The sequence below is a fragment of the Danio aesculapii genome, chromosome 7 (assembly GCF_903798145.1).
Source record: "Danio aesculapii chromosome 7, fDanAes4.1, whole genome shotgun sequence".
NCBI lineage: Eukaryota > Metazoa > Chordata > Actinopteri > Cypriniformes > Danionidae > Danio > Danio aesculapii.
This window is the reverse complement of record NC_079441.1, coordinates 19003603-19147781: the sequence shown is the minus strand read 5'-3', so window position 1 is coordinate 19147781 and position 144179 is coordinate 19003603. Positions and strand designations below refer to the sequence as shown.

Below are 144179 nucleotides of genomic sequence, written 5' to 3'. Positions count from 1 at the left end.
TTGTGTATTTTTGAATCATGTTTTGAAATTACAAATTGTATTTGTGAATTTTTTAAGCGTGTTTTGAACTTACGAATTGGATTTGTGTATGTATGAATTTCTGTATTTTTTTATCGTGTTTTGAATTTACGAATTGCGTTTTAAACTTACGAATTGGATTTTGTAAATGTGACTTGTGTTGTGGATGTATGAATACTATATTGAAAATGTATTATTTTTGAGACTAGGCTCTATGTGTACCTGCTCAACTATATTTCTCAATATTGGAGATCTTGCAACGTGACTATTGCGGACGCCCTAGGTTGGTATCAAATTACCCAACCAAAATCTTACCACAGTCAATTGTAAGAATGACACGGTCCTAGCTGACCCCACAGCACATCAGTCATCATGTGTTTGCTCATTCAGAAAGAACTGGGTACCAAGGACACACAAGCACACTTTGTCGTTACTGTGTGTAAACAATGTATCAGGGGTGTGAATGTCAGATGGTGAAGGACGCTTCCTAGACAAACTGGATGACTTTGAAACTCCATTACTGTTTACCAAAATACCTAAACTTTATAGCTTTTTCACTGTTTCCACGCCCACATCATTACTTTCCGGAATTACATTAAACACCAGCATCCATGTATGAATACAATTTTGCCTTATAGATTTTTTACCTCCAAGCAAACAATTTCAAGGTGATCTTTGTGCTGGGCTTGCATTTTCTTAAGCCTAACTCAAACTGACATTCATGGCTTAGAAGATATTGATTTCTGTACATTTAAGGATGCGCCCCGCTGTTCCTCCCTCTTCCCTCGATCCCTCTTTCCTCCCATCACTTCTTGACTCTTTCTCCCTTGCTCTGAAGGCTACACGTGTTTCTAATTTCGCACTGGGAGGAGAGTGGCAGCGCCATCGTGAGAGGGTGAGATGGAGTAGTAGTAGAGTGATGGGATATAGATGGCTGAATAAAACATTCTACAGGTGCAGGCCCTCATCTTCAAAGCAATGAGCAGCAGAGGTTCACTGATCCCTATTAAATATACAGCGCTGCCAACAATGTAACCTTCGTACAGCTACTTCTAGTGCGAACAGTGCAGACTCCTGTAGCCTGGAGCAAAAACACACGGTGCAGATGTCTTGTAAGAGTGTGTGCGCCTGCCTGAGAAGCCAACTTTACACTGACTGCACAGCGCATTTTCAAATCACATTCAAATATGTGTGGTGTGAGTAAGGCCACACTTTACATTCTAGTGTCTGTGCTATACTGTGCTACACAATAAGTAAGAACGTGCATAAACAAGATACATTTATAATGCTTGATATGCAAGGCAGATTATCCAGGGAGATTAAACTGCCAATGTTTAGCCATTATGAAATTAAAAACATAATCTGCTAACCATGTTTGCTTAGTTCGGCAATTTAATGAATTGTCAGTAAAAAAGACATTTATGTTTTCATTAGAGAGAGCAATTTAGTCAATAAACTGAGTATTTGTAACACATAAGCAATTTCATGTACATTAGCCAGCACTTGGTTTTACAAAAGCCACATGACAGAAATCAGCATTATAGCGGTCATGCACAATAGACTATGGGCCTGAAAGACTCTTTCCATCTACCAGTAATTGCTACATGCTGTACACATACTTACATCCAAATGTGTAAAACAAAACTAATGCTTTAGCTGAAAGCCTTTTTCTCATAACAAGTTGCTGTTAATAGGATAGTTCACCCAAAATGAGGATTCTGTCATTATTTACCCACCCATCACTTGTTTAAAACCTGTTTTAGATGCTTTCTTCTGTTTAACACAAAAGAAAAGCAAACTAGTAGTAGGAACCTATTGCCTTTACATCTTTTTGGATTTGTGTATTTTTGAATTGTGTTTTGAATTTACGAACTGGATGTGTATTTATGAATCATGTTTGAACTTACGAATTTGATTTGTGTATTTTTGAATCGTGTTTGAATTTACGAATTGGTTTTGTGTATTTTTTCAATTGTGTTTTGAACATACGAATTGGATTTGTGTATTTTCGAATCATGTTTTGAACTTACGAATTGGATTTGTGTATTTTTAAACCATGTTTGAATTTACGAATTGGATTTGTGTATTTTTGAATCATGTTTGAATTTATGAATTGGATTTGTGTATTTTTGAATCGTGTTTTGAACTTACGAATTGGATTTGTGTATTTTTGAATAGTGTTTTGAATTTACGAACTGGATTTGTGTATTTTTTAATCATGTTTGAATTTACGAACTGCATTTGTGTATTTTTGAATCATGTTTTGAACTTACGAATTGGATTTGTGTATTTTTGAATCGTGTTTTGAACTTACGAACTGGATTTGTGTATTTTTAAATCATGTTTGAATTTACGAACTGGATTTGTGTATTTTTGAATAATGTTTTGAACTTACGAACTGGATTTGTGTATTTTTGAATCGTGTTTTGAACTTACGAACTGGATTTGTGTATTTTTGAATCATGTTTGAATTTACGAACTGGATTTGTGTATTTTTGTATCGTGTTTTGAATTTACTAATTGAATTTGTATATTTTTTAATCATGTTTTGAACTTACGAATTGGATTTGTGTATTAATGAATCGTGTTTTGAACTTACGAACTAGATTTGTATTTTTGAATACACAAATTCATATACTTTGGAAAGCAATGGGTATCAGCAAGCAACATTCTTCACAATGTCCTGTTTTGTGTTCAACAGAGAAAGAAACTTATAAAGGTTTACAACCACATGAGGGAAAATATGTTAGGTAATTTTCATTTTTGGTACTCAATCTTGTGTTATCCAAGATGTTTTTCTTCAGCCGGCCTATAACATGAACAAGACTTGTATCCCAAACTGACAGAAATGTTATGCGACACAAAATTTGCACTGCAGACTGTTTAGAAAACGTTCATGACCATATGCTGAGGCTGTGGATAACGTTAATGTCCAACTTACTGCACAAAAAGATCATTTTGCTTTTTAAGACACCAATCTTACAGTCAGCAGACTCTGGAAATAATTTTGTTTAGCCTATATGTGTTTTTTTGACTCTCAACATGCTAGTAACTGCAGACTTGCATATTGTGAATGAAAGATCATTGATTTCAGCTAAAATCCTTTGTGTTCGATTGAACAAAACATATTGGGAGGGTGAGGAAATGTTACATATTTTATATATAAATATTTGGCCAAGTTATCCTTTTAATTGTCAATTTCCACAGTGAAATGAAGCCCAGTCGGATCATTTGAAGTGAGAAAAACCCGTGTGAAAACCAGCGCCCACTGCTGATCGCTTTAAATCGACTTACATCGATTACAAGTGATTGAATCATTCAGAGACGCCTGTCAGCGGGCGGCGCTGCTTTTCTCATTCCCAGGTAAAGGTCAAGCAGAAAACGCGCGGTCACGGTCAAGCCCCCCAACCGCGCGCGCGCTCCCGCTCCAAATTAGGTCCACACAAACCCCTGCTAGATTAACACAAGCAACGCCGACAAGAACCCTCATTAAGAGCGTCTGCCAGCGGCCACTGGGACAGAATAAACCCCCTCCATCCCCCCAGCAGCATCTGTTGAAGCGCAGAGCCCGGTATATGCGCCACATGGACACATTAAAAACCTATTCGTCTTTCAAGAGCTCGTGGCACCACTAATAGCCCCTCATAACCCACATACCGATTTAGACCGGGCACACAAGTGCTCCCACGACGCCGGGTGTCCATTTAAACAAGCCCAGTAATGACAGAAGGGCGAAAGAAAGAAAGAGGTCTGCTCGGCCATAAATCGTCGTTTATGTGCCGGACACGCCGTTTGCATGGGTTTCTTTGGCTCCCCACTAAATGAATTCACAGTTGCTGGGTTGCAGAAACCTCCCCCTTATTTACAGATATATACTACGAGAATTCTAGCCGTAAATTACTCGCTATTCCTTCCTGCGGCAGGGAAGATCGTGTCACCTCCGTGACCGGAGTAATAAATTTTGCAGTGTGAAATGGGAAGGACTGACCATCCAAAGTTAACACCATGGTGTAAAACTTTTCGCTTCAGGTGTTTCCACGTTAACTAGCACAGTAGAAGGTGTCGACCGAGAGTGAAAGTTTACACCTCTCTTTTGTTTTAACTGTCAGAGAAGTAGCTAATAATAATAATAATCCTAAATAACAAGTGCAGTGCTCGCTCCTCTGCGCGCTTCAGCCAGATTCATTCATTTTCCTTCTGCTTAATCCCTTTATTCATCAGGGGAATCTACAGTGGAATGAACCGCCAACTTATCCAGCCTATGTTTCACACAGGGTATGCCCTTCCAGCTGCAACCTAGTCTTGGGAAACACCCACTCACACATATACACGTCGGCCAGTTTAGTTTATTCAATTCAGCGAATGTCTTTGGACTGTGAAGGAAACCCACATGAACACTGGGAGAACATGCAAACTCCACACTGAAATGCCAGGACTCGAACCAGCGACCTTCTTGCTGTCTGCCAGATAACATTGTGTTAATTTGAGCTACAGAATTGTCATAAAACTTCAGACGGTCTTGGTTTACGCAAGCATTTTATATGGCTGGAGTAAATAGGTGTCGGCGAAGTGAAAGTTTACATCTTGGCAGAGCAGCTACTATTATCTTTTGTTTTTACTGCTGTCACCACAGAAGAGAAGTTGGTGACTGAAACAGTCGTTTACACGTTCTCACAAGTTCAGCGAGCACATTACACAAAGGTTACATTGTTTAGGCGGCATTAAGACGGAAAAACACTTGGTGTTGAGCAACTAAAATTCATGCCAATCTAACTGGAGCGTATCCGAAGGAGAGGCAGTGAAATAGCGCGGCGTCAATAAACAGCAGTAATGTGGCGGCTACTGTCGTTAAATTGCTCAACACACACCGTCAATGAAATGTGGCATTTATTAGTCTGGCGACATTGATGCTCGTAACTTCTGCAGACTCGTGATTATCCACTAAGGGGCTTGTCGGCGTAATAGCGCTTAGCAGCTTTCTCCCCCATGTGAGAGACATTTCAAAGCAGTCCTTCAACGATTTGAACACATGCGAGGCGTTTGACTATCTCCAACGCAGAGCTCCTCTTAAATAAACGGGAATAAACGCCGTGCCCAATGCCTTTAGTTGCGGCTCTTACCTTTTGTTCAAGGAATTCCAGTAGATGGGCTCCATGTTGGTCGCCGTGATCCCGAGTAAATCCACTAAGAATATCAGGAGAACTCCCAATCCATTTACACAGCCCCGACTCGCCATTTGAAATCCCGAATTCCGTCTATTTACTCCCATCAAAGCCGTGTGCGGGATACTCTCTCTCTCTTTCTCCCAGAGGCTGGAGATCTCTGGACTCGGAACAAAGCGTGTGCGCTTCAGGTGAATCCGTCAGTGTGATCAGGAACAACGTGTTTTGGGAGCCTGCATGGATATCTACTAAAACACACAGCGGTGGACAGATTAAACAAAGGTGCAGTCAGTGGATTTAACAGCAGAATTCCAGGTCTTTAGGGTAATGCAGCTCGTGGACAAAACTCCGCAGCAAAAGCAATTCCCACAGCCGTTTTGTTGCGGTTGAGTTTACTTTTCCAAATAAACAGTTTTTTTCCTCCACGTTTTTTTTTAGGATGGACCTATGTTTTCCATTCCCTTTTCACTCCTACTTCATTCCCGACTAATTAGGACGGGAATGTGATGGCAGATGGATGATGGTTTGGAAAGATCTCTTCAGAAGAACATGTTGATGCTGGGTCTTTCGTTCTCCTGCTGGATGTTCCTGCTTGCTCCCAAGATAAATCCGCATACACCAATGAATCGTTACAATCCAGATTACACACTTAAAAAATGTAAATGAAAAGGAATCAATGCAAATTAATTAAAAGCAAGCTTAACTTAAATTTACACCACTGACAAAAATGATTGCCAGATTTTCCAGGGTGTAAAAATGTATATATTGCAATCCTTATTCATGGGTTTCGCTTGCAGGGCATTTGAGAATGTGCTCGGATGTGGCAAGTCATTAGATAGTTCATTTCTCGTCTGTCCTGCTTGGATTCTCTCGATGTGTCTCTCTCACTGGCTCCAAATCCGACTAGTGAGACTTGTTCCTAACGCTCAGCGCACACTGACAGACCGAGTTGTTTGAGAGAGAGCGAGAGAGAAAGGGGGGGAGGGGGGGAAAGGGGAGGTGTGCGCGCTCGAATAAGAAAAATCCCATCTTCCGGCTGGAGTGCGCACTAACGGAGCGGATTTTTCTTTGGGGGATTTGTTTTTTTCCGCATGTCGAGGTGCTACTAAATCACGTCAGTCACCAACACATCCATACACCATTGCAAACATATTTCCCAGCGCTCAACTAAAAGGATTCGCCATATTCATGAATAAATCACAGTGCACTAAATTTGGTGACTGCTTCTTTTCCTGTTTGATGTGATGATGATGATGATCGCGATGCCTGCCCTGGCACCCGATCACACCGATCAGCGGCTGTGCGTTCAGAAGCGACGGCTTACGGAGCTGCAGCGCCCCCAGCGCATCCGCCGGTAACGGTGCATGTAATAACATTTCATGCTGCTGGTAACGACACTAATGACAGGCTTAGTGAGAGATGCGACCGATAAAGAGCGCGTTTAATAAATACCTCTTCCGTCCATTTGAAATCGGAATGATATTCGCCGTTCTGCGTATGCGAAGGATCGGTAATTAATTGTGTTTGTATGCCTGTCTATTACATATGAAAACTACAATTAAGAAGTGTATTATGGACTAAGCGCTGATGATGAGACTCGAGGCGCAAGGCGGAGGAGTAAAACCCTTGCCTGCACTGACATCCAGCGGTCAGGTCATGATACTGCAAGCCGTAATATCAGTAGTTTAATGTCATTCTAATACATGCCCATGGCCAGCCTGGTAAAGAGTGGTTCTTTTTTTTTCTCTACAAAGTGGACTTTTTTGCAATTATAGGCATCATTTTCTATTTAATTATGAGATTTATATACATTTTAAGCATTATTTTTAGCTAAATTAGCTTGTCGAATGGTCATCATAACCATACTTTTTTAATGTACCTAAAATATTTACAAAAGATTTAGGAATTTCAAGATATATGAACAAATACTTATTTTTAAAATACAAATTTAATAATATATATATTATTATCATTATTATTATTATTATTATTTTATATGAATCCATTTTAAATTAAAAACAAGCCTATTGTCATTTATTAGGCAAATTTTAAATAAACTGGCCAGCACATTCAACTTTCCTCAGTCAAAATCTGACCATTTACATAAAAAAATAAAAATAGTGTAGAGCTTTACAATTTTTTTAGCCTTTCTTGTAAAAAATTAGATTTGAAAATTCATGGATAACAATAATAGACATATTAGTATTCAAATTTATTTTAATATGGGCTGCTATTGGTTCAAACGTTTTTATTGCTCTTTTTTGTTTCAAGAATAAGGTCCAAGATTTAGAACTGTTAGAAACTGTTTTCTCTATTTAAAAACAATACAGTAGCAAAAGACAACTTTACTTATGTCAGATTGTTTTCTTTTCTGTGGGTTATTTTCACTTATTACGATGGCAGTCAAAACAGGACAAATGAGCTCATAATTGGGACAAATTCTGGACCTTTGTCAGTCAGGGGTGGGTGTTTCAATCAACCCGAACCACCACCCCTGGCTATAGGCCTGTAATAGAACAATTATAACCAATGAATCTATTTCACATTCATGTCCGATTTTATTACTGTAAAATTTACCTAAAGGCCAAAAAAATCAATGGCACTTAATGAGGTATTTAAAAATGTGTGTAGCAAATGTTGTTTCATTGTAATTTGTAGCTGTAGTATTTGTAATTGTAAAATATTGCAGTAGGGGGAAATGGTAACTACTGGCCTATTACCTGCCTTTTATTAAGATATCAACTGTTTATTAATACTTTTAAGTTATGATCTTATTCTACATCCCAACTACTATTTTCCTAACTATTATTAAAAGTGTAGTAGGTGATTGTTTTCAGAAACATTTTTTGTTGTGCTGGTTGAAAGTTTCTTCACAATCCAGTAGTAATGATTAAAGTAAATGATCTAAATGTGTTTATATGTATTTTTATATTCTGGGCATAAGATTAAAAAATGTTCATCCAATTAAATATTGTCGGGCTGACATCTCCCATAATTCCGATAAGTAGCCCAAACTGTCTGTCAACAAATGTAGATTTGGGCTTCTGCGCATCTGTTCACGCATATCCACTCTTAGCACGTCGCATGCATGCCGCACATTCACAAGCTGACGAGACAGTCCCAGTCTCGGTAAAATCAAATGCTGAATTGAAACTTTTTAAAATCCCGAATCAGTATTGGAGTTACTTTTGCACGCTGGAGGAAGGATGACACCATGGCTGAAGTATTTCTTTTAGACAGGTAATGTTCTGTTTTAAAACTATTTTAGTCCCTCAAAGCTGATGTAGATTGTGTTGTTATGAATGGGTTATATGCTCAGAAGTGTTGTTCAGCCACTGAAATCTTCCGGCGAAAGATTGATGTGGCTATTTTCAGTTTCATAAGGGAACTTTTACAGCATCGATAATGTAGATTTTTATTTAGTTTAACAACAAAACATCAGTAAACATTGCTATTCTGCCTAGCCTGCTTTATTGAGGTGAAGTTGCTTTTATATTCACATTGGTTCATTTTTGAACAATGACAGCCTCCCTATATTATTTACCATGCTACTCTCAATATTCGCTCTGAAATAGCATGTAAGTATGGCTTAGTAATAAGTGTAATTCCTGCACGCCGCCAGTCAACCACTAACTACATTTCTAACTGGCGAATGAGCTAGTGGGTTGTCTGCTGTCATGTCATGTCATGGTTCGCGATTTCCGGAAACAGTTCCTCCTCTGCTGTCCAAAGATAATATAATATGCTAACCGCTTAGCATTTTGGCAGATCACCTGCTGCACCTTTAAGCAGCAAATTAGTAATTTATTGAGCTAAAAATCTTAGTTAACAGCAAGAATTGTACCTTAAAATAAAGTGAGACCAAAAGTCTATTATATTTTTGATGTCTATTGTACTGGACATTTGAATTCAGTAACATTACACACATTGCATATTAATTTAATTATTAATTAAAAACAGGCTGGGACTAACAATAACAGTATGCAAGCTGCTTCAGGAAATTATTACATATTTAATATGTTGTTCATCAGATGTGCCAATCACTACACTATAACATAAAAAACACTAATTAGGATATTAAATATGCATAATTATTTATTAATAATTGATCTCATAAACCCATTACTTCAACATATTGCTCACAATTACAGAAAATGACCTGTACACAGTTTTTAACAAGCAACACTGTCAAACGTAAACAACTTCATATATGTTATTAATTTGTGTGTCTGTGTGTGTTTGGGTGTGCGTTTAGATGCTTAAAGGGATAGTTCACCCAAAAAAGATAATTTAATTTAAAAATAGTGTCAACAACTATTGACTATTTCAACATTCTTTAAAATATCTTCTTTCACATTGAACAGTTGACAGAAAGAGGGAAAATATCAGATTGAAATAAGTGAAGGGTTTTAAAATACAATACACATACAGTAATTCTTTTTAATTTAATATGCAATTGTGAATATTTTATATCTAAACATTGTTCATATAAAGAAATTTCTGTATACATTTTATATTATATTAATAATATTGATTGACCAGCCCACCCAGTTCCCTAAACCCTACCAACAATTTTCAAAAGCAATCCAGAAAAAGAAAAGCCCTTGTCTGATTTTTACCACGTTTTCAGATTTTACTACATTCTCTTTATTTACTTGTTTTTTTTATTTTTTGGATTCTGCTTTTGTCTTACCTGCTTTCTGGAAATGTTCTTTACCAGACTCGAACCCCGTTGTCGTGGTCAACTCCTCTCTGCGTCTCAAGTCTGCCAACGTACATGGCGAGCTAACTGAACAAACTGGTTACAGCGGGAAAGCTGTCCATATGGAGGTAAGTGGTTAGCTGGTAAACATGAAAAGGAATGGCATCCTGTAGCGTTCGTTTAAAAAATGAAATGCTGCCATACATACCTCTGGCTACATAATTTGCGGTCTCCAGAAACGTATACAGGACTACGTTTTCAGAATGAGCCTATGCTGTATATTTATTATCCATATATTTTGATTGTTGTGTTTTAGGGTTCATAAAAATGTCAATATTTAGGAAATAATGTCCAAAAACTGTACATTGGAACTTAATGGAAGAGGATACATTTTATTTATGTGTGTATATACAATGAATAAAAAAAGTCTTAAACACATCATGATTTTTCCTGGATGTTTCCCGGTGACATAAAATTGTACTAGATTTTGTTAAAACCCAACTGATCTAAATATAGGAATAAAAACAAAACAGAGAATTAGTTATGTAATAAGAATGGAATGACAAGGAGAAAGTACTGAACTACTGAAATGTATAATACTTTGTGTGAAAGGCTTTGTTTTTGATAATGACAACTTCAAGATGGCTCTTCTATAGAGAATGAAGTTGCATGCATTGCTCTGCATGCATTACTTTTCCCAGCCTTCAATAGTGTAAAATTCTTGACAGCTCTGTAGGTCTCATCTATGAATTCTGATCTTTAGTTATTATTTTCTACTGAATTCAGGTCAGGTGATTGTCTTGGCCAATCTAGCAGCTTTATTTTCTTTTTCTGAGATCCGTTGAGAGTTTTTTTGGCTGTGTTTGGGATCATTGTCTTGCTAAAATGTCCACCCTGGTTTCATCTTCATCATCTGGTAGTGTAGATGTTGGGAACATTCAGCTAATATTCATTTACACCGGTTAAGGAAAGGTAATCACTACTGAGAGCTTTCAGCTGCTGTCTGGGCTTTCCATGACTTTTCACACCTTGCTTTCTTCATGTGTTCAATACTTTTTCCCAGTGTCATTTCATTTTATTACACATTTCTTCATTTCTAAAGTAATTTGTTTTGTTTTCTTTGTATGTATGGATTACTTTGGTTGTTACTGACATTTAATAAAATTTCTAGTAAACAGCACCTTCAGAAATACATTTTCTGAGAAAACGGTGACAATATAATTGTATATATTTAGATGCAAATTGCCATAATTTACGTTTTTACATAATTTCTAATCACCTTTAAGCTTTTGTTGTCTTAATCCTGCAGTGTATCATAACATTTTGAAAGTAGTAGTATTACTGATTTTACGAAAAGCTTTAGAGAAAACCTTAACACGGGTTTAGACAAAGTGCAACATCAAACTGCAGGACACTGCTGTGACAACTATGCCATGTCATGTCAAATACCCATGCGCTGTGGTGTGAGAACTCTGGCATCACAAGATCACAGTTCGGGGCTGATCTCATCAGTCTGTGTGGCTGCGTCCGTGAGCCCCGGCTCTCGGCCCAGCCTGCGCAGCTTCAGGAGGTAATCAGAGTGAAGGGAGGAATCAGTCAGATCCACAAACAGCCTGTAACTGGCCTGCACCTTCTAGAAAAAAGAGAAAAGCTGATTAAATGTTTGTTAGACATGGTCAAATATGAAAATGGCGTCGAGCAGAAGGTCAGATGTCAACAGTCTGCACGTCTACATGCACAATAATAAGCAGATAAGTGAGATAAACCATTGTCCAGATTTACATGCAAACTAATAATCCAGCAATGCAAATAAACAGCATCTATAAGACTTTATTAACAAGTCAGTTTATTTGGTAGTAGTGACATAAAAACCTAATAATTTGCATATATCAGTTAAAACGGTTAATATAAAAATATGTGCTGGGCAAAGATTAATCGTGATTAATTGGATCCAAAATAAAAGTTTGTTTTGACAAAATTTAAGTGTGTGTACTGTGTAAATTTATTATGTTTATATAAATACACACTGGTGTGCATATATCTGAGAAAATGTACTTTCGTTTCTATCCATGTGTGTGTATCACATATACAAAATGAATTTTTTATTTAACATTTTTTATTTATTTATTTTTAATCAGGTTAATGCGTTTACAAGTGTAACCCACCGGTCCTACTGCACCCAACCCGGTCTGAGCTGGGATCGAAACAGTGATTCATTATATAGGAGTCGGTTGCTCTAACAAAGAGGCTAAAGACCATGACCTTTCGAGGTCAGAGGAGTGAGGTTTACCTGCATAGCACTTTGCTAGCTGGCCTCCACTGCACTTACCCCCCTAAACCTCACTCCTATCCCGGACGAGCCCCCAAATGTAACCCACTGGTCCTACTGCATCCAACCCTGTCTAGGCAGGGATCAAAGCAGCGATTCTTTGCATGGGGAGTCGGTTGCTTTAACAAGGATGCTAAAGACCATGGCCTCTAGCGTCTGTCGCTAGAGCACCTTTAGAGATCAGAAGAGTGAGGTTTACCTGCACAGCACTTCGCTAACTGGCCTCCATTACAAGCTTAGCCAAATCAATGTAAAAGTCAAAAATCTAGTGATGATCGGTAGTAAGATAAGTATAAAAGTAATAAGAGCAATAAATAAGTGTTCACCAACATTTAGTAAGATAAATAGTAGCCAGATGAATCAGTTGTTATCAGGGAATAACATGCTGTGGAATGTCATGATTGGCCAATAAGATACTAGTATTCCAGAGAGCGTGTAATAGAGGATAATGCGTATGCATGACCATATGTGCATTGTCGGCTTATTAAGCATTATTGGGTTAAGAACACACATATAAATGCACTCACATGGTATGTTTACATTCATTCATTCATTTTCTTTTCGGCTTAGTCCCTTTATTAATCAGGGGTCGCCACAGCGGATTGAATTGTCAACTTATCCAGGATATGTTTTACGCAGCGGATGCCCTTCCAGCTGCAACCCATCACTGGGAAACATCCATACACACTCATTCACACACACATACACTACGGCCAATTTAGCTGACCTAATTCATCTATAGCGCATGTCTTTGGACTTGTAGGGGAAACCAGAGCACCCGGAGATAACCCACACGAACGCGGGGAGAACAAACTCAGAAATGCCAACAGACCCAGCCAAGGCTCGAACCAGCGAACTGGTTGCTGTGAGGCGATCGTGCCACCCACTGCGCCATCGTGATTCTTTACCTTATTCTGAATAAGTCAATATTATGATTAGGCGTTTATATGATCTGCTTTCAAAATATTCCTTTCCATGTTCTTGTTTTACATGTTATAGTACACAGATTGATTAAATGGCACATGTCATTACATCCCCATGCAATGCCCAGAATTTCACATACTAATATATTACTATAGTACCATATACAATTTTGGGTGTTTCTCTTTTAATTTTACAAAAGCTCCAAGTGCAGTTAATTATTTGACATGCTTTACATGCAAACAGATGATGATGGAAACAAGTGTTGTTCAAAGCTTTGCTGTTTTGTTTGTCATCAAACTGTTGACCTGTGTTTATATCACCACAAAATGTTGTGAAAAGTCCTACATAATGGTTATATATAAGTCAAGGTTTTAAAACCGCCAACATTTTCTGTAATACCATTCCTAAGGTATGTGTAAGATTTTTTTTATTTACATTTTTTAAAAATTTGCTAGAACAACAGTATCTCCAGCAGAAAAAATATCCAAAGATGCCGTTTTAAATTGTAAAGAAATCTGTGTTTTTGAAACAAATGAAAACAACAGAAGTCAATGATTCATTTGAATTTTTTTGCCTATCCATATTTTTATCCAAGGTTATCATACTGTCAGAATCTTATACCGGCCCATGCCTAATACTGCACTTCTGGGACTACAATAGGAATACACGTCTTCAATCGATGTGTTTACTTTGAGTATGACTTTGTTTACATGGTAGATGCCTAATCAAAATATTGTCACATGAAATCAAAACTAACTATATTGATTTTGTTAGCTCTCATTGCTACTTTTGTGGTGAACAATTCATGCATGTGCATGTCATTAAGAAAAGAAAAAAAAAACGTTTACCTTGTAATCTAAAATTAAAATCTGAAAAGGCACTTCCTGTTAAATCATATAAATTCCCAGATTACGTTTGTCTGAGGTATTGGGCCATGTCCCCTAACTGTCAGTTTTAACAGTGATATGACAACAAACAAAAATGACAAAGAGAAGGTGTCTGCTAGGTTGTAATAACTCTCCCGAAACCCTTTTCCTGATCTTTCTGAATGAAATGCCTACTTTACTACATCCAATCAGCTTGCAGTAGGGAAAAAAACAAGCCACGCCCACTGTTTTCTCATTTAATATTCTGTTTCTCTAGAAACTTCGTCAATATGAAATAAAACACAGTCGCATCTTGCGGTTATGTGGACTTTAATTATGCAATGTCAGAATATTGTTTGCCCATGTAAATGTACTGACAGTTGTCTACTAAGATAATTAAATAACCGACGATTTGCGATTGTTTAATCTAACAATCATGATTGCTACAATCCTTTAAATAACCACAAGGACGAGACATAAATTGAAAAAACAGATCACCAGCAGTATTGCTCTTGCAGGCTGCTGGACAACACTCACATTCAACTGCACTACAACTACCATCATGCACTTCACTCACACACCTGGCCTAGATCCCCCATGATTGCAAACGGACACAGCTGAAGCCGTTCAGGACTAATTACACAGACTATTTCTGCACTTCTCAAACACACACACGTTGCTGAGTGTTGTAAACTGTCAAGTGAGCATTACGACGCGATTTGCCTTACCTTGTCTTGCTGTGTACCGATCTTTGCTTTGTTTGTTCCTTATGTTGTTTCGACCACTCGCCTGTTATTGACCACTCTTCTGGATTTGCCTGTATGTTACCGTGTGCCCTTGATTGTGACTATTGTCTGCCTGACCATTCTGTGTGTAATAAATCCTGCATTTGGATCCGCAACTCCATTGTCAGCATCTCCTTCAGTGACAGAAGACACAGCCAACATGTGTGCGTGTGTGTGTGCTGTATTTTAAGTCCATGTAATTAGTCCGTAACGATCCTCCGTTTGTGTGCGTAATCAAAAGAATGAGGAACCGGTGTGTGTGCGATGCATGCTGGAAGCTGTAGTTGAAATATATGGTGGATTTGTAGTTCTCCTGGTGACTGTAACACCAGTACTGGGAAACACCCATACACTCTCACATACACTACGGCAAATTTACACCCATACACTCTCACATACACTACGGCAAATTTATTTTATTTAGTTCACCTATAGCGCATGTCTTTGGACTGGGAGAAACCGGAGCACCCGGAGGAAACCCAAACGAACACAGGGAGAACATGTTCCACATAAAAATGCCAACTGACCCAGCCGGGACTTGAACCAGCGACCTTGCTGTGAGGCAACAGTGCTAACCACTGTACCACCGTGTCGCCCCCAAAACAACTAATCGCAATTATTTTAAGTTATTATTTTATTAATCATCAGCCAAATAATTTTTTTCATAGCCCTATAGGAGGGACCACTAATGCATAGACTCAAACAACTAACTGAGCTTAATAAGTACCCAACGTCAGAGGGAGAATTGACTAGAGGAGCGAGAGAGTTTTGTTATTCCCTCTTTTTTTGCAGGGTGTTGCAGATGCTAGGTTTGAGCAGGTCCCATTTTTAGAGCTGTTCATTTATTCATGCTGACCTCATTACAGGGGCTGACCTTAAACTCTGCTTCATACTGAACGCGCTCCCTGCAGGCCTGCTCCAGACTGTCCTGCAGCTGCCGCAGCCTGGAACACACACACACGCTTCGTCATGCACCACTTCAAAACATTATTAAAATTAATAAAACAAAACAAGAAAAAAGGAGAGGGGAAAGGCAATGCTGACAAAAACACAGACTAAATCTATATATTCAAGGATTCCTGGAGGAAAGGGAGAAGGCAAAAAGGTACAAAGAGGGCAGTTGATGAAATTTACAAAAGGTGTGAAGGAGAAAGAGAATGTCTGAGATGCATCACAACAGGAAGCAGGGTTTGAACACGGGTGTTTTTGCCTGTTTTGCAGCTCAGATTTCTCCTCTTCGTGTCTATCCTGAAGGACCCGTTTCTCTCTTTCTGCCTTCACATCACACTCCTCACCAACTCTTCTCTCGGTGTCCTGCACACACCTCCTCAGACACTCCTGATGCACACACACAGACAACGAGCAAACTGACAGACTCGCCATGCTCTGGAGTACTTCATTCTGATTGGTCAGATTTTAAGCTATGCAAATTTAGTTTCTTTAACCATTTAAGTGTATTAGAAATCAGTTGGTTTAAGAAAGCAACTGCTCAAATAAAAGCAGCACTTTTTGTTTATCATTTGTTTGTGATTTGTATCTTGCTGGCAAGGGAGCCTTATGCAAATTTGAACTAAGCACATATTCAACTGTGCATAATAAGGCTGTGAATAGAGAGGGAATGGATTTAAAGAAATAAAGAAGGACTGTAATAACAATAATTTGATTAAATCTCAGCTATTTTGAAGTAATGATTTCATTTTAAAATACAGTGAAATAAAAGTATCTATGATTACTTGAAACTGTGAAACAGCAAATAGTTTTTTTCAGAATCTATAGTGAACTACGATGAATACTTAATTTTTTTATTAAAAACTGCTAAATTTAGTTCTGGGATGATATCTATAAGGTACTTGGGACATATTTTGTATTGATATTCCCTTTGATCCAACTGTGGCAGTCCTAGGTACTGCATGGTGTCTGAGGGCATGGAGGAAAGAAGAATTACTTATTTATTTCAAAACGTTCTGCAGCACTTAAATGTATTACGTCTAACTGGAGCCCAGACCCAGCTATGTATGATCAATAGATAAAAAGATTTTGAGAAATTTACTAAACTGAAAGAATTACTTATTGTCTTAGACTCCAGGTGAATATATTTAAAGCAAGATAGAATCCAATTCTAAGAATTATACATAACTAACTTTAAACATACAACATAGATTTAGTAAACAGCCACATTATATACAAGACAAACAAATGAGACATCTCCCAACCCCTTCCCACTCTCTTTTTTTTTCCAACATGATATACACTCACCAGCTACTTTATTAGGTACACTTTACTAGTATCGGGTTGGACACCCGTTTGCTATCAGAGCTGCCTAAATCCTTCATGGCATAGATTCAACAAAGTGCTGGAAATATTCCTCAGAGATTTTGGTCCATATTGACATGTACTGCATTGTACACTTATTGTCTATTTCTGATGTATCTCTGATTTTGTGTTGCGTTCTAATAAAAAACAGATGATTCTGTATCTCTCTGACCAATAAGAATCAATAAAAACTAAACTAAAAAGTAGTAAATTATAATAACAATATTCCTCATTTTATATTTATGTCATTAAATAGTTCATTAATTAGCTACTTACACCGAATCTTTTAACACTAAAAACTGAAGCGGCAAGCTGGAATTAATACGTGTTTTCTGTGTTCATCTCTGTCATTTTCTACAAATAATTTTTAAAACTTTAATTTATAAAGTTATAATAAAGTATACAAAGATATATGATTTCTAATTATAGCACAAGTTGTGGAAAAAGCTAATACTAAAAAATGTATTACTATACTCAATTACTATATATTAACTGTATAATATATTAACTTATATACATTTTCCATATTTATGTTTTGAATAGTAATGCACATATGTCTATCTGAATAAAGAGAGATATAATAATTCAGATTGCCTTTACTCTTTCTGTCTGCACAGTTTTTACTTTTTGCCTGTAAGCTGATTAGATCCTGTGACTAGATTTTGGACTGTTTCCTTGAATGTGAGGCAACAACACATAACCTGTGCAGAGCCCGTTTGAAGTAAGTGGTTTACCATTGGGTTTAAATTTCCTTTTATGAATGTTAATAGCAGAACTTTTGCTCCATGTTATCAGATAAGAGAGACAAGATCATTCCACATGTAGCCTCACATCACACACATCTGTGCTATAACACGCATAGGCCCTCTTTAGCGGAAGCTTGAGATGAAACACATTACCGGTCAAAAGTTTAGAAACATTATCATGTATTACTGTTTTTGAAAGAAGTCTCTTACGCTAACCAAGGCTGCATTTATTTCACTAAATGAAATCAGTAACAGTGTGAAATGTATTTCAGTTTTCTTGAAGTTTTTTCAGACATAGAAAAACAAATAATAATAATAATAATAATAATAATAATCTGTGCAAAATATAAAATAAAACATGAGACAATGGTAGCATACAAGACATATATGACCTACAACAGGTTTCAACTAAACTGTTTAAATTTTACTTTAGATTTTTTGTCAGTTTGTTAGATGTTTATAAACAGTTGAAGTCATAATTATTAGCCCCCCTTAGAATTTTTTTTTTCTTTTTTAAATATTTCCCAAATTAGGTTTAAGAGCAAGGAAATTTTCACAGTATGTCTGATAATATTTTTTCTTCAGGAGAAAGTCTTATTTGTTTTATTTCGGCTAGAATAAAAGCAGTTTATAATTTTTTTAAAATCCAGTTTAAGGTTAAGTTAGTTAACCTAATTAACCTAGTTAAGCTTTTAAATGTCACTTTAAGCTGTATAGGAGTGTCTTGAAAAATATCTGGTCAAATATTATTTACTGTCATCATGGCAAAGATAAAATAAATCAGTTATTAGAAATGAGTTATTAAAAGTATTATGTTTAGAAATGTGTTGAAAAAAATCTTCTCTCTGTTAAACAGAAAATGGGGAAAATAATAAACAGGGGGGTCTAATAATTCAGGGGGGGTTAATAATTCTATAAAAGTATAATAAATTAAACTGCTAAAAGCTTTTAGTTACTAGATAATTAGTTATTAGTAAGTAATAAAATTATGGTAACTAATAACCTTAATCTTTCCAAGTTTGATTATAATGCAATAACATGCACCTTTTGTAAAGTGGCTTTAAAACAATAATTATTGTGAAAAGCGCTATACAAATAAACTTGAATTGAATTTAACTGAATGCAGGTTGAGAAAAGTTAATTTGATTCTACCAAAAAATGTAAGGCAGCATGAATTTAATTTTATATTGTAAACGGTGTGAACTGTCATTTAAAGTGTTACCACTAATGGTAACAAAGATAAATAAATACCGTAACAAATGTATGTTTATTGTTTGCTCATGGTAGAAAATATATTAACTAACAGGACATTTTGTGGGATGTAAACAATAACAATGGTCCTAACGTGATTCCTGTATGACATGTCTAATTTCCAAAGCTTCTAAGAATCCGAAAAGGTCCACATGTTAATAAATAATGTTATGACAGTTGTTTTAACGTTAAAATATGATTGAATTGCCTCTTGTTGCAGTTACAAAATAGTTTAACAACAAGCAGGAAATCTTCATGGGTCAGTGACACCACCTAATTGAAATGGTCTATACTACCTTATGGACCTTTTTCACAATTTTGGGTTTCTCAGTAGTGGAAGTTGTCATAGTTAGGTAAACTTAAGAGTGAATAGGAGAGTACAACAACTATTTTTTACAAACCTATTTTGAATATAAATACAGTGCCACTGAAAAATATTCATGGCACTTCACTTTTTCATGTTACAGCCTTATTCCAAAATGGATTAAATGAATTTATTTTCTCAACTCTACACACAATACCCCATAATGACAATGTGAAAAAGAAATTGTTACAAATTTTTTAAAAATAAAAATCACATTCAAAGCCTTTGCTTAATACTTTGTTGATGCACCTTTGGCAGCAATTACAGCCTCAATTCTTTTTGAATATGATGCCACAATCTTGGCACACCTGTCTCTGGGAATTTTTGCCCATTCCTCTTTGCAGTACCTCTCAAGCTCTATCAGGTTGGATGGGAAACAATGGTGTACAGCCATTTTCAGATCTCTCCAGAGACGTTCAATAGGATTTAGGTGTAGACTCTGGCTGTGAAGGCACTCCATTGATATTTTGGTGGTGTGCTTTGGATCATTGTCCTGCCGGAAGATGAACCGTCGCCCCAGTCTGAGGTCAAGAGCACTCTGAAGCAGGTTCTCATTCAGGATGTCTCTGTACATTGCTGCATTCATCTTTCCCTCTATCCTGTCTAGTCTTCCAGTTCCTGCTGCTGAAAAACATCCCCACAGCATGATGCTGCCACCACTATGCTTCACTATAGGGATGGTATTAGCCTGGTGATGAGCGGTGCCTGGTTTTCTCCAAACGTAACGCCTGGCATTCACTCCAAAGAGTTCAATTTTAGTCTCATCAGACCAGAGAATTGCAGCTGCAGAAACATCTCAGGAATGATCAGTGGAAACAGAATGTACCTGAGCTCAATTTAGAGCTTCATGGTAAAGGCTGTGAATACTGATGTACATGTGAGTTTTCAGGTTTTTGTAATAAATTTGCAACAATTTCAAAAAATCTTTTCTCACATTGTCATTATGGGGTATTGTGTGTAGAATTTTGAGGAAATAAATCAATTTAATTCATTTTGGAATAAGGCTGTAACATAAAAATGTGGAAAAAGTGAAGCGCTATGAATACTTTCCAGGTGCACTGTACATGTAATAAGAGAAAAAAAACACAATGGTGTTTTCAAGACTTTCAGAAAAAGGAAAAATTGTGCGAGACAGCAGCCAGAAGAGAGAACAATGTCAACTTTACTGTCCTGCCCATCCACAGCATTTCAAACAGCTAGTTCAAGTTGTAATTAGTTTTTTTGTGATTGAATGCAAAGATGATTTAATACATAAATAAATAACTATATATAAATGTTCATATGTTTTTTTAATCTAAATACTAAAAACTTTTAATGGATTTAATGACTGACAATTAAACACGTCATTGTGAAAAGGGTCGATTGTAAAGCATGACCAAAACGATGAACACACACCTGATTCTCTTGATGTAGATTCTGTATGATCCTCTCACGGGTCTCTTCTTCCTCTTTCTGCAGCTTGTTTTGTAGACTTATGCAGGCCTCGCCCACGGCTTGGACCTTCTCGTCCTCCATCTGAGCCCTCAGGCCTTCACAGCGCGCTCTGAAGCGGGCCTGCAGCTCGACCTGGAGCTCTAGCCTCCTCTCGGCCTCCAGCCTGTCTCGTGCTCGCAGGGCCTCCTCAAAGCCAGTCCGCAGCCTCTGAGAAAGAAGACCAAGAGGAAAAGCAGATGAGGAGGACAGAGAATGATGGCTCGCTGATGAAGATGGAGAGAACACAAGGAGACAGCGGGCGTTTGGGAAGCGAGGGAAAGGGAAGGATGGATGATTGGTGTTGGCAGGGCGACTGCACTGGGCTTTTGAAGAGGAGAGTCATCTCTGGGTTTGGCTGCCGCTTGCTTTCCCTGGAGAGCAATTACACAAGCAATTACACCCTATTACAAAAGCTCTTCTCATTCCTCCGACACAATGGCAAAAGCTCTGACTGCTACCGGCGTTGGAGTCGCAACTAGATCATTCATTAAATCTGACACTCGGATGCAGCGAGAAGAGAGGCTGAGGATTACACGCTGCCGGACAGGGGAGAAAAAAAGAAGCTGACTCTTTTTATCAAAAAGTTTTAATCAAGTCCTAATAAAATCTGCACCCCGGGACACTGAAATATGGCTTTCTGGATTCCTGGAGACACAGTGTTAGAGTCTAATATGTCTGTATTAATTACTTTTTTCGACACGGTTCACTTGAGGATTATAAATATTCACCTCCTCTTGGAGTCTAAGGGCAGCACGTTTCTCCTCGTCTGCCAACTGCCGAAATTCCTCCACGGCAGAGGCGTCAGGCTGTTCTCGTCCAATTGCAGGCCAAGGATTGACTGAGTTTAGAGGAGAGTTGAGGTGGTCATCTGCTTTTGCGTTGTGAGAATACCATGGACTCAGACGTTCTCCTAGTTCTGGGAGCAGAAGAGGTTTTAGCATTAGAGTCAGGATCATAAACACACTGAAAAAAAATTTATTCATTGGATTAACTCAATTTTTTTAAGGGAAGTAGTTGCAAACTGATAAATTGGCTATTAATATTAGCCAATGTATCAATATTATGATATACTGGATGAATTTAAACAAATAAATTAAGTTGAACAGTACTTGTTTAAATTCAGCCCATATGAATTGTTTGAAACCACTCACCTTAAATCTTTATTTTTATTTATAGATTTTTTTTGTTTGAATATTTTTTATTAATTTTCAAATATATCCATTTACAAACCCTAGAACCCTCATCTTGAATAGAACAAAACGTAGCTGTCGATCACTTCTTAAATCGATCACGTCTAAAATTACAAGTATTTGGAAAAACAAATACTATCATTTGTTTAATCATTTGTTTCTATTATCATTATAAACAATGTTAATAATTATAATAATAGCAACAACAACAAAAAAAAATACAAAAATAAATTAATAAAAATAAATAAATACATAAATAAATTATATATACATATATATTTGTAGGGTTTTACATAAAATGGTCAACAATCAATAAAAGGGTGCCATATCTTATAGAATTGTTTACTCTATCCTCTTAAAGGGTCATGAAACACCAAAAGACATTTTTTGAGATGTTGACAGTCATATATGTGTCCCACGCTACTAAAAACACTATTAGGACACATATATTTTACTAAAAAGTGAAAACTGGTTGTTTTTGCATTATTTCGAGCAAATTCGTTCTTCCGGATGAAAATAAATTTTGAAGCTACGCCACGGCGATTAGATCCTTGCGTGAATTCAAGCGTGTAGACTGGATGTCTGAACTGGCGAGTACAATGTGACGTCTTTGAGCTCTCAGCATTAATTCATGAGAAAGACTTCCAAGTCTTTCCAGACCGCCAATCAGCACAGCATGTGTATGAGGTGCAACTTCATTAATATGCATGATTGCTTCGAAGACATTTTTACCTGTTACAGTGTTGAGGCGACAGAGAGAAGCCACGTTATGCTGCGAACACTAAAGGTGTGGTCACACCGGGCTTTGTGTGTGCGAAATTCTGTCGTGCGGTGCTGCGAATCGGGCGGGATTAAACAAGATGATTAGACATTTAAAAAAGCGAGCGATTGGTCCATGCTTTAAATTTCTGTCCAGAGAGGTCATGTTTTGATCCTCGATTGGTCTCACGCAGTCAAGTGATGCGATTTCGCAGGTCAGAGTTCACCAAGCTTTAACTTTGCACCGCAGCAACCTGCGAAACTGGACGCATGACCCTGCGTTTCCGGTCTGACGCATTCGCGTGCGTATGAATGGAAGTCTATGGGAGGAAAAGCCCAGTGTGACCGCAGCTTAATTAAAACAAATGGAAGAAGAAGAATTGTTTGTAGACATAGGTCGTCAGTATTGCGTTTATAAATGTGCTGCAACAAAGATTTTGCCTTCAATTCCTCGCTAAGAAGGCGCAGCTGGACTCACGTGTGGATTGCAGTGGTCTGCTAACACGCGACAAAAATACATTTGCAAGGAACATTTTTTACCCGAGAGCTTTTCGCATCTGGAAATGGTGAAATCCAGATTTGCCGCTCATCTTCTTAAAAAAAAGATGTGGTTCCAGTTCGTGTTGATTGTCCTGTCTTTACAGATTTGGTAAGTGTGTGATCAGTGTACTTTGTTTATGTTTATTTAGATGGCAAAGTTAGTTAGTATCGTCAGCAGTACTCTTTGAGTTTTTAAAGACATACCTTAATTAAAATGATTTAGTTACTAAGATTACATTACATTATTATCACTGCAATATTATGGACTGAAAGATCTGCTGTAAATGCTGCTCTCCGAATGTAAACATGTAAACGCCTTAATCACACAATTATTGTGTAGAATTTTCGCCGCATTTTGTGACAGGGTAGTCCATACACACACAGCTTTCTGATGCTACAGAGTTTGCCAAAAAATGAATTAAGTCTAAGTTACCAAAAAATGAGAGTTTACAGAGTTTTTTTTTCTCCCATTCACCATGCGGTATCAAACATTGCATTAAAACTACACTCTTCCAGCAGTTCCTCATATCCAATATCTCGTTTGTCACGAGGGGCATGCATGAAATGTTCCTGAATGAAAGTGAAAGTGCCAAACTGCAGTTAAAGTTGACAAATTAAGAATTTGGCAAATAACTTGATTACCTACATTCATGTAAACATAGTCACTACTGTCTTTCTCCCCTGTGCCTGTGTGTTGTTTTGCTTCTGTGAAAATCAGCGCGTGCTCGAACCAAAAACTCCCCTTTTTATGCAAATCCTTCCCTCTTCCCGTCCCTCGACTCTCCTGCCTAAACAGAGCTGGACTCACCCATTTCCTGACTTTTTTCACCTAGAAGTGTGAAAACGCCCTGCTGAGAAAGGGGGTTTCATGGCCCTTTAAAGAGCATCTAAGGGCGCACTCACTATGCTATCCGAACCATGCCCAGGCGCGTTTCCCGGTTCGTTCGAGAAATGTGAGTGCTCTGAATTGGTCTCAGGCACGGTTCAGTTGGCCGGCCCTGGCCCAGTTGGAAGAGGTGTGCCAGAGCACGGTTCACTTGGGCTTGGGCAATGTGAGTGCGGGCCATCGGGGGAGACGGGAGGGGATGAATGAGTGAATGAGTGAAACCTTTTCCCTTTCTTTCATTTCTTTTAATTATAGATATGAAAAATGTATCATGTTCATATTATAAATGTACGCTTAATACTATATGTCTAATCACTATGGCTCATGTGAGTGAGTCATGCCAAAGCTGTGCGTGCAAACGTGGGACTGTCACACAGATCCACGGACAATGCCTTATTGATCCAGCTCTATTAGGGACCGGAAACATTGATGGTTAAAAACCCATCACCCCAAAACTCTAAGCAGATTCTAGGCAGAGTCGAGCAGCAGCTGTTGAGGGGTTGAGATGCTCCGCTTCCAGGAGAACTCTCCTCCAGGTCCAGTCCAGCCGGACTTGGAAATAAAGATGGGATGAGACCAGCCTCAAACTCAATATCTTCTGTTTATTCTTCTTTCTTTTCTTTCTGTCAAGAGTCTAGTTAAGTTGCGTCGCGAAAACAGTCAGCATGACTACAGTTTTGCCTGCTCCAACTTGAACTACTGGACTTCACTTCATCAGCAGCCTCAGAGACGTCACTTCAACGACCAACCAACTACCAGCGAACTCACGTGGGAATCCAGCTCCACACAGGGATTTCACCACATCACTAAGGAACGCAAGTACATCTCCAGATCCGTTGCTGAACAGGTGTATGATCTGCTAGTCATGTTAAATTATAGATAACCCTGTCTGAAAAAACTAAAGGTTCAATTGATTATTTGGTTCGCTTTGATAAGGTTTTACATCTTGAGGTTTTACATCACATCTCTCCTAAACTCTTCTTTTCCTTCTATTCCTTGTCTGCAACCGGTATAATTGTGTGTGTATGTTTGTTTGTGTTAGTTTTGTTTGTAGTCAATAAAGTCTCTATTGTATTTAAAGAATGTGGCCTGTGTATACTCTTGAATCTCTTGCCTTATACCAAGATCTTGTTACCCTGCTTGAATATTAAAGTGTTTTTACTTTATTTCGAACAGCAATATTTGTTTTTGAGTCAACAGCTCTGTCTGTTCGAACGAGCGCTGGAGGAGTCGTTTGTTCGGTTCAAGAGAGTTGATTCTTTTGAAGCCACTTTAAATTGTTATTTCCTTTGAGCTATTTTAAAGTTAATGCATTACATAATTATGTATTACGTGTGCGAGGCCCAACAGGTTGCATATGGATTTTTAATAATATGTATTATTGACAGCAGATTGTACGCACGCTTCATGAGGCAATGTCTTGCAGGATGCACATAGGAAAAGAAAACCATAAATGTTATCTCTAATATCGCACTCGTTTATCCTGGACACTGACATGATTTAATGGAAAGTAAATGAAAACTTTGGTTTAAGTCTTTCCACATGTTCACCCTGTGGAAAAAGAACCATATGTCTTCTAGACTTTCAGAAGAGAAATGTCTCGCCAAGATACCAAAGCCTGTAATATAAGGAGATTTCCAATGAAATCTTTCTTTCGAGATCTTGCAAATGCTGTCCATATTCATTTTAAGTTCTATATTTTAACTAATAATAACCAGCTGTCTTTATATTTCATTATGGTTTTATGAGAAGTAATCTCAAGTTTAGACGCAATAAATGAAACATAACTAAAAGCTTAATTAAAGGGATAGGTAAATCAAAAATGGAAGATCTGCCCAGTCGTTGTTCAGTCTAAATATATAACTCCATGGAATGCTAAAGAAGACAAAACTTATATTATTATCAATTATGGGTTCGTCCAAGTTGCACTCAATCATCATTCCATGTTTGGCCTAAAACAGAAGTGCCCTCAAGAGTTGCCGCAGGACAGCAACTACAGGTAAATGTTGTCTAGAACGCAATATGAAGATTCAAAATAACATGTAACCTGTTGTTAGCAACAGAGTTCACACTTAGCTGATGTTTGATTATAAAGCTTGTTTGGCATGCTGTCCGGGGAGAGAACCCTGAGCTCATAAGTTCCTTGAGCCCAGGCTCCCTCCCGTTTGCAGGGTGAGAGGGGAGATTGAGCTCAGGTAGATCTCGAGAATTCCCCCTGCTTATTTATGGCTGGCTAATGGCAATTAGGGATTGCTATGGAGAGATGTACTGCTGATTAAGAGCACACACCTTTGTTGCCAATTTGGTTTGGTCAATTCACCTATGTCATATGTCTTTGGACTTTGGGAGGACACCGGAGAACATGTAAACCCAGCACAGAGACGACGACTGGCCTGGTAAGGATTTGAACCAGTGACATTATTGCTGTGAGGCATCAGTGCTAACCACTGGGCCGCCATGCTGCCCTATCAAGGAAAAGGGAGGAGAAGTGGGGGTGAAAGGGGGATTCTTCAAGACGAACATAACTGAGGTAAGAAACTCTGGTTATTTTAGTGAGTTAGAAATCATCAGATTGGTGAATTATGCGTTAGCTAATGTGAGACCAGCCATTGTCAATCATAAATATGTGAAATTAAATAATTTTCACATAGCATAGAAGTAAGAACTTTACATAACTAAACATACAAAATCGTTTTCAAATATATGATTTCTGTATTATTTCAGAAATAATATATTTGAAATGTATTTTGTACGTTTAGTTAAGTAAAGTTTTTACTTCTATGCCATGTGAAAATTATTTATTTAATTTCGAGAGGATCACATACTTATGATTGTCTTCAAATAGGCCCAGATTAGGTTCTTGCAGAACAAAAATGCAGTCTCAGCATGGACGAAAAAAGCTAATGCAAATAAATGTAAGATGCATTAATACAGGGGTAGCCTTTAGAACGACATGTAAACAGTAAACAACAGAATTCTTTTTTTTAATTTTTTTTGAGAGAGAGAGAGAGAGAGAGATATCCCTTTCAGTTCTAGAAAAAAGTCTTTCCTTTGGGTAATATACAGTATTGTCGTTAATTGTAATTATACATTGAGAAATATGTCTGCACAAGGAGTCTGACAACAGCCAGTGCTCCACACAGAAATCTGATCCGATCATCATCCAGTCTGTCTGGAATGACATGAAGAAACAGAACAAAGTCAGACAAACTAAATCCAGAAGAAAAATCAAAAAACCTACCTGCAAAGCTACAGCACTGCTCAAAGTCATAGACACTTGTGTAAAAATGCTATAAAATGAAGATGCTTTCAAAAAAATGCAGAAATATATTTAGCAATTAACTTATATTAACTAAATCAAATCAACATTTAGTATGACTACACTTTGCATTTAAAACACTTGCCCATAGTTTTTCCATGTAGATTTCTATGTAGGTAAATGTTCTTTTGGATTTAGTTTGTCTGAGTTTGTTCTGTTTCTTCATGTCATTCCAGACAGACTGGATGATGATCAGATCAGATCTCTGTGTGGAGCACTGGCTGTTGTCAGAAAATATCCTCACTGTATAATTAAAATTAAAGACAAAAATAATGTTTGGAAATGTAAAATTGATATTTCAAACTGACATACTACAGAAAAATATAGAAATCACCAACTTGAAACCTTTTTTGGTGAAAATAGTAGTGGCCTAAGACTTTTGCACAGTACTATTATATACACTCACTGGCCACTTTATTGGGAACACCTTACTAGTACCGGATTGGACCCGCTTTTGCCTTCAGAACTGCCTTAATCTTTCGTGTCATAGACTCAACAAGGTACTGGAAATATTCCTCAGAGATTTTAGTCCATATTGACATGATAGCATCACACAGTTGCTGCAGATTTGTCAGCTGCACATCTATGATGCAAATCTCCCGCTCCAGCATATCACAAAGGTGCTCTTTTGAATTGAGTTCTGGTGATTGTGGAGGCCATTTGAGTACAGTGAACTCATTGTCATGTCCAAGACACCAACCTGAGATGATTTACGCTTTATGACATGGTGTGTTGTCCTGCTGGAAGTAGCCATCAGAAGATGGTACACTGTGGTCATAGGGATGTACATGGTCAGCAACAATACTCAGGTAGGCTGTAGCGTTGACACAATGCTCAATTGGTACTAATGGGCCCAAAGTGTACCAAGAAAATATCCCCCACCCCATTACACCACCACCAGCAGCCTGAACCCTTGGTACAAGGCAGGATGGATCCATGCTTTCATGTTGTTGATGCCAAATTCTGATCCTACTATCTGAATGTCGCAGCAGAAATCGAGAATCATCAGACCATGCAACGTTTCTCCAATCTGCAAATTGTAGCCTCTGTTTCCCGTTCTTCTGACAGGAGTGGAACCTGGTGTGGTCTTCTGCTGCTGTAGCCCATCCACCTCAAGGTTCGACGTGTTGTGCGTTCAGAGATGCTCTTTTGCATACCTCGGTTATGACTCCATTTGAGTTACTGTTGCCTTTCCATCAACTCGAACCAGTCTGGCCATCCTCCTCTGACATCAACAAGGCCACTAGATCAGCAGTTTCTGAAATACTCAGACCAGCCAGTCTGGCACCAACAACCATGCTATGTTCAAAGTCACTTAAATCCCCTGTCTTCCCCATTCTGATGCTCGGTTTAAACTGCAGCACGTCGTCTTGACCATGTCTACATGCCTAAATCCATTCAGTTGCTGCCATGTGATTGGCTGATTAGAAATTGGACAGGTGTACCTAATAAAGTGGCCTTGTAAATATTTATTTCTCTCTCTTAAACACGTTCTTTCCTTCTTCTGCGTAATTTTTGACTTTTCTCTGCTTCCGAGGCAAAAGTCCAGCAGCCGACAGTGTGTCAGAGTAAATGCCAGAGTCATTATGCTGGACGTGGGTAAGTTGATGGCACTGATTGCTGTGTTTTGCTCTGGTTGCCTGAATGTTCTGTGCTGCCCTTCAGCAAGAATTCAGTATTCTGAACCTACATGTGACCTGGTGCGGACTAATGAATGCTTGAAGAGACGGTATGTTTGTGTGGTATTAAGGTTACACTCACCCAGAATGTGTGTGTGGAGAACTCTCTGCGTGCTCAGAGTCGTCCTGTTCACCATCTTCTCCAGAGACCTTGTGTCCCACATTTCGTCTTCACAAACACACAGCTCCTTGGTCCACACAGAAGCACCAGAAATTGGCTCTTAAAAACTCACAATTTCCTGCCCTCCACCACGTCTCATTCTCTTTTGGGATTTGTCTTTTCTCTCAGCCTTTGACTTGCTGATGGTCGCTTAGCAACATGGACAACAAAACAACAGACAGCGCTGCTTAGCATTCAAGAATGATTTGATCCAAGAGATTTGAGACAAGATGCCTGCCAGCGTGTGTGTGTGTGTGTGTTTGATTGTGTGGAAGTGTTTTATGAGCAGCCTCCCACTGCGCTAGTCATTTGAGATGTTTTGCTTCAGGGTTCATGCTCATTTGTGGGTCACATTCTGTGCAATATAAAGACCCTAAAATGGAATATAATGCCCAAAACGAAAGCTCACAGATATTCTGAAGCCAAAACATACGGAAAGATGTAACAGAAATATTATGAAACCATAAATCAAATAAAAAAAATGTTCAAAAAGTGTACACCGAAAATGATACACATTTATGTGAATTAAATTAGGATATCTATCTATCTCTCTATATGTCCATCCATCCATCTAACCGTCTATCCGTCCGTCCGTCCATCCTTCAATCCATCCATCTGTCTATATGTCCGTCCTTTCTTTTTTCTATCCATCTATCCATCAATCTATCTATCCGTCCAACTATCCATCTGTCTATCTATCTATCTAGTTTCATCCATCCATCCAACAGTCTATCCGTCCATCTGTAAAGAGAGAGATGTTTTTTATTTTCTACAAATTTCCGAAAACAATTTGATAGTGCTTTCCTGTGTGAATGTTACTGGCATAATAAGATTCCCTGCAGCAAATCCCCACTGGGGTGCCACAGGGCTCAGTACTTGGACCGCTTTTATTCTCTCCGTTTCATGACCTTTTATGGCTTCTTCTCTCATTCTTATGCAGAATCTACCCAACTAATTCTCTCATTTCAACTCTCTAACAATCAGGTATCCTCATAAATCATGGCATATTTGGCAGTCAGTGCCTGGATGACTGCCCATCATCTGAATCTCAGTTTATCAAAAACCACTGTTCTTCCCAGTGTGAAACCAACTTTGCCAAAATCTCATCACTCTCGACTCTTTTCACCCACACAAAAAGCAAAGAATCTTAGTCACAATTGACAATTGCTTGTCATTTACGCCCACATATGAACTAGTCATCCTCCAGCTGTACATCCAAGGCAGACTAAACAGTCACCTAGGACCACTGGGTCACAGCTTCACCTCACAGCCCCTACAGCAAGGGCTGACAACTTTACCGTCCTCACACCCACATGGTGGAATCAATTTCTTCTACATGAGAGAACATCAATGTCTTTACTAATCTTTAAATGCACGCACTTGAGGCTAAAACACATTTTGTAATCTGCATAGCTCTGTAGATTTTTTAGCATGTTGTTATACGCTTTACAAAGGGTTTGACTAGTGAAAAAGCAAATCTCAAGCCTAAATTTAAATTCAGTTTTCTCAAGAAAGGGTATTTAATTAAGCATATGCAGCACTACCAATTATTTGAATTTGTGTTCCTTAATTTTTGTAAATCTGAATTGTTATCCAAATCTATAAATCTTTCACACACAAAAAATAAAAATGACTTTCATTTCACTCACTTTTTAATTCTATGTCAATGCTAATCTGCAGTGGCACTGATTTATCTGCTACACAAAAGAAGTACAATATAGTTAGACATCATTGCAGATGACATCTATATTCTAAATAAATGTAAACCTTTAATTATTAAGCCTTACAAAACTGTAAACAGGCTTCAGTATAATTCGAAAATACTGACAATTCCTTGTACAACAAATCTACATCAATTTGTTAAAATATCCATCCATCCATCTTTCAGTTTATCTATCTATCTATCTATCTATCTATCTATCTATCTATCTATCTATCTATCTATGCCTCCTTCCTTCCTTTCCTCCATTCATCCATCTATCGATCTATCTATCGTTTATCTATGTCAATTCAATTCACCTTTATTTGTATAGCGCTTATACAATGTAGATTGTGTCAAAGCAGCTTCACATAAAAGGTCATAGTAAATAGGAACAGTGTAGTTCAGTTTGTAGTGTTTAAGTTCAGTTCAGTTTAGCTCAGTTCAGTGTGGTTTAATAATCACTACTAAGAGTCCAAATACTGAAGAGCAAATCCAACGATGCGCAGCTCTATAGATCCCGAACCATGCAAGCTAGTGGCGACAGCAGAGAGGGAAAAAAAAACTTCACTAAATGGCGGAAGTGAAGAAAAAAAAACCTTGAGAGAAACCAGGCTCAGTTGGGCACGACCATTTTAATTTCTCCGCTGGCCAAACGTCTTGTGCAAAGCTGCAGTCTCAGTGGCGGAGGCTGGAAGCTGGCCTCAGCGAAGACTCGTCTGTCTCTGGAGCGTCACAGGAATCAGTCTCATGTTCTCCACTCCTCCATGACCACCACAGTAGCTGCTCAGGATACGGCCTGGTCGAGGATATGGAAACTTTGGGATCATCTCGTCGTTGGTCTTGGATCGAATCAGTGACTCTGCATAGTCTGAGGGCCTCGGGAAGAGTATCCCCAGGTGGAAATGGAGAATAAAGAAAATAATTAGCGTAGCTGATGTTCATAGTGTATATCAGCAAGATGCAGAACCTGTGTGGAAGCCCACTAAGTGGTGCACTGAGTGTACGCTTTACTGAACAGATAGGTCTTTAATCTAGTTTTGAATTGGGAGAGTGTGTCTGAGCCTCGGACGTTATCAGGAAGGCTATTCCAGAGTCCATCTATCTATCCATCCATCCATCTATCTATATATTCATCCATCCATTCATCTGTCCATCTATCAATTTGTCCAAATATGTTCAAATTATATTTTTCCAAGTGAAATTTTGTAAATAATTAGGATTTTTTTAAAAACAATTTTAGGTTATTTTATAAATTATTTATGTTATATTAGGGCAGCATGATATTGGAAAAATCTGACATTGCGATATTTTGTTTTGCCGCGATATGAATACAATTTCAACAGACGATTTGAACAGCTCTATTTGGAAAAATTCCATTTATTTAGATCAACTAGGATGATCAAGTCTTTTTCTGTCTGCATAAAGTACAATAAATTACAAGCTAAAATAAATAAAGATATAAACAGTGCTTTATGGTTTTTTGGGGAGTCAGACAATATTCAAGTATAGAAATTGAACAAAATTAAGTGTAAAATAACATGGTCATCATTGTATAAATGCTAAAAATATATATTTAATAATTTCTTTATCATTTTATCTTTAATAAATAATCTAATATTGCAGATACACACACTGCTTAAACGATATATTGTTCAGCCCTAATCCCAACTCAACATTGCAAATCCTACGATGTGACTATTGCAGACACACACATTGTGATATTGATGCTGAAATTATATATTGTGCAGCTATAGTTAAAACTCACCAAAACTATTTGGTTACCAGCAGACTTAACAAATGTGTTCCACACAAGTCAGTCATAAAGCACAGATCTGGACCTACTGGTGTGCAAGTAAACGATATGCATTTGCACAGCCAGCGAATTCTAGAAAGACACTGACATTTTTATACAAACATGTTTATTAAACCAAGGTGATCTACCTGCTACAAATGGTTGTAAGTGTAGACCTGAAAGAGGAGGATTCCAGAAAACTGTACAAAAGTTGTATTTCTACTAACAACTGAAGCTCTCAAAAGTGGATGTAATATGACTAGAGCATGTCTGATAAGCCTGAAACATTCAAACCCACTGATTTACAGAGAAAATTACAACCATGCACAGATACACACACACTTACATATATGGATTATGAGGACTATAGGCATAATGGATTGCATAAGGTAAAAAAAGTGCTTATTAAATGGCATTACTCTACCCGTAAACCCAACTTTTGAAATTTTGAATGTCCGAAAAACCCATAAAGTATAAGTTTAAGCAATTTGAATTACGAGGACACATGGCATGTCCTCATAAACCACCCTAATAGAATACAACTAGGTGGTATCCATGTCATTACACAGTTTTGTGTCCTCTTAAACCATATATATATATATATATATATATATATATATATATATATATATATATATATATATATATATATATACATACATATACATACACACACATATACACATACATACACATACATATACACACACTTACACACAATTGAGTCAATACAACAGCGAACATTAAAATATGCAGAGACACTTTCTCGCACACACACAAACAAACATAAACACAAGTTATTATAAAAGAGAATGTACAGCCTCGGCTAAAGCATCAAGGCTCATTGAGAGACAGGAAACCAACACGCACACGCACAAACATACAATAAAGCAAATTACTGGCTTAGAAAAATATATATTCACAGCTGCCCTCTGCAGCTCTATGGCACATTTAAAACAAGATAAACCGTCTCAGTCCATCACACACAGCCTTCTCATAGTCACAATCATTTCTTACAGGGATTAAACCTGCTGCTGAAATAACTACTGTGTTTTTAAAGTTAGTCCGAGACAAGTCTCAACACGTTTCCTGAAAAACCAGCTTTAGCGGCGAAAGGAAAACAAACCCGAAACAAATCAGAAAAGGCTGCTCTCCGAAATCATGAACCTGAGAGTCATCACAGTCCAGCAGAGACGGCAGATCTATGAAGAATTGCTAGTAAACAGACTGTAAACATCATTTTAGGGACGTGTCCAAATAAAATGAAATCTACGAATGAATTATTCATATTTCAGATCAGTGTTCCAGGTGATGTGAATCATAATTTGCTGTCAAGAACGATTTGACTTTTACACCGTTATAGATTAAGCTTTACAAACCCAGCAACAACAAAAAAATAAATGTTTGTACAAAAGGTTGGAAGATTATTATTTTTTTTAAATGACTATAGTACAATTAAAAATGGTGCAAAAGTACAATCTTACCATTCTTAACCTTAAACAATCAGCATTATAGGTTTGGCAGTAGATTACGGGTCAGTCAGGAGTGCAGTTTAACAATCAAAAGTTTTAGCTGTCAATAACTGCTGGCTCCTCCTCCTGCCTCGTCTCATTGGTTGAGGCCACTGGGCCGGCCCACCATAGCACCAGAGCATTGTCCGGCCGAACGCCGTTAGTTGGCATCACGTTCCCTTCCTCTGAATCAGATGTCGAGTCCTCACTGTCAGACGGCCAGAAGAACTTACGTTGACCACTGGACGAAGCCATCAATGGCATGAAAGGATGGACACTGCAGCAATAAGACAAAAAAAAAAAAAAAAGTGTACTGAAATACTTGGAAAATATGATGACAAAATAGAACAGTGCATCTGCCTTCAACTGAACTAAGCATTAACAGTGACATACTAAACCGAACTGAAGGAGTATCAATTGACCAGAACAACACCAGCATTCTAGACTCCTCTCCTGCCTGCCTGAATTGCAGGAATGTTCCCGAATTTGAAATATTATGTCTTTACTATGTTTTCTTCATCTATGTTAGGCTGCTTTAACACAATCTACTCTGCAAAAAGCGCTATAGAATTAAAGATGAATGACGTCATGAATTGCTCACTTTAATCATTTTCGCCTTTATTCCTGTGGACTAGAAGGCCAAACTGAACAGCCAATCAGAGTTCTCTCTGTTACTGACGGCAAAAGGTCTGGGGCCTCATGTACGAAGACTTGCGTTGAATTCACACTAAAACATTGCGTACGCACAAAGCTGTAAACGTGCGTACGCAATAAAAAATTCAGATGTATGAAACAGTGCGTACGCGGAATCCCACGCACATTCTCTTTGTACATCCGAATTAACTTGAAACTGAGCACACGTGCACAAAACCCCTCCCTGCCTCCTCCCCCAATAAATATGGTAATGAAAAAGCAATGGCAAAAGCAAAAAGCAAAAAGAGAAACTTTGAACAGAATGTGAATTGGAGGTGCTCCTTTCGGTGGTAGACCAGAGAAAAACTGTGTTTTTTTTGTCCTGCGGAATTAATAACAAAAGAAAAAAAAATAGAGTGGGAGAGTTTAGCTGACTCAGTTAACGCAGTGGGGTCTGAACGTCGCACTGTAAGTAAACAAAAAAAAGAAATGGTCCGATGTAAAAGTGTAAAATTTTGTAGTGTCTATTTAGGCTAAGTGCGAATAGCACACCTCGTTGGAATGAGCTAGTTGAGTGATTCCCACCCATCACTGTTGTGAGTGGCGTAACTCGTAAAACGCAAGGCAACATGTTTTGACATGATTGATCATGAACCCGGTTCGAATCCAGCGTCTGATGAAGTAATTCTTCTTTTTCCCCCCACTAAATATCACACTTTGCCTACCCTTCATCACGAGGAAAACAAGTAGGAATCAATAATAAGTGTGTGTACTATGTTAAGCACATTTGAGCATCACATATTATTTGCACATTTATTGAATGGAAATGTTTCCGATTCACGCATGCAAATTCGTCTTCAGATGGCGCCTTTATAGCAATGTGCGTGCAGTAGATTGATCCGATTACATTGGGAAAACTGGCGTCGCTGCAAATTGTGCTTTAATGTTTAGCTGGTCAACTGCATGGTATGGAAACCTTATATAACTGCTGGACATGCGGATGATCCCGTCCCATACAGCTGTTATTGCACGGCCCAAAGATGCTTTGTAGTGTGCAATTTAACACAATTGCCTCTAGGAGTCGCCAATGAAAATAAAACAAACACACACAATAACTGCTCGTACGCCAGACATGAAGTTGGCGTGGACCAACGCACATTCTCACGTTCATTTCATCGTTAGTAAATCCATAAGTGAGCGTGAAATCTGGCATACACAATGTTTTTTGTGCGTACGCAGCGTTGATACATGAGACCCCTGGTGTGTGGACGGGTCTAAATTTAAATGCCACAAAACTAAGCTGACCAATGGGTCTTTAAGATCCAGAAATTAAAATAAAATATATTAGATGTTAGTTTCAAGGATATCTATAAGCTAATGTGCTCCAAAACGGAGACAAAATTCACGATTAGAAAAAATAAAGCTGATATAAACATTCAAAGCTTTCAGTTTGTCACTTAAGTCAATCAATGTTTTTTTTTTACGTCACCTCATACTTCAGTTTCTCATCAAATCTTGACCAATCAAATGCTCTCTAGTATCTAACATGCCCGCCCCTTTCAAGACGCTTCTCATTTGCTTCTCATTAGATGTGCCTGATCTGATATAGAAGACATTAGTGAATGTTAGTGTTATTACAATTTGTTTTGCCCCACAAAAGTGCTCTTGAAGTTTCTTGTGATTACAGTTGAACCACTGAAGTCATATGGAGTCTCTGGATCGTTGTTGTGTATAGAGGGTAAGAGAGCTCTAGGATTTCATCTAAACTATCTTAATTTATGTTGCGAAGATAAACGAAGGTCTCAGGGGATTGGAATGACATGAGGGTGAGTAATTAATGACAGAAGTTTAATTTTTGAGTGAACTAACCCTTTAAATGATGTTGATTTGAAAATAGGTACCACAGTATTAACTAAGCCAGTGTTTATCAACCACGTCCCTGTACAACCACCTGTAATCCACATTTTTCATGTCTCCTTAACCAAACACACCTGATTCCGACCATCAGCTCATGAGCAGAGACTGAAAGACCTGTAATGGGTGTGACAGACAAAGGAGACATCCAAAACATGGAGTGTTGGTGGTCTTGCAGGAACGTGGTTGTGAAACACTGGACCTACAATAAGCAAACAACTGGATTAGCAATTGAAAAGCAACAAATCAGCATTATCAGATATTGCTTTGATTACATAAATATATATGAACATTTGAGGTCAGATTTTTTTTTTAATTAAACCCCCTGAATTATTAGCCTGCCTGTTTATTTTTTACCCAATTTCTGTTTAACAGAGAGAAGATTTCTAAACATAAAAGTTTTAATAACTCATTTCTAATAACTGATTTATTTTATCTTTGCCATGATGATTTTAAATAATATTTTACTAGATATTTTTCAAGACACTTCTGTACAGCTTAAAGTGACATTTAAAGGCTTAACTAGGTTAATTAGGTTAACTATGAGCAGGTTAGGGTAATTAGGCAAGTTATTGTATAACAATGGTTTGTTCTGTAGACTATAGAAAAAAATATATAGCTTAAAGGAGCTTATAATTTTGACCTTAAAAAGGATTTAAAAAAAATTAAAAACTGCTTTTAGTCTAGCTGAAATAAAACAAATAAGAATTTTTTCTTGCTCTGTTAAACATCATTTGGGAAATAATTAAAAAAGAAAAAAATTTCAAAGGGGGGGCTATACTTTTCTAATTTTTACTGTATTTTATTGTTATAGTGGTTTAATGCCACATTCACATAACATATTTAAGTCCTTAATGTTATTTACCTGTTTAGTCACTTTAAACCGTACACTTGCTGGATTCTCATGTTTAATTGCTCTTGTACTTTATATCCAACGAAAAATTTGTCGAAAAAAACGATATCATTAAAAATAATTTTCATTTTTCACATTTTTTAAATTAAAAAAAATTACGTTCATTTAAAATTTTATATGAAAAATCTGTTTTACAAAAATACTGAAAAAACACAACTGATTTTCATTTTCTTGAGCAGCAAATCAGCATATTTTTGAAAGACCATGTAAAACTGAAAACTGGAGAGCCATAATAAAAGGTGAAAGGATTCAAATCTATCCATAAATGCTGTAATATTTTTAAAGCAGTTTTTCTCTGAACTAACCCTTCTACACCAGCTTAGATTTTTCATTTCATACATCTTCTAAACATTATTCAAATTATAATAACTGTACCTGACACCATTAGTACAGTCAGTGTGTGCCTGAAACTGCAGCAGTGGCTTTAGTATCTCCTCATTCCCATCAGGCAGCGCTGTAAAAGTGTCCCACACTGACACCACCCCGTCAGTGTCCCCGCTCAGTAGATACTGTCCGGATCTAAATCAGACACACATATATAAATATGTTGGGTCAACAGTAAAGTGGTTCAATTTAGTCAAGTTAAAAATCTGAATATTACTGGTCCAGGTCAAAGTAGATGCGCTGGTTTGTATTGACATTCCTCTGCATGGAGAACAAAACCTGTCCTGGATCTCGGAGGTCCCAACACAAGATCTCTGAATCCTAAAAGCAATGACATCAAAGTAGTTTACCCAAAAAAGTTGTTACTTGTTTCAAATCTTCATCAGTTTCTTTTTTCAGTTAAAAACAAAAGAAGATATTTGGAAAAATGTAACCATTAACGTCCATAGTTTGTTTTTCTTACATTGGAAGTCTGATTGGTTAATGAGTCCACTGACCTTTCGCCCGCCTGTGTACAGGTGATAGCCGTTGGGTGAGAACAGCAGGTGTGTAAGGCCTCCGTGGTGTCGAGTGGGCAACAGAGCCAGCAGAGAGCCATCATCACAAGAGTAAAGGCCGACCGAGCGGGAGTACGAGCCGCAGGCATACATGGACTGGCACTGACTGAAGGCAATGCATGAGATAATGCCAGTCTGACCCCGTTTCTTGACTTCAGGAGGTACCAAATGAAGAGAAAAAAAAACAAGTTATTCATCATCAGTTTGGTTTCCTATTAAAGGATAATGAAGAAACACAAGAAATGAGAAAAGTCCAGATGAAACAACCTGTTATTAAAGCAAGTTCAAGAACTCCGAAACCATGACTGCTGTTTTAATGCATCCCTTTCATAGCATGAGACATCAGCATTGCAGTACAGAACAGCTCTTTTAGCATTATTCTAAACATTGTCTATGCAACAGTATTATGTGCCGCTCAATGGAAAAATAGCTTTCGGAGTCATGAATAAATTAGTTTTTTGGTTTTTTTGGCAGGAAATTGATGCATTTTCCTTAGGCGCAGTTTCAATGCCGTTCCTTTTTGTGCAATTTGAATGGTAGTGGAAGCGAGCGCAGCTATAAACAACCTAGGAAGTTGGGAAAGGTCTTAAAGGTGCAGTATATGTGAGTTTGACATCCGGTGGTTGAACTAGGTATTGCATTCCTGGATCAAAGAAAACGCAAGCGCAGGTTGCCAGATAGAGGACCAACAGGAGCGAGTCTGACAATTGAGCTTAAAGGCTGATTTAAATCATGTCATATATGAAAGCAACGGCACCCGATAGAAGAAATATTTTCCATATTAAAATGAGTTTTTGTTCTAACCTACTCCTCGAATTGATATATTAGAAACTGCTTCTATTTCTTGCAGCTGAACAACAAAAACTATGACAATGATCACCTCAGGTACACCTCACGTGCTTTATTCACTGTTAAATGCTCACAATGCGAGTATGAATGCCATTTCACATGACATTTACTGCCAAACTACCGAAAGCAGCAGCGGATAGTTTACCTCAGATCTTGAAAACAAAATAAAATAAACTTAAAAACTGTGACTCAGTGCAAGCCAACACATATCAGTGATTCAGCATCTACATTTAATGACATTAAAGAGGATTAATATGTATTAATTAGATTATAAACATTATGATTTCGTGAATGAGTGCACTATTCTGTGCTTTTGAATGGCGGTATTTAAATTTCTGTCATGTTTCGTCCGGTGCAAACAGCCCAATTGCTCATCACTGCAAATCTCGTCACTTAACGTGTTGTTAGAACACGGAGTTACAATGTAACCTGCTCACCTAATGTTTACATTTGTAATATTTATATTACTTGCTAATTAATAACCGCATGTGGAACACTGAATCTGCATCTCATTTCGGAGTCTGCTACTGTCCACCGTAGTTTGCACCAGGGTGCTGAAATATAATAGGCTAAACTGGTAGTGAGCGGATTAAAGGAACCAAAGCAAAAACAGCGTTCCAGCAGCTACCAGACATTTTCAAAGCAGAATATCTGATTTCAGCATTGTTTTTCAGATAAATGTTCACTGAGCATGTTTCTTAAATATCTGCTAACATATTATGGTATTTTTACGCTTTAGAACAGGGCTGACCAACCCTGTTCCTGGAGATCGACCTTGCTGCAGATTTCAGTTGCAACCCATTTCAAACACACCTGTCTGTAATTATCAAGTGCTGTTCAGGTCCTAATTAATTGGTTTAGGTGTGTTTGATCAGGGTTGGAGCTGAACTTCGCAGGAAGGTCAATTTCCAGGAACACGGTTGAGCACCACTGCCTTAGAAGATTAAAAAAACTTACATACACAACCTTTAAAGAGTCGTATAACGATTAAGTAGATCACATGATCAAACCAAAGCAAACATATATCTTTTTTTTTTAAGTCAAATAATCTGCTTGTTAAGTCTGACATCACGCGAAGCAGCTTACAGATCCAGGAGCTCTATCAAACTGTATGGGGAGGCTTGAGGACATCCAGAAGAAACACTGTCTGCACAGAGCACGCAGTATTCTTAAGGACACCTCTCACCCTGCTCACAGACTGTTTTCTCTCCTGCCTTCCGGCAGGCGCTTCAGGCTCCCCCGGTCAAAAACCAGCAGACTGAGGAACAGCTTTTTCCCCAGAGCTGTCTCCCTTTTGAACTCTGTCCCTCACTGACTCTTTTGCCCCCCCAATACACCCCCCACACTCCTCTAACTTATACTCCTCACAATCACTGCACTATTTAACATTTGCACATTTAAAGTTTGCACATATTCATTGCACTGATTCATTTATCTGAACTGTACATACCCACAGCACATGAACATTTGTAATTGTTTATCTATCTGCCACTCCTGATTATTAGCATCCTGTACATATATTTATTTATTGTAAATCTGTTCATAGCTAATACAACCTGTATATAATGTTCATAGTACATCCATCTGTAAATATTACCATAGCTTTTCTATAACTGTACTTTATAACTTATACCTGTATCCTGCACTTGCTGCTATTGCACTGCTGGTTAGACCGAAACTGCATTTCATTGCCTTGTACTTGTACATGTGTAATGACAATAAAGTTGAATCTAATCTAATCTAAATCTAAACAAATGGTAATAATAAACGTTTACAAAGCACTGTAATACTTTTGAAAACCATGGCTAATCATTTATAATTTTTTACAAATTGTTAAAATATTGATGTCTGTGATGAAGCAAATCTAGAGACTGTTGTGTACACCATGATTTTATAAATAAAATCACTTCAATGTGTTATATGACATAAACATCAAAAATATTTTCTCAATTCAATGGTTAGACCCGGAAACAGTATTCCATACGTCATATATAATATAATATAATATAATATAATATAATATAATATAATATAATATAATATAATATAATATAATATAATATAATATAATATAATATAATTACGTTCAACCCTTCCTCAACCTGAACAAAAGAACTTTTGTGTCACACAAGCAGAGCAATAATTACAATAGCAAGGATGAAGCAACGTCAATGAGTCAGTCACTACAAACATGCTAAGATAATTATATCCACAGCCACTGTCTAGATCAGAGCCAAGCATGCCATGTTAGCTTAATCAAGCCAAATATGTGTTTCCCGCCATGAATGTGTTTGGAATGAATCCACCCAAACAAACAAAAAGAAATTAAATGGGATTACAGGCATTCCACACCCATGCAAGCCAGCCAGTCGTCTTAATGACCCTGATTAAGACCCGTTTGAAGAGTGAGTGTGATTGATGTAGTGGTTATTCCACGATGAGAGGGTCCCTCACCCATGGTGGGCCGCTGCTCGCAGTCTCTGCCAGGACGGTCGGTGTGGAATACCCTGACAATTTTATCAAAGCCACAGTAGAGCTGAGAGCCGTCAGGAGAGAAACACAGAGAATGAGCCGCTGTCAGCTCATCCAGGTGGTTGTAGGGTCGAAAAGATGCACGAAGGTCCCCATAGAAGGCGTCCCATATGTGGACAGGGTTGTCTCGGCTACTGCTGGCAATGCTAAAGGGGAAACGAGAAGGAGGAAAAATTAAATGCATTGAATGTTGCTGCAAAGACTAAAACCAGTTTTCTCCAAACAAAATCTATTGTTTTAGGAAAAACAAGAGATTGTGACATCAGACTTGACAGTCAGTCTGGCTACCCTTCAAACGGCAGCACAAAAGACCCATTTTAAATTGAGAATCTAACAAATGAAGAGCTACAGCGATTTGAAGCGAAAGATGACAAATATTGCTAGACAAAAAAACAAGGCATATGTGAACATGTCTTTCCAAAGGTTTAGAAAATTCCTGGGAAAATGCATCTGGACAAATTAGCATACATATTTTATGATGACTTTACATTGATGGAAAACTATTTTTTTAATAAAACTTTATAATATTATAATGTTCCCTACACAAATTTTGCCCATGTTCAACTTAAAAGGTCATGATCGGCTCTCATTGAGTAATTGCATTTTATTTATATTTCACACTGTTCTGGAAATATAACCACAAATGTTTCAGCTCAAAGCCTTCCTCAGTGTGTGAAATACAGGTAACACTTTATTTCGATGGTCCATTTGAGTATCCGTAGACTGTCTGCTTGATACTGCTCCTTCAACTGACATTTAACTGACTATAAGAAACTTTGCAAGTACATGTCAACTTACCCTAACCCCAACCTAATAATCTAGGTTACTTATAATCTAATGAGAATTAGCTGGCATGTAGATGCAATGTAACTTAAATTCAACAAACAGACCATCAAAATAAAATGGGACCAAAATATGTTATTAAAATTGGCGAAAAGTTGGTTTACATTCATTTATTTATCAGGTGTTTCTCATTTAAATAGAATTGATTTATTCTTCATTTAAAATAATTTATTGAGCAAATCATCAAAGAGAGAAATAATAAAAAAATACATTTTAATATCATATACAAACTACAACAGATAGAGAATAAGGGAAAGTAAAAAAGTAGGATAAAGTGGTCGGAAGAAATGAGTCATTTAATTTTTTGTTAATTCTACCATGAGGTAGGTAAAGCCCCAGTCAGATCATAAGATTTTGTTATGATTTCGGCATGATTATTTTGACAAAGTGTTGTAGGGATTCGTAAACCACAAATGGGCGTCGTGAAATAAGATTAAATTGTTTCTTCCTGTGTAATATGGCATAGTTCACAACAACTGATGCATGTCTGCGACGCCTCACGACACCATCACAGAAAGTTTAGCATGTGTAATTTTTTTCTCGTTCTACTCGACGAGTTCCATCACGTGGGTTATACTGGGCAATAGGAGCACATCATTTCTCAGTAATCTACAGGTGCGGCCGTTAATCTGTGGGTCAGGTAATCAAAAAAATAGGCTGCATATTTACATAAGGGTGGGTTCTCGGGTAGATAAGATCAATCATTGGTTATGCAAACTTTTACTAGTTTCTCTAAAATAGTAAGGTCTTTTGAACAATTTTATTTGACAGACTGCTACAAATATGCAGACAGCTCCATTCTCACAAGGAGTTTCTGAGTTCTCTCATACTTTCGACCGAGTTCATTCTTCCGAGGTAATCTGGGAGCATGTTCAGTGCTGCGAATACATTGTAAACGCCTGTCTTGCTCATTCAAATTACTTGATTAAACTAATTCAAATGAAATTCACCAGCAATGGATGATTTTGTCATTAACAATGAAAACAGTTTAATATAGGTTTCTCTTATTTAGGCTAGATTTTATTTTATATATTAATCCAGTTTGTGTTCTGGCGCCATTCCACTACTCAGCTGTGCGGGTGGATGATTTGTTCCGCTCCGTGGAAAATAAGGATTTATTTAATGCTTCATGGTAATTGTTGTCTCACAAACAGCTGTCATAAATTTGCTAATTTCTTTAATAAGTGATTATTTTGTCTTAAGTTAAAGTTAAGTCTTAAGTTTAAAAAGCAAACCATGGCTGGAATATATAGCCTACATTTAGATTTAAAATAAAATATTTTAATATTAAAAAGGAAATATACGTTTGATCCTATCTATGTCGTAATAAATGGCATTAAATAATGTAGCCTAGTTGTCAGCAAGCATCAGTGTTTATTGAGATTGAAATAAGATTAAAAAAACATTGAAATTAAGATAAGAAATATTGTTATAGCAACACTTTGTGAAATTACGCTGGTCGCAAACGTCATAGAATGACTGATTGTGAAGGAACGTGTAGCGATTTTACCAAGACAAAAATTACATAATCTGACACAGTGACTTTCGTAACCGACAATAAAAACCATGTAATTTGACCGGGGCTTAAAATTATTTCACAAGCGAGAAAAGGTGAATGAAAATGTTCTGGAAAATGTTAATTTTTGATTAACTAAATAAATAATTCAAATGAAATAAATTAGTAAAGTAAACAGTATAAATAAATAGTACAACAGCAATAAATAAATCAAGTACATATGCTTATACATAAAGTGCACATTAAAGGTTTAGGTATGAGTTATCTTGGACTTTATATATCTTTACAAGCTTTTTTCCACATAATATTTCTCTTTTCACAATGTTTTCTCAATCAGTGTAAGAAAGGCCCAAAATTTCATATACAAAAATAAAAGCACCCTTAGACTCTAAATATCACACGCTCTAGCCATTCATCAAATCAAGATGGTGTAGTAGATTTCCAATATCTTAGAATAATTCTCCATCCAAATACCATAGCGAGACAGCACCATTGTCTTTGTTGTTGAGAGGGACAAGCATCTTCTGGTAAAAAACTCAAATCACAAAGCAGGGTTCATGTGGTGTGTTAAGCTGAAAATATTATTAACAAAATGTAGAATCTCCCACAAAATGATTCTTAATATTCACTTGTGTTTCACAGAATATAATATTATGGATTTGGAGCACCATAATAATAAGTAAATTATGTCATAAATTGTATTTTTATATATATAACGTTTAGTCTCAACAGGAGGGCAAGATCTTTTACAAATGTCTTGAGTTAAAATGAAGGAAGTAAATGACCTGAATACTGAGCACCTCCCCTGGAGGCAACAGCCAATCATAAGTGAGAGTTAATGATCAGCCCCTGTGGACAGCTCTGCAGCCAATGACAGCAGTCCGAACATTACGCTTACACACGCCTGGAAGGCAAAGCTCAAAAACTGCTGTGTTCCAGAGAGCTTCAAAAGTACTTGTAAACAATTTCCAAACCAGATAGATGCTGTCAACTTGTTACCGACCATGTCTTGTGTGACTTCTTTAACCTCATCCTCTTCATCTTTATCATTCTTTATTAAGTTCACAGTTTCGTCCTTGACCCACAACCCTCCCTCTTCTTTGTCATTTTCAGTTGCTGCAGGGTGGATTCTGTAATCCCAAACAGTGTTTGATCAGAGCAGATGCTGCGTGTGTGAAAACAGCACACGCCACAGTTAACGAGCCCTCGTTAGCAACCTGCCGCAGTTTTCTGTGACTGACATTGATTTAGACTGATTTCTGTTCCATTGCCTTTTGTCCCAAAAAAAGCACCAACCATCAAAGAGAGCATCATTAAACGAGAGATGGAGAGACAGAGAACTGGAAAGGAAGAATAAGAGGCCACTTTTACTCTAAACAATTGCAGTGCTACTTTTAGAAAACTAACACACAAACATCCAGTTATAGGGCTGGAAAAATTACATTACTATCTCTTCTTCTGTTTTTTTCCAATGCATTAAAAATGATTAACGCAGAACTTGTATGGCAGTGCCAGACATAAAGACTTGATAAAACAAAAGACATACAGACAGACAGTCAGACTTTCTCAAAAGAATAACAGACCGAACAACAGATTGACAGATAGAACACAGATTCACAAAGACCAAACCAAAAGACAGACAGATGAACTGACAGAGAGAGACAGAGCTAGACAGACAAACAGAAAGACAGAGAGACAGACAGATAGTTCAACAGACAGTAAAATAGATAAACAGAACAACAGGCAGACAGAAAGAGACAGACAGAGAGAACTTTAGAATAATAGACAGATTATTAGACAGACAGACAATCAGAGAGACAGATTATTAGCCGGCCGGCCGGCCGGCCGGATGGCCGGACGGACGGACGGACGGACGGACAGACGGACGGACGGACAGACGGACAGACGGACAGACGGACAGACGGACAGACGGACAGACGGACAGACGGACAGACGGACAGACGGACAGACAGACAGACAGACAGATAGATAGATAGATAGATAGATAGATAGATAGATAGATAGATAGATAGATAGATAGATAGATAGATAGATAGATAGATAGATAGATAGATAAAACAGACAGAGAGCAAGTTAGACAGACAGACAGTTCAACAGAAAGACAGAATAACAGACAGGCAGATAGACAGGAGACAGCTCAAGACAGTTATACAGCCAGACAGAGAGAAAGACAGAAAGTTAGATAGACAGACATATCAACAGACAGACAGAATAACAAACAGACAACTAGACAGACAGAAATTAGAATGATAGACAGACTGACAGTCAGACATACAGATAGATAGATAGACAAACAGAAGGACAGACAGACAGCTATACAGCTAGACAAAGAGAAAGACAGAGAGTTAGATAGACAGACATATCAATAGACAGACAGATAACTAGACAGACAAAAAGTTAGAAAGACAGACAGACAGACAGACAGTCAGTAAGATGGACGGACGGACGGACGGACGGACAGATGGATAAAAGGATAGATGGACAGACAAACCGACCGACCGACAGACAGACAGACAGACAGACAGACAGAAAGATAGATAGAAAGAAGGATAGCTCAACAGCTCAACACACAGATAGCCAGACAGCCAGATTGAGAGAAAGACAGAAAGTTAGATAGACAGACACACAACAGACAGACAGATAACTAGTCAGGCAGAAAGATAGAATGATAGACAGACAGTCAGACAGATAGTTAGACAGACAGCAGGATAGACAGACAGATCAACAGACAGACAGTTCAACAGACAGACATATTATCAGACAGACAGAACGATAAACAGACAGACAGACATACAAATCAACAGACAGAAACCTAGACAGTCAGACAGAAAGTTAGATAGACAGATCAACACACAGTCAGAGAGAAAAATAGACAGAACAACAGACAGATAGCTAGACAGTCAGACAGAACAATAAACAGACGGACGGATGGACGGACGGACAGATAGATAGATAAAACAGACAGAGCAAGATAGACAGAAAGACAGTCAGACAAAGTTAGACAGACAGACAGACAGTTCAACAGAAAGACAGAATAACAGACAGACAGACAGATAGAAGAATAGACAGACAGAAAACTAGACAGACAAAAAGTTAGAATGATAGACAGACAGACAGACAAAAAGACAGATAGAAAGTTAGATAAACAGACCAACAGACAGACAGACAAGCAGACAAAGAGAAAGACAGAAAGTTAGATAGACAGACCAACAGACAGACAAGCAGACAAAGAGAAAGACAGAAAGTTAGATAGACAGACCAACAGACAGACAGACAAGCAGACAAAGAGAAACACAGAAAGTTAGATAGACAGACAGATAGACAGAGAAAAATAGACAAACAGACAGATAGATACACAGACAGACAGACCGATTACTCTCTCCTAAGGGTTTCTCAGAAACAGGAAATGTGAGCAGCCTCAATCATTCTAAGCCTTGAAATTGACATTCTGAGGTAAATCCAACAATCTCTGCCACAGAAGGAGACAAGGCTCATCAGCACTGATCATAACAGAAAATAAACACAGCAATACTGGAGCTGGAACAATAGCAGCTTAATTAAACAAAACACAATCTCTTTAAAGACGTGCCACATCTCTGGAAAGAATTAACTGGGCCACTTTGTAAAACAGAAAATGGAGATGGTAAAATAAATGTGACTGTGGACATAAGTGGTGTTAATCAGAGGATGAAACTGGACAATTGAAACCATTTGTAGTTAATGATGAACGTGCACGCATGTGAATGGGATTTCAGAACAACTGCGGTAAGTCAATCTTCGGGTGAACTACCCTTTAAAACCCATGTCTAACATTTTAACAACAGCCATGGGCATCCAATTACATTAGTCTTTATCAGTGTAGACATTGACTGAAAAAAAGACTTCTGATCTTCCTCTGGATCATGAGTGTGAAACATTGGCACGCAGAAGCTGTTTTATTCTGTTATGAGCTGAATGGGAAGCCAAACACAATTATTCTCCAAAGCACAAACAGGACAAAGCATTCGCACGCTGCATATCAATTTGGCCACCGCTACACAAGTCTAACTGTCAGCTGCTTTGCTGAACGGATAATAGGCCACAGTTTGTTTTGCTTTATTTGCTGCCCGCTAGCAGTCAAAATAGCTGTTGAGATAAATACAAAATGACCACTATTAATGAGGGTTTCAAACCACCCTGCAAACAGTCCATTTACATTCCGCACACCATCCACAATAACAGGGATTCTCAAAATGACATCATTACGGGTAAAGGCGGACTCTTAGCACTCTTTAACTTAAAAGGAGCACACAACACAAAAGATAATATGCTGTAAATATTTATACTACTGTTTAGAAGCTGGGGTCACTGAGATTTTCCATTCAAAAATAATTTCAATTAAAATAGTTTATTCAAAATATTACAAAACCTTTTATTAAACATAAAATCTGATCTTTCATATATTGATTTGGTTTTTAGGATTTTTTTTAACCTGATCAATGTTGGAAAAAGTTGTGCTTCAGCCTCTATGTGTTCGTTTCCATGATTCACAAAGTTTGTTGGATGTTTTCCCTGCGATGCTGTCAGGGCCGATACAGCAAAGCTGTTGGTTTGCAGCAAGCATTTTTGTCAAGAGAGCTGAACGAGAATTGGAGAATGGCGGACTTGGTCTTTTAACAGATGAGTTCGTTACCATTCAGACACATCGCCTATATCCGTGCTGCTGCATTCGCCTATGTTTAAAATCCTCCAGATTACAGGCAGGGCTAATGGTTGAAACAGACAGTGCAAGAGACCTGCTGCACTGCTATCCACTGTGTCTGCATTCAGACCTGGGGATTCAGAGGAGAGAAGTCCTCCTCATTTATAGTGATTACATGATTATCTTTATAATGATATAACAAACTGTCTTTATGTTTGAAATTGATATTAATGAAATTACAAATATCAAATGTAGCAGGACATTAAATATCTTTTTATTTCTTTGAATTTAAACTTCCTAAACTATAAAATCTCGTGTCTCAACGTGCCAACTGACAATAATTGTTCGCTACCCTTTCTTTCCCCTGCTTTGCTGGCCACGTCCACTCCGGCCTCTGCTCGCAGCGTTCTACGCCCATTAAAAAGCATTTGTTGAAAAAATTCTGAGGTAGACTTGAACCGAAAGAGGGGTGTTTCATAGCCCTTTAACATTTACATATCAATCAAATATATCCTAACCCTTGATGAGCATATTATAATTTTTTTATCTATCTGTAAAAAATATATATAGTACATTCATACTGCTCATGCATACATATACAGACAAAATTATTAGCCCTCTTGTGAAATTTCAATTCTTTTTCAAAAATTTCCCAAGTGCTGTTTAACAAAGATAAACCTTTTTCAATATATTCTTAAACATAGCAGTTTTGAGAACCATTTTCTTTTGTCTTTGCCATGATGACAGTGCATATTATTTTCCTATTTTTTTGCAAAATACGAGTATTCAGTCCAAAGTGCAATTTAGAAGGCTTAACTAGGTTAATTAAGCAAGTTAGGTTAACAAACCCATGTTAAGACTCTGTTTATTATCAGTAATTTCTGACTATATTGACTAAAACACATTTTAAATGAACACAACTTTTTTATATGTATAAATAGGCTCAGGTCCCTCATAGTTAAACAGTTGAGTTTTACCATTCTTGAATTCATTCAGCTGATCTCCAGGTCTGGCGGGAGCACTTTTAGTTTAGCTTAGCACAGATCATTAAATCAAATTAGACCATTAGACTTTCACTTAAAAATGACAAAAAATTGTTTTGATAATTTCCTATTTAAAGCAGAAGGTACAATAATGCAATGAAAATGATTCAGGCGTTATGCAGCACCAGAAAATAGTCCCCTTACACCACCAGTTAGAATCTGTGTAATATCATTGCGCCTGCTGCAGCCATGGTACGGCAGCAAAGTTTCTTGATATTACGCAGAGTACAGTTATTAGCCATCAGCCTAAAAAATAGCAACTTTTCATTTTCAGTCAGGTAGTGTAAAGTTTTAAATAGGAAAACTAAAACTTTTTTTTAGTTTAGATTTTTTAATTTCAATATAAGTGGAGCGTCCTTTTAATACCAGGGACTAGTTCCATAAACACAGCCACCATGTGAACACTCTTAAAACCTAATTTGACCAAAAAGCATAATTAATATGATTTCCGAATTCAAATTGGAGCGTTTTTCTAGCTTGCTTTCAGGCCTGACTCATTCTTATGACGTCTATGCAGTTAACCGGCCACAGGCATAAATGGGGCCAAAGGTTGCTGACTCAGATGCTATTAGCATTTCTAGATGCTCTTGATCATTTCAAAAAAGCTTGGATTGACATACACAAACTCACAAGCATGTGTCTGGGTCAGTAGAAGTCATCTTGGGGAACCAACAGTAGTCATAGATGGTGTCTCCTTCTGCCATCTTCAGCACAGGACTCTGAAGTGAAAACAGCATTTTCAAATAAATTCTTCATTAAGATGATGGATTTCAATGTATATCAATATATCAAGAAAAAGTGAGTTTAATATGAGTTTTGAATGCGAATGTCATTAAAATCTATTCTACATATAAAGAGAATTGGTCAAAGCTTAGTATATTTACTTCACGTAAATTATAAACAGGGTCTGACATGACTTCTTAGCAAACAATGTTTCTTGTTTTCCTTTTTATTATCAATTCTAACAATCACCTGATGAAACAATATGCTGTAGCATCTGTGTTACATAGTAAGCAGTGTATTTCAATTATATAAATATATATGTAATCTAAAGAGCTGCACTGTGGGGGACTGGAGGGCCACTGCCCTGCATAATTTAGTTTCAACCCTAATTAAACAAACTAATTGAGTCCTTCAGGCTTGTTAGAAACATACAGATAAGTATGTTGAAGCAGGCTTGGAACTAAACTGTGCAGAGCAGTGGCCCTACAGGAACTGGATTTGGCACCGAATGAATTCCATCTCTGCAAGAGTTTGAGTAACTTAAAACATCCATTTGAAAATGCATCATGCATCAACCTTCTCCCCAAGTTAGCAATAAGAATGATTTAGAAATTGGTGTCAATAAAACAAAAAGCATTACAAAAGACCAGTGGATTTTCACCAGAATAAAAGCTCTACGGTTTAAAGTTAGTGGAAAATAAAAAACAACCATTAATATTAGTTTTGTAATTTTATTGTTTTAATAGTAGTGGTAATAATAATAATAATAATAATATTTTTTGTTATTATTATTAATAATATAGAAGTAAATATGTCATCTAAAGCGCAAGTTCGATTTGAGCAGCTCATGATAGGTGCTTTCAGTGTCTTGACAGTTTATAATGTAGTAATAATAATTATTTCTTAATGAATTATTATAATATAATATAATATAATATAATATAATATAATATAATATAATATAATATAATATAATATAATATAATATAATATAATATAATATAATATAATATAATATAATATTCTCATATTACCAGCGAATGAAAAACATCAAAATGTTTCTATTAGGCCCTTAAGGTGAACATAAAGGAAGATCTGATGCAGACTGACCATCTCAGAAAGCAAGTCCCATTGGCTGCTGTACAGCTCGGGTGGGAGGTTATACACCCGGAGAACATTATCAGCGCTGTTAGACACAATGCAGGAACCATCTGGAGCCCTGCAGAGGCCCGTCATAAAGAGAGACACAAGCTGTGATTCACCTTACACAATACAGCCATCATAAAATCGCTGCTTTCATCGGTTCTCACCATTTGCAGCCTCTGAGGTAATTCTCAGCTGTGTTCGTGTACTCGGCCCATGATCCCGTCAGCATCTGAGGATTCTGCCTGAAGTCCAGGCCTTGACTGTAAAAACAAAGACGAGCTGAAAATATCTCGTTCCACTGTAACTGTCACATCCAATACTTTTTCACAACGGCTTAAAGGGATAGTTTACCCAAAAAAATGAAAATTTACTCACCATTTACTCAAGTGGTTACAAACCTATGAGTTTCTTTATTCAGTTAAACACAAAAGAAGATAACCAAAGAAAGCTGATAACCATTGATTTCCATAGTAAGAGAAATAACTATTAAAGAAGTCAATGATTATTGGTTATGTCCAAAATTTATCTAAATATCTTCTTTTGAGTTTAACAACAAAAAAAAGAAACTTAATCAGGTTTGTGACAAGTGAGGGAGAGCAAGGGAGAGTAAATGATGACAGACTCTTCATTTTTGGGTAAACTATCCCTTTAAGATGAGAGGTATACTTACTAGTGCTGCTCAGCTTCTGGACTGTTCTTCTCAGACTCATCTGCTGTATTCTCTTCAGTCTGGTCCAGCATTTCTCTGCTCTCTGCTCCGTTTTGATGCCATTCTACGTCTCTTTCTATCTCCTCATGTTCCGCAACATGTATTGGTTCATCAGTCTGATGACAGGACACTGAAAGAAGGAACACCTTAGTTGACAAGGCAGGAATGGCCCCATGACACAGTAGCTGTATAATTCCTTCAAAGTCTTTCTAGATTAGTACCACTTTCACTTAACGTTAAAAGTATGCAATTTACATTTGGGATGTTATTGCAATACTGGCATTTTGGAGCAACTTCTCCTTTAAGTAAAAGTCTATTTTGTCTAAAATGGCATCTTGCATAAAAACTTTTATGCCTTAAATAAATTGTATTAATTTGCTCTTCCTGTAAGGGTTGCATTCTAAAAAGTTTATTTTTGATAATTGATCCTATTCTGCAATTTTTGTGCACTTGAAATAGATTTTTAAACAGGGAAAGAGGGATATTGTCAGCATCAACAATCATGTCATGCAGTTACGATATAATCTATATTAGTCAATAGGAACAGATGATTAATCATTGTCAAACATAAGGTTTAACTTGATTAAACTTGTCAAAAATAGGAAATTCACTCTTGTATTTAAATGTTGGGAAAATTCCCATTGACTTAAATTGTATTGTTTGTTCCTACAATGGATGTCAGTGGCTGCTTTTTTTCCAATATTTTTCAAAATATCTCGCTTTCTTTAAATGTTTAGAACCCCTTAAATGTGAGTAAATGGCAAGAAAAGTTTCATTTTTGGGTGAACTATCTCTTTTAACCAAAATATAAATATTTATAATAGAAAATTAATAAGAGAGAGAAAAAAGAGAGATTGCAATACTGGCATTTTTGAGCGGTTTCTCCTCCAAGTTAATGTCCATAAATATGTTTAGTTAGTCTAAAAAGGCATCTTATATAAAAAAAACTTATGCCTTTAAAAATAATGAAGATTTTTGTCCAGCTAAGGACTGAATTCTAAAAAGTTATCATATGATAACGGATCACATTCTGCTTACCATTTATTTAGAATGTAGGGTGGGATATTGGATGGATACAGAGAATACACAGAGAGATGGAGCAGCGCACTGTGCAGGAGGGAGAGAAATCAGTGCCCGTTTGCATGAAAGATCTAAAGCAATTAAACTTAAGAGTGGAATAAATGCCTTTTAGCGTTGCAATGAACTTAACCATGTTTTCAGTATAGTAACTATAGTTAAAAAATGTTTTTGTTAATAGTTATCCATACTAACCACAAAATGAACTGTTGCTTTACTAAAACTAAATTTTTTTTTTTTTAAACTTGAATATTATTTTACGCAATTGCAAAGCCTTGATTATAGTAAGGTTAGTACACAGTCATAGCCATAAATAGAATGGTGCTACTAATTGGCATAATTTCTTTCTGTGTTTCGGCTTTGCTTTCCTCTTTTTCGGTTTTTCGGGTTACGCCAAGAATGTTAATTTTAGTGCATCCCTACAAACAAGCAAACACATCCTGGGATCCAGAAGAAAACTATATTATAAAGGTTTTGCCGCACCAGCTCCAAGAAAAACTCACATCATATCCAAATTTAGAGAAGGACCCTAAAGTTCACTTACACGCTGAACTATAAAATTCAATGCATATATAAGAGTAAAAGACAACATCCGTGTAATTCTTTAGATGGAAGGGTAAGCTCCACATATGGAGTTTATATCTCACATCAGGACATCAGAACGATGTATTGACAGAGTGCCAAACAGGATGCAGTAAATACTAAATGTACTGTAGCTTTTTCAAAATGACAATGGCCTCACCTTCCTCTTCAATCCCAGCAGTACCTTGGCTTTCGCTCTTGTCCTTTGAAGGCTCCAGTGGTATCTCCATCATAGGGAAATCAAGAGCCACATCCTCCTGCTGAAGTCGAGGCTGTTTGGCTGCTGGTTCCTCTTCTTCTTCCAGTCTTTCTTGAATATGTGCTTTATGAGGAGGTTCTCCATCAGCCTCTGCGTCCTGTCCTGCAGCACCCTCACCACTCTGAGCAACACCGGACATCCTGTCTTTAAGGATAAATATGTGTACAGTGGCCTGTGGAAATAGCAAATCACGTCAATTCAGTTATAGATTATACATGTAGATTAGCAGTGAGACTTCAACTTAACATATAAGCTACAGTACACACGTAAATTGTCTGAAAATTAAATAAAGATTTTCAGTATTTAGCAGTGAACAGTATTATTATTATCAGAAAATGTTAAAAAGAGATTCCCCCAAGTCCTTGCAGGATTTTATTTTTCATTACATACATATAAGAAACTATAATCAAAAGACACATGTGAGACTTCTGTAAATCTATTTTTACTCATCTATTATGAGTATTTAATTTATACTGTTTATTGCAAAAATGCTTATTCTTTCTCTAAATGAAAAAAAACAATAAATACTATGTAATATTTTAAAAATTAGGGCTGCACAATATTGGAAAAATGTAACATTGCGATATTTTTTATATTGCGATATAAACACAATTTCACCAGATGACATAATATTTCTATTTGGAAAGAATTTAGAATGTTAGATCAATTAAGATGATTCTGCAGTGGGAGTGCATCTTCATAAAATCTAACAAACAATCTACATTTTTTGGGGTCCCCTCGACACACTTTCATTGATGTCTGTGCCATTTAAAATAAAAATGTACTTGTAATGTCTTAATGACTACAATAGGTGTTCTCACTAAATGTGACCCTGAACCACCCTTATGTTGTTGCAGTAGCAAAATATATATTGTATGGGTGAATTCCACGCATATGTCAACCTTGCCATAAAAAAAATTAGCTTTCACTAAAATACAGAATTCGTTTCTAGATTTTTTGTGTAACTAAGTATTTTACAGTGCTTTAGAAATCCTCAAATGTCATTATCACTGTTTTCAAACTATTATATTTGATTTACCAAAGTAGCACAAGTGGCAATTTAACATCTGGCACATCCATAACGACAATTTTTCCACAAAAATCTTAAATAAAATATATATATAATTTTTGTTCTATAGCGAGCCAACTCTTCTCCTTTTGATTAGCATTATTTATTTTTGGTTGTGCAGTTTAGTTCAGAATTTCTGCAGAGTAAGTTGTATGCTGTAAACTCGCTAACCTTTTCAGTCACATCCATAACACATGTTTATTTTCCTCATTTAAAGTACAAAACATATTTACAGATTGATATTTTTCTGATCCCATAATTCTGTGGTTACCTGCTCTGGAAAATATAACCAGATCTTTCGATATAATGTGAACATATACTTTCTCTGTCAATTTATGTGTTGAGTTTTTAATGCAAATGTCACATCCATAACGCTGGGATTGCTCATATACATCCATAAAGACATTTAGAAAATTTCCTCCTATAAATATATAAAACCTTTTTTTGGTTAGTAATTTCTTAGTATGGCTTAGAACTCAATCTGGACAACTTTAAAGGCAATTTTCTCAGTATTTAGATTTTTTGCACCCTGAGACATTCCAGATATTCAAATAGTTGCCCCTCGGTTAAATATTGTCATATCTTAACAAACCATACATCAATGGAAAGCTTATTTATTCAGATTATTCAGATGATATATACATCTCAATTCTAAAATTAATTCATTCATTCATTTTCTTTTCGGCTTGGTCCCTTTTAGAACCGCCAACTTATCCTGCACGTTTTTACACAGCGGATGCCCCTCCAGCCGCAACCCATCTCTGGGAAACACTATGGACAATTTAGCCTACCCAATTCACCTGTACCGCATGTCTTTGGACTGTGGGGGAAACCGGAGCACCCAGAGGAAACCCATGCGAATGCAAGGAGAACATGCAAACTCTACACTACCTACTCCGCCACCTTAAATTCTAAAATTTGACAGTTATTATTTTTTGATCCTGGGTCACATATACAGATTATATATAATTTGGTACAATTTACCTTTCAAATTAATTATATAAATTATATAAAATACATATGCAAAAAAATCTCTGACATTTTGCAGTAAAATTAGCCTCTCATGCTTATGTTCAGTTTTTTTTTCACTTTAAAAGCTATGAAATATGGAAACAACCTATTCTTTGCCATAAATGTGAAATTACTGAACCTAAACACATCAGCCTAAAAAAAAACAAATGCCCAGTTTAGAAGAAAATGTCAGACAGCACTTAGAGGTTTTTGCGTCTGAACTCTTCATACAGTTGAGGTCAGAATTATTAGCCCCCCCTGTAATATTAGCTCCCGTTTATTTTTCCCCCAATTTCTGTTTAACAGAGAGATTTTTTTCAACCAATTTCTAAACATAATAGTTTTAATAACTCATTTCTAATAACAGATATATTTTATCTTTGCCATGATGACAGTACATGATATTTGACTAGATATTTTTCAAGTCACTTCTATACAGCTTAAGGTAACATTTAAAGGCTTAACTGGGTTAATTAGGTTAACTAGGCAGGTTAGGGTAATTAGGGAAGTTATTGTATAATGATGGTTTTTTTCTGTAGACAATTAAAAAATATATTGCTTAAAGGTGCTAATAATTTTTTACCTTAAAATGGTTAAAATATAAAAACTCTTTTTATTCTAGCTGAAAAAGACTTTCTTCAGAAGAAAAAATATTATCAGACATACTGTGAAAATTTCCTTGATCTGTTAAACATCATTTGGGAAATATTAAAAAAGAAAAAAAATTCAAAGAGGGGCTAATAATTCTGACTTCAACGTCTATATACATTCTGTTCTATAAATTGAAATATCAAAATAATGGGGGAATAGTGCATCGTATATTACAACATAATACAGACATTCTCATAAAAATAAAACTCGTACTTATAAAAATATACAAAGGAATAAATGACCGTAGGAAATTTTATTATATATTAAATGATTAAAAACTGCTTACAAATGGGTTAAAGACTAAAGTGTCGAATTCAAATGACAACAAATTAGCATTTTGTGGCTGCACTCTGGTGCTTAAAATTGAGGTAAAGTTCGGTTTTCATTCACATATTCGTCCAGTCACACGGTCCCTAACGTCATATAGTTTACCACGCTACTTTAAATATTTGGTCAGAAACATTAGCACAATTTAATTGACAAGTGAACAATGTTGACCTTTGATAGTCTTTGGATGCTAATATAATTTCCATATTTAGTAAGTTTTAAAGAATGCTTTACTGAAAATATAATATTAAGTTGAAAGTCAGAATGTGCAAATATAAAACCGACTTTAGGACTTTTTTAATGTCACCTGGTTACTCGTGTTCTTGAAAACCATTTTAAAAACGCATAACGACACTGTCCCGTCCTGACATACATATTCTAATGTATATGTACATGTGTATAAATGCTGCCAGGTGTTCAGTTAATAATTGGTACAGCGGCATCTCTAAAATTACAAATAGTATAATCGTAATTATAAATATGTTGTGTGTAACAGCGGTATCACTCTAACGTTACCTGTTGTTTCTTTAACTTGTGTCAGACGTGTCTTGTGCTCTGGCTCTTACAGAACACGCAGTCGTCCTTAGTGTTTGTGTTTTATTGAATTCAGAGAATGGTTTCCGAGCATCTCGACTACAAATGCACTGTGTTAAAACAACAGTCAACAAAAGCTCGCGCGTCGTGTTTGTATTCACAGGGCGCCGCCATGCCTGCACTGTATGCGTCTCGAGGTCACATGACTCTCGCGATATTTGCGTCACACTCTGTTTTTTCAGAAAACATTTTTTCAGCACACTTTGGTAAAGCTTTAATGTATTTGGTCGTATATTAGACTGTGTTTTGTTTGATATTTTAATAAGCAAAAATAAAGACAAAAACATAATAATATTTATAGTGTAATGATAGCTTTTATGCCCAAAACTCTTGTCAGGTATATGCACCGCAGACCCCAACATACTGAAGTGTCGTTTTGTATTTGATGCTATCCTTCAAATTACCATAGGATTTGACAACTGTCAAAAAACTTTACTCATTAAAGTTGTTAGGAAGTTAGTACTGTAAGTTAGTAGTACCACTTAATCTTTTCATCTTTACATATACCGGTCACACTATAGATGATAAACGTTATTCCACCCCTATTTTAAAACATTAAAGTGGACAGTTAAATTGCATTTACAAAATATTTAATATTAATTTACTGTTATACATCAAATATACTTACACAGCCACTCTTGTACATTTTTTTTTAATTCAAACATTAAATAGTTCACAGCAAAGAAAGGCTTGTGTGCTATTTGTGCACACCAGTGTGGAGATAGGATTATTTGTGAATCTCTATAGTCAAATATATTTTTAGCATTGTTTCTAATTTACTTTATTTCTAATTTTATCCACACGAAAACATAAACATTATATTGAAACTAAAGAAGACAAACATTGATGATGCTTTGAGAAACCCAGTCTGAAAGTTTCAAATAGTTTTAAAAGCTTGAGGTTTGAAAAAATGTGTATATCTCAAGTGGTTGCAAGGACAAAACGAGTGGTTGCTATGCAGTTAGGATAGAGCTGCTATTTTAATGGTTACTAGGACATTGCTGACATGATTAACATGTTACTAGCATGTTTAGCACATTAGTAGCATTTCGTTAGCATTCTGGCATAATTAGCATGTTTATAACATGATTATCATGTTGCTAGCTTGTTTCCAGCATAAGACATTATTAGCATGTTAACATTCTGGTATAATTAGCATGTTTCTAACATTATTACCATGTTGCTAGCCTGTTTCTAGCATGATAAGCACATTATTAGCATTTTGTTAACATTCTGGCGTGATAGCATGTTGTTAGCATGTTTCGAACATGATTTTTATATTGATAGCCAGTTTCTAGCATGATTACTACATTATTAGCATGTCAACATTCTGGCATGATTATCATGTTGCTAGCCTGTTTCTAACATAATTAGCACATTATTAGCATGTTGTTAACAATCTGGCATGATAGCATGTTGCTAGCATGTTTCTAACATGATTATCACATAATTAGCATGTTGTTATTGGCAAGTTGTGTACATTCTGGCATAATTAGCATGCTATTATCATGTTTCTAACATGATTAGCTTGTCGCTAGCCTGTTTCTAACATGATTTGCTCTTTAGCCCGTTGTTAACATTCTGGCATTAAAATGCTTCTAGTATGTTTTAACATGATTAGCATGTTGCTAGCCTGTTTCTAACATGATTAGCACACCACTAGTAAGTTAACATACTTGCATAATTAGTATGTTCTAACATGATTAGCCTGTTGTTAGCATGTTTAGCACATTATTAGCATGTTAACTTTCTGACATAATTAACATGTTTTTCGCATGTTACTAGCCTGTTTCTAGCATGATTAACACATTACTAACACAAAGTTAACATTCTGGCATTACTAGCATGTTATATGTTCTAACATGATTTGCATGTTGCTAGCCTGTTACTAGCATGATTAGCACATTATTAGCATGTTGTTAACATCCTGGTATTATTAGCATCTTGCTTGCCTGTTTCTAACATGATTAACACATTTCTGGTATGTTGTTAACATTCTGGCATATATAGCACGTTTTTAACTAGATTAGCATGTTACTACCCACAGACAAAGCAGGTCACTACATGCAGACAAATCTGAAAACTCATTTTTATGTAAACCACCAAACAGTGAATCCACACAAGATCTTTATTCTTAAAGTATTTATTACTTTTCTTCAAACAAACCAGAAACCCCAAAAACTATTTACACCAGGAATTTTCAAACATTATTGTCAAATGGTTTATGACCTATTTTTTTTACTGCAAATTTCAGAAGACATCCACCTTATATGCGTGACCGCAAGGATGACTGGCGATGAACAAGTTCTCATTATGCAGTGCTGATTTACAGCGAGCCATTCCCAATGTAATTCAGCGGATGATTTTAACACAAGCAAACGGCCTCAGTGCAGTACTGTTGCCATTCACACTGACTGAATCAATAAATATAAGAAACACATACTTTGATCATCGTTAACATTTTAAAACATGGATTTTTGCATACCAGCAAAGACATTCGGCACCTAGTTTAATCTGACCTGCAACATTACACTACTTTATTCATCTTAAAGGCCTAGTACACCCAAAAATAAAAACGTCTACATCATTTACTCAGACTCAAGTGGTTCTAAACTTTTAAGAATTGCTTTCCTCTGTTCAACACAAAACAAGATATTCTAAAGTATGTCGCAAAAAACAGCCATTAACATCACTAGTAGGAATTTTAAAAATACAATGGAAGTAAATGGCTGTTTTAATTCAGTATATATCATCCTTTGTGTTTAACAGTATGGAGCAAGTGATGTACAATGTGTAAATGATGACAGAATTTTCATTTTTGGGTAAACTGTCCCTTTAAGAGAGCACTACCTTATACAGATAATGATCAAATCAAATCCATTCTGATCTTTAGCTCAGTAAAGGCTGAAAGAGATGAGCAAAACTATTTCTTTTACCACTTTTGCTTCTCATATTGACAATACAAAGCCAAAAACTTGTCGTTTTGACAGGCTCCATCATTGTGAATACTCATCCAGTCACACCTAAGGTCATTTGTAATGTTATAATAATCATTTTGCAGGTTATTAATGTTTCCAGGGTTTCTTAAATAAAATCACACACTATTATGTCACAGAGCTACTCTCGCTGACTGTTAACACTTCTTTTGTTTACACGTCTTTAAGTGTGCCTTCATAGGCAGAACTCAACTGTTAAGGCATGTCATAAAAGAGAGGAAGGGGGGAGGGACAACTAAACTTAAAAGAAAGAAACAATCCTCAAAACCCAACAGAGAAAAGGAGAAGGGATTGGATTATATACATTATTTACAAGGCAGCCAGAATGAAGTGTAGTGGGATTGTGTTTGCCATGTCAGTAGGTGTATAAGTTATCATTTCATTCTCGAATGTGTGTATGCAGGTGTATTTGAGTGATGGTGTGTTTGGAAAGTGAACCCTGGCTGCGCTCCAGCAGAACTATGCTGTGCAGGTTGGAGATCTCATAGTTCAGCGTTTCCAGCATACACAGTCCTCTCCTTTTCCTCTTAGTAGTCTGAATATTGAAACTGCAGCTCTCCACGTCCTCCTCATCGTGCGGTCTTCATTACGTGTGCTGTCTGGATTCCACACGCTGGGATTTTCTTTTGAAGGTGGAGGACAGGAAATGAAGAGGAAATGGAAATGCATCTTCATCTGGAACAGCAAAGATCTAATCAAAGCAGAAAATAGGAGAAGGAATTAACACATTTTTGAGGGAAACCAGATTTTAATAAAAAACTGATTTAACTTCTGCATTGGAAGTTTTCCTACAAGGGTTAATGCATCTTGTAAACTTCCAAATGAGTCTCGAAATAATTCTTATTAAATGGTTGTACACTTTTAAAAGTCATAATTTTTAATGTATACATGCTGTATATTTAATGAATACATGATGTATACATGTTGATGGATGGGTGCCCAAACTCAGTCCTGCATAGTTTAGCTCTAACTTCCTTCAACACACCTGTCAGTATATCAAAAAAAAAAAAAGAAAGCTTCTAGTATACCTAGTGAGAGTTTGATCAGCTGGTTCAGGTGTCTCTAATCAGAGTTGGAGCTAAACTCTGCAGGCCACCAGCCCTTATAACCAGCCCAGATATTTTTTATCAACCCAAGAATTTACATCTATATTCTGTTCCTCCTGTAAATTTCTTTTATTTAGATACTTTTGTAAACAAAGTCTTTTTTTCAGTGCGTCCTTTTTAAGATCATAATTTGTGGAATTAAGACTGCTTTAGGAACCTATATAATATATTTTTTACAGTATAAAATGACAGTGGGTATTATTCTGACCATAATGAATGATTTCTGAAGGATCAAGTGACAATGAAAACAAAAATAAAAATTCAGAGAATGTAAAATTTCACAGTATTGCTGTAATTTTTTGATTTTATCATCAAATAAATGCAGCCATGGCATGCATAAGCAACTTATTTCAAAACAATTAAACAACTCAACTTAAATCTTATCTTTTTCAATTATTTCCCAAGTGATGTTTAACAGAGCAAGAAAATCCTACCAAGTATTTCCTATTATATTTAGCATCAGCAGAAACTCTTATTTTATTTAGATTGGCTTGAATATATACATGTGTGTGTGTGTGTAATATACATATTACACACACACACACACACACACACACACACACACACACACACACACACACACACACACACACACACACACACACACACACACACACACACACACACATATATATATATATATAAATATATATATAAATAGTAGTATAAATATACCTAATAAATATTATGTACTGTCATCATGACAAAAGCAAAATAAATAGCTATTAAAAATTTTGTTTAAAATGTGTTGACAAAAATCTTCTCCATTCAACAGCACTTGGGAATATTTAAAAAAGACTGAAAACAAATTAACTCAAAGCTGCTTGGCAACATAAAAAGGGCTAGCAAAAATATCAGTGAGCGTAACATTATAAATGAACAATCATGTAGAAGTAAATAAATGGTGTTCATTACCAAACAGACGGTCTTGTAGCTCCTCAACCACTTCAAGCTAAAGGTGAACTTCAGCCATGTAGTCAGCAGGTGGTGGTAGAGCTGTATCTCCAATGCGAGAGATTGAAAAAAAAAAACTGCCCTCCAGACTTTTTCTTTTTTTAAATAAGAAGTCTCTTTTTCAGTCATCAATGAAATTCCAGTCCACAAAAAAAAAAAAAAAAAAACAAATGTAGGCTAGCACCCTGAACCGACCATTTTAGTCCTTTTTACATAACGGACAACACTGTTGAGTGAATCTGTTCTGAACCTCCACATTGTAACCAAGCTTGGAGGCCGTTTGTGTAGTCTTAAATATCAACATTGTTCAGTGAAAATCCTCCATGGGAAATTTCCAAGGATTTCTCCAAAAGAGTCTGAAACTTTCCCTTATCCGTCTCTGGTAAAGCTTGTTGTTGTGACGTTTTCAAAAACGCCTGAAAAACGGCCACCTTGAGGAGAGCGAGTCTCATGCTAGGGTGCCAAAAACTCAAAGAGGCATCCAGAAAGCAGACATCTAGCATTGCGTCAATGCGATCCATGCCCAAGAAAATTCCTCACAGTTTCGAGCAAATGAAAAGTGCATAGTGAGGGCATGAGGGCAGTGCTAGCCCCTTTATTATCTCTTAGAAGATGATGGCCATGACACCCCAACCAGCCTCAGAGAGGAGGCGGAGGAAGAAAGAAAATTACCAAAAAAATAAAAACACGTTCACACAGTCCAAGGAATTATCTGGCAGATCTGAGGTCATACATATGTTCTTCTGATCAACATCCAATACGTCCATCCAAAAAAATCCACAAGCCAAAAAAACGATTGGGTAAAGGGAATAAATGTTAAAGCATTCAATACATGCACTTTAGTGTACCAAGTGGTACACCATCAGGTGCTATCTGATTTATGCTGATTTCTTCTGTCGTGATGATCATTTTGATTCCATTGCAAAGAAGAGTAAACAAGAGTAAACAAAATATGGTCGCCTTAATGATTCTTTAAAAAAAACAAAAAACACACACCCTGTTTGTAAGATAAAGGTACATGAAAAAATCTTTGATGTAATTCCGTTACTTGTGTTCCAGCGATCCAAGTTTGTTTCAGTCAGCAAGATACATAGGCTGCGCTCATATCCACATGCAAAGGAAGGGTTTGACGTCATGCCATTAAAGTCCCCTACAAAATATTCAATCACCACAAAAAGGAAAGGGGGAGAAAAAAAATAAAGCACCCACAAATGTCTGTGCAGTCTGTAAACAACCAAAACTCCAGTATGGAATAGAATATCTCTTTTAAGTTCTTGTTTTCATAGTCAAAGTCTGTATGAACAGGATTGTAGAGGCAGTGTGTTTTTGCGAACATATTTCCATCAAGAACGACTTTACGTTGATGTCCTCCTGCTGATTACGCATTCATATCCTGTGTTGAGCAACTCCATTTATACCATTACATATTTGGAATACATTCAACGCTTTAAGAAGGAAAAAAAATAAGTACACAAATGCACTTCACATGGTGGCAACATAAAAAAAAAATAATATTAATAATTCCAGGGAAAGTTTTTCAAAACAAACAAAAAAGTAGCAGCCCCAAGTGCTCTTCCTTGTAGTCCAATACTTTGTTTATGTTCATATAGAATCATATATAACATTAAAAGAAAGAGAAAAAAAATAAATCACCATCATTGTCATTGACAACAACAATAATGAACGAGTAACAAAACATACAAACATTTTGTGTGCACCACTGAGTGCACTTGCACAGTTTGTTGCGATCATTTTTTTTTTTCGTTTGTTTTTTTCAGCCAGAAATAGAACCTCAGTCACTCGAGCAAGAGAGTGGACAGAAAGGCAATGTTAGGTCACATCCTCCAAATATCAAACATTTCTTTCATCCAAGCATCCCCAGGCTACAATAGAACTGTACAGAAATAGGCTCTTGGTTCATAAGCATGGGAGGCATGTAGGGGCGGAGTCTTGCAAAAACCACACCCCTTTTCTAAAAAATAATGTCTCAATGGCAGCAATGAAGTCAAATCATTCGCCCTTTAGTTCTTAGGCACACATGTGGGGACAGAAAAAAAAACATACACACACACACAAACACACACACACACACACACACACACGTACCACAAGTAACCATTTCCTAAAAGTATAGAAGATTAAATTCTCTTCAACATCACACAAACAAAAATGATGATGCTAATGTTCTTAAACCTCACAGAGGCAAAGATGAGGCAGCGGAGGGCAGGGAAAGACATCTCTCGCGATCCCTCCCGCCACAAAAACTAAGAGTGCTGGTTGGCGTAAAATGGGCTAAAGCTTTTGTGTTTGAATCTAGAGGTCTTTCTTTGTTGGGGAATGAAGGGCTGGTGAAAGAGGATGTGTTGTGCCGTTGCCCCCCTCTCTCTCTGCCTTCCTTTCTTTCATTCATTCATTCATTCCCTCACATACTGCACATTTACAAGAGGAGTAATACACACAGTTCCTCCTGTACGCAAGCATTCACACACTCGCTTTATAAAATACATAAAGAAAACAAACAATTCACTCAGAATGACAAAAATGGCCTCTTTTGATCATACGTCCAAGTAAGCGATTAAAAAAAAAATACATTGTGCAGACTGGTATGTTTTTAAACGCACACACTCGTCTTTCTTGAACAAACATGCGCGTATAGACGCGTTCACTCACACACAGGCACACGATCACAAAAATATTCATCTCTATTATATCTAACACATTTTTTTTATCTTTTTAACTTGCATTTTATGTGAGTGCAAATCTTCAAGTTTTATAATCAAAGGTTTTGTTTTTTTATAATAGCTTTATGTTTTTTTCATATAAACTTTATATATATGAATATAAAAAAAACAACAGTGTTTGTCTTTAAAGAGAGGACTTGTTTTTCTGATAATGTCTGAACTGAAACACGCAATGGTCCCCCAGTCGCCACCGTTTTTCTCCCAGTACAAACTCCAGTTCTGATTCAACACACAGTATATGCATGTGGTAATATTTCTGAAGCCATACCACATAAATATACACAATAAATCTTCTCGGAGAAGAAAAAAAAAGGAAACAAAAGACTATTCAAATTACATCTTAATAAAGTGCATTAGTCTGAGTGTAAGGTGCTTAATGCTGTAAGTGCCAGAACTTTATCACCCCCCGTCCCCCAAACACACGCACACACACAAAAATAAATTCACACCTGTTCCCTTCCCTGTTGAATTACATTCTTCTATTCCCAGCGCAAAAACCCACCCACCCCTGAACTGATACCTTACTCCTGGCTTATGCCCAGTCCCTCCCCCTCTAAGCAGTGCACATTCGACTTGCGGAGTCTGATTAGGTGGACCCGCGGGATTAAAGGCCTCGTGTAGCTATTGCTGTGGATTCAGTAATCCTCCACCATCTCCATCTCGTTTAGACCATACCGATCAGGGCCACCATGGAATGAGTACCCTAAACACAGACAGAGAAAGACAAGGACATTTTCATTACAGTAGCTGGCGATAATCATTTAAGTGCTCCAATCATGCTCCTAAAGCCCTGCTCACACAGAGTACGTTTACATGGACATCAATTTATCTGATTAATAATCTAGGACAATACTCTGATCAAGAGTCTACCATGTAAACAGCGATTTTTGATTCATTTAATCTGATTAAGGTCCTAATCGAACTAGACAGAAATGGAATTAAGACATGTGGAGTATGCTGATTTTAGTCGCATTATTGAAGTGCAGTACAGACATGTAAACACCTTCATCAAACTATTACTGTCGTGTAGGATTTTCACTGTATTTTGTGGATGTACTATATATCAGGATATTCCACACACACACACGGCTGTTTGGCACTATTCTCTGTGCCTACCGAGTCAGTAAAGGACCACACACACACAGACACACACATCGTGAAATGCAGAGGTTTTTTCTCCCATTCGGCATGCAGTAATTCCATTAACACTCTTCCAGCAGTTCATACTCGCATCCAATATCTCTTTTGTCACGGGGGGCATACATGAAATGTTCTCGAATGAAAATGAAAGTGCCAAACTGCAGTTAAAGTCGACAAATTAAAAATGAAACACCAAAAATTACATGAAACTCTGGAGGAAATGTGGATACACCTTAATCCTGTTATTGTCTTATTTAGATCAAGGCAAAGAATTTGATTACTGATGTCCATGTAAACTTAGCCACTGTGCAATTTCGGCCACGATTTGGTCATCTGAGACTAAATTATTGCTGTAATACTAAAATCAGAAAAAAAAGCTAAAATCCCATGAATGTGCTTAATGGTCCCATGAAGTGCTTTGAAATGTGCATTTTTATTCGATGTTCGACATAATCGCAACCAAATATAACGAGAGTGCAGGACATGGTGTAGCTACCACCCTTTCTAAAAATAGTGTTTATTTTGTTTCTCAGCTCTGCCCGTGAGAGTGGTTGAGCTCAAGCACAACAAATGTAAAGCTTGAAGGGGGCGGGGCATGTCAGATACTAGAACTTTTGATTGGTCACGACTTGAGAAACTGAAGGTATGAGCTGACGTAAATGAAACCGTTGATCCATTTAGGCGGAAGTGAGAGACTACAAGCTTTACACATTTATATCAGTTTTATATCTTCTAAACGTGAATTTTGTCACTGTTTTGGTGCACACTACCTTATAGATATCCTAAAAACTAACAATACTGATACTATAAATTCTTTTAATTTCATGGGACCTTTAACAGACGTTATGATCAGATTTTCATTTCGATAAAGTTGTGGCAGTGTAAGAAGATTTCAGACACTTTGCAGTGTGCCTTCAGTTACGTCGAGCATCAAACCAATAGGAGCGCAGAATCTAATGACGTAATCAGCGCAGCAACTTCAAACTTTTTTCTGGTTTGATTGTTGATGCACACTAAGCAAAATTACCACTACAGTTTGTATATGTTTGCCGTGAAGTACCACCCGTTTGCAGAACCGACCATTAATTACAACTGCCCAAGGTGAACAAATAAATTTAGTGTCCAGCTATAAGCATTTAGGCTTTTTACTCCATCAGGTGCTTTCCTTCAAAGCACATGTAGCAAATTTGTTTTGCAAATTGAGAGTTAAGCTTGGGTTTTACTATCGAAATGAATCCTGCTTTTCTCTTAAAGCACGTAAACATTTGGTGTCTGCAACATTTTTACTACTGATTGACTATGGTGATGTTTTTTATATGAATACCTCAACCAAATGTCTTCAGCCTATAAACTCTGTTTATCACAGTACTCTGAGGCTAGTTACATGCTGTCATAGACTAACTCACCATTGTGAACTGTACAAAGCTGTACAAAACTGTACAAAGCTGAGTGGCCTTCTCTGAATAAAGGAAGGTACACCCACTGGATGACTCTGGTCTACAAAGCTCTTCTGGGTCTGGAGCCTTTAAACCAAAGTTCCCTTTTTCATAGGTCAAAAAGCCAGTATGCCCTACATTCAAGTGAATCTTTTTATTTGACTGTTCCCCGGGTTCGAACTGAAATGGGGAGGAGAGCCTTTAGTCATGCCACGCCCTCATGCTGGAATACTCTTCAGTCTGAACTAAAAATGTCTGAGCTCATCCCAATTCAATCATTTCTTTATAACAAACAACAAGAGTCCGTTTCTCAATGTATGTGTTTTTAACATATTGTAATGTGGTACAGCTGAATAACTAAACTGTATTTTTATATTATCTTTACTTTTTATTTATCATTATTATTATTTTCATAAGTCGTGTGTTGCTGACCTCTTGGCCAGGTCACCCTTGTAAATGAGATCTTGATCTTAATGGGTTATTTATCTGGTTAAATAAAGAAACATACATACATGCATATCTATATATGTACATATACCATGTCAGAACGTGGGATAGTGAAAGTATCACAGATGGATCACATCAAACTCTGGGTCAGTTTCCTTGCGTGTCTGTGTTTGAAACGTCTTGATCGTCATTCAGCCTGACATTATGACAACTGAGATCTTACAGTGTGACATCAAAACCAAGTTTGTGCAGTCTGATATGCAATCATTCAGGGTTATTAAAAATCACACAGTTTGAGCAAGGGCTTACACAACATTTACAAGAAAATGTAAAGCCAGTGTTTGTCCCTTGCATTATGAAAATTGTCAGGTCTACATGACAATGTACTCGAAACAATCAGCATATGCACATATCTGCAAAAACAGCTGAAAATATATGCAAGCTAGTATTTTGCTTTGTCACCTTGTCAATATATGTAGAAAATTGACAACGTGCTGTTGGTGGTTTAGCACTTGTGTTGACATAGAATTTGCATCTCCACTTTTGCTTCTAATGTGAAATAAATCCACACTTTGCTGATGAAACACTTGAACGACAACACTACTGCATACTCTGCCGTTGTTGAGCAATAACACTACTGCATACTCTGCCGTTGTTGAGCAACAACACTACTGCATGCTCTGCCGTTGTTGAGCAACAACACTACTGCATACTCTGCCGTTGTTGAGCAACAACACTACTGCATGCTCTGCCGTTGTTGAGCAACAACACTACTGCATACTCTGCTGTTGTTGTCTGTGTTGGCTTACGTTTGCCTTTAATCTACACTCGCCTTAACAGCTACTATTCATGCACAAGATGTCATCTCTCTCAAAGATTTCTGTTTTCAGGTATTCACAGAGACACAAAAACAACAACAATTTCAAAAACGTCCACTTTAAAAACAGTTTTCTAAAGTCATGTAAACAAACAGGCACAAAAAGTAGAAAACGTTTCTTGTTTCTGTGAGGCGCAAAATACAGCAGATATCATTTTGTTCTATCATTAATGCCTCTTTTGGGTGAAAATTTTTGCCTGCTGTTCAAAGAATTTGCACTTACTGTAGTTCTTGGCTAATATACACAACCTGACTAGGTAGTGTAAGGCTTGTCGTCGATCCCAGTTGTAAGAGCAACAAATAATAATTTGACTTCTAGTTGATCATTTGTAAAAGTGGCAGAAGGTAGATTTTTCTGATGAATCATCTGTTGAACTGTAACTTCATCATCACAAACTGCAGAAGACCTATTGGAACCCGCATGGACCCAAACATCTCATAGAAATCGGTCAAGTTTGGTGAGGAAAAAAATCATGGTTTGGAGTTACATTCAGTATGGTGGCGTGCGAGAGATCTGCAGAGTGGATGGCAAAATCAACAGCCTGAGATATCAAGACATTTGTGCATTACAAACCACAGCAGAGGGCAAATTCTTCAGCAGGATAGCGCTCCTTCTTATACTTCAGCCTCCACATCAAAGTTGACTTTATGATCACATTTTATTTTGATTAAATAAGCGTAATCTAGTGGTGTTTGCCTTTCATATAAGCCACTTCTGATACCAAATAATCAATTAGAAAAATTCCTAAAACTTGGATAGGCGACAAGACTTTTGTCAGGTAGTGTTTTCTTTTATACTTTTCTCATATCCTTTTATATATTCTCATATCACATAGAATGAACGTAAGCATATTCAGATGCACTTGTTTGTATGTCAGTATTTGTCTGTTCTGCTAAATCAAACCAGTTCATTAGAGTCATCAGTTAAGGAATACATTGGTTATGCTACATGGTGATTTTGATTTACTAGAAAGAACCAGCTCACAGCAGTCATTTGTTCATGAATCAGACTACTTTGGTCATATCGCAAATGCCAGAAATGAAGCAAAAGTACCTAAGATGCTTGGGTCAGAGTGCAGCATCGTGGGCGGTTTCTTCTTCAGCTTTGCTGCCTGATCATAGACACCACCGCCCTTCCCAGAATGCACTGCCTGGAACATAGACTGCAGGGCACTGGGGTTCATTCCTCGCACAGAATCCTTGAGTGTGAGAATAAGAAAAGCAGACAAATCCTGATAAACAACAAATAGGCTCATGGTGGGAAATTTACATCACAATAATTGAAGAGTTGTCCTCATACCTGCAGAGGAAAGTTGTTCATGCTGAGCCCAGCCATCTCTTTGGAGAGCTATAAGGGAAAAGCAAGAAATGTATCATTTCTAACGGGCAAACACTACACAGTAAAGAGTTTATGTCTTCCTGTCACACACACCTGCTGCTGCTGTCTCTGGTGGTTAGCTTTCTGTTTGGCACGGCGCTCCAAGAACTGTCTGGCGAATTCATTGGCTTCGACAGTGTCGCCCAGGTAGGAGCAGATAAAGTTCAACACCTCATACGGGGACTCCAAATCCTTCAGGTACGCCACAATGATGGGCACTGAAAAAACAAACACACAAATCACATTTCAGTGCATTCTGAGAGAGGCAAACGCAGAAACCCAACAATAAAGACAAGAAGCTGTGCAAAAACCTTTTCTGTCCTTGACCTATAGAATTATAATGTACTAATCTGTTAGCCAATCACACAAGTGGGTGTTTACATCAGAGTCTACAATCCACTATGTATATTCAAATGGGGTGTTTACATGATAAGGGTTCATAAAACTTCTAAAAGATTGTTTATGTAAAAATCATAAGATCCTCACCAGAGAACAGAACAAAATTAAATAAAACGAGGCAGATCCCTTTATTACAAAGCAACCCAAAGGAGAGAAGGCCTGATGTGTGTAAAGACATCTTACCATCCTGGGAGGAGGACGAGTTATTGGCGGAGGTGTTGAGCGCATGCAGCATCTGTTCACACCAGGTGGTGAAGCCGTCCTGAGACTTCATCCCCTGTAGGAGCTTCAGCAGCCGCTCCTCCTCCTCAGTGCGTTTACGGCCCCTCATCATGTACTGTTCGCTGAAGAAACACACACACAAGCAGTTCAGCTCCGGCATGAGCCACTTAAAACCCTATTTAGGTAATTTCAGCATGTGGTTTTGGGTTTACCTGAGCGAGGGGCTGCTGCGACTGTTCTTCAGGCCCATGTTGTTGCGAAGAGCACTCTGGTTCTTCAGGGCCTCGTCCCAGACACCCATCCCTCCTCCAGAGGAGCTGCCACTGCCTCCCACCTTTCCTTCTAAAGATCCAGATGCGCCCCACAGTGAAGAGGCATCGCTCCACTGCAGAGCGGGACATTCATGATAAATGTCTTTTTCTTTTGGGGGGACTGAAAATCAGTGTATGTGTGTGTGTGTGTGTGTGTGTCTTACCCTCTGCTGCTGGACTCTGTGCTGTTGTTTGTGCATTCTTTCAGCCTCCTGCTGGACATCCAGGAGGTTGAGGGGCTTGGACTGCTTTCCCAGCCCAGAGATGGGTCCTGCACTCCAGCTTGACCCGGAGCTAGAGGAGCCCTGACGGGGAGTCTGTTGGAGCAACTTCATCAGCAAATCCTGTTGCTTGGAAAAAGATATGAAGAATAAAAAAAGAGAGTTAAACGAAAATATACAAAAAATACAAACTACCACTGACAGGATTGTCGGGCGACATTAATGCAATTAAAATAGTGTTTTTTTTAGATGTTAGAATCAGTATTTTTAGTTTTTAGAATATATACAAGCTAGTATGCTCAAAAACAGTTATAAAAAAAAAAACATGTAAAGCTTGCAGTTTTCCCTTCTGCCTAAATGGATCAACGGTTTTATTCAAGTCACCTCATACTTCAGTTTCTTATCTAATCATGACCAATCAAATGCTCTCTAGTATCCAACATGTCCCGCCCCCTTCAAGAAGCTTCATATTTGATCCACTAGAGCTCAAATACTCTCACTGGCAGAGTGGTGACAAATCAAAATGCCATCGTCGGTTTTCTATTATCAGAATCAGAAAGAGCTTTATTGCCAGGTATGTTCACAAATACGAGGAATTTGTTTTCGTGACAGAGCTTCTACAGTGCAACAGGATTACAGAGACAGGACAAAAAACAGATAATAAATATATTTAAAAAAATACAGGTAAGTAGTGAATGCAAATATACAAATTGACAAGTGTATGTACATGTTTATTACTATATACAATGTTATATGTGCAGCTGTTATGTGCAAATTGGCATGTAACGCGTGTTGTTAATTCCTCGTATGTATGAACATACCTGGCAATAAAGCTCTTTCAAAAAAAAAAAAAAAAAAAAGTTCAAAGAGGCAGTGTGCTGGGTGTGAGGGGTAGAAGGGAAGAGAGAAGCTTGAAACATCGAATAAAAAAAATGCACATTTCAAAGTACTTCACAGGACCTTGTGAAGACACTTTTTGTCTGTATCAGATTAAGAATGATGATATGATAACAGCAAAAGTAAATGTAGAGTGTGAACCTGAACTTACGTTGCACAGATATATTTTTATATATAGGCCAAAATTATTATTTTTTTCTTTTATGGCAAAAATCATTAGAATGTTAAGATATTAAGGATAGAAAGATTATGTTCCATGAAGACATTTTGTAAATTTCCTACTGCAAATACAGTCGAAGTCAGAATTATTAGCCCTGTTTATTTCTTTTATCAATTTCTGTTTAACAGAGAGAAGATTTTTTTAGCACATTTCTAATCATAATAGTTTTAATAACTCATCTGCAGAGATGTATAAAGTACTAGAGACCCAGACTTAAGTAAAAGTACAAGTACTCTATCAAAAAGTGACTTGAGTAGAAGTAAAAGTGCTCTTTAAGCACCATACTTAAGTGGAAGTACTAAAGTATTCAACATTTTTTGTACTTAAGTATTGCAAGTAGTTTATTTCAAAATTTACTACTCAAGTACTGAAAGTAAAAGTACAAGTATTGTGTAATGTAGTTATTAAAGAATGCAGTCAAAAGACATCATATTGTTTTGTTTATTTTAAATCTCTTTTTTGGGGGCACGTCATTTAGCAGAACGAAAAGAAACATGACTTACAATACTGTTTTTCTCTCACGCTTGAACCACAGATCTGACAGATTATAACAGCTTTAACACACACCTTTCAAAGTTGTGTGTCACAAAAACAGTCCATAATCCACTCAAAACGCTATTGAAACCCAATTTCGGAGCACAAATTACTGGTTGTAAACGCTGTAAACGAACGTTCTAATTCACTTGATTTTGATTTTATTGTAAAAAAAAAGAAAACGTGTATGTTACTGTGTTAAATGAAAATCTGAAATATTTTATGGCTTATGGCTATGATTTAGTATTCAAAAATGTTTCATTTTGATTATGTTTTAATTAAATTGGTCCTAAACTTCATATTTTTATAGTATATTTATTCATTCTGGTACTTTTACCATAAACCAACATCTCAACCATTTGGTAGAGGCTGATTTTAGAAATTATGGGATGTGTTGGGGGAAAATGTATTGATTGTGTTAACTAGCGACATTAGGAATTAAGAAATGCAATAAATAAAAAAATTCTATTGGTTTTTTTCTTGGTGTGACAGTTAAATGGTTACTTGTAATACAATTGTGTCCTTTAATACAGCAGTAAGATATATGAACTGTACCCTTAATTTGGCCCGCTCAAAGAAAACACTCTTTCTGAATGTATCAAACAAAACTCATGCACAGAAGACAGCATGAGCATTTATAGCAAATAAACTAATGTAAATATTCTCCCGCCTGCTTTTTAAACGCTGACAGGCGAGGTCTTACACCCCTTTGATTAGTTATTGTCTTCACCTTCTCAACAGAAAGGGCTGCTATCGGCTTTAGAAATGAAAGCGTTGTTCACTGATGGCGGGAAGAACAGCCGCGGTTACAGTCTATGTATGTATAATACGCGGTTATCACAGGTAATCTATAATAGACACAGTGGAGAAAACTTGCACCTCATACACGCCTACCAGGCCAGCGGGTCAAATCTCCAAAGTGAGAGAGGCAGAGATGGGAGTCTCACAACATTTCTCTGTAGCAGTGAAATAGCGGCTCATGTGCTGTGCCGCCTTCACTCGCCCTCGCGCCTCCGTCCTTCGCCATAGTATTGCGACACCGCACATAGGAGATAAATGACGTCAGTACGTAATAACCCGTTATGATCTATTACTGAACCGATTTCGACCATTTTGACACCTCTAGTAACGAGTAACGATGCAGCTCATAAAAAATCTATCGGAGTAAAAGTATTAAACTCATCGAAAATATGTACTCAAGTAAAAGTGGAAGTAGGAGAAAAAAACAATACTCCAGTAAAGTACAGATACTGCCTTTTAGTACTTAAGTACAGTAGTGAAGTAGTTCTACTTCGTTACTATACATCTCTGCTCATCTGTAATAACTGATTTATTTTATCTTTGCCATGATGACAGTAAATAATATTTTACTAGATATTTTTCAAGACACTTCTATACAGCTTAAAGAGACATTTAAAGGCTTAACTAGGTTAATTAGGTTAACTAGGCAGGTTAGGGTAATTAGGCAAGTTATTGTATAATGATGGTTTTTTCAGTAGACTATCGAAAAAAAAAATATTGCTTAAATGGGCTATTAATTTTGACCTTAAAATGTTTATTTAAAAATTAAAAACTGCTTTTATTCTAGCTGAAATAAAACAAATAAGACTTTCTCTAGAAGAAAAAATATTATCAGACATACTGTGAAAATTTCCTTGCTCTGTTAAACATCATTTGGGAAATATTTAAAAAAGAAAAAAATTCAAAGGGAGGCTAATAATTCTGACTTCAACTGTATATCAAAACTCTAACAATAACCCAATTTTTGATCAGTAATTGGATAACAAGGTGACTTCCTCAGTATTTGGATATGTTTGAACCCTCTTGTTCTAGGTTTTCAAATAGATGCATCTGAGCCAAATTGTGTTCTAGCCTAAAAAACCATGTATCAATTGGTAGCTTAATTATTCAGCTTTCATGATGTGGCATTCATAATTCAATATGTAAAAAAAAAAAAAACATTTGACTGGTTTTGTGATTCAGGGTCATGCATGATAACTTTTAATTTTATAACCTAATGATTGCGTTAGCTTAGCTGGCAATAATATTAACATTTGTAGCATATCAATTCACATACTATCAAACCTCCTTTGCAGAATGTTAAACAGTTTATTATTAAACAGTGACAAAATGCTATATATGAAATTGCCAAGCTCCAAATCTTGCCTTGTCTTCTCCTAAAAACTAAAAAAGCATGTAAAAGTAAATCATTTTAAGGCATAGCAAAAGTACTTGACTTGGTGAACAGCAAATGCTTCTGAAACCTGAGCCAGTTGCTTTGCTTTTGTGTGCAGTGATTCTGTGCTATTTCAGATCACACACAATAGGGTATATGCAGACGTATGCGGAAAGACTTATAATTTTTTAGTAACTTAGTAATTTGTTGTTTAAAAATCAGCGATCTTCACGGCCTGATAGATATACGATATAAAGTGGGTCTCAAAATGTACAAGGAGCACTGCGTTAAAATACATTTTACCTGCCATGTCTTTAAAATATGATCATTTATTTTTCCCCAGTATAATCAATAGTGCTTCTGCGCTAGCCTGATAATTCTGATGGGCGCATGCGTGCAAACGGCTTTCCATCTCGTTTTATGGTTGAGCAACTAAATGAATGCCAAAGTCTATTTAACTGATTATATTTTAATTACATTACAACATCGATGCTGTAAAAGGAACCGCATAAAATGGAAAAAATGTACATTAACCGTTCACCGGAAGTTTATCAGTATGGGAAGAAACACTAGCTCTGCATATACCCTATTGCTTAAAATAGCTGAAATGGTTTGAACGGCAGCGTGTATGAGATGCTTTTAAAAGCATGAGAACGTCCCACACCTGCTTGCGCCTGTAATGCTCCTCTTCTTCTCTCCTTTTCTGCTCCTCTCGCCTTTTTTCATCCCTCCGTTTTCTCTCCTCTTCCTCGCGCTTGGCCCTGAGTTCAGCTTCTCTTCTCTCCTGTAGCTGAAACACACAACACAACCCGATGCATTGAGAATGGCAGTGTGTGAGAGTCAATGCATTTCCTCAGATGTCCAGCAGAGGCCATCAGCGCAACCCTCACCTTCTGAAGCTGTTCTAGAATTGGACCCTGAGATGAAGAATTCATTAAGTCCCATATACTGGCCTCACCGCCTGCTCCAGCAAAAGAGAGAGACAGAGAGAGAGGGTTAGAGACAGCCTGTCTATTTTTAGAATTGTGTGCATGTACTTGTTTTTATATACCAGTGGGGACTTAAACTTGAATACACACAGGCACACGGGGACTTGCATTACCATGGGGACCAAAATTGAGGTCCCCATGGGTCAACATGCTTATAGATCACATGGAATGAAGAATTTTGAAAATGTCAAAGTGTGTTTCCTATGAGGGAAGGGTTTTTAGGGTTGAAGGATTGAATGTACAGTTTGTACATTTTCTATGAGAGTCCCCACCGGGATATAGGGACAAGGCTGTGTGTGCGTGTGTACCTGCTGGCTGTGAGGCTGAGGTATGCATGTCCCACATGGACCCTGTATCTGGCACTGACATCGACCTGTTTAACGAAGGTATCATACCCTGCTCTCCACACCTACATGAAGAACAACAAAAATTCAATAGAATAAAAATGGAATTAAATAGGAATGGGTGATATCTTATTGTAATTAATATACCAGCAAAGATTTCTCTTGCAATAAATGTGCTATACTAGTGTGCAAGGGCTGCGCAAATATTTCACTCCCTTTTATATATTACAAATAGGCATATCTCAAACATACACATTGCAATAGTTAGTGATAAATGTGAAATTGTGATTTAATGCTAAATATTCTGTGTGCTGGAAGACTTTTCAGCACATCAGGCAACGTAGTTACGTCAATGCAATCAAGCAAAGTAGACATGCTGGTTTCCTCTAGAAAAATCCTTACTGATTTCAGTATGGATGTTGAAATACTGACCAAGCAATCAAGACTTGTTAAAGGCTCTGGAGTACCTTTTTCTATAATTTAAACAGATTTGTGAGTTGAGCATCAGTTAAGACAACGTTAGCATCTGTCAGCTTTAATTGTGAGGAAAACTGGATAATGTTGAGCTTTTGTCAGCCAATTTCGTCTTCCGGGTTTAAAATCATGTTTGGGGCAGGATCAAAATTGGTGACGTAGCGCAAATCTGCTAGTGGAGTGATGACACGTTTTCTTATCCTATGAGAAGACCCTGCTTTTTAATTATTCATGAGAGCACATGCTTTCCAAAAGCAAGGCAGACCTGCCAAGCTGTGAGACCCAATGACTGGATGAGGCCATCCACAGCATGGGTCTTGTGTGTTTGTTTCCATGATCCAAGGGGTTTGTTGTATGTTTTTCCCCGCAATTCTGTCAGGGCCGATACAGCAAAGCTGTTTGTGTGCAGCAAGCACTTTTGTCAAGAGAGCTGTACGACAACTGGAGAATGGCAGACTTAGTCTTTTAACAGTGGAGTTCGTTCCATTCAAACACATCGCCTATATCCGTACTGCTGCATTCGCCTATGTTTAAAATCCTCCAGATTACAGGCAGGGCTAATGGTTGAAACAGAATTGAATTCAAAATTTTCTTTTTTTCTATTTATTTGAGTTTGTTTACATTGTTATATACCATCTGATTTGTTTCATGCAACAGTAAAACATGGCTGTTCACTTTCAGGAATTGTAGTAATGCTTTCTTGTCCCTTAAATAATTTGAAATGTGTTGGTTATATCACTTTTAAAAATATTGTATTGCATATTGAATATAGCATTTTTTAGGATAATTCTTCATTATCACAGGCCTAGTGTGTGCTATATGGTTTTGAATCTCTGAGATCTGAAAAGAGATTTACTAACTTACTTCATAACATCGGAGTGATTGACCTTCATTTTGTGGCCTGATCTTCATGTTTTTACATCATAGAATGAAGAAAAACCATACTATTTTATACAGAGTGGGTGAAAAGTAATTAGGCAATATTTAAAGTCTATAGAACTTGAATCACAGGAGTCACAATGAACACACTCTTCAAATAGACAATTGTAAAGAGGATTTCATATTTCTCAAAGTACAGGTATCACCCTTTAAAGGCTGGATTAGAAATATTACCAAATATTTTTCACCCAACCTGTATTATTCTATAGCAGGGTCTCTGCAGGTTTCTAAGAGTTATATCTTAGATGTAAGACCTTTTAATACCACACAGAATGAAATTTAAGACCGAATGTGCAGTATAATTTCATAGTACCAAATTAGCAAAAAAAAGCACACAGTACAACTAATTAATTATCATCCCAGTGTTTATTTTATTGGGTTCTGCCTATTTTATTCTGGGTGACAAATAGACATAGATTTCAACATGGAAACAAAATCTTTATGCGGTCGCTTCGATTGCATTTTTCAAGACCTTTTGAAACACAGATTTAAGACATTTTAGGACTAATTAAGGCCTTATCTTTATCTGCTTGTTAAGTGTGACGTCACGTGAAGTGGCTTCCGGGTCCAAGCACTCTATCAAACTGTATGGGGAGACTCATCAAATGGTAATAATAAACGTTTACAAAGCACTGTAATACTTTCGAAAAATCGCAATCGCAATATATATCCATGCCTAATATCCTATGGCCAGAAAGAGATACATTTTTTATTAATTGTTAAAATTTTGGTAGCCTATTTGTGATGCAGCAAGCGCAGAGAATGATGAGTACACTATGATTTTATATAAAATTCACTTTAATGTGTGATGGGACTAAAAAGTGGTCATAAATAAATATTTTCTCAATTCAAATGAGTAGCGGCTTGGATCCAGAAACAGTATTCCATCCGTCACCGATACGTCATGACTGAACAAGGGGACAGTATAAAATTTAAGACTTAAGGGTCCGTTCATACAGGGATGAAGGCTAAAGACCAAATTTGATTAATGTTGCAATTTAAATATAAATTTTTATTATAAAAAGGCCTAGGATGGCTTGAAGAGCACAATAAACCATATTTTGACAATCACAGTGTGTGTGATCTTCTATTTGCTCGGCTACAGTGACAACTGGAGGGTTTTACTTCTGTGATGCACATTTGGCGTTTATGCACAAGGACACTCTCTAGTGCATTAAACATATTATATTATATTGCAACACAGGGCTTTTTAATTGACCTCTTTGTTGATGCATATGAATGACTGTCACTGATACCGTTTAAGTTTTAAGTCTATAGGCCACTTTGAGAAATGCAAACAAAAACAATGGTTCCAACGTATTTCCCGTTTTACATTTTTAATTTCTATATCTTCAGAGAATCCAAAAAGAGTCACATATTAATTAATTATGTTATGACAGCTGTTTTAACATTAAGTTATGATTGAATTGGTTCTTGCTACAGTTATGAATCAACAAGCAGGAAATGTTCATGGGCCAAAAACATGATCATAGTGAAATGGTCTATATTGTCCATCCTTAGTATTAAATATACAAACTGTATTGACTAAAACATCAGAAACACACAAGCGTGCTCACCTGTTGATGAGCTGGAACAGCTGCTGTTGCTGCTGCTGTTGTTGTTGGAGTTGCTGGTAAAGAGCCGTGGCAGCAGCCAATTCCTGCTGCTTCTTCAGCCGCTCCTGATCCATATTACCCTGAAAGACATGCAGAGGTCAATAACACACAATCGCCAGACACTAATAATCACACAAACAATGACAATCTGCCCAAGTAGAGAGGTTACAATTTGGCCATGTAGAGAGGTTGGCGGTTCATTCCACTGTGGCGACCACTGATTTTTTTCCCATTAAACCACACTGAATTTAACTAAACTGGACTTCAGTTCTAAAATCTGGACTTTACTAGAACTTCCATGTCAAGCTGCTTTGACACAATCTACATTGTAAAAGCGCAACAGAAATAGACATGAATTTTAGACATCAACACTTGAATATAAATTAGAAAAATATTTAAGACCAACAAATGCCAACTATACAGTATATTTTTAATTCTACATAGATGCTAACTCATCAGGGGTGAAAAGGGTGACAGATCCAGAGTAAATACAGTAATACAGTACGCACTATAAGCACTGTTACTATTTTACTAAATATTCTAAAGCCTATAATTTATTTAATTCTACTTATAACAATGATGTCGGATTCACCAAATAATAAATTAATTACATAAAATTACAATTTATTTTATGATTAGAATTTGTTATCGCTAAATTATTTATTGTTCTTAATATCATATATATCAAAAATACTAATGACAGTATATAATTTTAAAATATTAAAGTAGAATCATATTACTTTTAAATTTAAGTTTGTCAAGATTTGTACAAGTTAATAACTTTAAGGACACAGAAACACCAGGCACACATAAATACAAATGCAAGCATACAAAAACCAAACAAGCTTATTCCCAGCAGAAACCAATACAAAGGATGATCAAAAGATATTTTTGACTGTAATTATTTTATTATATATGAAGAAAGCAAAACCCTCTAAATCCATCAGACCTCTTTTTTGTAAATGAGCATTTTCTATCAGGCTCCTATAATTAGGTTCAGAAGTTTTATTTTATAAATGATGAAAAGGCTATTAGCTAGTAAATAAAATAAACTTTTTTTCAAAAATGTCACTTTAGACAATTCTTTAGTTTTTAACAAATTATATTTACTTTTGCGATAAAAGCAGCTAAATACACAAGTGCTTTTTTGGAAAAACCTCTAAATCCACCTATTGGGACAAGACGGTGTAATTAACGGTGCAAAAAAAATGGCTAAAGATGCAATTAAAAATTATTTTACCAAACATAAAACTCACTACACAAACCACCTAAAATTAAAAATGCATAAATCTGTCAAGTACGTAGCGGTTCCGCTACGGTAACCCCTGATAAACCAAGGAGTAAGCAAAAGGTAAAGGAATAATTGAAATCGGTCAAGTAAGTGCATTGATCAATAATATAAAATAAATTGACAATAATTAAATCTTAACAATCTGTTGTCATTTCTGGTATTTGGGATTTAGATTTAAAGTAGAGCAATGTAAACATTGTAAACTAAGCTTGTTAGATGCAAAAAAGGAGTGTAAAAAAACACTGAAGTAGTAATATCTGTGCCCTGTCCATTAATATAAAAAGCTTATCAGACGCATAGGTATTATGAAGTAAAATAAATAATGCAATATATCGGACTCATTCAAAGTAGCGTCACTGCGCAAAAAACATTATGGATGCATGCTACACTTCCGAGTATATAGTGTGTTTTCTCATGACAATTATAAAACATCAATTATATAAATATTACTTTTTAATTAAGTTTATGCAGAGTGGTGTACAAGTTAATACCTTATATATAATAATCATATAATTCTAAATAACCTAATGTGTATTCTACAGATTATACAATACATAAATAATAAGCAGTAATAAGTATACTTTTTTAAAAAGAGCAACATTAAAATGACTAATCTATAAATTGCTATCCTAATGTCTTTAATTTCAAATGTTAAATCATAAAGCTTTTAAAATGAAGTAAAAGTAGAATATAATCATTTCGAACGTAGGACTTTTGATACTTCAACTAACTATTTATAGTTTTAAATTCGGAAGATTTTAAAAGGTATAGTGCACCCAAAAATGAAAACTTACTCATTATTTACATCCTCTCAAGTGGTTCCAAATCTTTGTGATTTTCTTTCTTCTGCTGAATAAAATTATTTGTTTCGGCTATTTTGAGAAAAGTTGTTACCCTGTAAGCACTAACTTCCACAGTAAAAAAACCAAATACTATAGAAGTCAATGGTTACAGGTTTCCAACACGTTTCAAAATATCATCTTTTGTGTTCAACAGAAGAAATAAAATCCTAAAGGTCTGAAACAAGAGTAAATAAATTATGAACTAACCCTTTAACACTTTAAAAACCAAAAAACACCCTGCACACATAAAGGCATATGCAAATCTACAAACAAACAAATGCAAAGACACATAGATGCAAAAAAAACAACCAAGCTTATTCCCAGCAGAAACCAAAACAAAAGATAATGACAGAACAAACGTATACAAAGCCCACAAAATCGGCTGCCCCAACATTCACCCTTCCACCCAGAGACTCACGGTTGCCCCGCGGGGTGGTTGAGGGTGAAGCTGGGCTTGATTCCTCACCAGCAGCGGCGGAGGGGAGGGTCCAGGGGCAAAAGGCACACGCCCCCACATCTTAATGACTTCCCCCAGCGGCTGAAATCCCTCATCACAACCGCGCTTCACCAGCAGGTTCATGGCGAAGTACCCTGCCTGAAACCACTCGCACATCTCCACTGTACTGAACGGACCTAAGAGACGCGGCAGATAAAGAGAAGGCATTAACAGAAAGCTCTGCTCCATATGCATGAGCTGGAACTCCAGAGAGAGTATGCATGCGCACCCTGAATCTCTCCTTGCGGGTCTTTGTAAAACCATTTCATGGCCGAGTCGTGGGAGAGAGGAAGAGCAGAGGCCGTGTTTCTGCTCTCCTGAAGAGTCTGGGTGAAGCACTCTTCTTCTAGAGACGTGTCCTGGAGCGCAGCCACCATCTTCTCTGCCTCCTGCACAGATAAAAGCAACATCACAAACTCTGATCGGATGAAAAAAAAATGATGTGGATTATAAACAGTGCCATTTGTCTGAAGATGGGACATATTCTACACCTTTTTGCAGCATTTATATTGCTATTTCAGGGTTTATAGAGTTTCAAACACAAAAAATATGTATAATTTTAGTATATTTATATTGTTCTAGGTTTATACAAACAAATCAGAACATTTTTATAAAGATTTAACATGTAATTTGGTCTTTTTATTTAGTTAATTTGGCCTGTTAATAATGTAAATCCAGTTTTGTAATTATTTTTTATTATGTTTATCCAGGTCCCTAACACAAAAAAACCTTATAAACTTACTATTGAAAAAACACACTTTATTTAGTTTAGTATTAATTGTCAATTTAGTTGATTTCTTGCTTGATTTAGTTCATTTAGAACCAAAATTATATAAATAAAAATGATCAATTTATTTAATTTTGTGCTCAATTAAATTTTCCAGCACTAAAATTTTCAATTTTCCCACTCTTTAATTTTAATAGACCCTAAATATACAATAATTGTATTCACCTTATTCTCTGCAAACAAGTGGGCGCAGACAAGTGGGACTCATCTTGTGGGATTTATGATTTAATTTGAATCATTTTGGCTTGAGACTTCCGCTCTCATTGATTTCCATTCATTTTTAGACATTAAAAACAGCTCATTTTGTTGCTGGATGTTGCAAACTGATATTTTCTTATTATATGATTCTGCTTTGTCTATATATTCATGCAAACACTAGTTTGTAGAGCAAGTCGTTTGACTGTTTTCTGCCGCTTATTATCCCTAGTCATTTCTCTCATTGGCAACTGAATCAGAAGTTTTAAAACAATTGCAAAAACGAGCATACTTCTGCATTGAAGAATAAGGTCAATAATCAAACCCTCTGTGATTGGTAATCATTTCACATTCGAGAGGGTTAGCAATTTAGCCCAACCAAGTTGGTGAATACTGTTGGCCCATGTTGTTATTAAAGGTGCTGTAAACTTTTGACTCATCTAAAGCATTAAAATATACCATAATAAGTTTGCAGATATGTAACAAACATGCTAAGTGAACACACCTTTTTATATCTGAAAAACAACACTAAAGTCAGCTAAATGTCGGAATGTCTGTGTTTGTTTTGGTCTCTTAAACCTGCCCACTGTCAGTTTAGCCAATTATATATCAGCAGCCCAGGTTGTCTGGGTGGAAAAAGGACAGTATATTTCATTTCAAGTCATAAAGGCTGTCTCAACGTATGCATCCAAAACCACAGCCTCTGAAACGAGACGCAGATTCAGAGTAATGCAAATCCACATGAAGTGGTTGCTAATTAGCAAATAATAAGAATATTACAAATGTAAACATGGTGATTCATTCCACTGTGGCAACCCCTGGCAAATCAGGGACTAAGCCAAAGGAAAACTAATGAATGAATGTAAACATTAGCTGAGTAGAATACATATCAACACCGTATCATAACAATATGCAACGCGACACAATTTGCAGTGATAAGCATTTTGGCTGTCGGCACCAGAAGCAACATGACAGAAACATTTAAATAAAGCCATTCAGAAGTACAGAATAGTGCACTGCACTTCAACAAAATGGTAAGCTTTAGAATCTAATCATAACATATTAAACCTCTTTAACATTATTAGACGTACATGCTGAGTGACTGGTGTTTGTTGGTTTGCACTGAGGCACAGCTCTACAGCTACATTTAACTATATAGTTCAACAAACTGAATGTTTAGTTTCAAGATCTGAGGTAAACTATCTGCTGCTGCTTACAATATGGCTATAAATGTTATGTAAAACTGTATTCAAATTAACATTGGTAGCATTTAACACTGAATAAAGCACACAGAACCTGAGGTGATCATTGTCAAATGCTGTTGTTCAGCGATGAGAAATACAAACCATTTCTAAAAATTTTCAGGTGATGGTTTAAAAGAAAAACTCCTTTTAACATAGAAAATATTCCTTCTATTGTGTGCCCTCGCTTAGAGTCATGGTGTAGGTTTGATAGGCAGGCACGCTCGTTCCTGTTGGTGTCGTAAATCTGGCAACTGCATGGAGTTGTCGGAGGAGCGACCATGTGAAAAAGTGTTTTAAATTTGGAGTGCAATATCTAGTCCAATCACTGGGTGTCGATCTTGCATACAGCATCTTTAACATTCAATTGATATTACATCAATAACTTAAATTTTACTAACTCACTTTTAGATCATTACATTATGAAATTTAGTCAGATATTAACCAGTCTGTTTTCTAGTACCTGTTGCAGGTGCTTCATGCCCTCGTCGTCCTCGATATCACCTCCCGGTGGCGGGAGGTCAGTAGCAGCAGAGGACAAAGAGGGAGGCGATGAAGGCAGACTGGAGGAGGCACTGGGGCTCAAATCTAACATGGCCTCTGATAACACTATACACACACACAAAACATGCATAATTAAAGCACAAACCATCTATACAATTGTAGGGGATGATTTAAAAAAAAAGTCCTCTTTACCTTCACTTGGTAGTTTGTGGGGAATGGAGGGGGCAGGCGGAGACTCCTCCAGGCCAGAGGGGGCAGCAGAGGGCAGAGCTTCGGAGACGGGAGCAGGAAGAGAGGGAGGAAGAGGAGGAGAAGTTGAAGGAGAAACCAGTTTCACTTCAGTTTCAGAGACTGCAGCAGAGTCGATGACATCTATCGAGAGAAAGAGAGATATAGAAAAAGAGAGACAGCCATGAAATCAATGGAACAGATGATGATGATGATGTATATTTATTTAATGCCATATAAGCAACAAAGGCTATTTTTATGGCAAATACATGTCACTAATAAAAATCAATGGAACAAAGCTCCTTGAAAACATCCTTGGTTGGATACTTTCATCTCAAATTATATCTCAATTAACTGCACTGAAGCGATATGGTTAAATTTTCTCAGGTCATTAAACAGTAAGCCTGGGCAAGAAATTAAACATTACTTTTAGGGATGTGACAAGAGCTTGTATGATGAGATCTCGCGAGATTAAATCGCAATCAGACTTCTCGTCGAGGTGAAAAAAGGTGTCTCGTGAGATATGATAATGTGATGGAGCGCGAGGGTGAATTTAGCACTGAAGATTGGAGGCAGGATTTGATTTGAACGGCAAATCAAGTGCTTTGCACACACCTGGAAAACCAGGGCAGGCTGGCCTCGGGAGTTGCGCGTGTCACTCGGTTGGGCAGGCGAATGTGACATAATAGTTTTTTTTTCTTTTTTTTCTTTTTTAATGGCTACAGAGGCTACAGTTGCAGCCACAAACTTTAACCATGCTTCATGTCCATGCGATGGAACAGTGCTTTAGATTTGCTCAAAGTCATAATCATCATAAACACAGATGGAATTGAGACTTTATTGAAGTGCAGAGTAAAGACCCTAATCAAACTATTACTGTCATGTAGGCCTTTTAGCCGCATTTAGCGAAATAAGACATACACACACGGCTGTTTGACACTATTCTCTGAACCTACAGAGTCAGTAAAAGACCACAGACACATCTCTCACACACAGAGTGAACTTCTGGAGACTCGAGACACATGTCTTCATCATCACCGAACACACGTTTATGCTGTCGATGTGCAATATCAAATTACATTAAAACAACTCTCTCCTATCAGTCCTTACTTCATATTTGCATTCAGTAGCTCAGAGTTTGTGACGGGGGAATAAAATCTTGCTGAATGAAAGTAAAACTGCTAAAAAATTAAAAAGGAAATACCAAAAATTAAATAAACTTTCAGTTCAATTTGTGGAAAGGAGTGATTTCTTATGTGAAGCTGACCAGGGGATGTCCTTTACTGCATAGAATTCGTTAAAACAAAACTAAATAGAAAAATAGAAATAAAATATTATTCATGGGGCGATGCAGTGGCGCAGTAGGTAGTGCTGTCGCCTCACAGCAAGAAGGAGTTTGCATGTTCTCCCTGCATTCGCGTGGGTTTCCCCCAAAGTCCAAAGACATGTGGTTCAGGTGAATTGGGAAGGCTAAATTGTCCGTAGTGTATGTGTGTGTGAATAAGTGTGTATGTGTTTCCCAGTGATGGGTTGCAGCTGGGAGGGCATCCGCTGCATAAAAAAAAATGCTGGATAAGTTGGCGGTTCATTCCGCTGTGGCGACCCCAGACTAATAAGGGAACTAAGCCGAAAAGAAAATGAATGAATGAATATCATTCATTAATATTTTTATTTTAAAGCACCTGAATTGTTTAACAATTTTTTCCATTTCCGTTCATTTATCAGTAAATTTTTTGCTAATTTTTAAAATTATATATAAAAGACGATTTTCCAGTCATTAATTTCATCAATGAAGATTTCTTAAAAACTGTGTAAAAATATCATTCTCATGACCCCAATCTCCTGTCTCGTCTCATGGAGTAAGCGTCTCGTCACACCCCTAATTACTTACATTAACTTTAAAAATAATATGGTTCTAAATATTGTATAAATCTTATTTCACTTCATAATGTATCGTTGAGAGCTATGGGTTTTAATTTTGTTTTGCCTGTATATATTTTAGCACTCAAAATGCCAGAAGCAACTGGCCTGTATTTTATGAATCAATTAAGTCGGCTGATTGGGAAAATCTTCTAGCATATTGCAGTGAATAAAAAGTCACCTACGTCTTGCTCAACCGGAGATCGACTAGATAAATATATTCATTTTTAGGTAAACTATCCAATCATTCAATTGCTTTTCCAACCTTTCTCAGTTTTTTCAGCACCCATGCCATTCTTCATCTCTTGATGAGCATCTTCCTCTTCCTCATCTTCTAACCCCTGGAACTCCTCTTCTAGAATTGGATCTTTCGAGCCCTTCTAGGAAAATACAAAAAAAAATTATATAAAGAAAAGAAAACCATAGATCAGCCATAAAAAAGAAATTAGATCTTACGGTCTCACCTTAATAGACATGAACGCTCCAGATGAATCAAAAGTTCCCATTTCTCCATCTTCTTCATCAGTGCACCACTCAGGCAGACCGTCTCGGTCGTCCTCTGCTCCTTCACTGCCTGCTCTTCTTCGGCCTCCCTCGTTCCCTCCATCCCGGAAATCAAAGTCAAACTTCCTGCGGCGAACTTCACCAGGACCGGTATGTTCTCGCCAGCCAGCCGAGCGTGGACCACCATCTAAAAAAGAATAATAAATTAAATGACATTAATACATGTTAATACTTAAATTGAACCTAATTTTGCTTTGAAAGTCTCCAATGCTACATTTACCAGCATTCAAGGTAAAAAGAAACATGTAATTATCATCTTAAACTATACATACATACATATATACATACATACATATATACATACATACACACACACACACACACACACTTATATATATATATATATATATATATATATATATATATATATATATATATATATATATATATATATATATATATACATATATATATACACACACATATACATATACACACACACACACATACATACACTTTAATATAAAATGGCAAAAGTAAAATTCAACTTTCACTGACTAAAATGCTGTATTTCCATGATCTACAATGAACAGAAAAACAGGCAGTTGTGTTGAGCAGACAGAATTCTGTGACTCCATCGCTGAATTTCACCCAAAATCCAAGCTAATGGTGCAAAATTTACAGGATTTCTTGCAGATGACATTTTCTGCATATAAATGTGAAATGTGCATTGCATTACCTTCTCTTTTTGCAACAGTGAGTCTCCAGCTGACGCCAGCGGTCTCTCCCGCATCCTCCTCCTCCTGCTCCTCTCTCAGTGTGCGCCAGTTGTCACTATCAGAGCGCATGAACTCCTTTCTGACACCCGGAGCCCCTTCCTCAAAACCAACACGCACTCCATCCCTCCGCAGGGGCTTCTCAAAACGTCTTTCACTTCTGCAGAAGGAAAACAGAAGCTTATCAAAAGAGCCTTTGTTTAGTCTCAACAGGCCTCTAACTCTAGGCTTATGCTGATCAGATTAAAACAGGGTTCCCATACAAGCCAAATATCAAATTCCCTGATTTATCCCCGACTTAAAAGCAGAAATTCAATGATCTATAATGAAAGTTAAAACTGGTCGCTGTTGTGTTCTGCATGATTTTAAAATGGTTTTAGCTTGAATACAAGTTTGTAGGACTGTTATAGCCACTATGAGAACAACAATGGATAATTTAAAAGAATATTTGGTACTTACTGTTTTTATGTCTTTGAAGAGCTCCCTCTCCTATAGCTGATAGCTTTACAGTAGATTTACAAAATTTACAAATAGTTTTTGTCATCTACTTTTTAACACCCAGTCGTAATTTTGAAGCAAAAGCTCCTAAAATTTAATCGTAATGAACAGGTACAGTATAGTGACTACATTTGACTTAAGTGACCGCTAGAAGACAAGCATGAAAGACATGGAATCATGCTGAAAAGTTGTCTAACCATAATTATTTTGGCATTAAAAAATATGTAATATTAAAAAAATTGCTAAATGAAACCTAAAATTAAAGCGACAAACAAAAATCCCTGGTATTCCATGACTTGGACCAACAAAAAAATTATATATAATATATATATTATATATAATATATTTAAATTCCTTGACTTTCAACATCTGGAAAAAACTTCTTTAAGGTGCGATATGCAAGTTTGACACCCAGTGGTTGGACTAGGTATTACACACATGGTTCAAAACACATGCAAGCAAGGGTTGCCAGACTGATCACACCAATAGGAGCGAGCCTGACTATCGAGCCTAAAGGCCGATTTAAATGTGTTCTAAATAAAAGCAACGACACGTGATAGAAGGAATATTTCCCATATTAAAAGGAGTTTTTGTTTTAACCAATACCTGAAGTTTATATTTTAGAAACAGCTTCTATTTCTTGCAGCTGAACAACAGGATAAACTGAATAAAGCACATGAGGTGGTGATCATTGTCAGTGTTAAACGCTAACAATGTGAGTTTGAATGCCATTTTATATGACATTTATTGCCATACTACTGAAAGCAGCAGCAGATAGTTCACCTCAAATCATGAAAATAAAATGAATCATTTAAAAATTTCCCTTTAGAACTGTGACTCAGTGCAAGCCAACACATACCAGTGATTCAGCATGTACATTTAATAAAGAGGTTTAATATGTATTAATTAGATTATAAACATTACCATTTTGTTGGAGTGCAGTAAGTGCACTATTCTGTGCTTTTGAATGGCTGTATTTAAATTTCTGTCATGTTTCTTTTGGTCCAAACAGCCAAATTGCTTATCACTGCAAATCTCATCATGTAATCTGCTCACCTAATGATTACTTTCATAATATTTATATTATTTGCTAATTAATAACCTCATGTGGAACTCTGAATCTGCGTCTCATTTCAAGGTCTGCTACTGTCCACTGGAGGTCGCATTTCAGTCACTGACACATGCTTTTAGAGCCTTCCTGACTGAACGAATAAAATACGTGGTTTTCCCACCAAGGCAATCCGGGGTGCTGAAATATAATTGGCTAAACTGGCATCGGGTAGGTTAAAAGAACCAAAACAAAGACAGCCGTTCCAGCACGTAATAGACATTTTCAAAGCGAAATAACTAATTTCAGCATTGTTTTTCAGATAAGAATGTTCACTTAGCATATTTCTTAAATATCTGCAAACATATTATGGTATTTTTATGCTTTAGAAGAGTCAAAACTTACATACAGCACCTTTAAAAAACCATGGCCCATGGGAACCCTGTTAAATAAAAAAAAAACTTTTGCATCTCAATACGAGTGCCAAGACAACAAACTGCGAGAACCAAAGCGAAACTAAATTAAAACAATACCGGTCATCCCAGCTCTGGCTCCGATGGATCTCTCGAACGCTACGAGCAAAACCGCCTTCTCCTTCCTCTGTGCTTCTTTGGTAGAATCCGCTCTCTCCTCTTCCTCGACCTAAACACACGGCATGAAGAACTTCAGCATCTTCGCCAATACATGAATAATTTAAACACATGTACACAAAAATAGATAGACTTGCCTCTGCCGCCTCTCACACTGCCTCTGCCTCGGTTCACCCCAGCAGGGACGGCCCCGCCCCCTTTGCCCATAAGCCTCAGCACAGCCACACTGTTGACAGACATGGAGAAGTTCCTCTGCAAAGCAAAAAAACAACAACAACACGTGGAATGAAAACAGGACCACACCAAAAACCACAAGATCGGCGCAGATAAAAAGAAAGTGTTGGCAGCCCCATTTCAGCTTACTTTCACAGGACTGTGTGTTTTATGAGTGTGTAATCAGCTCAGAATGCCAGAGGTGTAAGTGTGTCTCTCACCTGCTCCTCTTCGGTGAGAGGCAACAGTGCCAGAGGCTGCTGAGGCTCATCCTGCAGAATAGCAGCAAACTCCTTATCCTGCATTTCTTCTGGGACCTGAAAACACACACACACAGTCCAAGACAATGACTCACTCGACTGCTGCAAACGATGGACTGAAAAATATCAGAAGGTTCAAACCTGCAAGACTGAGAAGCATTTTAATTACGCAAAAGTTTGGACTGCGCAAGTAGTTCCAAGTCATATTTAAAGGGATAGTTCACCTAAAAATAAAAAGTCTGTCATCATCTACTCACATTTTATACTTGTGTTAAACATGCGTTTTCCTGCTGAACACAAAATATTTTTTGAAAATAGCCAGAAATCTGTAACCACTGACATCTGTAGTGTTTGTTTTTCCCTCTCAAATAGTCAATGGTTATTCACGGGAACCAAAATGATCATGTGTGTGTCTGATATGGTCACACTCACAACCACAACGCATATAAATGAGACTAAATGAAATCAATATTTTGCTAAAGAATAAAGAAATACTGATGATACTTTGAACTGTGTTTTGCTCCTCCAAATCTGTGACGTCTCTGTCTCAACTTTCTTTTCTGTACATTTATTCACAGGTTTACTACTGTTTGATGTGGCCACAAAAATTAGGAAATGCAGCCCATTACTAGTGATTAGAAAACTCACCCAAAAACAACAGTTTTTAAAGCAAATACATTCTGGTGATCTGCTAAACCATTGAGTAAAGTAATAACCCCAACACTGGTGAAACGTATATCTAAAATGTTCACAATCCAATGCAAACAGCAGTGAAGCTCCCTGGGCATTTACAGTGAAGGCTATCACTACTGCAGCTCTAGCCAAGCTTCTTGTTCAGAGAAGAAATGGTCTTCCCCAAATGAGCCTGGTTTCTCTCAAGGTTTTTTTTCCCTGCACTTTGGTCAATTGGTGAAGTTTGTTCTTTGACACTGTCACCTCTGGCTTGCTTAATTGAGACTTGTGTAGCTGCGCATTGACGGATTTGCTCTTCAGTGTTTGGACTTCCAACAGTGAAATTAAAACCACACTAAACTGAACTTCAGCTCTGATAACTGGACTGACACAGTTTCAATTTACCAGAACTTCTATGTTAAGCTGCTTTGACACAATCTACATTGTAAAAGCGCTATAGAAATAAAGATTACACATCGGAATGTGTTTATCATTCAAAATGTATTTGAAGATGAAGTGAACATGATCACAGAAAGTGGTGTAAATCTCAGAAATTAACTTAACACAATATTTATTTGTGAAATAAACACGGCAGATCGCACATGGGGCTCGCATGTCTACATAGTTTACACATAGATACACACTTTAACCGTGATTATAACAAAAACAGCATGCCAATATCCAGTAATAAACAGATATATATATATATATATATATATATATATATATATATTTGCAATCTGTCACAAATTATAATAATATAGCTTTATTTCTCTTGTCAAGGCAAGATCTAAAACAAATCTAAAATGGTAGGGATTAAGCCAAAGAAAGGTTGTATAACTCTTATTTTTATCCACGATCTTACTTTGTCAGATTTCACTCCCCGGAGCATCTGACATCATGTACCTCACACATAGAACATGCGTTAGGGCTCTGTCCCTACCGTAATACACCTAAAACACAGCCATAAACATTGCCATAAAACTCGTCAATGGCAGGGACTTGTTTTCTCTCGTTATCTACAAGAAAAAGTTAAACGAAATCATTTATCGATTTGACGCACATCATAATACCAGCCACACATGTAAAGCACAAATAATGTCCTTCAATTCAGTCACGTCCAGCGGCAGTCATCCGTGAACCAATCTCTATCTGTTTGATGTTGGCTCACACATTCTTTTGCAGTCTGAAGCATGTCAAACGCACAAAACTCTCAATTTGCGTCCCAGGATGCCATCTTTGCATTGATTTCACATGTAAATCACTCACGCTTCATCACTGATTACTGCACCCAAATACACCACATGCACTGCGCATGCAACGTCTATAAGTCATGAAAAACAATAAATACAAACTGAAATAAACATAATTTGATTATATGGTTTAAAATTTGAGGATTTCTGAGATTATTTACATTTTTTGCGATTTTTTTGCGTTTAATTAAAAATTTTGCAGGATCACGAAAATTTGCGAGTTTTTGTTGATTTTGCGTTGAATTCATAAATCGCGGAATCAAGAAAAACTAGGGGGTCTGATTAAAGAAAGTCAAGCGGTGCGGTTTATGCTGTCGCCACAAAGGGTTACCATTAATTGAGTAGCGCAAGCATGATCACAGAACTGAATATCCTGTTGGTAAAGCACATTATTGTAAGGGGCACATTTATGTAATGAAAAGTTGTTAAGTTTACTGGTGCTACTGAAGCAACATAATTCAGCTATTTCAGCACCACAGCAGATTGACAGCATAGTACAATTCGGTCACAAAAATAGCGGCTGCACCTCTGTGTGACGTCACATGGAACCTACAATTTTTTTTTTACTTTTTTCAAAATATCTTCTTCAAAATATCCAAAAAAAACACAAAGGATTGGAACCAATTGAGGGTGTAAATGTTCATTTCTTGGTAAAATATAAGTCTTTACCAGTCACAAATATTTGGTGTGGCTCGTTTCTGGTAAATTCCAAAGTTGCATTCATGCACTCTTAATATGGCACAGCCTCCAGGGGATGCTCAACAAGTGGGTAACTGAATCACTTCATGAAGATCCCTTTCTTAAGACCACAAGACTGCTGAAATGTTATAAACCTAGACTAAACTATCATCATACATCTTTTTTAGATATCAAACTCCACATGAACTGAACAAACAAGTCTAAAACTAAACTTGTAATAAAAGATAAGAAATGAGGCAAACATTATTGGTCAAACATTAACATCTGTCAATCGTACACAGCTTTGTTAATACATTATCCAATCAAAATAAAGAGCGATCCAAGTATGTGAAAATAATGCCATACATACTTCCAAATGCTCACTTTCCAAAGAAAGTTTGTTATTACTTCTGCCCTAGGGAAATGTAGTCAATGTTGACGTGGCTTCCTGCAGCGGACTATAAATGCTCAACCTTTAGACGTAACGATCAAATAGACTTCCCAAACATAGTGGGAAAATAAATGAAAATATTTTGAGTGCTCCTTTCAAATCAGGTCCTACAAAGACTTTAGTGGCTGGATTTCTTCAAACACATCAAAACTATCCATGCTTTATCAGTGCACGCTGAATAGTTTCCCTGCAATAAAAAACTATAGTAAATCATTATCTTAAGGCACAGTTTCTACAGTCTATTTCTGTTGCAACAGAGCCCTGGTGCTGCTGTTGCCCGTGGAAACCTTTATGACTTGTGTCAGTACTGGCAAGACAGATTTTGCATGTTGAAAGAAAACCAGTGGAAACATGTACAAGACGCACTGTGTGTTAAACCTCAGGCTATGTGAACTAAAAACTACCACTAAAAGACATCCATTAAAGGGACAGTTCACCCAAGAAATTCTTCTGTTGAACACAAAGAAAAATATACTGAATAACACTGGAAGAAACAGCCAGTGACTTCCATAGTATTTTCTTTTTTCGACCATGGATGTCAAAGGCTGAACTTTTTCCAGCGTTCATCAGAAAATCTTGTTTTGTGTTCAACAGAAGAAAGTTTAGAACCACTTAAGTGTGAGAACATTTTCATTTTTGGGTAAACTATCTCTTTAAGAGACATTCGACAGAGAAAATCCGTTCACGGCTTAACAGCATCCACAAAACACTAACAAAATGACATTTACAAACACAACCTTTGTATTCTACAAATATTGCAGATAACACACTTTTATGACATGTTATCATATTCGGCAAATGAAATTTACAAACATGAAGAGACAGAAACTGAAAAGGTATGCGATAGCTTATGGCAATCAAATCTTTTTTCACTGAAACTTTAAAAAAACTTTCTTGAGTCGGCACTAGTGGTGTAGTGGTTAGTGCGTCGACACATGCACTCCGGTGCTCATGGTGAGCCGAGTTCAATTCCCGCCTCATGGTCCTGTGCCGAACCTTCCCCTCTCTACTCCCCACACTTTCCTGTCAATACTCTCTACTGTCCTGTATATTAAAGGTGAAAACTTCGAAAAAATAATTATTAAAAAAAGGCTTTTTTGATTTAACATGCAAATGGCCCTCTTCCATTATTAAAGGTGAAGACTGTCCTCTGACATACCCCAAAAACAACAAAAGTTTCAATAAGAGTAACATTTAAACTTGCAGTCACATTTCAATATTTAAATAAATCTGATGGAATAACTCAAGATAGTGACAACAAACAAATAAACATAATTTTTTTTTTTTTACTCAACCTATACTAAAACTATAATGTTTTATAGAAATCCTATTACCTGACGGACCAAAAGAAGATTTAAAGCAACTAGGGTTATCACGATACTGGAATTCATTACCAATCGATACTGAAATTGCAGGAATAAATTTCCGAATAAAGCGCAGGAGCGGTCGGTAACTCTGGTGTAATTTGAACAGGAGTGGGCAGTCTAACAATATCGCTAATGAGCGAGCGATCACAAACAGCGTGGATGCTGTTTATGTGTGTGTGTGTGTGTGCATGTGTGTTTGTGTGTGAATGAGAGCGTGATGCTGAGTCGCTTGTTTGGTGCTGTCTATGTGTGTGTTTATGTGTGTGTGAATGAGGGAGAGCGTGATGCTGTGCGTCACTGGCTTGGTGCTGTCTATGTGTGTGTGTGTCTGTATGTGTGTGAATGAGAAAGAGCGTCCCGCGCAGATCTCTAATACGAACAAGAAAAACAGGTGACCACGAATCGAAGGTCGCATATACGGTATTCAGTTTCTGAATGGTTTAGGCACAAGCCAACAGTTCGGTGACCCTGTCTGAGCCTTACATCATAATTTTTTTTATTATGCACGGTAATACCATATACCGAGGTAAAATAGGGAGGAGGTTTGACGGTATAAAAATTTGGATACCGCCCAAGCCTACTGTGATTGGCCGTGAAGCTCATCGGTTCACCGAACTCACCGCTGTTTACTGAGAGTAACCACAGATACAGGGATACTGGAAGGTTTTAAAGCCACAATTCTTCAGCGGATCGCTCATATGTCAGCTTATAGACAAACCAGCTGATCGACGTGACTTAAACACTCCAGTTTCCCTGTATCTGTGGTTACACTCAGTAAACAGTAGGATTGGGTCCTTAGACGATGCCATCATCCATCGCCGATGGCCGACAGACATCACGATGCTGAGCCACACACAGTGATGCGCTCGTCTGAGCTCCATGTAGTCAGTTTATCAAGGATGTACCTCTGGATCGCGTCTCACTATAGTTGTTAAACATGATATTTGATTCATCTTGTCTCCATCTAACGACTCTTTGGTCTTTTGATTCTATCAGGTAACGTGTCACAGCGTCAGTACACTGCTTCAATCTTTCGCTTTCACTTGTACTTAGAAATTTTAGCAAAAACCTCAGATACTGTTGGTTAGTTCCTGTTGATTGTGCACTTTTTTTACCAACCAAGTTTGTCGGCGCCCACAGAAAAAGTGATTGACAGGTGGTCATTTGTGTGTAACTTATCTTCATTTATTTACGATTTGGTTATGGGTAAAACAAAGACCATGCGGCTCAGGTAGTTGAAAAAATAGGCTACAAATAATTAATTCGCTATGAATTAATTAATTATTCATAAACAATTAATTCACTGCCGCCTACGACGACGATGCCATTGTCCATTGCGATGTTTCACATTAGACATCGTACAATGATAAAGTAATAAATGACTTGCGCCTCAGAAGACACATGACGACATGAAATGAACGAATGGTGATGTTTGAAGGCGTGGGATGCGGAGCACAGACGCTCTTGACTATTCTGGAGGTCATTAATAATATAATAACACTAATACTGAAACTGGTTTGTCCATTCACACACATTTTTATCTTCACATGATCTCTAATAACAAAATCACATGACCTTTTTTAATGCGCATACTGGAATTTGTTGAGTAAGTGTTTCCATCGCAGTTCATGTGCATCTTTTCTTATTGATAAAGTGTATCCTACTCAATTATGTGCATATGATTTTTTATGCACATTTTCAAAATTTAAGAGCATCATGGCGTTTCCAGCAACCATTTTTTAAATGTGCATGTCTAAAATGTGCATAAAACTAGGTGGATGGAAACATAGCTAGTGTCATTAAACTGTTGCTGTACTGGCCAAATCAATGCAATTACAGAGCTGGTGTAAGTGGACACCTCGTATAAAAACCATGTCCACCAACCAGGTAAAATAGCCTGTGTTACATATCTGTGATGTTCCACAAATATCATCACATGGTTTATTTAGCATTTATAAATAATTGGGAAAACATTGGTTAAAAATTGTAATATGGTAGTCCAGTTTTCTGTCACACATAGTTTGTGTTTACATGGTTCCTTACAGCCAGTGTAAATAATACATTCACATTTGGGTTATCTCCAGGCTTCAGATTTAATTTGCATTATCTAAAACACAACTAATATAAGGTCATTACTTTAATATGGCTATAGATGTCCATGGTTCCGCTGGCAATGGATGGCCAGGGCTGTGTGTACCGGGTCACTCAACCAACGTTACAAGAGAGATTATTTCCTGATCAAAATCTTACAATCGTTTAAAATGGGTGAATGACAAATTAAAAACACGCATTTATCAAAAAATGGTAACTAATCTAACTATAAGCAAGCCCTTATGACATTAAGACTTGTTATGAGGTAAACAAGCAGGCCCAATCATGGCACACTAAATGCTGGGAAATCACCTAAGCTTAAAAATAGGCAGATTTGTTTCAATCTTTTTCTCACCTTGTTGTCTTTGACATAAAGTGCTAGCATCTCCTCTCGGCCGTATCGATACTCGGCCAGCTTGTACTTTGGCATAGCAGGAGAGGCAGGAGGGGAAGACAAGCTGCTTCCACTGGAAAGTGCACGAAGCCTGAGAGAAAGAGGGAGAGAAAGAAAAATCCGATCAAAAGATGTTCAGCAGTAACAATCTGGAAGCTTCCATTGAGAAGTGCTCCAGTCCTGGCTCTAGCCCAGAGATGGCCCTGTCAGTGCTGACTCTTCATCCTGCTTTATGTAGGATGCCTCGCACCCATTTTTTTCATTAAAATGACACTGAAGCTTCTGTTAATGCCGGGTCAGTGAAAATAGTAAGAACCAGACAGTTTTAAGGTAAGATATGTAAAGCAAATATTTAGAATGCTTCTGCCATTGCGAGCGGTTTTGGTTGCAGTAAAAATTTTGCAATCAGCCAATAACATTTATTTTTATATATATATATATATATATATATATATATATATATATATATATATATTTTTTTTTTTTTTTTTTAGGTATATCTAAAATAAGCTCTCTAATTTTAATCGCTGATATTCCAGAATGTTCTCAGTATATCTGTTTATAATAGCATTTTGCTAAGTAGCTTATTGTAAGCATTTGTGTGTTTTTAATCTTAACTAAAAACATCAGTGTTTGTATCTGAACTATACTTCTGTGTTATTTAAAGAGCCCATATTATACATGAAATAGGGTCATATTTAGGTTGTAAGGGTCTCCAACAACAGTCTAATATGCATGCAAGGTCATAAAACACTTTGATGGTCTTATAACCTGCATTTATTTTTACCTAATTATCCCAACGACTCCCATATGAATCGTTCAGCGATTCATTTGTTCCCAACCCCCTCCTCAGCTCGAAGCTAATCTGCGCTGATTGGACCGATGACAGCCTGCTGCGATTGGTCGACAGTGACAGGCTTCAGCACGAGACAGAGTGAAATGCCCAGCTGGTAATCAACTATATAAAAGTAGTGACAGTGCACACGCGCTTCATAGTGTAAGGCTTTTTTCACACACACACACAACCCTCCTCAGAAGAACTGGGGAGATCGACGCGAGTCTCTCTCTCTCCCTCTCTCTCTCCCTCTCCCTCTCTCTCTCTCTCACACACACACACAACGCTCCTCAGAAGAACTAGGGAAAGCGACTCGAGTCTCTCTCTCTCTCTCTCTCTCTCTCTCTCTCTCTCTCTCTCTCTCTCTCTCTCTCTATCTCTCTCTCTCTCTCTCACAACACACACACACACACACACACAACGCTCCTCAGAAAAACTAGGGAAAGCAACGCGAGTCTCTCTCTCTCTCTCTCTCTCTCACACACACCACAACGCTCCTCAGAAGAACTAGGGAAAGCGAACGCGAGTCTCTCTCTCTCTCTCTCCTCTCTCTCTCTCTCACACACACACACACACACACACAACGCTCCTCAGAAGAACTAGGGAAAGTGACACGAGTCTCCTGTCTCCTAGCTTACGATCGATCGCCATAGCAACGACAAACGGCAGTGGAACGCGAGCTCACAAAAGCCTTTAACGTTAAATCCGTAAACAAAGCGGCACGCGTCGCGTTTTTAACGTGGCTTACATGTGATAAGAGAATATAAAGAGTAACCGCGTGTACTGTACCAGGTTAACAACTCATCTTTGGGTAGAGACTGTCAATATTATCCATCTGAGCACAGCGTGACTTCATTCGACCGCGGCGTCTGTGTGTGTGTGTCTAGTGTTTTTTCTGTGTTAGTGGGCGGGGCCGCAGGTTTCAAATCTCCCTGGTTTGCGCGCGTAACTACTGGCGAGGCTTGTGTTTCGTGGCTGCGTCATCGCGAAACACCTAATGACTCGTTATCAAGGCGACTCGTTTGAAGCACTATGAGTCGACTCTTTTATAGATGAATCAATAGTTTTAAACACTGTACACTTACAGATTTAAGCCTTAGCTGGATATTTCACTTCACTTAGAGCTGTGTTACACACTACATGGAAGGGCATTTTCAAAAACCCATAATATGGGCTCTTTAATTGTTTGTAACTAACTGAAAAGAAAGTGTTAAAACTGAATTTATCTCAAACACAGATTTGAATGCAGCGCTTCAAAGCATTATTAAACATGCAAATCATTATCATTTATCATTTCTGTTGCTCGGATTTGAATTGAGATCATGATCTTTTAATGTTTAATTGTACAGCTTTACACTGAATGCATTAACGCAAGCTACACAAACAGTGACAGAATAGATCTTTAATTAATAACCCAAGAAAGCATTTAGGTAGGTCCCAACACAACTTTTTATCATCATCGTTCAGTGTTTCCTCAACGATTTTTTCCAGCTGTGGCGGCAGGCCTTTTTTTTACACAGATCTACCTATGGTGTTATGCTTGCGCGCCAATTTTCTCTGTTCGTGCACAAAACCTCTTGCACGCCCTCAAATATACGCTTCTCAAGCGCAGATCTTCTTGTGCGCTCTCAAATAAACGCTGCTGAAGTGCCATTTAGCGCGTATATGTAACGAGTATGTCTAGAAAATATATAAGATTTGCTAGGAATATTTATGAATGTCTCTAATAGACCTACAGAGCGGTATTAAAGGGCACTTAGGTTACCCTTTTCAGATTTAATATGTGTTTTGCGTCTCCAGAATGTGTCTAAGTTTCAGCTCAAAACACCCATCAGATTTTTCATTATACCTTTTACAAGATTCAATTTTATACATTTTTGCACTAGGGGGTTGTTTTGTCATACTGCACCTTTAAGGCTAGTCCTCCTCGCCTACCGTTTCTACATGCCTTTTTGCGTGCCTTAATCTCCTCCCTCGGCTGCATCAGACAACAGACAGACTTAGAGGAAGAAGATCTCACGTAGCGCGCACAGAGCGCGTTTAGCTTTGCACTCTTTTTGCATGCAAATGTGACAGGATACAGGTTAATCCTCACTGCTGTATGGATATCTGTTATGTTAATGTACAAAATAAACCTGATTTAACGTCCACAAACAGAGACTGAAGCGTCTTCCTTTATAATTGTTCTGACACGCAGCTGTGCTAATGAAGTAAATCGCTGTAATTCATTCCACACATGCTCTGTTTTAAAACATTTGAAACTCACTCTTCTTGATCACATTTGATGATGATTGATGATCCTAGCAAACTGAACGGACCTTTTATTGCCAGTTGCTTTGCGCACGTCCTGTCTTGTTGATATGATTATACACGTGACTACCGGGGGACATGTTAATACGCGCAGCTGTCAATCAATTCGGTGGGCGGGGGGACCGCACTCCTACGTAAAGTTGCGGTCGGTCTGAAAACCGCTCCAACTTGTCCACCGTTTTTATGTTGTTAAATTTGAAAAAAAAAAAGGACTGGGTGTGTTTATATCACCCCAATATGATGGTCTATACACTAGATCTACACATATGTCTGTCCAAACAGCTTGAAAAGTAGATTTTTCACCATAGGTGCCCTTTAATGCATCCTAAAGTAAAGTGAAACGGTTATAAACTCCAGCAAGACACAGTCATAATATGCAGAACCCTAGACCTTTATCTATAAAGTATAATTAAGGAAACTGTTCATCATAACTGAAAGCTACGTCGTGTTTGCTGGCCTCAGGCATCACGCACCTGTCAGTCCGTCAGTACGTAACCTTTAAGGGTTAAACAAATAGCGCACAGCACCACTACGGTTACAGAAAAGTTTGCATTGTTATAAATTCACTTACCTTTTAATGCATTTTGGTGCGATTATAACCCGCTATTAAAAAAAAAAAGACTGAATGTTTTAAATGAGAAGCTGCAATGTAGCCGTGGCGGGATGATTTTTGTTGTGGCGCCCCGCCACAGAGGAATGAATGTAGCGGAAACCATGTCATCATATTTTACAAGGAAGCCAAATAAATAAAGAAATGTTTCCTGAGCACAAAAACTGCCTATCAGAATGATTTCTGGAGAATTGTGAGATACCGGAGACAGGAAGAATAATATACAAATGTTAAAATGATCTTAAAATACAGCTTTGCCATTAAAGAAATAAGCTACATTTTAAAAACACGTAAAAACAGTTTTTATTGTAATACTTAATACTGTTAATAATACATTATTATTAACATTTTACTGTAGCCTTAGTCAACAACGGAGACTTTTATCAATTAAATTTCAATAAAAAAATGCATCAATCGTAATTTGCATGCTAATAAATATGGCTTACACCAAATATTTTAGCAAAATCATGTATCTGGAGTTGCTTTGTCAGTTACTTTATATAGAAAAGGAATGCATGGGTCGCTTAAAGTGTAAATAGCTCTACAGAACATAATGGGAGTGATCTGGTTTTGTTGCGTGTCAGTCTCGCCAGAGTTATTGTTGTTTTGACAACTTTACTTGCTGCTGACATTATCCTGCCCCCAGCATCTGACGCAAGCGGTTCCTGGTTCGAGCCCAGCAGCTTTCAGGGGCCAGTGGAAAGCTGTTTTTCCTGACTGAAAGCACTTTCCTGCAGCAAAAAGGCACCGGCTGAGGCACCTTTTTGTAGAAACGGACGGCTTTGTAAACTTTACATAAATACAACCCCGCTGAGATAAGCTGATGAAGGTGGCTTTGAGGAAACATACCACCCCTGCATTGTACATGTCAAACCCAGGAATTCACTTTCGTTGGCTGAGGACCAACTATGCACAGAAGAGCCTTAGTTGAGCACAGGACCACGCCTAACGGTTTAATTTCTGCATAATCATTTAGTGTGTGCCAGGAGGAGATACAGAGAGAGAAGGGGGTTGGGAAAAAGGGAATGACAGGACAGAACAGAGAGAGAGAGAGAGAGAGAGAGAGAGAGAGAGAGAGAGAGAGAGAGAGAGAGAGAGAGAGAGAGAGAGAGAGAGAGAGAGAGAGAGAGAGAGAGAGAGAGAGAGAGAGAGAGAGAGAGAGAGAGAGAGAGAGAGGAGAGAGAGAGAGAGAGGAGAGAGAGAGAGAGAGAGAGGAGAGAGAGAGAGAGAGAGAGAGAGAGAGAGAGAGAGAGAGAGAGAGAGAGAGAGAGAGAGATTTACAGAAATATGGGGAACATGCTTTTAAATGAATAGCTCCAAGCATGGTATACTACAGTTTGGAGCTGACTACATTGGAGTAATTCAGAACAGTTATTTTCAAACATATGGCTATAAGTTATAAATACAAACTTATTGAGGCCATGTGATAAAAGGCATTATTGGGCCACATAGCCTCATACTTTTAGATTGTGTAGGGTGTAATTTAAAATTCACATCAAATATCTGGCATTTAAAATATATACTGAACCTTACTGAAAATAATTTCTTAAACACTTAATTATATACACCAATATATTAGAATAAATAATATATTGAATTTATTAACTACAATATCGATAGACACATAATATATTTTCAGTAGCAATTTCAGTAGCCCGCCATCCTATCTAGGAAGAGAGGGAGAATGATGGGGATAGTTTAGAGATCGTCATGTCAAATTTTATAGAACCTTTTATTTATTTGTTTGTTTTATTGTTAAGCTACAAAAAAGCTAACTGAAATTAAATATTTCAATTTAAATGGTGTCAATTAATCAGATTTAGTTTTAGGTGTACATACTGTCACCCGACGGATAGAGGACTTTGGTGAGCAAATCATAGTTATACTGCATTCGGTAATATGACTCAAAGTTATGTTTTCTATTTAATTTTACTATTAGGAAATAAATTAGGAAATTACCCATGGCAACTTTACGTAAAATAGAAAATATTTATCCTTGATCCGCCGCTATCAATGATATTTGGCTTTTGGCCCTTCAAACTAAAAGGTTTGGGAACCCCGAAATAGAAGAATCTTTTGAGAATAAATGTCTGACACTTTCTTTAACAAAATAATTGTTTATATTTGAAAACTGACATGAATCTGGATGTTAAGTGTCATTGATAAAGAATTTTTTAGAAACCTTATTTTTGACATTTTTGTAAATGTTTTTGATCATTTTGTGTATTTTACAATGCTGCGGCTAATTTATCATTTTATGTATATTTATGTTTTTTGTTTGTTTTTACCTGTAATTTCTTCCCCAAAAAACTATAGAAATTAAGCAATTTTTTTACCATTATAAATGGTTTCATTTTACAGTCACAAAAAAAACTATTACATTTCTTTAAAAGAAAACAAAAACACTGACAACAGAGCTGTATGTTGTACAACAATGTGGCAAAAAGTCTTTTGTCACTTTACCTATAATAGCCCATAACCTTTAAAAGATAAATGGCACCTATTTCACCCCTTTTCTAGATGTAAGATAAGTATTTTGTATCTCCAGAATGTGTCTGTAAAGTTTCAGCTCAAAACACCCATCAGATTATTTATTATACCTTTTAAAATTTTGGAATTTTCTGCTCTGAACACAATGTAGCTGTTTTTATTGCTTGTGCCTTTAATGCTAGTTCTCCCCGCCCACCATTCCCACGTGCCTTTCAGAATGTGCCTCAACCTCCACCTCAGCTGCGTCAGATAAACAGCACAGTGACAGACATGAAGTAGATCTCACATAATGTTTGTGAGAAATAATAGTACAGTACGAACTTTACTGTGGTTATTTGATGTATTTGTTTTGGAGTTAATTCAAGCCTTTTTGCTTCTTTTTTTTTTTTAAACGCAATGTCGATACAAATTTGGATCCTATTTTAACATCAGGAAAAAAAAATTAAGAGAGACTTACTGTTCTTATATAACCCCAATATGACTGTGAACACACTATACCTCCACACAGTTCTGTCCAAACAGCTTACAAAAGATGATTTTCATCATAGGTGCCCTTTAAACTCCTAGGGCTTGAGTGTCCACATATGTGGACAGCACATTTTAGCTCTTAAGTGGCTATTTAAAATACTTTGAATGTTTAATATTTTGTTACAGACACAGTGTCATCCTGCAACTGTTTTGCAGCATATGAAATGTCCCAAACACTATTTTTAACTGTCTAAAATTAAAAAAAAAAAAAAGTTTTTTACTCTCTGATAGTCAAAGCAAGTTGAAAAAAAAAATTCTATGTCAAATATGCATTAAAAGGAAGTCAGGAAAAAGTGTTTTATATAAATTCGGACCACGAGTCCACATATATGGACATCATTTTATTCTAAAAGTACATCCTATCAAAAGATGATATTTAGGTTTTTATTGTAATTAGGTTCTAATAAGAGAAATTTAAAAATGCATGTAAAAAGAACAGGTTAAAGTACTACATTGCTGCTTCTACATTTAACAATTTAAAAACAAAAAATTAATTCATAAAATCAGTAAAGACGATAAACCACGGAATGCAGTGCAGTGAAAACAATGTCAGTTTGAAATTTGACAAAAAAACGTAGAAAAAAAAAAAGAACGGGGAGGGAGGAAAAACAAAGATCTGACATAGAAAGAAAGGGATTTTACCATTCTGGGCCAAAGTTAAGTGTTTCAGCAGTCATATTCTTCCTTCCTTCTCAGAGGTGAAATTCTGCAAACAAAACACCTGTATATAAGCATTACAATACACTGCAAGCATGCTTTTGTTTAATAGTACACATTAAGAACTTAAACTTATTAATATATCTATTTATCGTCACCTATATACAACCACAGCCATTCAAAAATGTCATTCTTACCCTGTCCAGGGGAGTGGCGCAGGCAAGAATAGGCTGGACCAGGTCTGGGTGTGAGTGAGAGGGTTGAAAGGTGTGTATATGTGTATTTTAGAGTAGCCAACTTAAGAGAGAAGATGGTTTATAGCTGCCTTATATAGTGTGTATGTGCAAGAGAGCAAAAATACAAAAGGTCTGACAGGTTAAGCGCACTCTTGTTCACAGCCAATGAAAACAAACAAACAAACAAACAAATAAAACACTAACGGAAATCAAAAAAATAAATGAAAACCCTCTAAAATGTATAATACCTGCTGGACTGCAAAACTGCAGCTTTGATACTGACGTCTAAAGTCGATTGACTGCAGAGAACAAAAAATAGACAAACAAAAAAAGAGACTAACTTGTTGACTATACAGCTGCCAGAAGCAGGTATGACCCCAGATAAGCTTTTCTCTTTCTCTATTTGTGTGTGCGCCTTTCTAACTCTTTCTGTTATACTGGCAATGCTGTGTGGACCAGGTCCCAGATGGTGACCCTCTCCTCACGCCGACAGTCCCTCTCCCTCCTTTATCTGCAGCAGAAAAAACAAGAAACACACACACACAAAAACATTCTTTATTATAGCCTAAATGTATGTATGTATATCTAACAAATATGTTGAATGCATTACAAATACATCCATTAAAAAAAAGCATGTGGTACTGTACAATGAAATGAGACAAGCAAACATAAAAAAATTTTTACAATTCTTTAAGATATTGTCCTTGAAGTCATCATGAAAATTCTGCTAACTGAAATATGAATTATTATAATCAGTGCAAATCAAACTGTTGGAACAACAGAACCTCACTCACATGACATCACAGCAAAGGCAAACCACAACAATCCAAATAACAAGCGAGAGCGACAGTCAAGTGCAAAACTCCATTTTGAAGTAATCGATTTTTTTTTAATGCTAAACATTTATGCCAACATTTAAATGGAAAAAAATGGAATATAGGAAAAAAAAACTGATTTCTAAGGCTGCACGGTTAATCGAAATAGCAATGCAGCAAAAGCTGCGATTCTCACGTAGATCTTGTCAGAGATTCAAGGCTCTGTGATCAGTAGTAGATCTCCGACAAAGGCCAGAGGGCACTCTCACAGGGTAATTGTAAATAAGCCATAAAAACAAAGCCGCTTTTTTACTCCACACAACAAGTAACAGACCAGAAGTCATTCGTTTCCAATGGAGAGTAGTTATGGCTCGTTTCCACTGACTGGTACGATACAGTTCGGTACAGGTCACCTTTATCTGGCTTGCGTTTTCACTAACAAGGGTACCATTTTGGTGGGCGTGGTGTATGACAGAAAGTTTCAGTCGACGTCATTCTCGCTCGAGGAAATGCTGTACAGGTCGCTCACATATCATATGAGAAGCACTTCTCACAAAACAGATGCTTTACACACATAAATACTTGTGTAGAAATGTTTATTTCTAACTTTTCTATGAACATGAGTTGATTATAACTGCAGATCAATGACATCTGTAACTATATTAAATAAATAAATGAACAAATATAAACACATACAGCCCCTTACAGTCTCCGATATGTTACCAACTACAGAAGAACTACACATAGCAGACATTTCGTCTGTATTTAGGTTCAAAAACAACACAAAATATAGCCTACAGTCAGTGTAAACCTCTCATCTGTGTCTGTAATCTTCAGCAGCACATGTAGCCTCTGTTAGAGAGTAATTCCATCATTCCCAGTTCATATTAGTCTAAAAGGTGAAGATAATAAGTTAGTTATACATGGCATTTTGTTCAAGTTTGCTGAAAAATAATGTGCTCCTTTTTTTCCGTCTTCTCCTTTGTTTCTTCACGCTTCACTCTCGCGTTTGTCAGTATCTGACAGGATCGAGTTTCAAAAGCACATCAATAATCAAGCACACGTTATTATCATCAGCTCAAGAAGTTTGTTATTTTAGATATAGACACGTGGCGAGCGCGAGGAAGAAAGTGAAACCGCTCTCGTTTCAGACTGCCTCATAAAAAAAACAACGCGGCACAGGGTAAATCTGCTCTACTCCATGGCTTTGTGGCTGTTCATCAAGACGAGGACAAGGTTTGTTTGAGCCCGGGTCGACCATGGCTCATTATTATATGTATATATAATTCCGCTGTAATGTCTCGGCTGTGTGTGTAATTTAAACATGGCGGTTTTTTGTTTTCATTCTGGCTTGTTGCGCAAGTGAATGACGTATCTCTGTAAACCAATAGCGTTCAGCTGTGCGTCTAGCTCCGCCTTTTGGTACCCTTTCGAAAGGGTGCCGAAAAAGTGGTACGGTACGGTTCGGTTCGGTATGCCTTTTGACAGTGGAAATGGCAATAAAAGTGTACCAAACCGAAGGGTACCGTACCACTCATTGGAAACGGGCCTTTAGGGAGTCCTGATTATGTCCATATGTGGAAACTTTTAGAACAAAAACGATTCACATCCACACTGGATCTCATCTCACTATAGTTATTAAACGTGATATTTAATTCAACTGGTCTCTATCTAATGACTCTTTGGTCTTTTGAATCTATTACTTGTCCTCTGGTAACGTGTTTTGGCTGAGCACAAAGAGAAGTTAATGTATTATTTTATATAACCACATACACTGATTCTGCACATTTGACTGACTGCTTGCCTTTCCTATATTGTATAAACTTATCGTATGTTTGACTTTTATAATGGCCAATATTGATTATTAAAACTGATATTTAGCAAAAGAGACAAGGTATGTTTCATATTTTTAATGAGAATGAAAAGAGGCAGTTATGTTATGGTCTCCGTTTTGTTATAAATATGTATACAGTGGTCATATAAATATAAAACTACATGACACCTTAACATTTCTGGTGTCAATGAAAATAGGCAGTTCCTTATATCATGTTTTCATTTTATTGTTAAGAAAGAGAAACAACGTAGCCTGCAGGGTGATGTAAATGAATATTTACTAGACGTGTCCTTGGGACCGGAGTTTGTTTTCCATATCAAAATTGAGAAGTCTGAACATTGAGGGAAAAACTCCAATCAGGTAGCGCGACTGTCTGCAGCCACGCCTCCGTTTTCCACCATCCACACTGACACGAAGCAGCAGCCATTTAAAAACCAAAACGGCCTCTTCAGCGTTTACAAAATGCTTAGTTTTCAAGGATGGAAAAGTCTGAGGTAGTGTGGAGTTACAGCGTAACTGTAGCAAAACACATGTGTTTTCAAACTAAAATGTATTAGTGTAAACGGGGCCTGAGTTTGACACCCCTGGACTAGAGCAAATGCGACTGGCCGACCGGATGTGAAGTATTCCAGATCCATGTGCGCAAGATAAGAATTATTAGTGGGTTTTAATTAAATATATATAATTTTTTTTTATTAAAAGTATTTTTACACGCCATCTCCACATTCCCTCCAAAAGTTTTAGCGGTCTATGTCACAGCGAGAATCAGCTTCTCTCCTATGGTGCACGAAAAAACAGAAAATTCTCTGAGACTTCCACATGGGAGCGTATTCCAACAGTCATGTCGGGATGTCGTGTGCAGTGGAAAGGCGGCTTGAGAGATGATACAATAAAACAGAGGAGAGTTTTTAAAAGGCCTGTCACATTAATCAACTTATCGCACAATAGCGAAATTATATTCATATCGCAATATTTATCGTAGCAAAACAAAAATATTGCATTGTCAGATTTTTTTTTTATCATGCAGAGTAACTTTTCCCCGTATTAAAAAGTGTTTAGTATGCAGTCTTTTACCTTTGTCTATTTGTCAATATTCTAACATTTCTTTGCTTCAAACCAACGTTTGAAATGCTATGATTGTCCTTATAGCTGGTTTGTTTGCTTCATGGCTCAAATAATTTAAAAAACATCAAAAAAGACAATTAATCGAAAAAAAAAAAAAAAAAACACATCCAGAAACCAGCGCTGGTCAAAAAAAGTTGGCAAACACTAACGCACTCTATTCCGGATGGACAAACCAGGTCCTGCCCTTCGTTTTATCCTGTTCAAGAAGCCATTTCACTCAGATATACATCACAATAGGGAAGAAAAGACTATTGCAACTTCCGTTTCACACCGACTTTGAGAAACATGACCACAAAGAAACCAAAATAGACTGTGTCTTAGGAAACACACTGTATTATCTTACTCTCAGAGATTGTTCTTTCGTGGCAAAGTTCACTTAAGGTTTGCCAAAAAAACACTACATTTTGGAAAGGGCAAACGTGCATGTTTTTGCAGCTTGATATAGGCATAAACCTTTCTAGATTATTGACATCTGCGCTGCACAACTACAAGAGTTATTGCAAGCAGGAAAACAGGAGTTGGAAATGAAACATCCCTGGGGTTTAATCAAAAGCACCCACAGATGTCATAGCAACAGAGATATCCAAGCAACAGAACAAACCACTGAGAATAAATAGTATTCACTGGGGGAGTTTGGCTCTTAAAGTACTACATGAGAATGTATGTCAACTCAGAAACAACTGAAGACACCTGTAACTCCAACCACAATTAGGAACACATTAGTATGCTTCAGAGAGCTCATGATTCATCATAAGACAATGTCAACAATTGGCAAACGGTTTAACTCTGAAGGGATGTTTAAGCTTAGATTTCAGAAACATATTTTCTAATGTCATTACCAGGCCATCTGTAACAGGGTTTCACGTGCTGATAACATACAATAATCAATGTTATGAAAACGTTTCACTTATAAGGCTGTTTATATCAATTTTATGTGCTTCAGTTCATTTTTTTTTCAGTCTTGAATCAAGAATGGTCAAATTCAAAATACAAAGCCACGTCTAATGAATACAATTTACATTACCAGTAGTACTGGGCCAATAAATTGTATTATATTGAATCGCCATAAAATTTATGTCAATAACAATAAACTTTTTTACTCATTACTAAAGAACCAATTCCACAGCAGAAATGTGCAACAATGGGAATCTAAAAGTGTGTTGATATCGAATTTTCGGCCACCAAGATGTAGAGATTCGAGATGTATTGAATTTTCGGCCCCCAAATATTAAAAATGTTGTGCTATTTAATGGAGCCTCTAATTTTTGTAGCTTCGGTCATAGTTGAGGTATTTTTTTAAATCTGGAAGCATTAACAACTTTTATTGAAATATATGTCATTATCATTCAATATGGAATAGAATTATCGAGATTGGATTTTTGCCATATCGCTAAGCCCTAAATACCAGTCAACTTATATCCCTTTTTAAAAATTTTGACAGTAATCTGCTATATAATAAAACTTTCTGCTGAAAAATCCACATCACTCATTGGCCAGATGTTACTGAATGCATTTCCTATACTGCTCGCGGGGGGAAACAAACTGGCAGACAAAAAGTGTTGCTTTTTACTACGGAGGGACGACTGCGCTGGCTGATTGGATCCCTGGTCACAGTATACTACATAATTTGTTTACATCACTTTAGACAAACTATACATTTCGAGAATGAATCACGGCTGTGGCAGGAAAACAATATTTTTAATGCATTGCAAATGGCGAAGGCACATCGCAAGTCACTTTATAAGGAGGCGTGAATCAATTTAGCTAAACTACAACATGGTCATCTTCCGGAAATATCATCAACGGTCCATCAGGTAATGTTTTTCCCCTCCCTCTCTGTTTATAATTGTTGGTAAAGCGCTGTCAACAAATATTTTTCCTCCAAATTTCTATAATGCACAGCACATTGGACTACGGCAGCTGGATTAGTCCAAAAAGGCGCAGTACTTTTTTTTTTTGGTCTGCTTTTGGTGTGCACTCGAGTGCGATTGCTACATTCACACCTGCCCAAACTAACCACACCAAGAGGGAAACATACTCCAGTGCGATTCAACTGAACTAAATAAGGTAGGTGTGAAAACACTTTAAAGGCTGATTTATACTTCTGCGTTAAGCGCACGCGTATTCTCAGGCGCAGCCTGTGTGGACACGCAGCCCTCACCGTGGTCATCACCAACGTTGAAGTGCACTTCTAAAAAAAATTAACTACACGTTGCAACGACGCTTAGCGCAAGTACTGTGATTGGTCGGTTTGGTAGCGCTGACGAGTGTGGGCGGGACCGAGAGCCGCACAAGCCCGATAGAGTGAGTGTTTACAAGTGTCGAGTCCTGTGAAGGAGCTCCAGATGGAAAGTTGTTTTGTGTTCACCTTATGATTAAATTTGTTGCACGTCCCCCGGTTGCCGCCTCAAAATGAGCGAGTTTGACCTACTTCTACATTAAGGTAGTATTCAGAAAAAAACAGCAGCGAAGAAACTCGACACAGAGGAATATAAAAACCACACTGTCAGCTAGCTTCGGAAGTGTTATTGCAGAGCAACAGAAACAGCGAGCAGAAGTATAAATGCACGACAACGCACAAGATAGGCGCCATGCGTCACGTCGATCACTTGACGCAGAAGTATTGACCTTATTCTTCAATGCGGAAGTGCGCTCATTTTTGCGATTGTTTTAGAACTTCCGATTCAGCTGTCTTTGGGAGAAATTATTAGGAATAATAAACGGCAGAAAACGGTCACACTACATACTCTACAAACAAGTGTTTGCATGACAATACAGACAAAGCAGAATAATATAATAAGAAAATATCAGTTTGCAACACCAAGCAGCAAAACGAGCTGTTTTTAACGTCTAAAAATGAATGGAGGTGAATGAGACCGGAAGTCTCGAGACAAAATGATTCAAATGGCTGCGCCCACTCGTACGCGGAGAATAAGGTGAATAAATCAAACTTAACTGTGCAAAATACCACAAAATGTTACATTTAACATTAACCTGAGACGCAATATAAAATGTTGCACGAAAGCAAACATAAACCCAATGCACATTCTTGTAGAATAAAGCTACCTGAATGTAATGTAAGAAAATTATACTGAATGCGAATAATTAACTTTCCAGAAGTTCTTGGACACAGCATTCATCCTTTCATCATTTCTCAATTACTTGCAAACACAGTTGCATCAAATTCTCGATAAAACACAAATCTGTCAGTTCTCGATTCAGTGAGTTGTTGACGAGTTTAGTTCGACTAGTGAATTGGCTCAATCGATTCTTTGAAAACATCCGACTCAAATAAACGACTCGGCTATTACTAGAGCTAATAACTACGTACCAGTAATTATTAGCCTGTTTAAACTCGCCATGTCTTTGAACTCAAAGTACGCTAAAAGGCGCATGCTTTGTCACTGGTGATATGTTGGTGTTTAACAACCATCTTGTTCAACGAAAACGGCGACCAAAGCAGGCTGGTGTCGTTTATTCGACTGATTGGTGGAATTTGGAGGGGCGTCGCGTGCACGGGGAGGGGGGAGTGTGCATGCGCGTGCACCACCAGCACACTCCCCCTGCATGTGCACGCGGCGCCCCTCCAAACTCCACTCCGCTGCTTCCCGTGGCCTTCAACCCACGGCCACAGCTGCCTTACCAAACATACAAACCCCTTCAACTTCAAACAACACCATTTATGCTGAGCGCTTATAACCGAGCGCTTATAGCACTTAAAGCTCCACATACACTGATATGCGTCTGCTGCTCGCACACACACGCTGCCCTTCCCCTCCCAAGTTTGCATCAAACTTAACGCAACACCCATCTGCCATTAAAGCTTCAGACATTGAAGGAGAGACAGCACACACACAGTTGCTGACCGTCTTTCTGGAGCTGTCGATGCGGTTGTACTGTCCAGTCGCCCCGTCGAACTCTACGATCTTCACTTTGGATGCATGTGCAGCTGTCGGTGTTCTGTGCTCCTCCTCGAGAATCGTGTTCCGTTTGGACTGTTTTTAGCGCTCTATCTCCCTCTCCAATGGTCGTTGCGTGTTGATGTCTAGTACGCTCTTGTTGTTTGTGTTTTAGGGAAGATGGCCGTCCTACTCGGTCATACCACGTGATCAGAGTGTCGAGTTTCTTTCAGAGGGGCGTGAAGAGAGCGACGCCTAGCGGAAGCTTGACACGACTACTGCACATGCACTTATACAAAATAAAAGCCATTTTGTGGAAGGAAACAATGAAGGAATACTCATACTAACATGGCCTAATGATAAGAGGAAATCTTTATTTTTTTAATAACTGGTTCAGTAATCGAGTGATATTAGTGAACCAGTTATTTGACAGAAATGGTATTTTTTTACTTATTCTGATTTTACTGTAAAACAGGCTACTCTGCCGATATCTAAAAAAATATTTAATATTGTTTGTAAGGCCATCTCCTCTGAGATTTGAATTGCTTTTTAGAAATAATAATATTTCATTGATTTCTGTATGTTCCCCTAGTCCTGATTCTACTGCTGTTGGATCCATTTGTTTCTCAACTAAAAAAATCCAATCATAAAATCAGGTCTTTATTTTTAGACCTTGTCATCTCAAATCCTTCTTATATTTCTTATTGAAGCAACCCTTTTGATTTTATTAATGGTTGTATGTTTGGTAACTCCCCCAGAATTTTTTAAAAATTAAGTTAAATAAATATCTTTTAAAATTATTCATGAGTTTTATCCAGTCAAACAATTTTTGCAAAAATGACATTGACGTGTCTTGCTCTTTCTGTGAGACTTCTTCTGAGTCTGTTGCTCACTTGTTTTGGGAATGTCCCTTTGTTAAATCTTTCTGGTCTGGTGTGAATTCTCTATATGTCCAAAAGGTTCGTGGTGATTGTTGATTTGGGGTTTTATATTAAAGAAAAACAATTCCTTAATTCAACTTTTTGTATTAACCTAATTTTATTTATTGGAAAGTTTTTTATACACGAATGTAAATATACTCAATGTAAGCCATTTTCTTTAACGAGAATTGGAAATGAACTTAAAAACCATCACGGAGTCTTGTAACAAGAAAGCATTTAAAACTTATAAAATGTGCTTTATTTAATATTCTGCATTAATTAGTTTTATTTTTTCTTGTGCCCTCATTTATTTATTTATTTATTTATTTATTTATAAAAAAATCAGTTTCTTTTTCCTTCTCATTGTCTTTCTTTTGCTTTACCTTTATTATATTTCATAAAAATTGTTTCATTTCTCGTTGCAAAAAAAGTAATAGTTGTATTGCTTGTACTTATCTTCTATCCGTTTGTATATCTATTTGTTGTAATTGCCTGTTGTTATTGCAATAAAAACTAAAAAAATAAAAAACATTGCCTAATAGTAATAATTAACAGTATTAATCGTGTAGAACGGAGTTCCTTCACATCTGGTCATAAAATAAACGCTAACACTTTACAATAACAGTACATGGATAATGATGTGTTAATATGTAAACTAAGCATTATTTTATTATGGACTACTGATGATGAGTTATTGTATGCACTAATCATGGACTAACTTTAACTATATGTGTCACGTGAGTTCATGTGTGAACAGGCTACGTTAAAAAAACTTGTTAGTACATGCTGGTTTGTTAATTAATGCATTATTTACCACATTGGTTTATGCTTAATTTAACCATCATGATGATATGTTAATGTGTAATTATATCATGGCTTTACTTGGAGGGGTACATCATCATTAACCCTTTCTAAACTACTTATGAACTCCTTATGCACATCTATTTAGTGAGTTTACATAGATTTTTACATTAAATGTCGCCTACGCTATTGTTGTCTATTGGAAGGAATGCGTCAATAGAGCCGCCATTTTAGTTCAGGGTAGCGCTCCTTTGAAATGAATGTGGGACCAAGGTGCAGTGGAGGACTGGCCATCTTCGGCCATAGATATGTCAGGGTCCGTACGATATCTAGTGTATATCTATGGTGTGCTTACACTGAGTAGCAATAGAAAAGTGTTTTGTCAACATCAACAAGAACAGTTTAAACACAAGAGTTCATAGTTAATGGTGATGTGCCCCTCCAAGTAAAGTCATGACATAATTGTACACAGCTCATGAGTTCATGTTGGTTACATTTAGCTTAAACTTAAATGTTAATTAATAGATTAATTAACAACATGTACTAACAAGTAATTAAAGTAGCCGTTATTCACACATGAGTTCACCTGTGAAAAATGGCTACTTTTAAAGTTAAAGTAGCGCACGACTTAACTCATCATTTATTCATAGTTAAAGTAATGTTTAGTTTACGTATTAATACATCATTATTCATGTGCTGTTATTGTAAAGTGTTACCAAATAAACGTATACGTTTCATGATATCAGTCTTCTGGTCTTATTTTTTATGAAACTGCAAACACGCGTTCATTACATTGTGTATTGTTTTACATTCTATGATAGAAATTATATATTTAACAGTTTGGGTGATTACGTATATATTTCTGAATCCATTTCAAGACATTTAAAGTGAACTGAAATAAACTATATAATAATACCTACATATTACTATGATATTACTAGTAATAGTAAAATATCTGTATGTTTATGTATGTTTTAAAATAAAATGTTTACTAATTTAAATATAAAATGTTAATGTTTCATTCATTTGAACTAACGTCAATTAAAAACAGCGAGATGGATAACTGCCTCACTACTAATAGAGTGTCTTGCTTGAGGAATTTAGTTAAAGGATAGTGCAATACTCGTCTGTAATACCTACACTGGTTGATTTGTTTATTGATAATTATTAATTTCTGGATATTAAATGTAACAAAAAGGTCTTAAGATCACTACTGACAAAATAATATTTTCCTCTTCCTGTTAAAAGACAATTTTATCTTAGAAATTTTCTAAAGCGGACACTACTGAAGATAGAAAACGATACCAGCATTTCCCTTGTTACCTAAAATGAAAGAAGTACATTTCAAAACAATTAATGACATTCATCCATGTAATGAATTTCTTAGAATAAGATTTAATTTAGACAGTAATGCTTGTATTTTCTGCTTAAAGGATATTGAATCTCAGGAACATCTTTTTTATATATAGTTGATCTATTGTCAAATCTTTTTGGGACAGATTGTATCAGTGGTTGATGACAAAAAAAATGTACCTGCGCTTGAATATCACATTGTGATTATTTTTATAAAAACAAAGAAATTTAATTTCTGTGTACTAATTTGTTGATTGTAGCAAAATTGTATATTCACAAATGTAAATTTATTAAAGTTTCTCCTTCTTTCAAAGCATTTAAAAATGATTTCAACATTTTATATAAATCCATAAAACAGGTAAAAACAAAAGGTGCCTCAAAGCTCTCTAAACTTTTGTTAGCTTATATGGACTGACCCCCTGAATGTAATGTATTTTCTTTTGTATTATTTAAGGTTTATTATTATTATTATTATTATTATTATTATTATTATTATTATTATTATTATTAATATTATTATTATGTACGGTTTTGTTTATTATATGCTGCTTGGGTATAATGTTATATATGTTTAACAATGGAAGTTGAAAATGCCTGTTTGTTATTTGAAGGTAAAAAACAACAACAACAACAACAACAACAAAAAAAAAAAAAACGGTGTGTCGCAATCACTGACTTTTATTTTGACAACGCCCTGAACCTTCCAGTGTTTGGTTTCTCTGCGAACATGGAGGCTGTTGTGTCAGATATAGTAGCACCAGAAGATTTAAAGGTATTTTAAAGCATTTTAATCAGTCGTTTCACTGCTGTGAATCAAAAATGACTTAGATGTCGTCTTGATGAAACTATATTTATAAACTTGATGTTTCATATAGTGTAATCACCGTTGTCGGGTTTATATCAAGGCATTCGACTGACGCACGTCTACTGTACTCCCCCAAAACAAAAATAATGGACATTACATATGATTTCACTCATGTATCTTTAACTCATTGTGTTATTTTGACGATCTTTATTGACGAACAGTAAACGTACTGATATAATATCCAACATTACGGGTTTTTGAGATATCTAATACACTTTTTTTAGTTTATGTTTGTATAATAACGTTATATACTCCATAGTATTGAAATGACTCCTGTCGTGTCAAATACATAATTTTATTTTCTTTAAAATTGAAGAAAAAGTGTGACTAATCAATTTCCTGTAAAAGTTAGTCTACGTTTGTCTGCCAGGGGGAGCACATGATCCTGACATCATCATCATCATCATCATCATCATCCTACTGGTCAAATGGAGTGATTAGATCCACTGACATGACTTTTATTTTGCAGAAGTTTGAAAAGAAGTATAACGCAGAGCTGGTGAAAGGACCCGTTTCCAGAGACACTACTTTTGAATATGCCTGGTGTTTGATCAGAAGCAAATACACAAATGACATTGTAAAAGGCATTCAGCTTTTGGAAGGTCCGTGATTCAGCTTGTTTTGATTTTGGTTTGTTACTGCCTCCTTCTTCGTGTTTGAGAATTCACTCAAATGTTTTCTTTCACCAGAACTAGTTCACTCAAGCAAAAAAGATGACCAGAGAGATTTTCTCTTCTACCTTGCTGTTGCAAATTACAGACTTAAGGTGGGTGATGAATCCTGAAACCATACTTGGATTAATATTGTCACTGCTAATATATTTATCAGTTTTACTTAATTTGCCAAAACACTAAAACCAGACTTTTGATTTAAAATTTTAAAGACCATAACGCCATTTTTGAGAAAGCACACCCAATCCATTAAACTATGAACACAAGTGCCCTGCTTTGAAACATGATTCAGAATTGAGGTAAAATTGGTTTTATATTCCCACATTCAGTCTTTTTATCTTCATAAAAATATTCTTTGCGAAGTCTAAATAGGGAAATTATATTAGTAGCTAGGGTTGTCACGATACCATAAATTTAGGCCAGGATACTATACCAGCTAAAGTATCACGATACCAAGTATAGCGGCTTTTGACGCACATCACTTCACCTCAAATGTTATTTGTTTGTTTTTTTTTTGGTTATTTTATAGATAACTGACCAACAAAAAATACATTAAAATTAAGATACAAATTATACCAAACAAAATTCGTTAAAAGAAGAGATTTTTTTTGGAAAATTAAAAAGTTCTTGTTTTCTTAGTATTTCTTGTTGCTATTTTCATTTTTTCTCATCTATTGTATTTTTTTTGTCTTGTCTGTTAAGAGGCCAAAGTAATTACAAATTTCCCTTTAGTGAGTTGTTCTTTTCAAGAGATTGTCGCAGTCATTGTAGCTAAATCATATACACAGGAAGAGAAATAAACTGATTCAGATGTGTGTTTGAAGCATCAGAAAACGTTCAGTAGAGTGTTACAATTACAATAAAATAAAGTAGTCTGATTGATTATTTGCTGGCACAAATAAGTAAGCATTTTAGGGATTTTTCTACATGCCATTTACTATTGTAGAACCGTTAATGACGATACTACCGTTTACAAACTACAGAGGCACAGCCAGTAGTTTGGAGCCATAGTATCGCAGTGCTACCAATGTACCGGTAAACCATGCAACCCTATTAGTAGCCAATGACCATTAAAGTATAACTTTGTTCGCAACTGAGTTTGACACTTGTGGGCAGTTCACCCAGAAGTGAAAATTTTACCATGGCTGCGTACCACTCCGCTTTTACAAACTCACTCGCAAATTTCCCATCCCTTGTTCCCTTGGGAGAATCCCGCCACCCTTTTTAAAGTGCATTCCATTTCATCAAGTGAACAAGGAAAGCTTACATGGACACACCTCCTTCGATTTTGACCAAGGGAATAGGTCGGCTTCATATGTCCACTCCAGCACTTATATATCCCAGCATGCAATGCGATTGTGACATCACAACAGTGTAGTTCCAAAGTGCTCAATTTATTTAAACCCATTCAGATGTTCTGCCAGTAGTGGACACTTGTGTAATGTATTCAATGGCATTCATCCAAGGGAATGAGACGGAGGGATGTTAATGGGTGAAGGGCATAAAGTTTTGCTGGAATGCAGCCCATAAATTACTCTCCTCTTATTTCTTAACTTTTTCCAAACCAGTTTGAGTAAACACAAAATAAGATATTCTGAAGAATCTCGAAAACCTTTAACCTTTGACATCCATAGAAGGAAAAACTAATGGTGAAAGAATTTTCATTGAATGAACTTTTAGCACAGTTTGATCTAAGTTAGCATACAATTACAGAAGTAGAAACACTAGGAGTCAAAACATTTTCACACACCAACCAGAAACTTCAGTGGATCGAAAACTGAATTAATTCAGTTTTAAAAAAAAAGGGGGATCCATAGAAATGGAGAGAAAAGTGTTGAGGACTCCAGAGAGAAGGAGGCAGAGGACTAGTGGAGGAAGAAATGAAGAAAGAGGACTGGTAGTCTCCAATGAAATTGTGTATGACAATATATATCAAATGGACAGAATAAAAAAGTCCATTTCATTATGCTCTATCGTCTATATCATGGTCTTACAAAATAGATTGTTTATGGTTGTATTTTTCAGACTTTATATGAGCACAATATTACACCTCTTTACAGCGATGCAGACAGAAACATAAATAACAGCATTGTGGGAAAGTTGCAATCTTGAAAGTACAGTGTAGTACAGGAGGAATTTGTTCTGCTAATGCAGTTTAACGGCAAATACAGTGCTTATCATATATATCTACACCCCTCACAAATCTATCTTTTAAATTCAGATTTTTAATAGGAAGCTATACAATAACATATTTGTGCATATACATTTGATTAGTCAGTATTGAAGCCAAATCTGGAGCTAATCTAACAAAATAACTTATGATAACGGTCCAAAAACTAGTACACCCAAATGTATATGTCATAGAAAAATATTAAATACAAATTTAAAAATTAAAATCAAGAGACGCAAAAAAATTTAAGATAATTGTATTATCTTTCAATTTCTCAGTTATGCGAAGCACTGTAACTGTGTTTTTATCATGCTTTATAAATATTTTCTAAACTATAGTGAAAAAAACTGATCAAATCAGAATTGTTAAAGATCCCAGAATAATTTCTGCTTTGACTATCTATATTTACACAACTAACTAGTTTAATTATTTAATACATTGGATAATAGTGGTTTGTTCTGTAGCTAATTGAAACAAAAAATATTCCAGCCAAACTAAAGAAAACAAAACATTTTCCAGGAAAAAAAAAAAAATAGGAGATACTGTGAAAATTTATTTGAGAGAATTAAAATTTCACACAAGGGCTAATAATTTTGTCGTCAACTTTATCTACTCAAAATGTTTCACTGTACTGCTGCAACAAAAGAAAGTCAAATTGCTTCAAGAACTGCCTCCATATAATACAAAATATCTGTATGTATTATAGTTATAGTAATCTGTCCACTAGCAATTTTAAATTGATTGTTTTGTACACTGTAAAATGTAAAAATGCTGGGTTCCACACAATTCATTCACATCGCTTAATTAATTAATAACAAGTAAGTTGATAAAACAAAAAACAATTAGGTTGTCCCAAAAAATCTCATGAATTGTGTTGTTTTAAATAAGTAATTTTAATAAGCAGCAAAAAATCTTTTTTGAGTGCAGTTTTGAGTAGAAACTGAAAAGCAGTTTTTTTTTAAATAAGGCTGTGTCAAAGCTACATTATTTCATGAAAAACCTAGCAGCAAATATTGAAATGTAACCATTTTAAGTAACTGTTTTCAAACCCTGTGATTGCAGACCTGAATTTTCATCAGCCATTACACCAAGTTTCACATAATCCTTTAGAAATGAGTTCCAAAATACAGAGACACAAGAATAAGGAAGATATCCACAAATCTTTCTTTTCATTGGCCTCCAGAAACAGTGTTTTAAAGCACATTGATTATTTCTTCATTTATTATTTGTTCAAATAGAATCCTTCTTCTTTCGTTTGACTGACTTGTCCAATCCCAAATCAATTCTTCTTCTCTCAGGAGTATGAGAGAGCACTGAAGTATATTCGCACGCTTCTGAAGAATGAACCGGACAACAAACAGGCCCTGGAGCTAGAAAAACTCATAAAAGACGCACTAAAAAAAGGTGAGACTCAACTGCATCTGAACATCAAATCTGAAACCTTTTTGGTTAGGATTCGAGTTAAACATTTATTCAGCAAGGACTGCATTTTATTTAAAAAGCATCTTATCGTAGGAATGTGTTTGCACAAGCCCTGCAATTCACCTGCATTACATTGAAAGATACACTACTAGTTTGATTAATGAATTATATTTGAGACTATATAGACCTTCCTGTTGAGACTATATAGATTAAATGCCTATATAAGTTGAACTGACATATAGAACACAATAACTGTAGACACTTTCTTAAACATAGAATAAGCATTGATTTCATGTTTAATAGACGAGGAGAAGCCCTTTGCGTAAATGGCACATTAATGTACATTCACGGGCCACTATATTAGGTACACTTGTCCAACTGCTTGTTAATGCAAATTTCTAATCAGCCAATCACATAGCAGCAACTCAATGCATTTAGGCATGTAGACATGGTTGAGATGATCTGCTGCAGTTCAAACCGAGCATCAGAATGGGGAAGAAAGGGGATTTAAGTGACCTTGAACATGACATGGTTATTGGTGCCAGACGGGCTGGTCTGAGTATTTCAGAAACTGCTGATCTACTGGGATTTTCAAGCACAACCATCTCTAGGGTTTACAGAGAATGGGTAGAAAAAGAGAAAATATCCAGTGAGTGGCAGTTCTGTGGGCGAAAATGCCTAATAGAAAGGCAACAGAAACTCAAATAACCACTCTTTACAACCGAGCTATGCAGAAGAGCATCTCTGAATGCACAACACATCCAACCTTGAGGCAGATGGGCTACAGCATTGGAAGACCACACCGGGTGCCATTCCTGTCAGCTAAGAACAGGAAACAGAGGCTACAGTTAGCACAGGCTCACCAAAATTGAACAATAGAAGATTGAAAAAACGTTTCCTGGTCTGATGAGTCTCGATTTCTGCTGTAATATTCAGTTCAGGCTGGAGGTGGTGGTGTAATGGTGTGGGAGATATTTTCTTGGCACACTTTGGGCCTATTAGTACCAATTGAGCATCATGTCAATGCCACAGCCTGCCTGAGTAGTTGCTGACCATGTCTATCCCTTTATGACCACAGTGTACCCATCTTCTGATGGCGTGAATCATCTCAAACTGGTTTCTTGAATATGACAATGAGTTCACTGTACTCAAATGGCCTCCACATTCACCAGATCTAAATCCAATAGAGCACCTTTAGGATGTGGTGGAACGGGAGATTTACATCTTGGATGTGCAGCCGACAAATCTGCAGCGACTGCGTGATGCTACCATGTCAATATGGTCCAAAATCTCTGAGGAATATTTCCAGTATCTTAATTAATCTATGCCATGAAGGATTAGGGCAGTTCGGAAGCCAAAAGCTGCACCTAATAAAGTGGCCGTGAATGTAGACTAACTATAGATATTGATATGCATGTAAACATACTCTTAAATACAAGTGGTAATGCCAAAGGAAATATTGAATTAATCTTAGCAGAGTCAAAACAAATGATGGTTTTCTCATTCTGTTTCAGATGGTTTAGTCGGCATGGCGATTGTCGGTGGTATTGGATTAGGTGTGGCCGGATTGGCTGGTCTTATTGGTTTGGCTGTGTCTAAAGGTGCAAAGTCCTAAAAAGAAGTTCTTGTGACACATACTTTGATTCCTTCCCTCTCCAGACTTAATGATTTCATATAATCATAAAAACACGAGGAGGCCTGCCGCTTTTTTATTTTTATTATTATTATTTTGGACTTTCATTAAATAGTAATCATATTTTACCTTCATTGTGCTTTATGATTCACCAGCTCTTTTTGGTGTGTGTGTGTGGATATATTGGGTTAAAATTAAGTCAAATACTACATTTTGTTTTGTTTTTCATCTAAAATGTTAATTTGTTGAATAATCTTTTTTAAAAATAAGAAATTCAATTGCCAAGGGTTTGCAGTACTGGATGAAATGTATTGTAATAGCATGCATTTCTTTCTTTGTTTGTTTGTTTGTTTACTTTTTGAAATGACTTATATAAATATATATATTAATGTATTTAAACTACAGGTAATCAATATGAAAGATTTTTGATAAACTGTAATACCTCACCATTAAAACGTGTGCATACTGAACTAACATTTAGATGTCTGCTGCACATTACTGAGTTGTTTTGATTTAAAAGCGTGATCATGACCGAGGGTCAAGCTGGTAACATATTTTCTTGGAAGTCATCGCAGTCAGCAAAGTGTTTATCACCGGTTTACATGCACTTTTTAGTGTTTCACCTGTGACTTTTGGTAATATCTGCTCATGGATTTCATACTGGAATACACTGAACAAAATGATTCATTGGACTTACTCAATTTTTTAAGGTAAGTGGTTGCAAACCATTTATATTTGCTGAATTTAAACAAACAAATTAAGTTGAACATTACTAAATTTAATTTGTTTGTTTAAATTCCGCTCATATAAATAGTTTGCAAGCACTTACCTTAAAAAAAAACAAATAAATAAGTGCATTGAATCATTTTTTTCAATGTACCCACAAAGAAAAAAGCTGCGTTTTCTGTGCAGGGAAGAAAAAAATGGTATCAAACACAAAATTCAGCAGAACAATTATTGTAAAGCTTCACTTTATTTTACCATTACCATTACCCAACACTTCTTGCTTAATAAACTACTAATTAGCTGTTTATTAATAGTTAATAAGGTAGAAGTTTTGGAAAGGATTAGGGATGCAGAATAAAATCAAACTCTATAACTACTGATGAACATTTAATACTATAATAAATAGGTAATAAATTAATAGCATGAATGGGAATCTAAGCTAAAGTGTCACCATGTTTTTCGTAATCGGTAAGAAGGCAACATATTTAGGAATCACGGTAAGAAAGTAAAAAAAAACAACCTGAAACTGCTGGTTAAAAAGTCACTCAAAAGTCAATGTCCTTCGTGCATCATTAGCTCAGAGGATCTCAGATGCAAGAGTATCTCCAACGTTGATTCAAGTCGCCAGTTATCAGGCCTTGAAAGTAACAAATTTCCTGTGAAACATGTTTATTTAAGATAATGACTGATAAAGGCATTCGGTTTAATGTTAGTTCCAATTAGTTCTTCCCACATTATTCATGTCAGGGACTTACGCACATGTTAACCCCTCTTGGCTTTACAATGCTGAGGGGTTTATGGTTGCCATTAGTAACATCATTTTATAACAGTATTGAGGTTACTAATTAACTGCTCAAGCAAATGATGAGAAGAGATCTGATGCAGACATTCTCGTGAAGCCCTTCTGTTTGTCTGTCTGGGATTTACTTTATGCTGATCGAGTAAGGCAATGAGTTTAAATAGCAGAGTTGAAATCTGATTGGTTGTTATTTCTCTTATTGTTCTTTATTTTGTAATGGAATAATAATAATAATATTCTAATGCATCTAATACGCTCCATAAATCACGTTTGCTTATGTTAATTGAGCTGAAACAACACAATTCTTGGGTTTTTTTTTTTCCCGACAACTTAATTTTTTTTATGTTTAATCCACTTGTTTAATCACAAATTTGTAAAAACTACCGAGCTAACCTAATTCCTTTATGTTGTCCCAACACGAATAGTGTGTAAGCTAGCATTGTTTACAATGTACTACAAGATTGGCGTTTTGAATCAGTCATGGATGCACATGCTTTCTTTGGTATTTAATTAAAATGATATTTAATCCCCGTCTTGATGTCATGATGATAAAGAAATCATAATAAAAAGATTTACAGCACCTCGGGTTCAGAGCTCAAACATCATTGTGCTCATTTCCTTGTTTACACAATATAAATTAGGTTAAAGCAATTACATTTAGTACTCTTTTTGTGTAGAAAAAAGGCCATCACACATGCCCATAGTTTATGCTCGATTACACGGACATACCTACAGTCTGTAAATGTTGAAACTGTTATTTTTTTTAAGAGAAGACTCTTCTGCTTAGCAAGGCTGTCTTTATTGGATCAAAAGTACATTCTTTCATTCATTCTCCTTCGGCTTAAGCCCTGCTCACACTGTGAGATTTCAGCCACGATTTTGTCATCTGAGACCGATTTGGGAAATCCTAAAAGATTTCTGAAATCCTCGGCTAATATCGGGGATCTCTGATCGTTGGTTTGACATGTTCACTGACAGCCGCTTAAAGCCCGTCGCGATCAGATTTTTCCTCCGATGAAGTTCTGGCAATGTCAGAAGATTTCAGACTCTATCTTTCAGTGTGACAACAGCTGCGATGAGCATCAATCCAAGAGCCAATAGGAGATCTGAATTTGATGACGCAATCCATGCGACACTTCAAATGACCACGGGAAAATGTCAAAAAAAAATTGCCACTACCGATTGTTTACGTTTGCTGTGAGAAATCATTTCAGAACGCAGGATAGTGAAAGTGTCACAGGTGGATGAAGTCAAAGTTTGTATGAATTTGAACATTCTGAATCATATATTTTTGTGATGTCAGTGTTTAGCGGTGTGGTTTGGGGGCATTATTCTTTCTAAAAATTGTACGTTTTTGTGCAAATTATGGACAAATTAGCCATTTTTCTGACAATACTTAAAATAGTTAGCCTAAAGTGTAAAAAAAAATGCAGGGTTCCTCACAGATCCTTCTTCTTGTCCCAACACAAATCGTTCAGTCAACTTAGTAGTTTTTACAAATATAAGCGGATTGAACATAATACAATTAAGGGTAACACTTTATAATAAGCTTCAGTAGATAATGAATTTACTAACATGAAGTAATCATGAACAACACTTGTACAGCATTTATTAATCATAATTGAACATTTACTAACGCATTATTAACATCCAAGCCCATGCTTGTTAACATTAGTTAATGCACCGTGAGTTAACATGAACTATCAAAGAACAACTGTATTTTCATTAACTAACGTTTACTAACATGAACAAATACTGTAGTAAATGTATTGTTCATTGTTTGTTCATGTTAGTAAATGCATTAATTAACATTAACTAATGAACCTTGTTGTAAAGTGTGACCCAATTAAATTGTCCCAAACAGTAGTTTAAACAAGCAGCAAAAATCATTTTTGTTTTTTTTTATTCCTTTTTTTCCATTTGAGATCAGGCTGGTGATTCAAAGCTGAATTTTCCAGTCAGCAGTCATTGCCATTTCTTTGACATGTAATTCATCTTTTTTATTTTTTATTTTGTAAATGTTAATGTACAGTGCACCTGGAAAGTATTCATAGGGCTTCACTTTTTCCACATTATTTTATGTCACAGCCTGATTCCAAAATGGATTAAATTCATTTATTTTTTCAAAATTCTGCACACAATACCCCATAATGACAATGTGAAAAAATATTTTTGGAAATTGTTGCAAATTTATTAAAAATAAAAAAACAACTGAAAAATCACATGTATTGAAAAAGTGAACCGCTATGAATACTTTGCGGATGCACTTTATTTACCAACATGACCCATAAAGAACAATACTTATACAGCATTTATTAATCAACATTTACTAATGCATTATTAAAATCCAAAGTTGTGCATGTTAATATGGACTAACAATTCCCAGTATTAGTTACTGCATTACTACCTTATTAGGCTCAATTTATATGTGCCTAATTCTACCCAATACTTAAACTACCCAATACTAACTGTTAATAAGCAGATAATTAGAAGTTTGAGCTAATAGTCTACATTAAAATAAAGTTTGAACACTAACATTATCAACACTCAAAAAATATGTTTGCTGTTTGTTCAAATTACTTATTTTAAATGAGCTGAAACAACACAATCCTTAATTTTTTTGGGACAACACTTGTTTTATGTTTAATCCACCTAAATTTGTAAAAACAAATAAGTTATTTTTATTTAGTGGTTCTCAATTGCGGTCCTGCAGCCCCCCCTCGCCCTTCACATTTGGTATGTCTCTCTTATTTGGCAAACAAGGATCAGTTCATGGATTTCTCTGTTAACGAGCTGATGATCTGAATCAGGTGTGTTAAGTCAGGAAGACATACAAAATGGGAGCCAGAGGACCGGAACCCTTAATTTCTTTAATGATTTAATTCCTTAATGTTGTCCCAAAACAAATCAGTTGTGTGTAACCCAGTATTTTTACAGTGACAGATGTATAAATACTGTAATAAATGTATTTTTTAATAATGTTAATAAACACATTAAATAGTGGCACCTCATTGTAAAGTATTTTTTCTTAATTCCTACTATTTTTAATGTTATAAAGTTTTTTTTGACAGTCAAGACATTTGTTACAAAAGATTTAATTTTAAATAAATGTTATTATGTGCAGCCTTTGAGAGCAGATGAGTTATTTCAAAAACATTGACAAGTCATAATATTTAAAATGGTTTACCTGTAGTGTGTATGTGTCCCCTTCATGTCCATGTTTGTTACCCAAATTACACCCCTAACGTGATCCTGTTCCTGGAAATGGACATTTTTAAAAGCTAGTCTTTCTCTGATTTTACATGACACGCAGGTGTCATTTAAACGACACAATGATATTACAGTTACACAATCCCATTTAACACAGTTAACTTGACAGGGACCATTTATCTTTAATAGAGCTGACAGTTCAGTTATTGCTGGCAGCTTTGCCATGCTCAGGTTGGTACTCGTGTTAGCAGATCTGAACCGAGGAGCGCTGAGATCTCAAAAAAACAGGATTCGACCTCGTTACAAAAAGTCTCAGAACACTTTTATAAGTGTGTTTTACAGTCCCCATAAACACCCGGTCATGAAAAGCATCATCGTCGACTTCAGCAGATGCATAGCCATGTGTGAAAATGATTGTGTTTGTTAAAAGAGCAATTAAACTTGAGTTTATAGCAATAGTCAAGCAAGCTGGTGATAAACCTGACCTTTAAAACACAGAACAATCATCTGCTTATCACACAAAGCCGGTCCAACACAACAGCAGTCCTAGTCTAACTGTTGGCCTCACATTTTTCAAGTTGCATGTTATAGGAGTTAAACTTTGATTCGTTTTAGAACGATTTTCTACATTAAATGCATTAAATAAAATAAAAAAATGTTTCATAGACGAATGGATGGAAAGATCGGCAAAAGGAAACCATGAGGGTAAAACCTGTAAAAAGAAACTTACAATGGTTGTCCCACCTCCGAACTGATTACTCAATATTGATGCTGTTCTGTTTGTTGTTAGTATGTGAACGAATGAATCAGTGAATGAATGAATGGTGTTCATCAATGTCAAATTGACTGAGAAGGCCAGTTAGATCAGAAAAGGTGGAGCTACTTTTTACAGATAACAAACACGAATTCCAGTGCAAAGCTTGACTTTTTAATGGTAAAAGAGTTCAAATATTAGTAAAACATTTTTATTTGAAAGCAACAGATCAGTTGATATTGATCTTTCTATATTTACTTTCTTAAATGTATCCCTCGATAGATGTATAGATAGATGATAAATAGAGAGAGAGACGGAGTACCAACAAGCGGATCCTTCTTTGCTGTCCAAACCATAGACTGTAAAAGATATGGACGTAGTATCCATGATGTCACCTGTAGATTTCTGAAGAGCAAAAATGAAGCTACAAGTAGACGGGAACAACCGTCGCCATTTTGTTAGTGCTCCGGCTCCGGGGGTTACCAAAAAAGGGCAAGGAGGCGGAGCTTGAGCGGAGCTTCCGCTACTCACCCGTTTGCACTGGCTTCCAGTTGCTGCCCGCATCAAATTCAAAGCTCTGATGTTTGCTTACAAAGTGACCTCTAGCTGTGCTCCTTCGTATCTGCTCTCACTCCTGCAGATATATGTGCCCTCCAGAAACTTGCGTTCTGTGAATGAACGTCGCCTCGTTGTTCCATCCCAAAGAGGGAAGAAATCACTTTCCCGAACTCTCACATTCAATCTGCCCAGTTGGTGGAATGAACTCCCTAACTACATCAGAACAGCCGAGTCACTTGCTGTCTTCAAGAAACGACTAAAAACGCAACTGTTTAATCTCCACTTTTCCTCCTAATCTGCAATTGCCTCTCTGGCTATACCACTAACTGAGCCCTCTTTCTCTCTCTCTCTCTCTCTCTCTCTCTCTCTCTCTCTCTCTCTCTCTCTCTCTCTCTCTCTCTCTCTCTCTCTCTCTCTCTCTCTCTCTCTCTCTCTCTCTCTCTATTAAAAAAAATAAATAAATAAAAAAAAAAAAAAAAAAAAAAAAAAATTCTACTAATGTTTTTGCTTCTTAGACTTTTACACGCCTGAAACTTGTCTATAGCGCTTGTTCACTGCTGCTCTTATAGTTGTGTAAATTGCTTCCTTGTCCTCATTTGTAAGTCGCTTTGGATAAAAGCGTCTGCTAAATGACTAAATGTAAATGTAAATGTAAATGTACATATGCCTGCTAACATTTTGCTTAGACTGGCTTTTCTTTGGGAAAATGACCTGTGATTCGTTTGTGTTCTGACCATATGTGCTTGGCTGTATACTATATCAGTAAAGTGTTTAGTCTTTAAAAAACACTGTTGTAATACATTGAGCCACTAAGCATTGTTCTTATGATGTTTTTCTACAGGAGGAAATGCGAATTACTTCCAAATATCTAAACTATAGTCTGTGTTAGTAAATGAAAGGCTATTGATGAAATCCAGGCATAAAACTGTATGGCAATGTTTCAGATGACTGTTCTAGAGCCTACCGCTAATCAGTCTGTCAGATTCTGGAGTGCATTACAGGTCGAAGAAAAATTATAAATGATCTTAAGTAAGACAAATACATTTATAGAAATGGTATATCAGTTTATAACTTAATTCACCTGGGAAATGGACGACACTTGAATGGTTTGTGAGCACAATTAAGTGCACACAGCATGCCATATTATCTGATAATTGTAGGAAATAATTCCAAAAGGCAATTGACTGTGTAAAGCCACATAAAACAAAACAAAAATATGATGTATGTGCCGAGTTCAGCGGCTAATCAGCTGGAATCAGCTGAGGTGATGTGACGGCAACCAGCGAGACCTAGCTGTCACTCAAGTGGCCACGCCCTTAATATTACTTGATAAAAACGAAACAGATAAGTTAATACAAAATTAACTCCTCTCACAATTGTGATAAAAGTACTAGGCTGTAAACAAGAGGGGTCTGGCTGCAGACTCGGTGCAGTGCAATCTGAGACGCATCCAATGCTTTTTAATGGGCCCACCTAACCCCACCCCTAACCTTACCCTCACAGTGACGTCACTCGCTCCATTTGAGTGCATCGTGTCTGACACTGCATCGCTGAGTTATGCAATCTCAGCTTGCATCATAAAGGCTGCATCCAGTTACTATTGCTGTAAAAGCCTCTTTTTCTGCTGTGAAGTTGGCCATTTTAACATTGGGGTCAATAGAAATCTGCTCTATTATGGAGGCTAGCAGAATTTCGTTTTTGCAAACTCTTTTGTTGTCATCATGCTAACTTACACTATATTTGTCAACCTGAAACCTACTCTGCAACCCAAAGTTTGTTCAACTCGTTTTCTCCAACTGACCTCTGGATTTCAGATTTGTGATTGGAGCATGCTCTTAAGATTGAGGAAATTGCTCACAGGAAAATCTGATAAAATAATCTTTAGAACCACAGAGATAATCTGGACAATACTACAATTGTTGGAAAGGGAGAAATTGGCTCAAAAAACAGGCCAATAATCTTGTGTTGTCCGCCCAGTCTTTAAAGCAGAACTGATAAAGGCAGGAGGAACAAACATTGCCAAATAAATTCCCAAAATATGCATAGAGATCTTGGAGACAGGCAGGTGGCCGGAAGACTGGTGTAAGTCCATCACATTTATATTTACATTCAGTCATTTAGCAAACACTTTTGTCCAAAGCGACTTAAAAATTGGGAGGCATTCAGAGATTCAACATGAAGAGTCAATACACACAAGGAGCGCTCGGAGAAATAAGATCTACAGTAAGGAGGGTGGGAGGGATTTATTTTTATGTGTTAAGTGCTCAATGCGGAAGAGATGACTTTTTAGTTGTCCTTCGAATGATACTAGTGAATCAGCAGTCTGCGTGGGAATGGGAAGATCATTCCACCAGAGAGGAACAGTGAATGAAAAGGTTTTGGAAAGTGGCTTATAGCCTCTTTGTGGTACCTCGAGGCAGCGCTTACTGACCGGAGGCACCTGGAGGGGGATGTAGTGTAGACTTCAGGAGCAGGTGGCTGTTCTGTAAGCAAGAAACAATTATTTGAATTTCTGATATGAGCTTCAACAGGTAACCAGCGCAAGGAGGTGAAGAGAGGTGTTACATGGGCTCATTGAGGACCAGACGAGCTGCTGGATTTTTCTGGATTATTTGTAGAGGTGCAAGAGTCCAGCTAGAAACAAATCAAATCACTTTTATTGTCACATCATCAGCAGCACGAGTACTATGATGAGTGAAAAGCTTGTAAGAGCGTTGCAGCAGGGATGGGCAAACTTGGTCCTGGAGGGCCGGTGTCCCTGCAGAGTTTAGCTCCAACCATAATCAAACACACCTGCTTTCTAGCAATCTTGAAGACACTAATTAGCATGTTCAGGTGTGTTTAATTAGTGTCGGAAAAAAAACTTTGCAGGACAACGGCCCTCCAGGACCAAATTTGCCCATCTCTGCATTACGGTAATCCATAGAAATGACGACAAGAGTTGGACCATAAATTGATCAGTTAGGAAGGGTCTGATCTTTCTCATGTTGAAAGGGGAAAACCAGCATCATCAAGCTGTGTTATCAATCTCTTTGGAGGACAACTGATCAACCCAAGAATCCTCACCGACTAAGATGGGGTAATAGATGGTCCCAGCTGGATTGAAACCCTTACCTAATGGACTTCTGGTTCCGGGGTGCATGGAGAAGGCTGCTCGCGTCTAAGCTTCACCAATCCTCTAAATAATAAAAATAATTGATCCTCAGACTTAATAATTAATCGTCAAAAGTGTTCTCAAAAGACTCAAGAACACATTAAGCCTTGATAATGACAAAAAACTCGAAAAAATAAAGCAGATTAAAAGATGTCGACAATGACCATGGCAAAGCTGGCCACCCAGCTGAGGCAAGCCACAAATAAGAGTGGCACAACTTCTCCTAACAATCAAGACATTATGGAGTCTATAACAGCTTTAAATGCCTCAGTTAATAAAAAATTTGACGCCTTTACAAAAACGCTTGTAGAATTGCGTACAACGCCGACAACTATCATAGATAAAATTGCATTGATTGAAGAGGCTTGCACAGACTACGAGGTACGCCTGTCAACAGTACAAAAGCAGTGTACAGAGTTGGTGGATCAATGCAAACGACTCAGAGAAAAAAGTGATGATCTCGAATCCCGCTCCAGGCGCAATAACATTCAACTTGTGGGAATTGCTGAAAAGGAACAAAGCGGTAGACCCACCAAATTCATCGCGGAAATACTCCCAAAATTGCTGGGCCCAGAAAATTCAAACCAGTAAAGGTAGATCAAGCACACAGAGCGCAGCAGAGATTAAAAAATGATCGGCCGAGAGCATTTGTCATCAGATTACATCACTACCAAACGAAAGAATTAATCATGAAGTTGGCTAGAGAGAAATCTCTAGAATACAAAAGAACAAAGGTGCATATCTTTCCAGACCTGACGAAGAAGGGGTAAAAGCAGAGATCTCGATTCGGCGAAGTTAAAAAGAAATCCAAGATTCATCAGACATGGATTCCTTTTTCCAGCGTCATTCATCGACACACAAAAAATGGCAAAATGAAAACATTTGAGGCCCTTACCTAATTTCACCAATGTTCATGGATTAACATCTATGTTGATCCTGGAACAACATTCTAATCAGCCAATCAGAACTAAGGGATATGTTTATTAAGATTAGGTTTCCGGTTAGGTTTATGCACTTCTACATGAGTGTTATCCAACTACCATTCCCCTCTGATTTGGTAATAATTTACAGTTATGGTTAGGTTTAGGGAATAGGTACGGATTACATTCACAAACAAAAATTATGTTCCAAGATCAAAATGGATGTTAATCCAGGAATACATTGCACTTGGCAAAATCCTGATGTGTGCATTGAGAAATTATGTTGAATTTGTGGAGGTTCAGGGAAGATAAGAAGTTCTGATTTTGCCTGATTAAGCTGTAAATGATGATCTTTCATCCACGTCAAGATATCCTCCAGGCAGTGCGAGATCCTACCATTGGGTCATCTGGCTGAAATAAAAGATTTTTGAAAATTAAATGATGAAGATGAAAAAATGTTGTTGGCATAACAATGATAACTGAAAAACCATGTGATTGGAATTATGGTTCGTAGTACTAAGGGGTAAATTGAAAATAGAAGGGTCTGAGAACAGAACCCTGAGGACTTTTTTCTGAGGTACAATTACGGTGATGTTACCAAAGAAAGGTGACCTGAAAAACAGCACAAAATATGTTGCATATAAGCAAAGTTGTCTCGGATGTGCTCAGAGAGAGATTATGCCTAGCCTTGGAGAATGGATATCTGAACAGACTGGCTGTAGGAAAGACAGGAGCACACACACTGGCAAATTTAAAGTGCTTTACATAAACAAGAAAAAAATGTAAAAAATATTTTAAAAAGAAATTAAAAACAGTTTAAAATGTGAAAAAAAACAGGATTTGAATGAATGAAAAAGAAAAGTCAGACATAGTAGTGCGATCTGTCAGACATGGCACAGTGCTCATTCAGTAAAGGCTAAACAGATGTGTTTTCAGTCTTGATTTGAATGTGCCTAATGTTGGAGCACGTCTGATCATTTCTGGAAGCTGATTCCAGCAGTGAGGGGCGTAGTAGCTAAAGGCTAATTCACCCTGCTTTGATTGAACTCTTGGAATTTCTAATTTACTTGATCATAATGATCTGAGTGATCTGTTAGGTTTGTATTTAGTGAGCATATCAGTAATGTATTGAGGTCCTAGACCATTTAGTGATTTATAGACCAGTAATAATACTTTAAAATCTATTCTGAATGTAACAGAGCCAGTGTAAAGACCTGAGGACAGGTGTGATGTGCTCAGATTTTCTAGTTCTGGTCAGAATCCTGGCAGCAGCGTTCTGGATGAGCTGCAAGTGTCTTTTTGGGAAGGCCAGTGAGGAGTCCATTACAGTAATCCACACTGATGGTGATAAAAGCATGCACTTTAAATCCTCACTGGGAACAAAGCATCTAATTCCTGCAATGTTTTTGAGATGATAGTATGCTGATTTACTTACTGCTTTGACATGACTGCTGAAACTCAGATCTGACTCCAGAATCACAACAAGATGATAAAATAAATAAATTGGTGGATGGACAGACAGAAAGATTCATGATGGATGGATGTACGGTCAAGACAGACAGGAATTCATTACAGTTAATATTATTTTACAGACTTCCCAAAACCATGTTTTGCAACACTTATTTCCTTCAACGGTGAATTGTATAGGAAATCCATATATTTATCTTTCAAGATACGGTATGGCATTTTGCCTATTTTCAGTACTGCTCTCTCCTAATATCTAGTCTCTCATCATCAATAAAATAAGTTAATCACTGTAGGCCTTTGTACAGTAAAGGATAAGTCCCTATCTTGTTATTAGTGTTAATGCTCAAAATCAATAGACTTTGTGTATTTCAAGGAGATTTCACAATAATCTAGACACTTATTGTCAAATCTGTACGTTTTGGTTATTACTACATGAACTTCAGCCTCCTGTGTGTATTGTTTTGTTAGCATCATCTTTTTTCAAATGAAGAATATTTCCTTCTAAGCCATTAATCATTAATGAAGGATCTGCATGCACTGTGATTCATTGTGTTTAAACTTGCCATAGATATTCAGTCTTTTTGTAGCCATTTCTGCCATATCATCAGTGACTAATTCCTGTTTCTTCAATGTTGACACTCTTTTTCTGAGACAGCAGTCAGGTGAGTGGTAGTTATTCAGTGAAATATTTGTTTAACCATGTCATTTTTGTAACGTGCATTATTTATGGTTTAAATATTTTACTGTGAAACATTTTAGCACACATTCACTTGTAAATACACTTCTTTTAATACAAACATAAAACTTACATTTTAACAATTAGACATTAAAAAACAGTCATAAAAATAATAATTAAACAAAATTTAAATATGCTTTCCCCAACCAACAACTCACCAGTGCTATCCAATGGTAAACGTATGTACTAAAGGTATAGTAAATATATTAATCACAAGTTTGTAGAAAGGAAATGAAAGGGGACCAAATTTTTTCAAATAGCAAACTCGCCTATTAGAGGAGTGTTTCTCAACCATGTTCCTTGAGGACCACCAGCACTGCACATTTTCTATATCTCTTGACCTAAAGCAAACGCACCTGATTCAGATCAACAGCTCACTAGCAGAGACTAAAAGACCTGTAAGGCGTGTGTCAGACAAAGGAGGCATTCAAAACAGTGCAGTGTAGGTGGTCCTTCAGGAACATGGTTGAGAAACACTGTATTAGGGTGTACCTGATTTTTTCCAGATGTAATGTACCCGTTAACTCTGTCAGCCATAATTTAAGAGATGGAATTTCTTTTTTCTTCCAAAACAAAAGGGTAAAAACTGTTGTTGTACCTGTGCATGTCTCAAAAAATTTTCTGAAACTCCAAATATAATTAATATAGGATCTGGTTCAATCAGAATGTCTAAAGCAAAAACTTGAAATATTTTGTTCTATAAAGTTTGTAATTTAAGTCACATAACATAGGAATGGGTTGGAATCTAAAAACTGACATTTGTCACACAATGGCTACACTATTGGAAACACTTCATTCAATTTACATTTGGAATAATGAAGCCTATGAAGCACTTTTAAACTGAATGAGACCTTGCGTTATTGTAACATCTGTGAACCAGTTCAAGACTTTGTTCCCAAATTTTATTTAGAATTTCTACAGGAAGTTCTTCTTTCCAGGCAGATTTAATGTTCTCTATAGGTGCATTATTTATTCATTCATTATTATCAGGGGTCAATACAGCAGAATGAACCGCCATTTACTCTGGAATATGTCCTACGCAGCGGATGCCCTTCTAGCCGCAACCCAGCACAGAAAGTACACTCACTTGTGGAAACGTGCACTACAATGCATATATTTTTATTATTTCTAAATTAAAGCAGCGGAATTTAATTTCAATACTCAAATCTATTTTCCATGAAGAAAAATAAACTCAAAAAGAGTTCATCACAAACTGTGTGAATGTCTAAGTTTTCCCTCATTAGTGTGCAGTATTTCATCAATGTTTAATCATACTGCACCACTTGTTTTTGACTAAAAGGTATATTTTCTAATGCTTAAAGTACCTGGTGTAAACATTTTTTGTATTCATAAAAGTTAAAACAGCAAGTTCTTAGTGTGTGTGTTTGGGGTGTGTGTGTGTGTTGAAATGTGTGCAATGAAGCTTTTGGGATGTAAAAAGAACTTTATAGCTGGTGAAAATTGACCCGAAGGACAACCGTTGTGTACCCTATGTGTACAGCCTTCATGAAAATAGAAAATAGTTAATGTTTACTAATGTTGGGGTCATTTTAGAAAAAAAGTAACAGAGATTAAAAAAAAAACATTGTTTTAGATAAACAACAAAGTTGACTCAACATTTAAAGACAAAAAACTTCAGGACATTTTAGAGTTGACTCAACTTTCAACCCAATTACTTCACTTGACTGGATTTAAGTTGAGTAAACTCAAATGTCCTGAAGTTTATTGCCTTAAAATTTTAAGTTGAGTCAACTTTGCTTTTTTTAACAGTGAGAAGGTTTAATAGAAAATAAATAAATTAATACAAATAAATCATTATTGGTCTCTGTTTTCATCCAAGTGCATCCAGAATTGTCATATAGGTCCAGAATTTCGGGGCATCGCTAAAAAAAGGTTTATTGCAATTCTCTGCGATATGAATATTGCACACACTATTATCATGATAATTATAGTTTTTTGATATATTGTGCAGCCCTACACTGTAAATAATGTGCATAAATTAGCAGTTTTCCATATTTTGTCATTCATGTTTTTATTTTCATTTATTTATGCTTTTGAATTATAGGACATTGATCTTTCTTCCAACAACGTTTAACATTTAAAAAGTTGGGGGAAAAAAGACTTTTGTTAACATTTTTAATAGTTAATAGTTTTAAAGTGATGTATTGTCTGGGTTGGTGGGCTATATTATAGTACAAAAACCATGTAATGAACTACCAGTGCGTTTTCTGTCACTTTAGAGCAGAGATGCCCAAACTAAAGGGCCCGCAGGAAAAGTTGACCTATGGTAACCTTTGATTTGGCCCACCGTCCCATCTGAGAAGAGAGGGAGAATGACAGGCTTTTAATTATTTAGATTTAATAGATCATTTCTGATTTAACTTGACATTTAGTTTGTTTTCGAAATTAAATGTTTCAATTAAATCTTGTAAATGAATAATTGAATTTAATGAATGTTTTTTATGTAAATACTGTCACTTGACAGATTAAGGACAATGCACAGGACAACAGCAACTTTACTAGTGTATACAGCATTGAACTCCATTGTGTTTTATAAGACGAATCGTTTGTTTTAATTGTAATAAATTCATTATAGGATAATATAATGCATTAGGGAATTCAATTAAAGTGATTTTTGCTATTTATTTTTAAATATTATGAAATAAATAAGGAAATTACCCATGGCAACTTTAATGCAATACAGTTTGCTATATTTACCTTCAGCCCACAACCCTCAGTCAAGTTTGGTATTTGGCCCTTCATAAGAAAATGTTTGGGCACCTCTGCTTTAAAGACCTTTTAATCTATATATTATTTCTTACATTATATTATTTTAAACTACTATAATATTATGTCCCATATAATGCAATTCTCAACCGTGAATAATCTGGTAAATTAACAGATATTTTTTACAGTGTAGTTTGGCGTTTGTTGGTCTACAGGCCGGCTGATGGATATATGAGGATATCAGAAGCAGTGAGACAGATAACACAAGACAAAAGCAGTAATAGATAAACACTGTCAATCGCTTCTTCAGTTGTTGAGTTAATCACTGCGTGCAGTAGTTCTCCTTTTCCCTCTTTTGATAGTGACTTCTTTGAACATTTACTTTAAAAACATCTTTTAAAACGTTTCACTAAATGTCCGAGTAGCCTATTCACTAAAACTATCTGTTATTAAAAGGCCAGGTTAATGTTTGAATCATTTGGGTCAGTCTTTGCTCATTTTTAACTGTGCTTATGCCTAATAAAGCATTCAGTACATTTCAAATAGAGAGCTCTAATTACTCCTAAAATCAGTGGTTTTACTATTGCTATATATTAATGGATAATATTCAGCAATGACGCATTAAATGATCAAAAGTGGGAGTGAAGAACTGTTGCCAAAAAAAAGTATTTCATATAAATGCTGTTCTAATTGTCAAAATAATGTCAAAATAAATCTTGAAATGGATTAAATTTCTTCTGCACTGAAAAAACACGATGACAAAAGGTCATGACAGCAAATGTTTTATGTTACTTCAACTTATTAACAAGTTTAACTTAATTTTTAGTCAGTTTGACTAATGAAAGTTGAGATGACTGGAACATTTCCTTTGATTTAACAAAGCAATATAAAGCAGTATGAATTAAGCAGATGATTTTTTTAAAGTGTCTTCTCTCTGTTGAGTGTGTGTGTTTTTTTTTTTGTTGTTTTTTTTTTGCAATTTGTTTTATGAATACAGTTTATTAAAAGGAAACGAGTCTGCGCTGGTTCAAACACAATGAAACGGCATGCACTGCACAAACTAAACTGAAGAATTTATACAAGATAAATGAACTCAAATATAAACAAGTGTGAGGTAATCAAAGCGGCATGACAATAAGAAGCAGGAACCAAAGAGAAGCATAAAAGTCCCTGAAAGAAAAAACTAATGTTGCATCTGAAACGGCAAACTTCCCAGCGGAGATCCAAATCATAACAACCTACAGTTGAAATCAGAATTATTAGCCCCTGAATTATTACCACCCCTGTTTATTTTTCCCCCATTTTCTGTTTAACGGAGAGGAGATTTTTCAACACATTTCTAAACATAATAGTTTTAATAACCCATTTCTAATAACTGATTAATTTTATCTTTGCCATGATGACAGTAAATAATATTTTGCTAGATATTTTTCAAGACACTTCTATACAGCTTAAAGTGACATTTAAAGGCTTAACTAGGTCAATTAGGTTAACTAGGCAGGTTAGAGAAATTAGGCAAGTTATTGTATAATGATGGTTTGTTCTGTAGACTATTGAAAAAAATATATTGCTTAAAGGGGCTAATAATTTTGACCTTAAAATGGTTTATAAAAGATTAAAAACTGCTTTTATTCTAGCCGAAATAAAACAAATAAGACTTTTTCCAGAAGAATAAATATTATCAGACAAATGAAAATGTCCTTGCTCTGTTAAACATCATTTGGGAAATTAAAAAAAATAAAATCAAATCAAAGAGGGGCTTATTATTCTGACTTCAGCTGTATGTATCTTATTTGTTGAGCAGTTTTAAAGCCAATGAAACTATGTTTGTCCAGATCACGACCAAAGGCACTCTTTCAGCCAAAGCAATAGAACTCGAGGTGTCCTTTGAGGAACTAAGTGTCTGTGAGAGTGATGTCAGTGATTAACTATAATGTGCTGTGTGCACAGATGAGCAGAAGTCATTCAAAGCAGGGCTTACTTACTTTTTTTGACTACTGTAACCTTCAGAAATGTAGTTATTATCTTTCTCCATGCTACAGTTACTGCTGTTTTCTCATTTCGACCACTTTTGTTTTTGTTGAAGTTCTTTGTATTTAAGTATCTCTGGTTTTGATTTTTTTTGTATGGCAACTGTTCCAAAGCTGGTGGTTAAGACAATATTTTAAAATATATTCATATTTATATTATATCAATATTTCATAAAGAAAACAATACTTAAATTCAGCAAATATGTTGATTTTCTATACTTTATAGTAAGATAATTATATTTATATTAGATTAGTCAGTATACCAAAGCCAAAACTGGAACTAATCTAACAAAAAAAACTTAAGATGCAGTCCAAAAATTAGCACATCCAAATTAATATGTTGGAGGAAAATATTAAATAATGTTTTATATAAACAGGACAAATCAAAAGAAACATACACTCTTTTTGGGAGGGGGAAATGTAATTGTTTTATGTTCAATCCACTTAAGTTTGTTAAGTTAACTCAGTCAATTTGTGTTGGAACAAGACAGATGGATTGTGTAGAACCCTGCTTTTTTTCAGGCTATTTTTCAGGGTTTCAGGGGGTCACTGTAAAAAAATGCTGGATTCCACACATTTCCTTCATGTAGTCTCAACACAAATAAATTAAGTTAACTAAATAGTTTTTGCAAATTTAAGTAGATTTAACATAAAACAAGTTTGTCCCAAAAAAACTCAAAAATTGTGTAAATTCAGATCGTTTTAATTAAGTAGTTTGAACAAGCAGCAAAAAACTAAACTTTTTAAATGTATAAATATAATTAAAAAAATAATAATAATTGTTTTTTTGTTTTGTTTTTTTGCAATAACTAGTTTTAATTTAAATGGATTATCTTTCTATTAATGATGTTAGGTAACCAAACACTATATTTTAACCAATATAACTGTTAATTAAAACTGTTTAGTTTAAACGCACCAAAATAGATTGTCTATAATCACTGAGAAATGGATAAAAATATTCATTTTCAAAACCGGACCCACATTTATGCTTAGCACTGTATACTGCACTATATTTACAATGAAACAAGAATGATTTCTGGTAGAATCACGTGACAAAAATCTAACTAAAACTGAAAACACATTTGAAATCCAATATCACATATCCCGTTAATTACATTTAATCCAGTTTCATATAATTCATTGTTTTTACCAAATAAATGGAGCATATAAGACAATTTTAAAAAGTCAACATTAAAAGTCTTGCAACCTCAAACTATTTAAACATATTAAACGCTCAAGTCTCTCGCATTGTTTAGGTGAAATCAACTTATCGCGTTTTACAATGTGCACGGCGTGTTTGAGTCCACAAGACATAGCGGATACATTGCCAGTGAAGGTCAGTCGGCGACCATTGGACTTTGTTGATAACCACCTGTTGAGTTTCGGGGTGTAAAAAACTAAAGTGAGATGTGCACGCAGCACGCGTGTGGGGAGGGCCCACAGAGCCTATAAAGACCCGCTGCCACTTACAACTAGCCTATCTGATGCCACATTGGTGCGCTCTCCATGGAACAGAAAACCAATTAAACCTGGATATATTCAATAACTTTTTAGCAAAAGGTGTTCGGGGTTTGAATACAAATAAAGGACAAACTCTCAAAGGAATACTAAGCCTGGATGATTTTTGCAGCTTGTGTTAATCTGCAGCTATAATGGATCCGATCATTGAAGCCGTGGCTCTGTTTCTTGGCTTTGTAAGTTGGACAATGGTTGGCATCACAATTCCTAACCGCTACTGGAAAGTGTCCTCTTTAGACGGGACTGTGATCACCACATCGACCCTGTATGAGAATCTGTGGATGTCCTGCGCCACAGACTCGACGGGGGTCCACCAGTGCCGTGAATTCCCCTCTCTGCTCGCTCTATCTGGTTAGGACAAAATTTAACATAACAATATTTTTTTAACATTGTATTAGTTGTTGTAGTATTGCTATTAGTTAAAATGGTATATAAATACAATGCAAGTCAGCTGTTTTTTGGATGTGAGCCTGATTGCAGTGTTTGTGTTTTGGAATTTTCTTTCTTTCTTTCTTTCTTTCTTTTTCTTTCTTTCTTTCTTTCTTTCTTTCTTTCTTTCTTTCTTTCTTTCTTTCTAATTTGGCCTTCTTTTTCATTTGTTTAGGACTTGCCTGTTTATTTACTTTGTCGGCTATGGAATGGGTAAAATTGTATTGCTTATCGGACTTTATTTGTTTGTTTAGTTCTAGTTAACATTTATTGTTTCATTGGTCTTTTTTATTTTAGTCTTCATCCTAATTGTAGTTCAGTCTTAATTTTCACTTTTTATTTGTTTTACTACTATAATGACTGTTCACCCCGTTTTCTTTATCATCCATTTATTTAGTTTGTTTGTTATTGTTTACTTGTTTATAGAGTCTAGTATAGGGCTAAAGTCGAAGTTATTAGCCCCACTTTGAATTTCTTTTTCTTTCTTTCTTTTTTTTTTTTTTTTTTTTAATATTTCCCAAATGATGTTTAACAGAGCAAGGAAATTTTCACAGTATGTCTGATAATATTTTTTCTTCTGGAAAAAGTCTTATTTGTTTTATTTTGGCTATAGAATGAAAGCAGCTTTTAATTTTTAAAAAATCTGTTTAAGTTTAAAATTATTAGCAGATTTAAGCTATAGGCTATATTTTTTCGGTAATCTATGAACCATCGTTATACAATAACTTGCCTAATTACCCTATCCAAGTTAACCTA

At 36.6% G+C, this 144179-nt stretch overlaps 6 protein-coding genes across 12 annotated transcripts in view; 2 read left to right on the top strand and 4 right to left on the bottom strand.

Annotated features, from left to right (window-relative positions):
• Window positions 1-6109, bottom strand: part of efnb3b (ephrin-B3b) — a 140659-nt gene extending 134550 nt beyond the window's left edge. The window contains exon 1 of the mRNA XM_056461229.1: window positions 5139-6109. Within this exon, the coding sequence (XP_056317204.1) occupies window positions 5139-5287 (149 nt within the window). The 5' untranslated portion in view covers window positions 5288-6109. The remainder of the gene's footprint in view (window positions 1-5138) is intronic.
• Window positions 6110-10252: 4143 nt separating this feature from the next.
• Window positions 10253-29580, bottom strand: si:dkey-111f13.5 (uncharacterized abhydrolase domain-containing protein DDB_G0269086). Its single transcript, XM_056462780.1, has 6 exons — window positions 29389-29580; window positions 21662-21849; window positions 20856-21101; window positions 15997-16124; window positions 15661-15730; window positions 10253-11515 (listed from the first exon to the last, which is right to left on the bottom strand). Exons 1-6 carry the CDS (start codon window positions 29468-29470, stop codon window positions 11369-11371), a joined length of 861 nt encoding a protein of 286 aa, XP_056318755.1. The 5' UTR covers window positions 29471-29580; the 3' UTR covers window positions 10253-11368.
• Window positions 29581-33647: 4067 nt separating this feature from the next.
• Window positions 33648-58630, bottom strand: wrap53 (WD repeat containing, antisense to TP53). 2 transcript variants are annotated; one of them, XM_056462778.1, is made up of 11 exons: window positions 58428-58630; window positions 54755-55025; window positions 52897-53065; window positions 52391-52486; window positions 52191-52299; window positions 50988-51076; window positions 42176-42399; window positions 38813-39024; window positions 38533-38636; window positions 38307-38450; window positions 33648-34748 (listed from the first exon to the last, which is right to left on the bottom strand). In XM_056462778.1, the coding sequence occupies exons 2-11, from the start codon at window positions 54990-54992 to the stop codon at window positions 34529-34531; spliced, it is 1605 nt and encodes a 534-aa protein (XP_056318753.1). In that variant the 5' UTR covers window positions 54993-55025; window positions 58428-58630; the 3' UTR covers window positions 33648-34528. The 2 variants fall into 2 exon arrangements, with proteins under 2 accessions (XP_056318753.1, XP_056318754.1); XM_056462779.1 differs by having other exon boundaries at window positions 54779-55025.
• Window positions 58631-60632: 2002 nt separating this feature from the next.
• On the bottom strand, window positions 60633-114751 carry gigyf1a (GRB10 interacting GYF protein 1a). 6 transcript variants are annotated; one of them, XM_056461223.1, is made up of 26 exons: window positions 114528-114751; window positions 106849-107398; window positions 106637-106700; window positions 99183-99312; window positions 92277-92372; window positions 91980-92094; window positions 91786-91894; window positions 89670-89866; window positions 88891-89117; window positions 88692-88806; window positions 86471-86650; window positions 86238-86383; window positions 83781-83940; window positions 83474-83688; window positions 80884-81002; window positions 77858-77958; window positions 77451-77521; window positions 77225-77350; window positions 72677-72862; window positions 72414-72586; window positions 72163-72323; window positions 71635-71798; window positions 71503-71550; window positions 71257-71401; window positions 63523-67005; window positions 60633-62192 (listed from the first exon to the last, which is right to left on the bottom strand). In XM_056461223.1, exons 3-25 carry the CDS (start codon window positions 106669-106671, stop codon window positions 66938-66940), a joined length of 3087 nt encoding a protein of 1028 aa, XP_056317198.1. In that variant the 5' UTR covers window positions 106672-106700; window positions 106849-107398; window positions 114528-114751; the 3' UTR covers window positions 60633-62192; window positions 63523-66937. The 6 variants fall into 6 exon arrangements, with proteins under 6 accessions (XP_056317198.1, XP_056317199.1, XP_056317202.1 ...); XM_056461224.1 differs by having other exon boundaries at window positions 60633-62176; XM_056461227.1 differs by having other exon boundaries at window positions 83522-83688.
• A 3577-nt stretch (window positions 114752-118328) lies between these two features.
• On the top strand, window positions 118329-124871 carry fis1 (fission, mitochondrial 1). Its single transcript, XM_056462777.1, has 5 exons — window positions 118329-118406; window positions 118969-119101; window positions 119189-119265; window positions 122639-122744; window positions 124277-124871. Exons 1-5 carry the CDS (start codon window positions 118362-118364, stop codon window positions 124375-124377), a joined length of 462 nt encoding a protein of 153 aa, XP_056318752.1. The 5' UTR covers window positions 118329-118361; the 3' UTR covers window positions 124378-124871.
• Window positions 124872-142940: 18069 nt separating this feature from the next.
• cldn15a (claudin 15a) overlaps window positions 142941-144179 on the top strand; it is a 6229-nt gene continuing 4990 nt past the window's right edge. The window contains exon 1 of the mRNA XM_056461222.1: window positions 142941-143345. Within this exon, the coding sequence (XP_056317197.1) occupies window positions 143129-143345 (217 nt within the window). The 5' untranslated portion in view covers window positions 142941-143128. The remainder of the gene's footprint in view (window positions 143346-144179) is intronic.

Excerpts from the sequence above, each read along its gene's own strand:
- si:dkey-111f13.5 (XM_056462780.1), bottom strand. The coding sequence starts at position 29,470 with ATGTGGGACACAAGGTCTCTGGAGAAGATGGTGAACAGGACGACTCTG. Across the intron at positions 21,102-21,661 it reads CCCTTAGACTCCAAGAGGAG|AGGCTGCGGACTGGCTTTGA; the intron begins GTGAATATTTAT and ends CTTCTTTCTCAG. Across the intron at positions 11,516-15,660 it reads AGTATGAAGCAGAGTTTAAG|AAGGTGCAGGCCAGTTACAG; the intron begins GTCAGCCCCTGT and ends TCTTTTTTCTAG.
- wrap53 (XM_056462778.1), bottom strand. The coding sequence starts at position 54,992 with ATGTCCGGTGTTGCTCAGAGTGGTGAGGGTGCTGCAGGACAGGACGCA. Across the intron at positions 42,400-50,987 it reads ACTGACCCAGACACATGCTT|CATTGCCAGCAGTAGCCGAG; the intron begins GTGAGTTTGTGT and ends TTTCCCCTTTAG. Across the intron at positions 39,025-42,175 it reads CGAGCAGCGGCCCACCATGG|TCAAGAAACGGGGTCAGACT; the intron begins GTGAGGGACCCT and ends TACCTCCTGAAG.
- gigyf1a (XM_056461223.1), bottom strand. The coding sequence starts at position 106,671 with ATGACTGCTGAAACACTTAACTTTGGCCCAGAATG. Across the intron at positions 77,522-77,857 it reads CTCAGCCTCACAGCCAGCAG|GCGGTGAGGCCAGTATATGG; the intron begins GTACACACGCAC and ends TTGCTGGAGCAG. Across the intron at positions 71,799-72,162 it reads CTCGTCCTCCTCCCAGGATG|TGCCCATCATTGTGGCGTAC; the intron begins GTAAGATGTCTT and ends TTGTTTTTTCAG.
- fis1 (XM_056462777.1), top strand. The coding sequence starts at position 118,362 with ATGGAGGCTGTTGTGTCAGATATAGTAGCACCAGAAGATTTAAAG. Across the intron at positions 118,407-118,968 it reads TAGCACCAGAAGATTTAAAG|AAGTTTGAAAAGAAGTATAA; the intron begins GTATTTTAAAGC and ends TTTATTTTGCAG. Across the intron at positions 119,102-119,188 it reads AGGCATTCAGCTTTTGGAAG|AACTAGTTCACTCAAGCAAA; the intron begins GTCCGTGATTCA and ends TTCTTTCACCAG.